This window comes from Mobula birostris, chromosome 3, assembly GCF_030028105.1.
Source record: "Mobula birostris isolate sMobBir1 chromosome 3, sMobBir1.hap1, whole genome shotgun sequence".
In the NCBI taxonomy this organism is placed as follows: domain Eukaryota; kingdom Metazoa; phylum Chordata; class Chondrichthyes; order Myliobatiformes; family Myliobatidae; genus Mobula; species Mobula birostris.
This window is the reverse complement of record NC_092372.1, coordinates 123738775-123852499: the sequence shown is the minus strand read 5'-3', so window position 1 is coordinate 123852499 and position 113725 is coordinate 123738775. Positions and strand designations below refer to the sequence as shown.

At 45.1% G+C, this 113725-nt stretch overlaps 1 protein-coding gene across 1 annotated transcript; it reads right to left on the bottom strand.

The window, feature by feature from the left end:
* Nucleotides 1–19683: 19683 nt before the first annotated feature.
* LOC140195259 (cryptochrome-1) lies at nucleotides 19684–74940 on the bottom strand. The gene is made up of 8 exons (XM_072253315.1): nucleotides 74710–74940; nucleotides 60132–60240; nucleotides 40539–40681; nucleotides 37732–37916; nucleotides 33616–33704; nucleotides 32567–32707; nucleotides 30188–30499; nucleotides 19684–19839 (listed from the first exon to the last, which is right to left on the bottom strand). The coding sequence occupies exons 1-8, from the start codon at nucleotides 74865–74867 to the stop codon at nucleotides 19684–19686; spliced, it is 1293 nt and encodes a 430-aa protein (XP_072109416.1). The 5' UTR covers nucleotides 74868–74940.
* Between the last annotated feature and the right edge of the window lie 38785 nt (nucleotides 74941–113725).

Genomic DNA, 113725 nt, shown 5'->3' with positions numbered 1-113725 from the left:
GTGTTCAGCACTGGAAACACGCCGCATTACGACACAGTGTTCAGCACCTGGAAACACGCCGCATTACGACACAGTGTTCAGCACCTGGAAACACGCCGCATTACGACAGAGTGTTCAGCACCTGGAAACACGCCGCATTACGACAGAGTGTTCAGCACCTGGAAACACGCCGCATTACGACAGAGTGTTCAGCACCTGGAAACACGCCGCATTACGACAGAGTGTTCAGCACCTGGAAACACGCCGCATTACGACAGCAGTGTTCAGCACCTGGAAACACGCCGCATTACGACACAGTGTTCAGCACCTGGAAACACGCCGCATTACGACAGAGTGTTCAGCACCTGGAAACACGCCGCATTACGACAGAGTGTTCAGCACCTGGAAACACGCCGCATTACGACAGAGTGTTCAGCACCTGGAAACACGCCGCATTACGACAGAGTGTTCAGCACCTGGAAACACGCCGCATTACGACAGAGTGTTCAGCACCTGGAAACACGCCGCATTACGACAGAGTGTTCAGCACCTGGAAACACGCCGCATTACGACAGAGTGTTCAGCACCTGGAAACACGCCGCATTACGACACAGTGTTCAGCACCTGGAAACACGCCGCATTACGACAGAGTGTTCAGCACCTGGAAACACGCCGCATTACGACAGAGTGTTCAGCACCTGGAAACACGCCGCATTACGACAGAGTGTTCAGCACCTGGAAACACGCCGCATTACGACAGAGTGTTCAGCACCTGGAAACACGCCGCATTACGACAGAGTGTTCAGCACCTGGAAACACGCCGCATTACGACAGAGTGTTCAGCACCTGGAAACACGCCGCATTACGACAGAGTGTTCAGCACCTGGAAACACGCCGCATTACGACAGAGTGTTCAGCACCTGGAAACACGCCGCATTACGACAGAGTGTTCAGCACCTGGAAACACGCCGCATTACGACAGAGTGTTCAGCACCTGGAAACACGCCGCATTACGACAGAGTGTTCAGCACCTGGAAACACGCCGCATTACGACAGAGTGTTCAGCACCTGGAAACACGCCGCATTACGACAGAGTGTTCAGCACCTGGAAACACGCCGCATTACGACAGAGTGTTCAGCACCTGGAAACACGCCGCATTACGACAGAGTGTTCAGCACCTGGAAACACGCCGCATTACGACAGAGTGTTCAGCACCTGGAAACACGCCGCATTACGACAGAGTGTTCAGCACCTGGAAACACGCCGCATTACGACAGAGTGTTCAGCACCTGGAAACACGCCGCATTACGACAGAGTGTTCAGCACCTGGAAACACGCCGCATTACGACAGAGTGTTCAGCACCTGGAAACACGCCGCATTACGACAGAGTGTTCAGCACCTGGAAACACGCCGCATTACGACAGAGTGTTCAGCACCTGGAAACACGCCGCATTACGACACAGTGTTCAGCACCTGGAAACACGCCGCATTACGACAGAGTGTTCAGCACCTGGAAACACGCCGCATTACGACAGAGTGTTCAGCACCTGGAAACACGCCGCATTACGACAGAGTGTTCAGCACCTGGAAACACGCCGCATTACGACAGAGTGTTCAGCACCTGGAAACACGCCGCATTACGACAGAGTGTTCAGCACCTGGAAACACGCCGCATTACGACAGAGTGTTCAGCACCTGGAAACACGCCGCATTACGACAGAGTGTTCAGCACCTGGAAACACGCCGCATTACGACAGAGTGTTCAGCACCTGGAAACACGCCGCATTACGACAGAGTGTTCAGCACCTGGAAACACGCCGCATTACGACAGAGTGTTCAGCACCTGGAAACACGCCGCATTACGACAGAGTGTTCAGCACCTGGAAACACGCCGCATTACGACACAGTGTTCAGCACCTGGAAGCACGCCGCATTACGACAGAGTGTTCAGCACCTGGAAACACGCCGCATTACGACAGAGTGTTCAGCACCTGGAAACACGCCGCATTACGACAGAGTGTTCAGCACCTGGAAACACGCCGCATTACGACAGAGTGTTCAGCACCTGGAAACACGCCGCATTACGACAGAGTGTTCAGCACCTGGAAACACGCCGCATTACGACAGAGTGTTCAGCACCTGGAAACACGCCGCATTACGACAGAGTGTTCAGCACCTGGAAACACGCCGCATTACGACAGAGTGTTCAGCACCTGGAAACACGCCGCATTACGACAGAGTGTTCAGCACCTGGAAACACGCCGCATTACGACAGAGTGTTCAGCACCTGGAAACACGCCGCATTACGACAGAGTGTTCAGCACCTGGAAAGCACGCCGCATTACGACAGAGTGTTCAGCACCTGGAAACACGCCGCATTACGACAGAGTGTTCAGCACCTGGAAACACGCCGCATTACGACAGAGTGTTCAGCACCTGGAAACACGCCGCATTACGACAGAGTGTTCAGCACCTGGAAACACGCCGCATTACGACAGAGTGTTCAGCACCTGGAAACACGCCGCATTACGACAGAGTGTTCAGCACCTGGAAACACGCCGCATTACGACAGAGTGTTCAGCACCTGGAAACACGCCGCATTACGACAGAGTGTTCAGCACCTGGAAACACGCGCATTACGACACAGTGTTCAGCACCTGGAAACACGCCGCATTACGACAGAGTGTTCAGCACCTGGAAACACGCCGCATTACGACAGAGTGTTCAGCACCTGGAAACACGCCGCATTACGACACAGTGTTCAGCACCTGGAAACACGCCGCATTACGACAGAGTGTTCAGCACCTGGAAACACGCCGCATTACGACACAGTGTTCAGCACCTGGAAACACGCCGCATTACGACAGAGTGTTCAGCACCTGGAAACACGCCGCATTACGACACAGTGTTCAGCACCTGGAAACACGCCGCATTACGACACAGTGTTCAGCACCTGGAAACACGCCGCATTACGACAGAGTGTTCAGCACTGGAAACACGCCGCATTACGACAGAGTGTTCAGCACCTGGAAACACGCCGCATTACGACAGAGTGTTCAGCACCTGGAAACACGCCGCATTACGACACAGTGTTCAGCACCTGGAAACACGCCGCATTACGACAGAGTGTTCAGCACCTGGAAACACGCCGCATTACGACAGAGTGTTCAGCACCTGGAAACACGCCGCATTACGACACAGTGTTCAGCACCTGGAAACACGCGCATTACGACAGAGTGTTCAGCACCTGGAAACACGCCGCATTACGACAGAGTGTTCAGCACCTGGAAACACGCCGCATTACGACACAGTGTTCAGCACCTGGAAACACGCCGCATTACGACAGAGTGTTCAGCATCTGGAAACACGCCGCATTACGACACAGTGTTCAGCACCTGGAAACACGCTGCATTACGACAGAGTGTTCAGCACCTGGAAACACGCCGCATTACGACAGAGTGTTCAGCACCTGGAAACACGCCGCATTACGACAGAGTGTTCAGCATCTGGAAACACGCCGCATTACGACAGAGTGTTCAGCACCTGGAAACACGCCGCATTACGACAGAGTGTTCAGCACCTGGAAACACGCCGCATTACGACAGAGTGTTCAGCACCTGGAAACACGCCGCATTACGACAGAGTGTTCAGCACCTGGAAACACGCCGCATTACGACACAGTGTTCAGCACCTGGAAACACGCCGCATTACGACAGAGTGTTCAGCACCTGGAAACACGCCGCATTACGACACAGTGTTCAGCACCTGGAAGCACGCCGCATTACGACAGAGTGTTCAGCACCTGGAAACACGCCGCATTACGACAGAGTGTTCAGCACCTGGAAACACGCCGCATTACGACACAGTGTTCAGCACCTGGAAGCACGCCGCATTACGACAGAGTGTTCAGCACCTGGAAACACGCCGCATTACGACAGAGTGTTCAGCACCTGGAAACACGCCGCATTACGACAGAGTGTTCAGCACCTGGAAACACGCCGCATTACGACACAGTGTTCAGCACCTGGAAACACGCCGCATTACGACACAGTGTTCAGCACCTGGAAACACGCCGCATTACGACACAGTGTTCAGCACCTGGAAACACGCCGCTTTACGACAGAGTGTTCAGCACCTGGAAACACGCCGCATTACGACAGAGTGTTCAGCACCTGGAAACACGCCGCATTACGACAGAGTGTTCAGCACCTGGAAACACGCCGCATTACGACACAGTGTTCAGCACCTGGAAACACGCCGCATTACGACAGAGTGTTCAGCACCTGGAAACACGCCGCATTACGACACAGTGTTCAGCACCTGGAAACACGCCGCATTACGACAGAGTGTTCAGCACCTGGAAACACGCCGCATTACGACAGAGTGTTCAGCACCTGGAAACACGCCGCATTACGACAGAGTGTTCAGCACCTGGAAACACGCCGCATTACGACAGAGTGTTCAGCACCTGGAAACACGCCGCATTACGACAGAGTGTTCAGCACCTGGAAACACGCCGCATTACGACAGAGTGTTCAGCACCTGGAAACACGCCGCATTACGACAGAGTGTTCAGCACCTGGAAACACGCCGCATTACGACACAGTGTTCAGCACCTGGAAACACGCCGCATTACGACACAGTGTTCAGCACCTGGAAACACGCCGCATTACGACAGAGTGTTCAGCACCTGGAAACACGCCGCATTACGACAGAGTGTTCAGCACCTGGAAACACGCCGCATTACGACAGAGTGTTCAGCACCTGGAAACACGCCGCATTACGACAGAGTGTTCAGCACCTGGAAACACGCCGCATTACGACAGAGTGTTCAGCACCTGGAAACACGCCGCATTACGACAGAGTGTTCAGCACCTGGAAACACGCCGCATTACGACAGAGTGTTCAGCACCTGGAAACACGCCGCATTACGACAGAGTGTTCAGCACCTGGAAACACGCCGCATTACGACAGAGTGTTCAGCACCTGGAAACACGCCGCATTACGACAGAGTGTTCAGCACCTGGAAACACGCCGCATTACGACAGAGTGTTCAGCACCTGGAAACACGCCGCATTACGACAGAGTGTTCAGCACCTGGAAACACGCCGCATTACGACAGAGTGTTCAGCACCTGGAAACACGCCGCATTACGACAGAGTGTTCAGCACCTGGAAGCACGCCGCATTACGACAGAGTGTTCAGCACCTGGAAACACGCCGCATTACGACAGAGTGTTCAGCACCTGGAAACACGCCGCATTACGACAGAGTGTTCAGCACCTGGAAACACGCCGCATTACGACAGAGTGTTCAGCACCTGGAAGCACGCCGCATTACGACACAGTGTTCAGCACCTGGAAGCACGCCGCATTACGACAGAGTGTTCAGCACCTGGAAACACGCCGCATTACGACACAGTGTTCAGCACCTGGAAACACGCCGCATTACGACAGAGTGTTCAGCACCTGGAAACACGCCGCATTACGACACAGTGTTCAGCACCTGGAAACACGCCGCACGGCGACAGAGTGTTCAGCACCTGGAAACACGCCGCATTACGACAGAGTGTTCAGCACCTGGAAACACGCCGCATTACGACAGAGTGTTCAGCACCTGGAAACACGCCGCATTACGACAGAGTGTTCAGCACCTGGAAACACGCCGCATTACGACAGAGTGTTCAGCACCTGGAAACACGCCGCATTACGACAGAGTGTTCAGCACCTGGAAACACGCCGCATTACGACAGAGTGTTCAGCACCTGGAAACACGCCGCATTACGACAGAGTGTTCAGCACCTGGAAACACGCCGCATTACGACAGAGTGTTCAGCACCTGGAAACACGCCGCATTACGACAGAGTGTTCAGCACCTGGAAACACGCCGCATTACGACAGAGTGTTCAGCACCTGGAAACACGCCGCATTACGACAGAGTGTTCAGCACCTGGAAGCACGCCGCATTACGACAGAGTGTTCAGCACCTGGAAACACGCCGCATTACGACAGAGTGTTCAGCACCTGGAAACACGCCGCATTACGACAGAGTGTTCAGCACCTGGAAACACGCCGCATTACGACAGAGTGTTCAGCACCTGGAAGCACGCCGCATTACGACACAGTGTTCAGCACCTGGAAGCACGCCGCATTACGACAGAGTGTTCAGCACCTGGAAACACGCCGCATTACGACAGAGTGTTCAGCACCTGGAAACACGCCGCATTACGACAGAGTGTTCAGCACCTGGAAACACGCCGCATTACGACAGAGTGTTCAGCACCTGGAAACACGCCGCATTACGACAGAGTGTTCAGCACCTGGAAACACGCCGCATTACGACACAGTGTTCAGCACCTGGAAACACGCCGCATTACGACAGAGTGTTCAGCACCTGGAAGCACGCCGCATTACGACAGAGTGTTCAGCACCTGGAAGCACGCCGCATTACGACAGAGTGTTCAGCACCTGGAAACACGCCGCATTACGACAGAGTGTTCAGCACCTGGAAACACGCCGCATTACGACAGAGTGTTCAGCACCTGGAAACACGCCGCATTACGACACAGTGTTCAGCACCTGGAAACACGCCGCATTACGACACAGTGTTCAGCACCTGGAAGCACGCCGCATTACGACAGAGTGTTCAGCACCTGGAAACACGCCGCATTACGACAGAGTGTTCAGCATCTGGAAACACGCCGCATTACGACAGAGTGTTCAGCACCTGGAAACACGCCGCATTACGACAGAGTGTTCAGCACCTGGAAACACGCTGCATTACGACAGAGTGTTCAGCACCTGGAAACACGCCGCATTACGACACAGTGTTCAGCACCTGGAAACACGCCGCATTACGACACAGTGTTCAGCACCTGGAAACACGCCGCATTACGACAGAGTGTTCAGCACCTGGAAACACGCCGCATTACGACAGAGTGTTCAGCACCTGGAAACACGCCGCATTACGACAGAGTGTTCAGCACCTGGAAACACGCCGCATTACGACAGAGTGTTCAGCACCTGGAAGCACGCCGCATTACGACAGAGTGTTCAGCACCTGGAAACACGCCGCATTACGACAGAGTGTTCAGCACCTGGAAGCACGCCGCATTACGACAGAGTGTTCAGCACCTGGAAACACGCCGCATTACGACAGAGTGTTCAGCACCTGGAAACACGCCGCATTACGACAGAGTGTTCAGCACCTGGAAACACGCCGCATTACGACAGAGTGTTCAGCACCTGGAAACACGCCGCATTACGACACAGTGTTCAGCACCTGGAAACACGCCGCATTACGACAGAGTGTTCAGCACCTGGAAACACGCCGCATTACGACACAGTGTTCAGCACCTGGAAACACGCCGCATTACGACAGAGTGTTCAGCACCTGGAAGCACGCCGCATTACGACAGAGTGTTCAGCACCTGGAAACACGCCGCATTACGACAGAGTGTTCAGCACCTGGAAACACGCCGCATTACGACAGAGTGTTCAGCACCTGGAAACACGCCGCATTACGACACAGTGTTCAGCACCTGGAAACACGCCGCATTACGACAGAGTGTTCAGCACCTGGAAACACGCTGCATTACGACAGAGTGTTCAGCACCTGGAAACACGCCGCATTACGACAGAGTGTTCAGCATCTGGAAACACGCCGCATTACGACAGAGTGTTCAGCACCTGGAAACACGCCGCATTACGACAGAGTGTTCAGCACCTGGAAACACGCCGCATTACGACAGAGTGTTCAGCACCTGGAAACACGCCGCATTACGACAGAGTGTTCAGCACCTGGAAGCACGCCGCATTACGACAGAGTGTTCAGCACCTGGAAACACGCCGCATTACGACAGAGTGTTCAGCACCTGGAAACACGCCGCATTACGACAGAGTGTTCAGCACCTGGAAACACGCCGCATTACGACAGAGTGTTCAGCACCTGGAAACACGCCGCATTACGACAGAGTGTTCAGCACCTGGAAGCACGCCGCATTACGACAGAGTGTTCAGCACCTGGAAACACGCCGCATTACGACAGAGTGTTCAGCATCTGGAAACACGCCGCATTACGACAGAGTGTTCAGCACCTGGAAACACGCCGCATTACGACAGAGTGTTCAGCAGGTTATGACTGAAATGACACTGTTCCAAGTGAAAAGAGTTTGATTGAGCGCCACTGTCAATGATTTTACACTATAAATGAATGTTTAAGTGATCGTAATCTCAGCAAGCTGCAAGGTTGTTCAGATTTTCTTTTTTTTTGAAACCGTACATGCAAATAAGACTATGTCCATAAGATGTAGGAGCTGAATTAGGCATTCGGCTTCGCCATTCCATCATGATGATTCATTATCCCTCTCGTGCCTTCTCCCCGTAACCTTTGCCACCCTGACTAATTCAGAACCTATCAAACTCCGCTTTAAATGGACTCCACTGTGGTAATGAATTTCACAGATTCACCGCCCCCGAAAGAAATTCCTGCTCATCTCCATTCTAAAGCGACTTCACTCTACTCTGAGGCTTTGCTCTCTGGTCCTGGTCTCACTCGCTGTCGGAAACACCCTCCCACATCCACTCTATCCAGGCCTTTCAATATTCAGAAAGCTTCAATAAGACTCCTGCTCGTTATTCTGACCTCCGTGAGTACAAGTCCAGAGCCATCATACGTTAACTATTTAATTCCCATGATCATTCTCATGAACCTTCTTTGAACTCTGTCCAATACCAACACATTCTTTCTCAGATAAGGGGCCCAGAACTGCTCACAATACTCCGTGTGGTCTGCCCACTGCCGTATAAAGCTTCAGCCAGTCACCTTTGTTCCATACTTGCCTCTTACAGCAAAGTGAAGAATTTCTCTGACTACTGTCTTCACCTTCATGATTAGATCTGCTTGTTTCCTTTTCTTCTCCAATAGGAACAAGCCAATGAATGCCATTACTGTGGATTCAGGGTCAGATGCTTGGATGCCACGGGAAGGGACTGTTAATGCAGAACCTCTCTTACCCTAGGACATCTCCAAGTTCTTCAAACCTGACGTAGTGTTTTTTTAGATACTTATTTTATTGCTGCAAGATACAAAAGACAATTTGCTCCCAAGTCGGATAGTTTTGTAATCATTTGTTTTAGTGATGTTGATTGAGGTCACACTGATGGGGCAGAACAGGCAGGTTACTTGTAACGCCTTGCACTTTGCGTTATCAACGGCATAAGCTGATCCCTAAACGTATCAATAGGTGAAACCAGCACTATTTTCACTTGATATCTGCTCTGTATGTTTTTGGAAACCATGGGATAATAGGTGACCTTGGTCCACAGTTAGTTATTTAAAATGTCATAGGGTCATAGAAAATTACAACACAGAAACAGGCCCTTTGGCCCAGCTAGTCCTGCTAAATCATTAATCTGCCCAGTCATTTGACCACCCCCCCCCCCACCTGGACCATATCCCTCCATACCCCTCCCACCCATGTACCCATCCAAATTTCTCCCAGATGTTGAAATTGAACCCACATCCACCACGTGCCGGCAGCTCGTTCCACCCTCTCACCATCCTGTGAGTGAAGATGTTCCCGTTAAACAAGTCACCTTTCACCCTTAAGCACTAGGGTAATTGAGGCTATGGGAGTAGTTAGGAAAGAAAAGTCAATTTGGTGACATCTTAATGATTCTCCACTCTGAGTACAGCACTATGTACTGAAAGTTCTTGCAGCAGTAAAATTCCAGATTCCCCGGAATACCCTGGCTTAATTGTACACTGTTATCACCGAGAGCATCGTCACATCAGTCATTACTGTCTGGTTTGGTGATTCCAGATTCCCCGGAACATCCTGGTGTAATTCTACACTGTTATTACAGGGAGCATCTTCACATCAGTCATTACTGTCTGGTTTGGTGATTCCAGATTCCCCGGAACGTCCTGGTGTAATTGTACACTGTTATTACAGGGAGCATCTTCACATCAGTCATTACTGTCTGGTTTGGTGATTCCAGATTCCCCGGAACGTCCTGGTGTAATTGTACACTGTTATCACAGACAGCATCCTCACATCAGTCATTACTGTCTGGTTTGGTTACTCCATCAACCCCAGAACATCCTGGTGTAATTGTACACCGTTATCACAGGGAGCATCCTCACATCAGCCATTACTGTCTGGTTCCAGAGATGAGGAGGTTAGACTATGAGGAGAGATTGAGTTGCCTGGGACTGTACTCACTGGAATTCAGAAGAATGAGAGATCTTATAGAAACATACAAAATGATGAAAGGGATGGATAAGATAGAGGCAGGAAAGTTGTTTCCACTGGTAGGTGAGACTGGAACTAGGGGATATAACCTCAAGATTCTGGGGGGGGGGGGGGGGTTAAATTTAGGACGGAGATGAGGAGAAACTGCTTTTCCCAGAGTGGTGAATCTGTGGAATTCTCTGCCCAATTAAACAGTGCAAGCTACCTCAGTAAATATATTTAAGACAGGGTTGGATAGATTTTTGCATAGTCGGGGAATTAAGGAGAAACTGCAGGTGGGTGGAGATGAGTCCATGGCCAGATCAGCCATCATCTTACTGAACGGCGGGGCAGGCTCGATGGGCCGGATGGCCTACTCCTGCTCCTATTTATTTTCTCCTTGTGCAGCACCCTCTCACAATATGTGAAAACTACAGTGAACTGTCAGGTCAGCAGGAAATAGCATTGGCTGCCATCTACCATCCCTGCGGGAGAGAGAAACAGCAGGAACTAACCACCAAGTAGATTGCTTTTTCCAAAAGTGCCCTTCCTGGAAAGTCCTGTAGGGCTATTAAAACAAAAACTTCACACTGTCGTAAACGTTTCTTCCCCCAGGCAGTTAATCTGATCAACCATTCTAGTTACCCCCAGCCCGCTCTATCTATTATTTCAGTCGCTGCACTGTATACTGCTATTTATATTGTAAATACATGCTAGGATTTATGTATTTATGCACATTTTATTCCATATCCAAACTTTAACCTCAAACTTTTTAATATCATTATTTATTCTTTATAATTGTTGAATGTTGTTTTTGTTGCGTGTTGTGCCCTGACCAACACACCATGCAAATTCCTGATACATCTATACAGCCAATAAAGTTGATTCTTGAAGAAAAATCATAACACAACTAAAGAACAATTTGGTAAACTCTGAGGAGGAACTGTGGCACAAATACTGGGTTATTGTTCTGGCCCTCTAGAGGCACAGTTCATTTTGTATGAATATCACTTCCTGTATATAAGGTGTTTTGTAATATCATTTCCTGCATTTAGATTTCATTTTGAAACACGGTAGAAATACATTCATCTCCATCCTCTCTTTATTTGCCCTTCAAACACCAATACCTTTTCACAAGTAAGATCTCATTAAAAAGACCCTGAAGAAAGCTTCTGTCTCGGGTGATTTTTTGGGAAGGTGTTTAACTCACTACATAGCTTTGTACATCCACACTGCAAGGGCAGTAGTGTCATATTTCACATTAAATTGTCCTGTGTTGATCCCAATAACATTTTATATGGAAGTTATGAAGTCACCAAAGTTTAAATAAGAAATATTAAGCACATCTAGTTCCTAGTAACCATTGCTAACTTAGTGAACCAGTCATAGCTACAGCACCCACAGAAAAAGATGAAATTAAAATATAGTTTATTGCTATATTTCAAGAGCAAAGAAACAATTCTGAGCGAGGTTAGAGGCGATATCTGATGTACGACAACTCTGGCACGGTTTCCAGGCCATTACTTCCTACAAACCAAAACCCAACATCATGAATAGCAGCAATGCTTCACTATCAGACAAGCTCAACGCCTTTTCCACCCATTCTGAAAGAGAGAATATAACTACAACTGCTGTGATCCCTGCTGCACCGGTAACCCTGTGATCTCTGTCTCAGAGGCGAATGCCAAGCTGTCTTGCAAAGAGGGTGAACCCTCGCAAGGCGGAAGGTCCCGATGGAGTACCTGGTAAGGCTCTGAAAACTTGTGCCAACCAACTGGCGGAAGTATTCAAGGACATTTTAAATCTCTTACTGGTATGGTCGGAGGTTTCCACCAGCTTCAAAAAGGCAACAATTATACCAGCTCCCAAGAAGAGCAGGGTGAGCTGTGTTAACGACTGTCACCCAGTAGCACTCACGTCTACTGTGATGAAATGCTTTAAGAGGTTGGTCATGGCTAGAATGAACTCCTGCCTCAGCAAGGACCTGGACCCACTGCAATTTGCCTATCACCACAATAGGTCAACAGCAGATGCAATCTCGATGGTTCTTCACGTGGCCTTGGATCACCTGGCCAAGGCAAACACCTATGTCAGGATGCTGTTCATCGACTAAAGCTCAGCATTTAACACCATCATTCCTACAGTCCTGATCGATAAGCTACAGAACCTGGGGCCTCTGTACCTTCATCGGCAATTGGATCCTCGACTTCCTGACCAGAAGACCACAATCTGTGCGGATTGGTGATAACATCTCCTCCTCGCTGACGATCAACACTGGCACACCTCAGGAGTGTGTGCTTAGCCCACTGCTCTACTCTCTCTATACCCATGACTGTGTGGCTCAAATGCCATCTATTAATTTGCTGATGATACACCATTGTTGCTAGAATCTCAGATGGAGACGAGAGGGTGTACAGGAGGAAGATATACCAGCTAGTTGAGTGCTGTCGCGGAAACAACCTTGCATTTAACTTCAGTAAGACAAAAGAGCTGATTGTGGGTTTCAGAAAGGTACGACGAGGGAACACACACTAATCCTCATTGGGGGATCAGAAGTGGAGAGAGTGAGCAGTTTCAAGTTCCTGCCATACAATTCCTAAATGGACATTAGAATTAGATTGAGATTGAGAGGAGATTTGATAGAGGTATACAAAATTATGAGGGGTATAGATAGGTAAATACAAGCAGGCATTTTCCACTGTTGGGTGGTTATATAACCAGAGGTTAGCTCTGAGGATCTAACCTGGTCCCAACATATAGCTGCAGGTATAAAGGCGGCAAGACAGTGGCTATATTTCATTCCTGCTGAGGGTTTTCGGCCCGACTGTACTTTTTTTTTCCATAGATGCTGCCTGGCCTGTCAAGCTCCTCCAGCATTTTGTGTGTGTTACTCTAGATTGCCAGCATCGGCAGATTTTTTCTTGTTTGTGGCTATATTTCATTAGAAGTTTGAGGAGATTTGGTTTGTCACCTAAAACACTCAAAAACTTTTACAGATGTACTGCATAGAGCATTCTGACAGGCTGCACCATCTTCTAGTATGGAAGAGGGGGCTACTGCACAGGACCGAAAGAAGGTACAGAAAGATGTAAAATTAGTCAACTCCATCTTGGGTACTAGCCTCCACAGTATCCAAGACATCTTCAAGGAACGGTGCCTCAGAAAGGCAGCATCCATCATTGAGGAGCCCCACCACCCAGGACATGCCCTCTTCTCATTGCTACCATCAGGAAGGAGGTACAGAAGCCCAAAGGCACACACTCAATGATTCAGGAACAGCTTCTTCCCCTCTGCCATCAGATTTCTGAATGGTTCCTAAATGGAGATTGAACCCATGAACTACCTTCCTTTTTAAATTATTTCTGTTTGTTGCACTGTTCTTTAATTTAGCTACATTATATATATAAATATCTATCTATCTATATACTACTAAAACTCTCATGCTCTGTCTGTCTGTTTTTGACCTCCAATTAGAGCAAATAGTGCATTACAGCGGCACTTTTTTTGGCTAAATTGAATTAAAATGCACTAACTTACAGAATGCAGGTAAAGTTCAGGGTTATATATTTGTATAAAATTGCTTATTTGCCAAAAATCGACAGGCTGGCTTTCACCCGAGACCTGATTGGCCATCATGGAAATCGGGACGCGACAGCCCGACGCATGCGCACGGCCAGCCTCAGCAGCGACACCTACTGGAGCAAAAGGGCAGGGCAGCTCTATTTCGAGGGGTCACATTCTGCTAATCACCATCAGCATGTGCAGGATTGGGACAGATCTAACTGCCACCCATCAATAAGAGATAATTAAATCTTATTGTAATGACATACTTCGAGATACCCATAAAACCCTTTGCTGCAGTCAAAGGACAGCGGTGACTATATCACGTCCATTTAGGAGAGTGTCAACCACATCATCAAGAATAATCAGCATCCTTTGGTGTTACTGCTTCGTATCTTCTATCCAGCATTAGGGTAAAAAAAAATGGTCATCCTAATTATGCCGCATGGAAAGGGAAGGGGGACATTATGGTCAAGAGATGATGTCAAACGTTGTCGGGAAGCGGCAAGGAGAGGGAGAGAACAAGAATCAGATGAGGACAGGGCCGCACGACTCCAGGATCAAAGAGTCAGGACAGAAAAAGATGAGAGAAGAAGAGACGCAGGAGGAGAGGCATGCACGTCTCCAGGATCAGAGACGAAGAACAAACAGCAGAAGAGATGAAGAGACGGGGGATGAAAGGGCTGCATGTCTCCAGAATGACAACGACAGGCACAAGGGTGGCAGATCAACCAGAAAGATGCCATCAGAAGTGTCCTTCGTTAAATGAGGAGCAGCTATATTTGCTTTGCTACGCGTCGTTCTTCTTCAATAAACTGAGGTTTTCTACTTCGGTTTCCAAAGCAAAGCAATACCAATAGCATTCAGGAAAACTTAATGTTCATTCTGGTCGCATCAGACTGCACTACCCTTCTCTCAAAGGGTGCCCCAACGGGTCACCCCGTTGTCTGGTATATATACAAAATTACATTTATTTATTGTTTCTATATTATCATGTATTGCATTGTACTGCTGCCACAAAGTTAACAAATTTCACGACATATGCCAGTGATATTAAACCTGATTCTGGTTCTTTTTAGCTGCTAGGTTTGCAACTCTGTTCCCAATTCTCTTTGTTGGATTAGTGCTTAACAAAACGATTGTGAAGCAACAGGTTTTCTACTACCTTTCTTCCTACCTTGGATTAAAAACTTCAAACTCCCACAATGCTCAGCAATCAACATGCTTGTGACAAGCTGCAATTCTGAAAATTGTGTTAACAATAGACTGGAAATAGAACTCATTTCTACTACTTTACACTCAGTGACTTTCTGACCAAAGCACATACACCCACAGAGTACTGACGCATATTTAGCAGTCCTCAGTCCCTTAATGGAAGCACCTACTGTGCACAATTATATGCTACAGGCTGTAGCTGTCTGCAAAATTTTAATAGAGATATTAAAAAGAAAATATTAATATTTATTTATTTTTAAAATTTTATTTAGAGACAGAGTGTGGAATCAGAATCAGGTTTAATATCACTGGCATACCTTGTGAAATTTGCTGTTTTGCGTCAGCAGTACATTGCAATACAAAATAATTAAAACTATAAATTACAATATAGATATAGATTGAGAAGGGATTTGATGGGTATACAAAATTATGAGGGATATAGATAGGGTAAATGCAAGCAGGCTTTTCCACTGAGCAACACACATCAAAGTTGCTGGTGAATGCAGCAGGCCAGGCAGCATCTCTAGGAAGAGGTACAGTCGACGTTTCGGGCCGAGACCCTTCATCAGGACCAGCAACTTTGATGTGTGTTGCTTGAATTTTCAGCATCTGCGCCTCTTCCTTGAGATGCTGCCTGGCCAGAGAGTGGTTGTACGCTGATGGCTGCTTCTCTGACCTGGAGGCCTGTGACTAGTGGTGTGCCACGGGGATCGGTGCTGGGTCCATTGTTGTTTGTCATCTACATCAATGATCTGGATGATAATGTGGTTAACTGGATCAGCAGATTTGCGGATGACACCAAGATTGGGAGTGTAGTAGACAGTGATGAAGTCTATAATGGATTGCACAGGGATCTGGACTAGTTGGAAAAATGGCAGGTGGAATTTATTGCGGACAAGTGTGAGGTGTTGCACTTTGGTAGGACCATCCAGGGTAGGTCTTACATGGTGAGTGGTAGAGCACTGAGGTGTGGTACAACAGGCAGATCTGGGAATACAGATCCATAATTCTTTGAAAGTGGCATCAGAGGTAGATAGGATCGCAAAGAGAGCTTTTGGCACATTGGCCTTCATAAATCAATGTTTTCAGAACAGGAGTTGGGATGTTATGTTGAAATTGTATAAGATGTTGGCGAGGCATAATTTCGAGTACTATTTCCAGTTTTGGTCTTCTACCTGCAGGATAGTTGTAATAAATAAGATTGAAAAATTTACATGGATGTTGCGGGGACTGGAGTTAGAAGGAAAGGTTGAATAGGTTAGGATTTTATTCCCTGGAGTGTAAGAGAATGAGAAGAGATTTGATAGGGGTATACAAAATAATGAGGGTACAGATAGGATAAATGCAAGCAGGCTTTTTCTAGAACCTCTTCCCCAGGGCACCACAAGAGGACATGGCTTTAAAGTAAGGAAGTTCAAGGGGGATATTAGAGGAAGGTTTTTTACTCAGAGAGTGATTGGTGCGTGGAATACACTGCCTGAGTCAGTGGTGGAGGCAGATACATGAGTGAAGTTTAAGAGACTACTAGACAGGCATATGGAAGAATTTAAGGTGGGGGGGGTTATATGGGAGGCAGGGTTTAAGGGTCAGCACAATGTTGTGGGCCGAAGGGCCTGTACTGTGCTGTAGTATTCTATCTTCTATATTCCATCAGTCATTTTTACCCATTCTCAGTCCTTGTGCAGATTCCCTGCTTCCTCAACACTACCAGCTCCTGCACCTATCTTTGTATCATCCATAAACTTGGCCACAAAAACATCAACTTCATCATCCAAATCATTGACATACAATGTAAAAATGAAGCACTCCCAATACCAACCCCTGCAGAACATTACTAGTCACCAGCGGCCAATGAGAAAAGGCTCCCTTTATTCACAGTCTTTGCCAATCAGCCAATGCTCTATCCATGCTAGTATCTTTCCTGCAATACCATGGGCTCTTGTATTGTTAAGCAGCCTCATATGTGGCACCTTGTCAAAGGCTTTCTGAAAATCCAAGTAAACAACAGCCACCAATTCTCCTTTGTCTATCCTGACTGTTATTTCCTCAAAGAATTCCAGATTTGTCAGGCAAGGTCACGGCTTAAGGCCTGACGTGTCTGTCTGAGACTCTGCACTACACAAAATGCCTCTCTCCTGTCAATCAAAACCTTAAGTCACTGCTTAGCATTCATCATTGATTGTACTAATACAATATACATACAATATATAGGTGGGTGGATGGTTGGGTGGGCGTGCGGACAGGTGTGTGGTTGGACGGGCAGGTGCTTGTCCAATGGGTTGTTATTTTTTAATTTGATACGTCATGGTGCAGAGACAAGGATTATTTCAAGTTGGACATAGAAAGGTCAATTTTATGTCATTGGTCATTTAGTACAGCCTGGTAAGACAACAATACACTATTCAGGAAAAGTTTATAGAGAGATCATGTCTTATGAGGATAGGTTAAGCGAGCTTGGGGTTTTCTCTTTGGAGTGAAGGAGGATGAGAAATGACTTGATCGAGGATGACCAGAGGCATAGATAGAGTGGACAGGGACATTTCCCAGAGTGGAAATAGCTAACACCAGGGGATATAATTTTAAGGTTATTGATGAAGGGTACAGTGGGGATGTTGGAGGCAAGTTTTTTACTCAGACGGCGGAATGTACAGCTAGGGGACGTGGTGGAGGTGGGTACATTAGAGGACATTTAAGAGACTCTTCGATAGGCACATGGATGATAGGACAATGGTGGGCTATGTGGGAGGGACGAGTTAGATTGATCTTGGTGGGGGTTAAAAGTTGGCATAACATGGTGGGTGAAAGGGTCTGTGTGGTGATATTGTATGTTCCAAATGGGCCAAGGGGCCGGTTTCTGCAGTAGTGCCCTGTGACCCTGTGACCTCATGTCAAAGGAGAAATTGATCCCAAATTTTGCACGTCAAGAGATTTTTAATCATCTGGAATGGGCAGAGAATGATTGGCGTTGCTCCCATCACCATCAACAGCCAAGTCTCTCCTCTGGAAGTAAACACTTGCACACTGCCTGCTGGGTCACTCAGAGGAGACAGTTTGGTGCAGGATCTTAGATGACATTTGCAAGAGATGAGTTGTATAAATTTAGTCAGTCTCTATGAATAAGTGGTTCCTTAAGGTTGTTACAGCCGGGGTTAGTAATGGGGACCAGCTCCCACTGCCTATTAAATGCTCCCAATGGCGTGAGTCTCAAATAGCCTCTCACAATCGAGTCCAGCTCCTGGCCTTCATGTGTGGCTTAGCTACTAAGCCTGGTGGAACCGTTTCTACTGACAGGAGAAGGGGCAAAGGTTACTGGTGCCTTAAAACTGGTCGCTTCGGGAAGCTGGGGCTCATCAGCCTTGGTTGGCAGCTCATTTAGGAGAAGGAAAACTCTGATCTCAAACCTCTGCTGCTTTGCAGCTATACCCACTCATGGGGAAGGTTTTGGAGGTAAATCCTGAGGGAAAAATCCAGAGCTGGCGTCCCTAAGGCAGTCCTATATTGAGTTCAACGCTGTCTGGCAGCTCCTGTAACCCCTCTGGTGCCAAACTGTATCGGTCTCTGCCATTCCTTTGGGTTCATCAGATGTGTGGAGAGGGGGAGCTTGCTACATGGGCAACAACTTGCCCTCCATGTTGTACTCCCCGGGCTTGCGTATCTAGACAGCTGGGATGCAAGACCCACAGTCAGCTCTGGTTGACAGAGGTCGCAGAGTATTTATTTATTTATTTATTTATTTATTTATTTATTTGGAGGAACAGCCAGTAGTAGGCCCTTCTGGCTCTCCGAACTGAACCGCCAAGCAACCCACGATTCAACCCTAGCCTCATCATGGGTCAGTTTACAAAGACCAATTAATCTGTTAACTGGGACATCCCTGGACTGTGGGAGGAAGCAGGAGCACTCAGGGAAAACCGGCACGTTCCATAAAAGGATGTACAGACTCCTCACAGAGGATGCTGGGATTGAACTTCAAACTCTGACACTCCGAGCTGTTATAGCGTCGCTCAAACCTCGACGCTACCATGGCGCCCATGTGGAGACATGGAATGCAGCAGTAATGGCGTCCAAGGTTCAGGAGTTTCATTAGTTATGTTAGAGTGTGCACCCATTGTTGTAATAGAAAACTGGATTTGCTGTTAGACTGTGGACAATCGTGTTACTCTGTCATCAGGATCTAGTATGTTACTTAGCCACCATTCTGTTGTCAGAACGTAGTTTTACTGGTAATCTCCTCACCGAGAATGTAAAAGCTCTGCCACATTCATACTCAGGCGGATCAGCTTTGAACGGTCTTCTGGGTGCAAAGTCGCCTGTTATTTCAAACACCAACTCCGTTTGCTACTACAGGCATTCACAGTAGAACAAAGAATTACAATAGACTTGATTAAAATCTGCACACCCAGTCTTCTCTGCATTCACAATTGCAGTTGCTCAGACTGCCTGGAAGTTGTGTGGGTTGCCCTGAACTTGCAGCCGCAGTGTCAAAAGGGCAATTGTAATATCAGCAAATGTAAATAACCCTGCGTGCGTAGGGACTGAAATGTTGAAAGGATTTAAGAAAAATCTAATTCCCAAGCATGGGTATTCAGATTTCTCATGGTTCCAGTGTTGTCCACAGATTCACAAACAATCTGAAAAACTCCGTACAAGAAGACTACTTTCCTTCACACATATATGAAGAGCTGGTAGACACTTACCTCACATAGTCTCCATTGGGGTCTGTTCTGCGCCCAAAGCCAACTGGGCAATAGCAGTGGAAAAACTGTTGGAAGAAGGAGCTGCAGGACAGCCACATCCAGCTGCCAGCGTTCACACTCCAGTCTGCATCCAACAGAAGCTCCTCAAACACCTGCAACCAAAGGACGGCAGATAGGTTCAGAATGGCAGCTAGCCGTGAACTTCTACCAGAACATTCTGGAAAATATCATTTCTCCTGAATGAAACAGCATCTCAGATCAATACCCTTTCCCTTTCAGTACAAGCATAGCAGCAGTCCTAGTATAAATCCGAGGAACTCAAGTGCAGCTTTATAAAACTCTCGTTAGGCCGCATCTGCAGCATTGCCTTCAATTCTGGTTGCCCCATTATAGGAAGGATGTCGAGGCTTTGGAGAGGGGGCAGAAGATGTTTACCAGGAAGCTACCTGGATTATGGAGTATGTGCTGTAACGAGAGGTTGTACAAACTTGGGTTGTTTACTTGGGAGTGGCGGAGGCTGAGGGAGGTCTGGCAGAGGTTTGTAAGATTATGAGAGCGTAGATCAACTGACAATATCTCTTTCCCAGGGTTGAAGTGTCAAATACCAGAGGACATAAATTTAAGGTGAGAGAGGGTAATTTTAAAGCAGACGTGAGGGGCAAGTTCTTTTTATTTTAAACACAAAGTGGTTGGTGCCTGGAATGCATGACTAGGAGGCAGAAACATTAGAGACTTTTGAGAGATGTTTAAATGGGCCATGAAGGTGAGGAAAATGGAAGGATGTGGACATTGTGTGGGCAGAAGGGATTAGTTGCCACTTGATTTCTAATTTAGTTGGTTTGGCACAACATTGTGGGCTGAAGGTCATGTTGCTGTGCTGTTTGATGTTTTATTTAAGTAACAGAAAATGCAGGAAACATAAGAACATAAGAGATAGGAGCAGGAGTCGGCCATCCGGCCTGTCAAGCCTGCTCCGCCATTCAATAAGATCATGGCTGATCTGACCATGGACTCATCTCCACCTGCCTGCCTTTTCCCCATAACCTAAATTCCCCTACTATGCAAAAATCTATCCAACCTTGTATTAAATATATTTACTGATGTAGTCTCCGCTGCTTCATTGGGCAGAGAATTCCAGATTCACCACCCTCTGGGAAAAGCAGTTCCTCCTCATTTCTGTCCTAGATTTACTCCCCCAAATCTTGAGGCTATGTCCCCTAGTTCTAGTTCCTGTAGCACTTGTGGAGAGAGATTCTGAAGTAGTGTCTTAGGGAATTTTCATGTCAGGGCTTCAAAGCACTGATCGAGAAGTACATTTCCTTCAGTTTAGACAGAAACCTATTGACCACATCTCTGTAGCAGAGTTACAGCCATCACAAGCTTTCCATTATCCAGCAAACTTCTTTCATGAGTTTTATAGAGCCATAGAACACACAGCAAACAAACATGCCCTTCGGCCCATCTAGTCCATGATGAACTATTATTCTGCCTGGTCCCATTGACTTGCACCAGGACCATAGCCCTCCATACCCCTCATATCCATATACCCATCCCAACTTCCCTTACATGTTGAAATCAAACCTGCATCAAGTACTTGTGCTGCCAACTCATTCCACACTCTCACCACCTTCTGAGTGAAGAAGGTCCCCCTCTTTCTCCCTTTAAACATTTTACCATTCACTCTTAACCCATGACCCCTAGTTCTTGTCTCACCCAACCTCAGGGGAATAAAGTCCGAAATGATTCAACCTTTCCCTATAACTCTGGTCCTCAAGTCCAAGCAACATCCTTGCAAATTTTCTCTGCACTCTTTTGATCTTATTTACTACATTTTTCCAAAACTGGACACAGTATTCCAACGTCTTGTAGAATTTCAATATTACATCCCAACTCCTGTATTCAATACATTGATTTATGAAAGCCATTGTGCCAAGAACTTTTTTTTACAACCCTATCTACTGTACCTATGATTCCATTAGAAGGATTTTAAGTAAATACGTCTATTACCCTGCCTTCTTTAATCTTGTCACTTCAGACATAAAAGAAAATATTTGACTTTCAAGTCCAACTTGACCCACACTTTCCAGCTGAGAGCTAGATTTTGCTTCTAAGGGTTAAAGATTCACTTTATTTATACATTGAAGCATACAGTGAAATGCACCATTTGTATGAAATCAGTGAGGTTTTTCAAGTTGAGTTTAATTGCCATTCAGCCATACATGAACCCATGAATACAGCCAAGTGAAGCAGTGTTACTCTGGGGCCAAGGAGCAAAACACCGTACCAATAGTCACACACACAGCACAACGCACATAAACACGCAAGACAGCAGTAAACATCATATAGCCACACAGAAATATTTTGATACAGCCCACGTCACTGTGGGACACGTGCTGTAGATTGACGGTGCAGGGTGCCATTGACATGGGCAAGCCCACAGCAGTCTGCAGACAAACGTAATCCAGCTTGCCTTCCACTGTGGGAACACAGGAAGACAGCACGATGAGAGGGGCCATGCCCTAACCAGCATGTTCACTGCGCCTCATCTCTCTCCCACACCACTTTCACCATCTCTCCCCGGGTGTCAGCTACAGTCAACCCCAGGGCTTGTGCCTAGTCCGAGGCCGTGCAGCTGCCGTGCCACCGGTCTCTCCAATGAAACCCTGCACCGGGCTTGCAGTATTCTACAGCGGCAACGTCCAATGTGCCCTCGTGATCACCAAGGCAATCACTCACTGTTAGACCGCACACTGACCCAACGCCTTCCCGCAGCAGGCAACTCCAAGATGGGGCAGACCTGTGGTATTTAATGTTCTTAATAACCGGTCGTGTCTTACGACCGTCGAAAACGACATCAAGGACAAACAATTGCACCTTTGGTTGGACCCGGTGTGGCCGCTGTGAACAGGTACGCCGCCATTTCACTAGTCAGCTCACAGCTGCCGCCACGCTCCCAGCAACAATGTAGTATGCCCACAACTTACTAACCCATACACGGTTAACGTGGAGTGAAACCAGACATCCAAAGGAAACCCACGTAAGCTCCTCACAGCCCGAGGGTGGGAATTCAACCCTGATCAGTGATCCCTGATGTTTTATATTGTTATAGGACAGAGGGCAGGAATTGAACCCTGATCAGTGATCCCTGATGCTGCATATTGTTATAGGACAGAGGTATGTCAGCAGGGACGATCCATTTCCGCTTCCCCAGATTCTCACCGTTACGGGAATCAGTTGTGTATCAATTCCACTTATTACCACATTCACATCGTTCTACAGATGCGCAGTACGGAGCTTCCTAACAGGCTGCATCACTGTTACGTACAAAACCTGCACAGCGGTGGCCAGGAAGTCTCTACAACGGGCAAAGAAAGCTGCTCACTCCATCACCAGCACCAGATCATCAACCATCAAGGACGGATAAAAAGTAAGGTGCCAGAAAAGGGCCAGTAATATCATGAACGATCTCACCGACCCTGCTCACGGACTGTTTGTCCCACTCCCATCAGGGAGGAGGCTACGTAGCATCCACACCAGGACCACCAGACTCAAAAACTGTCACTTTCCCCAAGCAGTAAGACTTCTCAACACCCTAGCCACTATCTCCACTACTACTTCATTATTGCCCGTCGGTCACTTCATGAACAGCCTGGCATCACTTTGTGGATATACAATCAATCTATGTATGTAAGCTATCTTATGTATTTATATTTATTGTATTTTTTATTATTGTGTTCTTTACCTTATTGTGTTTTTTGTGCTACATCGGGTCCAGAGTAACAATTATTTTCTCATTACACTTGTGTACAGGAAATGAAATTAAACAATCTTGATTCACCTCACACGATATGAAGAAAGCTGAGACCATGAGATATTGCAACACTCACAAAATGCTGGAGGAACTCAGCAGGCCAGGTAGCCAGCTATGGAAAAAAAAAAGCACAGTCAGCCCTTCAGCCCAAAATGTCGACTGTACTCTTTTCCATAGGTGCTGCCTGGCTTGCTGAGTTCCTCCAGCATTTTGTGTATGTTGCTCTGGATTTCCAGCATCTGCAGATTTTTTCGTTTGTGACCATGAGATATTGCCAGGTTTGGTGAACAAATAAAATATTGGTTGCGGCACCGAAGTCTCCATGTGAACTGGTTCCTTCTCCAGCCATCCTGACAGGCCGCATCACTGCCTGGTATGGGAACTGTACCTCCCTCAATCGCAGGACTCTGCAGAGAGTGGTGCAGACAGCCCAGAGCATCTGTAGATGTGAACTTCCCACTATTCAGGACATTTACAAAGACAGGTGTGTAAAAAGGGCCCGAAGGATCATTGGGGACCCGAGTCACCCCAACCACAATCTATTCCAGCTGCTACCATCTGGGAAATGGTACCACAGCGTAAAAGCCAGGACCAACAGGCTCCGGGACAGCTTCTTCCACCAGGCCATCAGACTGATTAACTCACGCTGATCTGAGTGTACTCTATATTGCATTGACTGTTCTATTTATTATAAATTACTGATTGCACATTGCACATTTAGATGGAGATGTAATGTAAAGATTTTTACTCATGTATGTGAAGGATGTAAGAAATAAAGACAATTCAAATTCAAACTCTTTCAGTACAGTGACAAATACTGGCTCTGCTTTGTGCAACTTTGTGGTGTTATGAACTGTTGACAAAAAAATGTCTGGAAATTACTCTTCTACACTTGACTAGCAGAGATCCTGATAGTGCTTTTTAAACAAGACTTCCTCAATCATAGGAGCAGAATTAGGCCATTCAGCCCATCTAGTCTGCTCCACCATTCTGTCATGGCTGATTTATTATCCCTCTCAACCCCATTCTCCTGCCTTCTCCCCGTAACCTTTGACACCCTGATTAATCAAAAACCCGTGAACCTCTACTTCAAATATACCCAACAGCTTGGCCCCCACAGCCGTCTATGGCAACAAATTCCATGGATTCACCACCCTCTGGCTAAAGAAATTCCTCATCATCTCTGCTCCAAATGGATGTTCCTCAATTCAGAGTCTATGCCCTCTGGTCCTAGACTCCCTGACAATGCTAAACATCTTCTCCATACCCACTGTTCTCTGATGCCCAGTTTGAAGTTATGCCAGGACCACCATTCTGAAACTCAGAGCACAGCCGTGGTTCAGATGGGCTAATGAGCTGATTAGTAAATGGAAGGAGAAGTGTGTCCGCGTGTGTGTTTGTGTCATTGTGAGTGTGAAGCATGATAGTGTAGTGTTTAGGACTATCACTTTAGAGTTCTTCAAATTTCTACAGGCGTACGGTGAAGAGCATTCTTACTGGCTACATCACTGTCTGGTATGGAGGGGCCCCGCACAGGATCAGAAAAGCTACAGAAAGTTGTAAGCTCAGTCTGCTCGATTATGCCTCCCCAGCAGCAAGGACATCCTCCAAAGAATAATCCTCAAAAAGGCAGCTTCCATCATTAAGGACCGCCAACACCCAGCACATGTCCTCTTCTCAATACTACCATCAAGGAGGAGGTACAGGAGCCTGAAAACACACAGACTGGCAGGTAGAAACAAATAAGATGCTTATGGGATATAAGAAATGCAAGAGAACACTTAAGAAAGAAATCAGGAGGGCTAAAAGGAGGCATGAGGTTGCCCTAGCAGGGACGGTGAAGGAGAATCCTAAGGGATTCCACAGATACGAGTTGTTAAGAACAAAAGGATTCAAGGACAAATGGAAAATCAGAATGGTAATTAATGTGTGGAGCCAAAACAGCTGGGGAAGATCTTAAATGAATGCTTTGCATCTGTGTTTACTCAGGAGATGGACACAGAGTCTATAGAAGTGAGGCAAAGTGGCATCGACTTCATGGGCCCTGTACAGATTACAGAGGAGGAGATGTTTGCTGCCAGAGGCAGATTAGGGTGGATAAACTCTGGAGCCAGACAAGGTGTTCCTCAGACCCTACAGGAGGCAAGTGCAGAAATTCCCGGGCCCGAGCAGAGAGATTTAAATCATCTTTACTGACAGGATTGGTACTAGAAGATTGGAGGGCAGCTAATGTTGTTTCAGTTTATGAAGGACTCTAAACAGAAACCAGGAAATTATTGACTGGTGAACCTGACAAAGGTAGTGAGGAATTATTAGAAAACACTCCAAGGAAACCGATATGGAAGTATTTGGATAGGCGTGGAGTGATTAAGGATAAACATAATGGCTTCGTGCATAGTAGGTCTCGTTTAACCAATCTTGTGGAGTTTTTCAAGGAAGTTACCAGGAAAGTGGATGAAGACAAGGCAATGGATTTTCTCTGCACGGACTTTAGCAAGGCGTTTGACAACATCCCGCTTGGGAGGTTGGTTAAGAAGTTTCAGTCGCTTAGCATTCAAGATGAGATAGCAAAATAGATTAGATATTGGCTTTGTGGGAGAAACCAATGAGTGGTAGTAGATGGTTGCCTCTCTGACTGGAGGCCTGTGACTAGTGAATGCTGCAGGGATCAGTGCTGGGTGCGTTGTTGTCTGTCATCTATATCAATAATTTGAACGATAACGTTGTAACGTTGTGACGTAGTGGACTGATTCCGCAAATTTGCGGATGACTCCAAGACTGGGATGGTGTCATGGCTTGCAGAGGGATCTGGTTCATCTGGAAAAATGGGCTGAAAAATGGCAGATGGAATTTAATGCAGACAAACACTTCAGTAGGACCAACCAGGGTATGAGGAAAATGTGGAACAAAGGGATCTGGGAATACAGGTCATTAATTTGTTGAAAATGGTGTCACAGGTGGATAGTGTCAAAAAGAAAGCTTTTGACACATTGGCCTTTTCAAATCAGAGTATGAGTATAGGAGATGGGTTGTTATGCTGAAGTTATGCAGGATGTTGGTGAGGCCATATGTGGAATATTGTATATAGTTTTGGTTACATACCTACAGGAAAGATGTAAACAAGCTTGAAAGAGAACAGAGAAAACTTACAAGGATTTTACCAGGTCTGGAGGACCTTAGTTACAAGGAAAGACTGAATAGGTTAAGACTTTATTCTTTAGAACATAGACCCTGAGAGATGTGATAGAGGTATACAAAATTATGTGGAGTATAGAGGGGATAAATGCAACAGGATTTTACCACTAAGGTTGGGTGGGACTGTAAACAGAGGTTATGGGTGAAAGGTGAAAGGTGAAAAGTTTAAAGGAAACTTGAAGAGAAATGTATTCACTCCGATGGGAGGAGCTCCAAGCACAAGTCATGCACGTGAGCTCGATTTCACCAATTAAGCAAAGATACATGGGTAGTACGGGCATGGAGGGCTAGGGTCCACTGCAGGTCAACAGGAGTAGGCAATATAAATGGTTTTGGCATGGACTAGATGGGCTGAAGGGCCTGTATCGTTCCTGTATTTTTCCATGATTCACATTTCAGTGAACAGCTTCTTCCCCTCAGCCATCAGATTCCTGAGTGGTCAGTGAACCCATATACATTACCTGACTATTTTATCCCCTCTCTTTTGGCACTACTTTCTTTTAAAATATGTACAATCTTTATTATTGTTTTTACTTTTATATATTGCGATGTACTGCTGCCACAAAACAACAAATTTCATGACATTTCGCGGTGGTATTAAACCTGATTCTGACCCAGTCCACACTCAGAGTCCAGCTTGGCTGCCCTGTCCCATTCACAGTCCAGCTCAGGTCCCCGGCCACAGACCAGCATGGGTCATCAGCCAAAGTCCAGCTCGGGTGCCTGGTCCCCATTCATCCAGTTCAGGTCCCCGGTTGCTATTCATAGTCCAGATTGGGTCCCCAGTCCTATTTCACAGTCTAGCTCGGGTCCCCAGTCACAGTCCAGATCCAGTCCTCGTCTCCAGACACAGTCCAGTTCCAGCCTCTAAGCCCCCATTCACAGTCCAGCTGGATTACCCTGTCCCCACTCACAGTCCAGCTCCATCCCCAGTCCAGACTGACAGTCCATCTCAGTCACGGTTTTGCTCGGTCCCCAGTCCCAATTAAGAGTCCAGCTCGGGTAGCCAGTCCACATTCACTGCCCATCTCAGATCCCCAGTCTCCATTCACTGTCCAGCTCGGGTCGCCAGACGCAATTCACAGTCCAGTTAGGATCCCAGTTCACAGCCCAGCCTGGGCGCCCAGTCCCCAGTCCAAATCCAGCGAGGGTCCACAGTCACAGTACAGCTCGTGTCCCTAGTCCCCAGTGACAATCCAGCTCTGGTCCCAGTCCAGCTTGGGACCACAGTCCCCATTCACTGTCCAGTTTCCAGCTTCCAGGCTTCAGTCACAGTCCAGCTCGGGTCCCCACTCTCATCCGGCCCAGGTCCGCACTCACAGTCCGGCTCGGGGTCCCCACTCACAGTCCGGCTCGGGGTCCCCACAGCCCAGCTTGTGTCCACGGTGCAGCGCCAGTACCCATTCTCAATCCAGTTACGGTCCCTACTCCCCATTCACTCTCCCGCTCGAGTACCCAGTCCCCGTTCACAGTTCACTCGGGTCCCCAGTCCCTAGTGACAGTTCGGGTCACTAGTTACAGTCCAGCTCAAGAACTGGAATGACACAAGTTCACAGGATATAATCACATTTGGCAAAACAAACCTGCCAAGTGGAGCAAATACAGTAATGCGATGCAGGACTCGAGTCGAGTCTGACGTTCTCCTTAACAGAAAATACCAGTGTGTAACTTCGTCGTGAGACTGATGCATGGGCAGCCGGCACATGGCCCTTGACACATCAGGGTCAGTGACATGGAGTACAAGATGTCTGAGGACCCTTCACTGCCGGCTTCATCCACCGTCACTGTGATGTGATGTGGCATCATCTGGTGCACCTCAGGGTGTGTGCTCAGCCCACTGCTCTACTCTCTGTATACACATGACTGTGTGGCTAGGCACAGCTCAAATACCATCTACAAATTTGCTGATGATACAACCATTGTTGGTAGAATCTCAGGTGGTGATGAAAGGGCATACAGGAGTGAGATTTGCCAACTAGTGGAGTGGTGCCACAGCAACAACCTGGCACTCAATGTCAGTAAGACGAAAGAGCTGATTGTGGACTTCAGGAAGGGTAAGACGAAGGAGCACAGACCAATCCTCATAGAGGGATCAGAAGTGGAGAGAGTGAACAGTTTATAGTTCCTGGGTGTCAAGATCTCTGAGGATCTAACCTGGTCCCAACATATCGATGTAGTTATAAAGAAGGCAAGACAGCGGCTATACTTTATTAGGAGTTTGAAGAGATCTGGCACGTCAACAAATACACTCAAAAACCTCTATAATTGTACCGTGGAGAGCATTCTGACAGGCTGCATCACTGTCTGGTATGGAGGGGCTACTGCACAGGACTGAAAGAAGCTGCAGAAGGTTGTAAATCTAGTTGGCTCCATCTTGGGTACTAGCCTACAAAGTACCCAGGACATCTTCAGGGGGCGGTGTCTCAGAAAGGCAGCGTCCATTATTAAAGACCTCCAGCACCCAGGGCATGCCCTTTTCTCACTGTTACCATCAGGTAGGAGGTACAGAAGCCTGAAGGCACACACTCAGCGATTCAGGAACAGCTTCTTCCCCTCTGTCATCTGATTCCTAAATGGACATTGAAGCTTTGGACAATACCTCACTTTTTTAATATACAGTATTTCTATTTTTGCACTTTTTTAAATAATCTATTCAATGTGCGTAATTGATTTATGTATTTATTATGTTTTATTTTATTTATTATTTTTTTCTCTCTCTCTTGCTAGATTATGTATTGCATTGAACTGCTGCTGCTAAGTTAACAAATTTCACATCACATGCCGGTGATAATAAACCGGATTCTGATTCTGATTCCAGCAACTCCACCGTTGTGATATTGATTGGACTGCTCTGTCTGGAACCTCCCCCTGAACGTACCACCTGCCAGGAGCCGGACGCTGGGCGGGTGACCCAGGCCAGGAGCCGAAGACCAGACGGGTGACCCTGCCAGGAGCCGGACGCTAGACGGGTGACCCATGCCAGGAGCCGAACACCAGACGGGTGACCCTGCCAGGAGCCGAACACCAGACGGGTGACCCAGGTCAGGAGCTGAACACCAGACAGGAGACTGTCTCTGCCAGGAGCTGAACACCAGACGGGTGACCCATGCCAGGAGCTGAACACCAGACGGGAGACTGTCTCTGCCAGGAGCTGAACACCAGACGGCTTTGCTCTCTGGATCTGAGGAACCCACAAACCTCTCTCCGGCACGACAAGGTGACGATCCTCAGGGAAAGGGGAAAGTACATGGGGAATATCATAGTGTTCGTGCACAGAGAGTGGCAGGTACGTGGAACACGGTACTGGGGTGTTGGTAGAGGCAGGTACATTAGGGGTAGTTAAGGAAGTTTTAGATAGGCTCAATGATGACAGGAAACAGAGGGCTGTGTCGGAGCGAAGGGTTAGATTGGTCGTGATCTAGGTTAAAAGATTGGCACAACATTGTGGGCCGAAGGGCTGTACTGTTCTATAATAATTAAACCTCTCTCGTTACCTTCATGCCTTCCTCCCAACTGATCCAGAGGTCCCCTCGTGTCAGGAAGCAGGCCACAGCGTGCCGAGCCAGGTGATGGATCCAGCCTTCCTGACGCAGCTGTGCCATGATGGCGTCGATCCACGGATACCCAGTTTTCCCTTCCGCCCACTTGGCCAGTGACACCGGATTCTTATCCCACGGGATGCGCATGCAGATTGGATTTCCCTCCATCTTATCAAAGTTCGGGTTATTGGTCGCTGCCGTGTAGAAAAACTCACGCCAGAGAAGCTGGCCGTAGAGGGAGAGTGGAGGTGAACTATTCTTCTTCACCTGGAAGACAAAACAACTGTTGAGCAACACCACAAACTACAGAAATTCCTCTGGAACAGAGCTGAGGTGGATGAACCCAGGAATGAAAGAGTTAACGTACGAGGAGCGTTTGATGGCTCTATACTCCCTGGAGTTTAGAAGAATGAAGAGGGTATCAATGTAGGGGGATCTCATTGACACCCATCGAACATTGCAAGGCTTAGATACAGAGGATGTGATGAGGATGTTTCCTATAGTGGGGGAGTCTAGGACCAGAGCCTCAGAATGGAGGGATGTCTATTTAGTGCAGAGTTGAGGAGGAATTTCTGTAGCCAGATGTTAATGACTCTGTGGAATTCATTGCCACAGACAGCTGTGGAGGCCAAATCATTGAGTATATTTAAAACAGAGGTTGGTAGGTTCTTGATTAGTCGGGGTATCAAAGGCTACAGTTAGGAGGCAAGAGAATGGGGTTGAGAGGGATAATAAATCAGCCAGATGGAAAGGCAGAGCAGATTCAGTGGACCGAATGACCTAATTCTGCTCCTATATCTTGGAGTCTAATGGTCTTAGGGACATGCTATGTTGGCAGAGGAAGGGTGGTGACGTGTGCAGGCTGCTCCCAGTACAATCCTCCTCAATTTGATTTGACACAAATGACACACATCAGTGCGTGTTTCAATGAGCATATGACAAATAAAATTAATATTAACATTTTGGTTTGCTTCAATGAGCTGGGATAATTAGATGGAAGGCAGCAACGGCAAATGTTTAAAACCACTGTCGCTCTTCCAGTGCCTTCTTCCTAAGTAACTATGTGGGAATAGGGACAAAAACATTACTCAAATCTGTAATCATCAAATTATGCAATGTGAACATTTTGACTTCTCTTTTTGTACTCAGCTCAAAAGCACGGCACTTGATGTGGGGAAAAAATCCAGCACTTTCAAAAAAAATCTATGTGGGGTGATGTTCATATCCAAAATTAATCAAAGTACTCAGGTTGAATGAAAACTATTTCCATATATTAATCACTACAATAACAATTCCTTCTTATTCTTCCTCCTTCAGCCTGTTGCCTTTTCCGCTTATCACCTCCCAGCTTCTCACTTCCCCCACCCACCTTCCCCCTTACCTGGTCTCACCCACTGTCTACCATATTGTCCTCCTTCCCCTGCCCCACCTTCTCATTCTGACTTCTTCCCACTTCCTTTCCAGTCCTGATGAAGGATCTCGACCCGAACCGTTTCAATCGATGCTGTCTGATCTGCTGAGTTCCTTCAGCATCTTGTGTGTGTTGCTCTTAAAATACTGTAGCTAGTTATGTATTTTTATATTGGGTTTTAGACAGAGAATTTTGTGTGACCACACACACATTTCTCATCATTTTTCACTGTTTCCAAGAGATTTGGGGAAGGATTATACTAGATTACTACCGGTATACCGTGACTTCAGATTGATTCTATAGATGTGCATTGGAGAGCACCCTGACTGCATTAGAGTCTGGTATAGAAACATCAATGCCCAGGAACAGAAAACCCCAGTGAAAATGGCAGACACAGCCCAGTCCGTCACAGGAAAAGCCCTCCCCACCACAGGGCACATTTACACAGGGCACCCAAGAAAGCAGCACCCATCAAGGATCATCACCATCCAGGACATGCTCTCTTCTCACAATGACCATCAGGTAGGAGGTACAGGAGCCTCAGATCCCACACTACCAGGTTCAGGAACAGTTATTACCCTGCAACCATCAGGCTCCTGAACCAGTGTGGATAACTTCTCTCACAACTCCAAACTGATTCCACAACCAATGGACTCACTTTCAAGGATTCTACAACTAAAGCTCTCAGTATTATTTATTTGTTTATTTTACACAATTTGTATTTTACATATTGATTGTTTGTCTTTATGTATAATTTTCATATATTCTGCTGCATTTCGTCAATTTTCTGTGAATGCCCACAAGTAAATGAATCTCAGAGTTGACATATACATACTGAAAAATAAATTTACTTTGATCTCAAATTGATGGGGACAGTCCCTATATCAGTAATGAACTTATAGTAAGATGCAATCTTAACTTACTTTTTTATACAAATCTGTCAGCTTGAAATAGAAGAGGCGGCAGGACAGACAGCCAAATCGGAGATAAGGACTGAGCCCTGTGGGACTTGCCAGCAGTGAAAAGGCATTCATTTTGGGCCTCTCAAAGCTCGCTACCCACGCCTGCAAGAGAAATAGATGATCAAAACATTGTAATATCAAAGTTCAAATATTTTAACCATTTTCTGCTCCTCTTAAATAACAACTAGACACACATGCAAACTTCACCCAGTCCCCATGGGAGTCTCTCAACCTTGTTCACTGGGACAGCTCAGGTTTATTGTCAATCAACTGTACACACGTATACAGCCAAACGAAACAAAGTTCCTCTGGACCGAGGTGCCAAACACAGCGGGCACCACAGTGGTGTAGCAGCTGGTGCAATGCTTGGGGCGCTGGAGTTCAGGGTTCAATCCCAGCGCCCTCCATAAGGAGACTGTACACACCCCCCACACCCACGCCCCCTCCTGTGGAATTCACAGTTTCCTCCAAGTCCTCTGGTTTGCACACACAGTCTAAACATGTACTGGTTAGTTAGTTAGTTGGTCATTGTAAATTGTCCTGTCATTAGGTTAGGGTTAAATCCGATATGTCGGAGGTTGCTGGATGGTGCAGCTCGAAGGCTGAAAGGGACTATTCCGCCCTTTCTAAATAAATAAATACAACTCACACACAAATAAATGAGCAAATAATAAAATATATTCCAGAAGATCGACATTTAGCATGAGGTGCATTTACGACTCAAGTTAAAAAGTAAACAGCATAACACCACTAGTGCTTCATACACAAGGAATCGAGTGGTGGCAGGGAGTTCAATAGTCTTACGGTCTGGGAGAAGAAGCAGTTTCCCATCCTGACAGTTCCTATCCCAATGCCTGATAGTGGTGGGGTCAAAGTGATTGTGGGATGGATGGGCATTTAGCATTATCAAGGATCTCTCCCACCTGTCCCACAGACTACTGAGCTAAGCTAAGTACTGTTCCCAATATTGAGGAAACTGAATGTAATGCCTAAAAAACCAGGCTACTTGCCTTTCGTTCTAAATGTTTTTCAAGACGAGTTAGAGCCTCGGTTTCTCCACCCGGCCACACAGCTGGATTCAGACCTTCAGTATCAAAACCTATTAAGACAAATGTCAAGTAATCAATTACTATTTAGTCAAATATCCATGGTTAAATTAATATAGTTTGAGCTTCGCTTTGGGATAAGACCATAAGACATAGGAGCAGAATTTGGCCATTTGGCCCATCAAGTCTTCTTCTGGCTGATTTATTATCCCTTTCAATCCCATTCTTATGTCTTTTTCCAGTAACCTTTGACATCCTGACTAATCAAGAACCTATCAGCCTCCACTTTAAATATACTCACTGACTTGATAAGACCAATTATTGATTTGGGATTATGATGATTGATAAACTTTGCTTGTTGTTGTCTGATCTCAACAGCTATCAAAGTCTTCCATTGGCCAAACAATCTCTCCCAATTCAATTTTGTTACAATACACCCAAAGACTTCCAATGATATCCTGAAACAATTGATAGTCAGAAACTACCTTGATTCTCTTCAATAAACCAGAAGAAAGACAGATTATGTCAAACATGAAAGTTCCGGCCACCTGCCCCTGACAGTTGATCGTATTACCATAGAGAAGTCCCAGTCATTGATGCATTCAGTGGCCATTTTATTATGTAACCTGTACATCTGCTCATTAATGCAAATATCCAATGAGCCAATCATGTGGCAGCAACTCAATGCACAAAAGCATGTGGGCATGGTCAAGAGGTTCAGTTGTTGTTCAGTCCAAACATCAAAGCAGGGAAGAAATGTGATCCCAGTGATTTTGACCATTGAATGCCAGATGGGGTGGTTTGAGTATCTCAGAAACTGCTGATCTCCTGGGATTTCCACGCGTTATTTGATAACCAATAGTGTGCAGAAGAGCATCTCTGAACACACAACACGTTGAACTTTGAAGTGGGTGGGCTAAAGTCACAGAAGACCACATACATACACTCACTGAGTGAATGTCATTCACCTAGACCAGAAGTTTAACTGAACCAGCCTATGCTTACAATTGCCACAAATTCTGGCAATTTGTAAAGTTAGAGGTAGGTGCCGGGAGGGACAAATGAACAATGGAATCACTGAGGGAGCGGTACTCACTGAGGTGTGAGTAAAGGGGGCAGAACGCTCCATCTCAGAGAATGGAAGGTCAGAGGGAATGGCGAAGACACAGCAAGGATTAGAGCTGCGATCTCTAATCCCCTATCAAGAAGTAGATCTGCCCTTTCAGATTCCTTCCTTTCCAGCGTTACACCTTTCCCACTCATCTGGTTTCACCCATCACCTTCTAGCTAGTCCTTTCCCTCTCCCCCCCCCTCACCTTTGTATTCTGGCATCTTCCCCCTCCCTTTCCAGTCCTGAAGAAGGGTCTTGGCCTGAAACATTGACAGTTTATTCCTCTCCATGGATGCTACCTGACCGGCTGAGTTCCTCCAGCATTTATAGTCATAGTCATACTTTATTGATCCCGGGGCAATTGGTTTTCGTTACAGTAGCACCATAAATAATAAATAGTAATAAAACCATAAATAGTTAAATAGTAATATGTAAATTATGCCAGGAAATAAGTCCAGGACCAGCCTACTGGCTCAGGGTGTCTGACCCTCCAAGGGAGAAGTTGTAAAGTTTGACGGCCACAGGCAGGAATGACTTCCTATGACGCTCTGTGTTGCATCTCGGTGGAATGAGTCTCTGGCTGAATGTACTCCTGTGCCCAACCAGTACATTATGTAGTGGATGGGAGACATTGTCCAAGATAGCATGCAACTTAGACAGCATCCTCTTTTCAGACACCACTGTCAGAGAGTCCAGTTCCATCCCCACAACATCACTGGCCTTACAAATGAGTTTGTTGATTCTGTTGGTGTCTGCTACCCTCAGCGTGCTGCCCCAGCACACAACAGCAAACATGATCGCACTGGCCACCACAGACTCGTAGAACATCCTCAGCATCATCCGGCAGATGTTAAAGATGTTAAAATTTTGTGTGTGTCACTTTAAATTTCAAACTTTCTGCAAGAATCAAGTGGAATTAGATTGGCTGCCCCTTTTGACATGGCACCCGATTTCCACTTCCATTACCGATAACCTTATTCATGGTTGTTTGGAGCAGCCACTGCACAGGATTGGGAAAAGCTGCACAACGTTGAAAACTCAGTCAGCCTCCATCATGGGCAACAGACTCCCCAGCACCGAAGGCACCTTCAGAAGATGGTGGCGTCCATCATTAAGGACCCTCACCACCTGGCTTATACCCGCTTTCTCATTGCTACCATCAGGGAAGTGGGTGCAGGAGCCTGAAGACACACAATCAATGATTTAGCATCAGGTTCTTCCTCTCCACCAGCAGATTTCTTCACACTCCATGGACCAATGAACACTACCTCACTATTTTTCAAATCACTCTGTACTGCTGCAGCAAAGCAACAAATTCCATGACATGCGTCAGTGCGAATAAACCTGTTTCTGATTCTGAAACAACTAATCCCCTGATCAATGTAGACATCAAAGAAAATTATCGAACCAGGTTACACTAACCTTTGTTAGATGTTATTCATATGGATCTCATTGAAACCTTTTGAATATTCAACAGGCTAGATGGAGTGAATGTGGGGGGATGTTTGCTATAAAGTTTAAACTTCAAATTAAATTTATTCTGTGGGGAAGATGATGCCAGTGAACAATGGTGACGTCCTGCAGACAGTTCGCAGAACTACTTCCTTTACTACTACTTCTTTCAAATCTGATGGGAACCTGAGATCTACATTTCGATGGTGTGTTTTGGGGCCGAATGAGCTATCTGGCACTTTGCTGTCTCCGAGGGGAGTTCGGTGACGTTGGGCGTGTGGTGTGCAGCCTGGAGCCCACAATTGACTCCATTGCTCCTCTCCAAATGAGGAATCGAGAAAGGATGAAGTAAGCGAGGAAGGGAGCGGAGGACGGGCAGGTGTTCATCACCATCTACCTGTGTTTGGCCGGTCTTCCTCCCCCTCTCGCTAGCTGCTGTCAGAGGAAAGTGCACGAGTCTCGGGATCCACATTGGTCAGCGAGGCTGTGGACTCGTTTTGGGGGACTTTGAGCTTCATGGTGCATCTACTCTAGGATTTGTTTCGCTTGTTTTCGAGTGGTTTGACCACGATGCGGACTGGGCACTTCCGTGAAGAACGTCCCTGCAGCCTGTAATGGGCTAGGGGCATGGTGCTGCACTGAACTACAGGGAATACTCCCAGACCCCTGGCTTGATGTTTGGTATTCTATGTGTTGTACGTTTGTGGTTTTGCTATTTGTGCGATTTGTTCTGCTTTCGCACATTGGGTGTTTGATGGTTTCTTAAATGGGTTCCATGGTACTTCTTTGTTTCAGGGTGACCTGTGGGAGAACAAATTCCCCAGTTATAACCCATACACGTACTTTGTACCTTTACCAGCGTACATACTGTATGCACCACATACAACCCTGCAATTTGTTTTCTTGCCATCACAGTAAATCCAGAACCATTATGGAATCGATCAAAGACCGCACCCAACAGGGCCAACAAACAACCAGTGTGCAAAAGATAACACACTGTGCAAATACAAAAGAAAAGGAAAAAAATAATAAAATAAATAAATGGATATTGAGAACATGAAATGAAGAGTCCTTGAAAGTAAGTCCATAAGTTGCAGAACAGTTCAGTGATATGAGTGAAGTCATCCCCTCTGGTTCAAGAGCTTGATGGTTGAGGGATAATAACTGTTCCAGAACCTGGTGATGTGGGTCCTGAGGCTCCTGTACCTCCTTCCTGATGGCAGCAGTGAGAAGAGAGCATGTCCTATGGTGGGACCAGAGGGCACAGCCTCAGATTAGAAGGATTCCCATTTGGAACAGAGATGAGGAGGAATTTCTTTAGCCAGAGAGTAGTGAATCTGTGGAATTCATTGCCACAGGCAGCTGAGGGCCAACTCATTGGGTATATTTAAAACTGGTTCTTGATTAGTCAGGGCAAAGGTTATGAGGAAAAGGTAGCAGAATGGGATTGAGACTTATGGTCTAGAAAGGCAAGCGGTCACTCTCAACAACAGAGTGCATCTGCACATCAGGCATACCAAGTTCTTCCAGTGACGGGACTCCATATTTGTCATTGTGCTCATCCAGCACCAGTATTGTGCATTTCCCAATAGTTCCTTGATCAATTGTTTCTACGGGTGCCTCCGGTGGATCCATCTGGCTGATCAGTGTCTGGAATCGTTTGTAGGTCAGTGGTGGTTGTCCTTCGTTCAGCTCAATTATTCTGCAAAAATAACATGAACATGGCAAAAATAATCCACAGCTGGGTGCGCATTCATTTTACCTGATTTGCCAATACTTAACTTGAAAGTCAATTATCTGTTATACGAAAACACAGACTTATCCCTGTAAGCGCAAGTGCTACACCTGTCCCTACACCTCCTCTCTTGCCACCATTCAGGGCCCCAAACAGTCCTTCCAAGTGAGGCAACACTTCACTTGTGAGTCTGTTGGGGTCATCTATTGCATCCAGTGCTCCCGGTGCGGCCTCCTCTACATCGGTGAAACCCGACGCAGATTGGGGGACCGCTTCATCGAGCACCTCCACTCCGTCCGCCACAACAGACAGGATCTCCCGGTAGCCACCCACTTCAACTCTGCTTCCCACTCCCGTTCAGATATGCCCATACGTGGCTTCCTCTACTGCCATGATGAGGAGCAGCACCTCATATACCGTCTAGGTAGTCTCCAGCCCCTTGGTATGAACATAGAATTCTCCAGCTTCCGGTAATTTCCTCCCCCTTCCTTCCTCTATCCCTATGTCACTCTGCCTCCTTTCCCAGCTGCCCATCACCTCCCTCATGGTTTCGCCTCCTTCTACTACCCATTGTGTTTTCCCCTATTCCTTCTTCACCTTTCCTGCCTATCCCCTCCCTGCTTCCCCCCACCCACCCCTTTATCTTTCCCCTTACTGGTTTTTCACCTGGCACCTACCAGCCTTCTCCTTCCCACCCTCCGTCCACCTTCTTTATAGGGCCTCTGCCCCTTCCCTCTACAGTCCTGACGAAGGGTTCCGGCCCGAAACGTCGACTGATCTTTTCCACGGATGCTACCTGACCTGCTGAGTTCCTCCAGCGTGTTGTGAGTGTTAAGTTTATTGTCATTCTATCTCCACCATGGGTGCCAGTCTCCCCAGCATCCAGAACACCTTCAAAAGGCAATGCCTCAAAAAAAAAAAAAAAAAAAAAAAAAAAGGGACATGCCCTCTTCTCATTGCTACTGTCACCCAGGATGCACAGGAGCCTGAAGGCACACACTCAACATTTCAGGAACAGCTTCTTCCCCTCCGCCATCAGATTTCTGAATGGACAATCAACACATGAACACTCCCTCAGTAATTTTTTCCTCTCTTTTTGCACTACTTAATCACACACATGTGAGTGTGCATGCATACACCCACACACTTATTGTAATGATTTGGTATTGCAATGTACTGCTGCTGCAGAATAACAAATTTCATGATGTAGGCCAGTGACATTAAACCAGATTCGGATTCATTCAAGCACATATAGCTAAATGGAACTGTGATCGTCTGGGGCCAAGGTGCACAATACAGTGCATGCTGTATATACAGGCACACACATCACAGATAGATACGAACTAGCGCATACAGTTATGATCCAGCACAGTCACAGAGTGACAGGTTGGCATAAAGTGCCAGAAGCACGTTAGTGTAAGACTGTATAATGTTTTGGCATTATTACAATAAAACAAACAGCCGTAAAAATATGTGGAACAGCAGAAATAAAAGATGCAAAGTGACCAGTGCGGGATGGGAGAGTGTATGTGAGTTCGGGAGTTTGTTCAGGGGGTAGCATTTCAACATCAAAATGTGGATGCTACTCAGCAAGCTCTGAAGACCCCTTTGCCATGAGATGCCAACGAGTGACCTCCTTGACTATTGGTATGTTTTAATCAGCTAAATTCAAACTGAACAAAAGTGGACTGCAGGTTTAGTGCTGCACCTTAAAACCGGGGTGCACAGGTAGCACCTCTGGTGACGGAGCTTGTCGTGTCCATTCTGGGTAGCCCACTCACCTTTGGTTCCCACTGGACACTCAGCTCTCACATACGGCTCCCTGTGGCTGCTGGCATGCGGTAGTGGCCATACCCTGGTAACACACTGCTTCGACAGGTGGGCTAAACCAGGTGAGTGTAGCTGGTAGCCACATAACCAGGTAAGCTTGGGACATGCCTGTCCAAGCACGTGAAGTCTGCTCCAGCGGACTGGACAGACGAAACCGACGGTGATATCCAACAGCCAGGAAGGGGCTCTGCGATACTCGAAAGGCATAATGGAGGCATAGGAAACGCCATGGTCATCCGCTGCAATCAAGGAGGACCACAGCTGTGAAACTTGTTCGTACCACTGGACCCAGATCTCGGAGTGGAACTGCCACAGTGGAACAGCTTTTCCACTTTAATAGCTCTCACACACGGGTTTCCTGTCGCTGTCGGACATGACGGGTGACCACCACTATTTTAAAACTGGTGGATAGGTTGTTAGAGAGGCAGGCTTTGCCCCCCAGTAAAGAATTCAAAGCAGAAACTTCCAGAGGTTTGGGAGCATTGCTGCAATGGTTTTCTCAATTCCTATTGAGCAACACACAAATTGCTGGAGGAACTCAGCAAACCACACAGCACCTCTGGAGAGGAATAAACAGGGGGTTCCTAATAAAGTGGACACTGTATAATCTGCTTCAGGAGCCGAATTGTCACAGAAATTCTTTATAATATCCAAACAGGAATGATGCCCACATTCCATTTATTCTGCACCCTTGTTCAATGTTAACTTTACAATATCATTTAATTCTCTACATCTGTGTAAATATTTAGTTGTACATACTTGTCCAAATCGTACAACGTGTGTGAGATCTTGACGATGACCTCCACTCCAGCTTCACTGGCCAGCTTCTTGATGGCCGCATCGCGCTCCTTGCCAAATGGCTCAGAATCGTACTCGAACGTTAAACGATTAATATTCCATTTCTGTCGCATGACAATTCGAAAGGGTAATTAGTGAATAATAAATACAAAAATATATTTTTGATCAGTCTGATACAGGAATTACAAGGCATCTGACTGCATGTTCCTACACAGAACTGTGAAGACTGCTTCAGGGATCATTGCTGTTTCTCTACCATCCAGAGATATTTATCAGAAGCACTGTAAACGCAGGGCCCTTAGTGATCCCTCCCATCCACCAAACAATCCCTCTGACCTCACCCCCACCAACCCCACCACCATCAGGCAGGAGGTACTGCAGCATTAGGACAAGGACCATTAGGATGGGAAAGACCACAAGACATAGAAGCAGAATTAGGCCATCTGCCCCATCGAGTCTGCTCTACCATTCAATCATGACTGATCCTTTCTTTTATCTCCTCCTCAACCCAGTTCCCGGCCTTCTCCCCGTAACCTTTGATGGCATGTCCAGTCAAGAACCTATCGATCCCTGCCTTAAATACACAAAACGACCTGACCTCCACAGCTGCATGTGGTAATAAATTCCACAAATTCACCACCCTCTGGCTAAAGAAATTTCTCTGCATCTCTGTTTTGAATGGACACCCCTCTATCCTGAGGCTGTGCCCTCATGTCCTAGACTCTCCCACCATGGGAAATATCCTTTCCACATCTACTCTGTCTAGGCCTTTCAACATTCAAGAGGTTTCAATGAGATCCCCTTTATCCATCTAAATTCCAGTGAATACAGACCCAGAGCCATTAAACATTCCTTGCATGATAACCCTTTCATTCCGAGAATCATCCTTGTGAACCTTCTCTGGACCCTCTCCAATGCCAGCATATCTTTTCTAAGATGAGGGGCCCAAAACTGTTCACAATACTCAAGGTGAGACCTCACCAGTGCCTTATGAAGCCTCAGCATCACATCCCTGCTCTTGTATTCTAGACCGCTTGAAATGAATGCTAACATGGCATTTGCCTTCCTCACCACCAACTCAACCTGCAAGTTAACCTTCAGGGTGTTCTGCATAAGGACTCCCAAATTCTTCTGCATCTCAGATTCCTGGATTTTCTCCCTTAGTCTGCACATTTATTTCTACTGTACTACCAAAGTGCATGATCATGCATTTTCCAACGACTTTTGAGTTGAATTGAAACTACTTTTTCACCAAGGTCACAAGACTCCTGAACTCCCTGCTACCACCCAGGTCTCATCACAGACGAAACACCGGCAGTGTTATACTGTTTACTTTTTAAACTTGTATCATATATGTACCTTATTATTTGGTAATTTCCTAGTGGGATTATTACTTTATGTGTGAGTTATATGTACTGCGTTGTGCGCCTTGGCCTGAGGAGCTTCGTTTCGTTTGGCGGTGTACGTGTGCACAGTTGACTGACAATAAATTACAACTTGAACTTGACTTTCAAGACTTAAAACACTTAATCCCTGAAATGTGCATTTTTAAAAATCTTCCCTAATAAGTGATGATTTCTTAAGGTTGGACAACCAGGTATAGCAAATGGCCTCCACATGTGGATTAGCTACTGAGCCTGAGTCGTTGGAAAATGCATGATCATGCACTTTGGTAGTACAGTAGAAATAAATGTGCAGGCTCAGGCCTCCAAATGGCATCCACATGTGGATTAGCTACTGAGAAGGGGCAAAGGTGGGTTACTGCTGCCTTAAATCCAGTTGCTTCGGGCAGATGGGGCTCGTCAGCTGTGGGTGGCAGCTCGTCTGGAAGGAAACTCTGATCTCAAACCTCCGCTGCCTTGTGGCTCTACCCACTCATGGGGAAGGCTTCGGGAGAAAACCCTGAGGAAAACCCCAGAGCTGAAATCCCTAAGGCAGTCCTACGTTGAGTTCAATGCTGACTGGCAACAGTTGTGATGCTGCTTGTGGCAAACTGTAACAGTCTCTGCCATTCCTTTGGATTAATCTGTTGTGTGGAGGGAGAGCCTGCTGCATAGGCAAAAGCTTGCTCTCCATATTGTACCACCCTGGCTTGTATACCGGCCTACATGTCACGTAGACAGCTTGGATGCAATATCTGTGCTCAACGGAGAGCTTCAACGTATGAGTGCTGGTTCAACTGTTGACTTCCTCCAAGAGGACCACAGCCTTGGAGGTTTGCGTGCCTCAATGACCCAGAGAGCTACGTCTGTTGGAGTCAGGGCTGTATGCTACCATGCCAAACAGGTCAAAGTGTAGGGGTCGACTAAGAGTGCTCCACTGGACCTCCAGGTTCGGGGGGTCAACTCAGGGCTAACAACCCTGACTGTCCAAACAAAATCGTTACGGAAGCAGCAACGAAGAATCCTTCTCCATCTGAGGTATTCCTGAGTCTCCACTCGCGTCTTGCATGATTGACGGTAGAGAAAAATCAAAAGAAAGCTACTGACACGATGAAGGAATCCCTGAACACCCGCTTCATTGCTGCCCTGAATGCCAGTGTAATGCAAGTCAACTGCTGACTTGGTGACCAGCAAAAGAATTAAAAGTAAAAACTGGAACCAATTTGAATTAGAAACCTTTTTGAAATTCTTTGAATTTTTAAAAAATGTTTCTAGCACTATAGTTGGTTTAACCAAGAGAAAAAAAAAATCAATTACAATTACTACCCACAAAATACATACATCTAGCACAGTACAGGCCATTTGGCCCAAGATGCTGTGCCGACCTTTTAACCTAAGGGTCAATCTAACCCTTCCCTCTCACACAACCCTCCATTTTCTGACCATCCTTGTGCCTTTCTAGGAGTTTTTTTTGAATGTCCCCAATGGGTCCCTGGCTTTGGCCCAATGGATTTTAGTTGTCCTTTTGAAAGATTAGAACAATTTATGCAAGAAATGTGCATCAGTTTTGTTCCAATTGGTTACAAACTAGGGTGAAAAACACAATAGGAATTATGTTTCTGGGTACTCCATGTCAAACTGATGCTGCAGTAGTCAGCTTGGACATTCAAGTTTACTTATCACTCAACCATACGCGAATACCCATATGAATAGCCAAATGAAACGTCATATAGCACATACAAGATAGCAGTAAAATAGAGTGACACAACAATATACAGCCCAAATCCCCGAATCCACGAATGCTGTTGGCAAGAGCAAGCCAGAGAAGAAGCAATTCAGCTTGCCTTCCACAGAGTGAACACCAGAGGGCAGCACCAATGCTTACATGGATGCCGCACTACACCGACTCCGACGCTTCTCACCTGGGCAGCTGCAAACAGGCGACACCGCGGCATGAGGCCTCGTTGACACAACTGAGGCCAGGCAGCTCCCTCACCATTGGTCCCACCAATAGACCCGTGAATTTCCAATAGACCAGTCAGCATTCCACATTACCAATGTCCAACAGGGTCTTGCAATCACAAGGAAAACATCTCAGACATTCACCCGCAAGTTAGACTGCACACCGACTCTGACTCCTTTCTGTAGCAGGCAGCAATACAGCCCATACTGAGTCCAGCTCTTCCAGTTTCTCTACCAACGAGCAACTCACTGACTTGCAGTACTTTAAGTTCTCAATATCCAGCAAGGTCTTGCAATCGTAAAAATACATTTAAAAAACAAAAAATAACAGCTTTGGTTGGCTCTGTAGAGGCCACTCTACATGTGCAATGTTAATGGAATCCAGAAGAGAGTTTTGTTTCAAGTCATGGAAAAAGGTGGCTGCAAAGTGATTTGATCCAGCAAATATCAAAGGCGCTATGTTCTACCTCAGTAAGGCAGGTATCTTCACTCCTGGTAGGAGCGGATGACGGGATAATGCTTCACCAATTACAAAGAGATTTCTCCAAGGACCAACACCTTGTCACCATGACAAGGCATGTGAGTTCCTGAGGTACCAAGGGCGATACCGTCTGGAGTTTAGCTGCTGGTAGGGCCAGGTAAATAGGGAGGTTCCAGACAAACAGCGATCCAATCAGGAACTCGATGGTGGAGCTGGCGGAAGATGAAGACGTCACAACGGCAGTGAAGGCAGATGAAGCCTGCAGCGGTGACCATCAGCCTCCCAACGTTAAACAAATTCATGCACAGACATTCCCCATTAAGCCATTGCCCACATTGCACCACAATATGTGGATCCCAGATCGGCCTCTAAAGCCACCTTAAAACCCACTAATAGACAACCCCTTAGGAGAGCATCATACTCGAATCCAGTGATTGGACAACTGCTCCTATGGCCGTAAGCCTTTAAGACACAAGAGCAGAATGAGTTCACTTGGACCACACAGTCGACCCTGCCATTCCATCATGGCTGATTTTTTAACCCTTTCAATCACATTTTATATGCCTTCCCCCCATAACCTTTGATGCTCTTCCTAATCAAGAACCTATCAACTTCGGCTTTAAATGCACCCAATAACATGGACTCAGCAACCGTCTGTGGCAATGAATTCCATAGATTCACTTACCTCTGCCTACAGAAATTCCTCCTCTCTTTTCTAAATGGACTTCCCTCTACTGTGCTCTCTGGTCCTAGACTCGCCCACTCTGTCTATACCTTACAAAGTTTCAATGAGATGCCCCCTATTCTTCTAAACTCCAGCAAGTACAGGCCCACAGTCATCAAATCCTCCTCATACATTAACCATTTCATTCCTGCAATAGGTCTCGAACCTCCTCTGGACCCTCTCCAATGCCAGCAAATCTTTTCGTAGATTAGGAGCCCAGAACTATTTGCTATAGTCCAAATGTGATCTGACTAATACCTTTTAAAGCATCAGCACCATATCCTTGTTTTTGTATTCTAGTCCTCTCGAAATGAATGCCAACATTGCATTTGCCTGACCGAACCGGCAAATTAAGCTTCAGGAAATCCTGCACAAGGACTCTCAAGACCCTTTGTACCTCAGATTTTACTAAGACACTGACTAAAATATCAACGGCCCCATCTTTAATCCATACGGAATTGACTTGGGGGCTTTGGAAAACTTTTAACAGGGGGATCAATAGTTATATTAAACTAATTTGCAAGGGGGGTGGGACCCAGAGTGACAGAGCAGTGAAAGAAGTGCATGGAATAAAGCCAGATCTAACATACAGAGAGGCTTTGAGGAAAGAGAAGCAGAATAAAGGGCGTAAAGACAGTAAGGTAGAAGGGCTGAAATGTGTGTACCTCAATGCAAGAAGCATCAGGAACAAAAGTGATGAACTGAGAGCTTGGATACATACATGGAATTATGATGTAGTGGCCATTACAGAGACTTGGCTGGCACCAGGGCAGGAATGGATTCTCAATATTCCTGGATTTCAGTGCTTTAAAAGGGATAGACAGGGTGGAAAAAGGGGAGGAGCGGGGTGGCATTACTGGTCAGGGATACTATTAAAGCTACAGAAAGGGTGGGTAATGTAGCAGGATCCTCTTTTGAGTCAATATGGGTGGAAGTCAGGAACAGGAAGGGAGCAGTTACTCTACTGGGGGTATTCTATAGGCCCTCTGGTAGCAGCAGAGATACAGAGGAGCAGATTGGGAGGCAGATTTTGGAATGGTGCCAAAATAACAGTGTTGTTATCATGGGTGACTTTAACTTCCCTAATATTGATTGGCACCTGATTAGTTCCAACGGTTTAGATGGGGCAGAGTTTGTTAAATGTGTCCAGGACGGATTCCTGTCACAGTATGTGGACAGGCCGACTAGGGGGAATGCCATACTAGATCTAGTACTATGTAATGAACCGGGTCAGGTCACAGATCTCTCAGTGGGTGAGCATCTGGGGGACAGTGACCACTACTCCCTGGCTGATAGCATTATCATGGAAAAGGATAGAATCAGAGGACAGGAAAATTTTTAACTGGGGAAGGGCAAATTATGAGGCTATAAGGCTAGAACTTGCGGGTGTGAATTGGGATGATGTTTTTGCAGGGAAATGTACGATGGACATGTGGTCAATGTTTAGAGATCTCTTGCAGGATGTTAGGAATAAATTTGTCCCGGTGAGGAAGGTAAAGAATGGTAGGGTGAAGGAACCATGGGTGACAAGTGAGGTGGAAAATCTGGTCAGGTGGAAGAAGGCAGCATACATGAGGTTTAGGAAGCAAGGATCAGATGGGTCTATTGAGGAACATAGGGAAGCAAGAAAGGAGCTTAAGAAGGGGCTGAGAAGAGCAAGAAGGGGGCATGAGAAGACCTTGGCGAGTAGGGTAAAGGAAAACTCCAAGGCATTCTTCAATTACGTGAGGAAAAAGAGGATGACAGGAGTGAAGGTAGGACCAATTAGAGATAAAGGTGGGAAGATGTGCCTGGAGGCTGTGGAAGTGAGTGAGGTCCTCAATGAATACTTCTCTTTGGTATTCATCAATGAGAGGGAACTTGATGATGGTGAGGACAATATGAGTGAGGTTGATGTTCTGGAGCATGTTGATATTAAGGGAGAGGAGGTGTTGGAGTTGTTAAAATACATTAGGATGGATAAGTCTCCGGGGCCTGACGGAATATTCCCCAGGCTGCTCCATGAGGCGAGGGAAGAGATTACTGAGCCTCTGGTTAGGATCTTTATGTCCTCGTTGTCCACGGGAATGGTACCAGAGGATTGGAGGGAGGCGAATGTTGTCCCCTTGTTCAAAAAAGGTAGTAGGGATAGTCCAGGTAATTATAGACCAGTGAGCCATACGCCTGTGGTGGGAAAGCTGTTGGAAAAGATTCTTAGAGATGGGATCTATGGGCATTTAGAGAATCATGGTCTGATCAGGGACAGTCAGCATGGCTTTGTGAAGGGCAGATCGTGTTTAACAAGCCTGATAGAGTTTTTTGAGGAGGTGACCGGGCATATAGATAAGGATAGCGCAGTGGATGTGAGCTACATGGATTTTAGTAAGGCATTTGACAAGGTTCCACATGGTAGGCTTATTCAGAAATTCAGAAGGCATGGGATCCAGGGAAGTTTGGCCAGGTGGATTCAGAATTGGCTTGCCTGCAGAAGGCAGAGGGTCGTGGTGGAGGGAGTACATTCAGATTGGAAGATTGTGATTAGTGGTGTCCCACAAGGATCTGTTCTGGGACCTCTACTTTTCGTGATTTTTATTAACGACCTGGATGTGGGGGTTGAAGGGTGGGTTGGCAAGTTTGCAGATGACACGAAGGTTGGTGGCATTGTAGATAGTGTAGAGGATTGTCGAAGATTGCAGAGAGACATTGATAGGATGCAGAAGTGGGCTGAGAAGTGGCAGATGGAGTTCAACCCGGAGAAGTGTGAGGTGGTACATTTTGGAAGGACAAACTCCAAGGCAGAGTACAAAGTAAATGGCAGGATACTTGGCAGTGTGGAGGAGCAGAGGGATCTCGGGGTACATGTCCACAGATCCCTGAAAGTTGCCTCACAGGTGGATAGGGTAGTTAAGAAAGCTTATGGGGTGTTAGCTTTCATAAGTCGAGGGATAGAGTTTAAGAGTCGCGATGTAATGATGCAGCTCTATAAAACTCTGGTTAGGCCCACTTGGAGTACTGTGTCCATTTCTGGTCACCTCACTTTAGGAAGGATGTGGAAGCATTGGAAAGGGTACAGAGGAGATTTACCAGGATGCTGCCTGGTTTAGAGAGTATGCATTATGATCAGAGATTAAGGGAGCTAGGGCTTTACTCTTTGGAGAGAAGGAGGAAGAGAGGAGACATGACAGAGGTGTACAAGATAATAAGAGGAATAGCTAGAGTGATTAGCCAGCACCTCTTCCCCAGGGCACCACTGCTCAATACAAGAGGACATGGCTTTAAGGTAAGTGGTGGGAAGTTCAAGGGGGATATTAGAGGAAGGTTTTTTACTCAGAGAGTGGTTGGTGTGTGAAATGCACTGCCTGAGTCAGTGGTGGAGGCAGATACACTAGTGAAGTTTAAGAGACTACTAGATAGGTATATGGAGGAACTTAAGGGGGGTTATATGGGAGGCAGGGTTTGAGGGTCGGCACAACATTGTGGGCTGAAGGGCCTGTACTGTGCTGTACTATTCTATGTCCTATGTTCTATATTGACAATAGTGATCAAAAGGATGGGAAGAGCTGGGACAAGTGCTGTAAAAGCATTTGTGACCCACAACTGCGATTCCAAAGGATATGTTCAAGATTCGAGATTGGTTAGTATCATACCCAGTACACAAATACAAAGGAGAATGAGATAATGGTCAATCTGGGTACAGCCCAAAAAAAGTACAATAACGAACACAATAAGGTTAAAAAAACACAAAAAGACAGCTTATATATAGAGATTGATTGTATGTCCATAAAGTGACTCTAGACACAGGAGTGTCTGTACATAAGTGACTGACAGGAAATGATAAAGTAGTGGTGGTTAGGGGTGTGGAGGGGTTGTTAATGGGTGGAGGTGTTGATCAGCCTTGCTGCTTGGGGAAGGTAACTGTTTTTGAGTCTGGTGGTCCTGGCGTGGATGTTTTGCAGCCTCTTCCCTGATGGGAGTGGGACAAACAGTCCATGAGCAGGGTGGGTGGGATCCTTCACAACGTTACTGGCCTTTTTCCCGGGACCTTTCTGTATACAAGCCCTTGATGGCGGGTAGCCTGGTACTGCTGGTACATTGGGCAGGTTTGACCACCCGTCGTAGAGCCTTCCTGTCCACCACAGTGCAGTTTCTGTACCATGCAGTGATGCATTCTACTGTGCAGCTGTAGAATGATGTGAGCATGGATGTGCAAAGTCCAGCTCTCTTCAGCCTCCTCAAAGTGGACACATTGGTGAGCTTTCCTGACTGTGTAGGATATGTTCTGGGACCATGAGAGGTTGTGTGGGTTGTGAACTTCCACCAGTTTGAAACAGCTAACAGTTTCCGCTGTTGTGCTGCTGAGGAAAGGAGGGATGTCTTTGCTGGAAGCTCACAGGAGTAATTCTGGAGCCAACAAGATTGCAAGATCTGGACAAAAGGGAGAAATTTCTGCCACAGCCAGTGCCACTTATAAAGTACGAACATGTGAGGTCTTCCTTTGGTTGAGGTTGACATGGATGCTGCGTCCTAGCTGTCTATGTGATACACAAGCCAGGGCTGTATGATATGGAGAGCAAGTTGTTGCCCATACAGCACGCTCCCTCTCTCCATGCAACTGATGAATCCAAAGGAACGGCAGAGACCGATACAGTTTGGCACCAGCAACGTCGCAGGCGTTGCCAGTCAGTGTTGAACTCAATGTAGGACTGCCTTGGGGACTCCAGCTCCAGATTTCCTCCCAGCCCCCAGGTTTACTCCCAAAGTCTTCCCCATGAATGGGTATAGCTGCAAGGCAGCGGAGGTTTCAGATCAGGATTTTCCTTCTCCCAGATGAACTGCCGACCATGGTTGACGAGCCCCATCTACCCAAAGAGACTGGATTTAAGGTGCCAGTAGCCTGCCTTTGCCCCTTCTCCTGTCGGTAGAAGTGGTTCTGTCGGGCTTAGTCGCTAAGCCACATGTGAAGGGCAGGAGCTGGGCTGGGTTGTCAGAAGCTATTTGAGATGTACGCCATTGAGAGCGTTTAGTAAGTGGTGGGACCTTATCCCTAACCCTCCCACCTTGACCCCGTGCCCGTGCCTGGCTATGACCACCTTAAGGAACCAGTTTAACGTGACAGAAAGGTAGAGCACAGGGATGTGCAGCTGAAGGGATCATGTCGGAGGGCTTTCAGTTTGTGGAGATTGAAACTGGTTCTGGGTCCAACGCTTGCTACAAAAACTGCTGTGGCTAGGTTCCCCACCCTCTTTCTAACATCTCTCTGCAGGAGCACCGTTAGTGTCCTGCCTGACTGGTACGGAAGCTGCAAGGCAGCAGACCGCAAGACTCTACAAAGCACAGTAAAAACCACCGAGAGGATTATTGGGATCTCCTTCCCCATATTTGTGATATTTACTGGGAGCATTGCAGGTGAAGGGCCCAAAACATTGTTGAGGACCCTACCACCCCTCTGACCCACCACCATCAGGAAGGAGGTACAGCCAGACTGGGTAACAGCTTCTTCCCCAGGCCGTGAGACTAATGAATACCCTGCCTCCACCAGGGTCTCGTCACTGGGACAGTGAACTGTTTACTGTATATTTGTACTGCAGATTTGATAAGAATTTTGAATTATACTTTATTAACTTATTTATGGTAATATTTTGTTTTATGTGCTGTGTGTGATAGACATTTTGTGGGTACACTGTGGTTGGGAGGAACACTGTTTTGTTTGGTTGTATGCATGTACAGTCAGATGACAGTAAACTTGAAGTTAATCTGCACAAGGATGGAAATCAGGACAGAGACTTAGCCAAGGACGACAAGGTGCTGAAAGGATTAAATAAGACAAAGAAACAAATAGCACAGCATTAAATAGAATCAGACCAAGAATACATGAAGATCTAAGAGCTTTATCGTGTACGTGTATGAAGACACGAAACTTACTCAGTCTATAACTAAAGTTATTATCTTACTAATTTGCATACAGATGATATAGTTCAAAGTGCTTACAAATATAAAATACAAACATGAAAATAAAAGACAAAAAGATGTTAGTTAAATAAATAGGTTTTGAGCTGTTGCTTAAATGGTTGAGTTGCTGTATAAGAGAGCCATGAATTATGATATTGTGGCAATTACAAGGAATTGGCTCACCATAGGACAGGATATTCTAAATATTCTTGATAGAAGGTGCTTAGGGAAAACAGAAAGGAAAAGAAATATGGTGCTGCATGGCAGATTTGATAGCGAATACTGCACGACCGGTAGGTATTCAATAATACCTAGTAGGGTCCCTGGAGTGCAGGAGAATGAGGGGAGATTTCATAGAGGTATACAAGGGCTATAGACAAGGTATATTGAAGCAGGTCATGGGTTAAGGGTGAATGGTGAAATGTTTACGGGGAACATGAGGGGATTTTCTTCACTCAGAGGGTGGTGAGAGTGTAGAACGAGCTGACAGCAGAGGTAATGGATTTGAGTTTGATTTCAACATCCAAGATCAGTTTGGAAAGGTACATGAATAGGAGGGGTATAGAGGGCTATGGTCCAGGTACAGGTCGATGGGACTAGGCAGGTTAATAGTTCAGCATGGACCAGATGGACCAAAGGGTCTGTTTCTGTGTTGTCATAGTCTGTGACTCTATAAAGCTTCTGGGTATGTTGTGGGGTGACATTAATGGCGAAAGTCTGCAGGGAAATTAGAGAGCAGGATTATTTAGCAAACAGTGAGGAAATTGTACTACAGGTTGTCATCCTGGTTATAAGATTATAGGATACAGGAGCAGATGTAGGCCATTTGATCCACTTTTCTTCTCAGCCCCAATCTCCTGCCTTCCCCTGTATCCATTCAGGCCCTGACCAATCAAGAATTTATCAAACTCTTCCTTAAATACACGTACAGACTTCAGAGCTATCTGTGGCAACAAAATCCACAGATTCACCACTCTCTGGTTAAAGAAATTCTTCCTCATCCCCATTCCAAAAGGACACTCCTCTATTCTGACGCTGTATCCTCTGGTCTTAGACTCTCCCACCATAGGAAACATCTTCTCCACATCCACTCTATCAAGGCCTTTCACCATTCAATAGGTTTCAATGAGGTCATCCCTCATTCTTCTGAATTCCAGTTAATACAGGCCCAGAGCCAAATGTTCTTTGTATGATAAGCCATTCAATTCTGGAATCATTTTTGTGAACCTCCTTTCAACCCTTGCCCTGTTTCAGAACATCTTTTCTAAGATAAGAGGCCTAAACTCCTCACAATACTCCAAGTGAGGCCTCACCAGTGCTTTATAAAGTCTCAACGTTACATCGTTGCATTTATATTCTAGTCTTCTTGAAGTGAATGTTAATATCGCATTTACCTTCCTCACTACAGACTCAACCTGTGAATTAACCTTCAGGGAATCCTGCACAAAGACTCCCAAGTCCCTTTGCATCTCAGATTTTTGCACTCTCTCTCCATTTAGAAAATAGTCAACCCCTTCATTTCTTTTACCAAGGTGCATGACCATACACGTCCCGACACTGTACTCCATCTGCCATTTCTTTGCCCATTCTCCTAATCTGCCTCAGTCCTTCTGTAGCCTCTCTACTTCCTCAAAACTATCTGTCCCTCCACCTACCTTCGAATAGTCTGCAAACTTTACAAAAAGCCATCAATTCCATCATTCAAATCAATATAATGTAAAAAGAATTGGTTTCAACCCAAAGCCCTGTGGAACACCACTAGTCACTAGCAGACAACCAGAAAAGGCTCCCTTTATTCCTACTCATTGCTTCCTGCCAATCAGCCACTGCTTTATCCATGCAGGAAACTTTCCTGTAATACCATGGACTCGTAGCTTGTTAAGCAGCCTCCAAGTACACAACATCAACTGATTCTTTTGTCTATCCTGCTTGTTATTTCTTCAAATATTTCTAACAGATTTATCAGGCATGATTTTCCCTTGAGGAGACCATGTTGACTATGGCCTATTTTATCATGTGCCTCCAAGTAACTCGAAACTACACCCTTAACAATTAACTCCAACATTTTCTGAACACTGAGGTCAGACTAACTGGCCTATAGTTTCCTTTCTTCTGCCTCTCTCCCTTCTTGAAGAGTGAGTGACATTTGCAATTTTCCAGTCTTCAGGAACCATTCCAAGTGATTCTTGAAAGATCATTACCAATGCCTTTACAATCTCTTCAGCCACCTCTTTCAGAACTCCAGGGTGTACACCATCTGGTCCAGGTGATTTATCTACCTTCAGACCTTTCAGTTTCTCAAGAACCTTCTCCCTAGGAATGGAAACTTCACACACTTCATGACCCCTGAGAGCTGGAGTTTCCACCATACTGTTAGTGTCTTCCACAGTGAAAACTGATGCAAAATACTTATTCAGTTTTTCCACCATTTCCTGGTTCCCCATTACTACCTCCTCAGCATCAGCGGAGTGGTCTGATATCCACTCTCGCCTCTCCTGGACACGGTTCTGCTCCCAAACATGTTCACCATCCAACAGCCTACAAGCTGGAATCGCAGCCAATGAGCAGAGTTCCAACACGGTAGAAGCTGCTGCTGCCTCAGAACAGACAAATCCATCCAAATGGTGTCACAAGCATCCATTCATACAGCATGTGGGCGGGGGGGGGGGGTGGTTAGATTAACCTCAGAAGGTTAAAAGGTTGACACTACATCATGGGCTGAAGGGCCTGTACTGTGCTCTAATGTTCTATCCACAGGCTGTACAGAAATCGGTTAGTAAATTCAGCCAGCTCCATCATGGACACTAGTCTCCCCAGCATCGAGGACATCTTCAAAAGGCGATATCTCAAAAAGATAGCATTCATCATTAAGGGCCCTCGTCACCTAGGCCATGCTCTCTTCTTGCTGCTGCCATCAGGAAGAAGGCGCAGGAGCCGCAGGAGCCTCAGGACTCACTCCACCAGATTCAGGAACAGTTATTACCCCAGAACCATCAAACTCCTGAACTGGCCTCAACTCATGTCTATATGACAGATGTTACCATGAGTTCTTGTGCCATCTCTCTGGCTAACTGCATTTTGTCTAGGAAAGACAATGCTCCAACCATTTTCTCAGAAGGACAACTTCACTGGGGGCTTTGCCTTCTCACCTCTCTCCTTACTGACCATGCATTAGCAGAAGGTTCTTCCTTTACCATTTCTGCTTCGAGTTGACCAAGAGAATCAGTACATCTTCCTCTAGTATGAGTGTGAGCATATTTTTTTTTGTTTAAGATCAAAGAAGCAGCCTTCCTTGGCTTTTTCGATAACTTCCAAAACTGGGACATGAACACCAGCATTCTGATTTCCAAGTTTAATCATAAAAAAATCAGCAGGTATTCCCTTATCTCCTTGTGGGGAAACTGCTTGTCCCACGATTTAGAAATACATCACAGTAGCAGGCCCTTCTGGCCCAGCGAACCACCTAAATTCACCATCTGACCAATTAACCGACTAACCAGCACGTCTTTGGAATGTTGGAGGAAACCGGAGCATCTGAAAGGAACCCATGCAGACATGGGGAGAATGGACAAACTCTTCACTGACAGTGGCAGGAATTGAACCTGGGTCTAGGGTCATGCAAGGAAGAGTGATCCTTGATCACTGGGCTTGGGCTAATTATGGACAAAGCCATCTCGAGTATAAATACTCAGCTGGAAGAACTATAGTTTATTCAGTGCCAAGATGGATTGGACTATGAGCAACCCTTGAGAGGAAATGGTTTGGGTCCAGGCCAAGCAGAACAAACAAACTAAAATTCCCTAGATGATGAAAGAGATTCAGGTTTTTTTAAAACCCAAGGAATGGATGATGAGAGTACATTATAAGCTTGGAAATTGGGATGTACAGCAGATGTCAGTTTAAAAATTAAGACCATAAGACATCGCCAGAGTTTGCTCTGCCACCCCATCATCGATGATTTAGTATCCCCCTCAACCCCTTTTTTTCCTGTCTTCTCCTTGCAACATTGGACACCCTGACTAACCAAGAACCTGTCAACACCTGCTTTAAATACACTCAGTGACCTGGCCTCCACAGCTGTCTGTGGCAATGATCTCCACAGATTCACCACCGCCTGGCTAAAGAAACCCCTCCTCATCTCTGTTCTAAATGGACATCCCTCTGTTCTGAGGCTGTGCCCCTCTGGTCCTAGACTCCCCCACTATAGGAAGCATCCTCTTCACATCCACTCTGTCTAGACTATTCAATAGGTTTCAATGAGATCCCACCCTCATTCTTCCAAACTCCAGTGAGTACAGGCTCAGAGCGCCTCATAAGTTAACCCTTTCATCCCCAAGATAATTCTTGTGAACCTTCTCTGGACCCTTACCATTGCCAAACAGCAATGAGGCCAAATACAGACACATCACATACAACGCATGTAGTTACAACCCAGCACATACACTCACTGAATAGTATCAGCACAAGTCCCTGACAGGCATGGCCTGAAGATTGACAGGTTGGCATAAGGTGTGAGGAGCACACTAATGTAACAACAGTATAATGTTACTGACACTACTATGTGTCAGTAAAGGTAAAGAGAGAAACAAGAGACAGCAAAGAGAATTGGCAATGAACAAGAAAGGGAATCAAGACAACTCTGGACAAAAGAATAGCACAAGGGGGGATTATACCCATTTACAGAGGAAAAGAGCGATGAATAGAGGTCTTAAGTATTCTTCATCTGCCTGTACAAGAGAAGATATTTATTTATGTAGAGATGCACCACAGAACAGGCACTTCTGCTCCTTTGAGCCACACTGCTCAGCAACCCACCAATATAATGCTAGTCTAATCACAGGATCATTTAGAATGATCAATTAAGCCATGAACCAGACTGTGGGAGGAAACCAGAGCACCCAGAGGAAACCCAACGCCCACGACCTAGTAAAGTCATGATGGCTGAGGTAATGGTCAAGATGAAAACTGATAAACAGAAAATAAGAGACTATTAGATTGGCAACGTGCACCATGATACAGTGAAAAGTTTGCCTTGCATACTGTTCATACAGATCAGATCATTACACATTGCATTAAGTTTTAAAGGTTTATCGATGATCAAAGTACAGAACTCTGAAATCATTCAATTCTCCAGGTATCTATGAAACCAAGAAAGGCAGCTCAATCATCAAGCCCCAAATCCCACCTCCTCATAAAAAAAACAAAACCTGAACAGGTTCGTCAACCTCCAAGTCCCTCCTCCCACATCAAAAACAGCAGACAAAACAGATCAGACACATTAACCCCTAAATCCCCCATCCCAGACAAAAAAACACCAAGAGCAAGTTAGAGCAAGATAAAACAACAATAATGCAGATTGCCATGTAACAGTTACAGAGAAAGTGCAGTGCAGGTCAACATAGGGAGGGAGATCAAAACCAGGCAGATTTTGATGAAGAAAGTTGATAACTATTACAGGCAGAGAGCATTCTGGTTTAATATGTGCACAGGTTTCTGAAGTGTGGGATACAGAACCAAGGGTTTAATAAATTATGCCTTCTAAGACCAAACAAATAAGGTCTAATCTAAACACGGGTTCAGCTCCAGCCCCTGTACAGCTTAGCAAAATGGCTTTGCACAAGAGAGACTTTGGTTATGTAGACAGACATTTCAAATTTAGGTTTAATTGCCATTCAACCATTCACACGAATACGGCTAAACGAAACATTGTTCCTCCGGGGCCACGGTCACACACAGCACACAATTACAATCCAGCACGTACACTCACAGAATACTATCAGCACAAGTCCCTGACAGGCATGGCTTGAAAGGTGACAGGTTGGCATAAGGTGTAAAGAGCTTGGTTATGTAAGACGGTACTACCTTACTGGCAACAGTGATACAAATATGTGAAAAGTGAGCAGTGCAGGATGAGAGTGTGTCTGCGAGTTGGGAGGTGGGAAGGGGACGCGGGGTGGCAGGACATTCAGACTGTGTACAGGAGGGGGACAGCAGAGTGTTAAGGAGTCCGGGGGAAGAGGCTGCCACCCAGCCTGACAGTCCTAGCTCTTAACCTGCTGTACTCTTTGTTCTCTTTAGAGAAGCTTGAAAGGAGAAGTGTGAGGTGTGTATACAATTAGAATAAAGAGAACGATTTTCCCCTCCCACCTTGGCAACAGGATGAAGGAACAGAACATACACAATCATGGCATATTGGTAAAGAAAGAGATCTTTTCCAGCGCAGCACTCACAACACAATCCACTGCCTGAAAACAAATTCAATTGTCATTTCATAAAGGCAGCACAATAGACTGAGGAACAAAAAGATTCCAAGGATTTGGAGAAAGACTGGTGAACTGAGACTTAGAAAGCTGACGTGCCCTTTTGTGTTGAGAAGGTTCAAACGGCCAGACAAGCATAATCACTGTCAGGACAAACTGCTGGAGAATACTGATCACCCAACGTGACCAAAGACTGGAGAATACTGATCACCCAACGTGACCAAACTGCTGGAGAATACCGATCACCCAACGTGACCAAACTGCTGGAGAATACCGATCACCCAACGTGACCAAACTGCTGGAGAATACCGATCACCCAACGTGACCAAACTGCTGGAGAATACCGATCACCCAACGTGACCAAACTGCTGGAGAATACCGATCACCCAACGTGACCAAACTGCTGGAGAATACCGATCACCCAACGTGACCAAACTGCTGGAGAATACCGATCACCCAACGTGACCAAACTGCTGGAGAATACCGATCACCCAACGTGACCAAACTGCTGGAGAATACCGATCACCCAACGTGACCAAACTGCTGGAGAATACCGATCACCCAACGTGACCAAACTGCTGGAGAATACTGATCACCCAACGTGACCAAACTGCTGGAGAGTACTGATCACCCAACGTGACCAAACTGCTGGAGAATACTGATCACCCAACGTGACCAAAGACTGGAGAATACCGACCACCCAACGTGACCAAACTGCTGGAGAATACTAATCACCTAACGTGACCAAACTGCTGGAGAATACTGATCACCCAACGTGACCAAACTGCTGGAAAATACTGATCACCCAACGTGACCAAAGACTGGAGAATACTCATCACCCAACGTGACCAAAGACTGGAGAATACTGATCACCCAACGTGACCAAAGACTGGAGAATACCGATCACCCAACGTGACCAAACTGCTGGAAAATACCGATCACCCAACGTGACCAAACTGCTGGAGAATACCGATCACCCAACGTGACCAAACTGCTGGAGAATACCGATCACCCTACGTGACCAAACTGCTAGAGAATACCGATCACCCAACGTGACCAAACTGCTGGAGAATACCGATCACCCAACGTGACCAAACTGCTGGAGAATACTGATCACCCAATGTGACCAAAGACTGGAGAATACTGATCACCCAACGTGACCAAACTGCTGGAGAATACTGATCACCCAACGTGACCAAAGACTGGAGAATACTGATCACCCAACGTGACCAAAGACTGGAGAATACTGATCACCCAACGTGACCAAAGACTGGAGAATATTGATCACCCAACGTGACCAAACTGCTGGAAAATACTGATCACCCAACATGACCAAACTGCTGGAGAATACTGATCACCCAACGTGACCGTAGACTGGAAGTGGCCAATTGTAACAAATCGGAAGCACTTGTGGTTTAGAAACACAGAAAACCTACAGCACAATACAGGCCCTTTGGCCCACAACGCTGCACCAAACATGTCCTTACCGGAGAAATTACCTAAGGTTATCCATAGCTGTCTATTTTTCTAAGCTCCATGTACCTATCCAGGAGTCTCTTAAAAGACTATCATATCCGCCTCCACCACCATCACTGGCAGCCCATTCCACGCACTCACCACTCTCTGCATAAAAAACATACCCCTGACATTTCCTCTGTATCTACTTTCAAGCATCTTAAAACTGTGCCCTCTCATGATAGCCATTCCAGCCCTGGGAAAAAGCTTCTGGCTATCCACATGATCAGTACCTCTCATCATCTTATACACCTCTATCAGGTCACCTTTCATCCTCCATTGCTCCAAGGAGAAAAGGCCAAGTTCACTCAACCTATTCTCATAGCACTTGCTCCCCAATCCAGGCAATATCCTTGTGAATCTCCTCTGTACCCTTTCTATGGTTTCCACATCCTTCCTGTAGTGAGGCGGCCAGAACTGAGCACAGTACTCCAAGTGGGGTCTGACCAGGGTCCTATACAGCTGTAACATTACCTCTCGGCTCCTAAACTCAATTCCATGATTGATGAAGGCCAATGCACCGTATGTATTCTTAACCACAGAGTCAACCTGTACAGCAGCTTTGAGTGTCCTATGGACTCTGATCCCAAGATCCCTTTCCCCCACCAAGCCATTAGACCGACCACACACACACACACATTTCAATTTTTACTCATTTCTTTCTCAATTCCTGCTAAAACGTTGTTTACATTTACATCATTTATTATATTGTAATTGTCTTTTACTGTGTCTATTGTCTTGTTTACTGTTTTGTGCACTTTATGTAGTCCCGTGTAGGCCTGAAGTCTGGTGTAGTTTTGTGTTGTTTCACATAGTCTAGTGTAGTTTTGTGTTTCATGTAGCACCATGGTCCTGGAGGATCATTGTTTCGTTTTTACTGTGTACTGTACCAGCAGTTATGGTTGAAATGACAATAAAAGTGACTTGGCTTGACTCTGATCCTCCACACTGCCAAGAGGTTATTGAGATGAGGTTATTGCAAGTTTTGTTTATCAGCAGAGGTCAAGGAATCTGTGGATTCATTGTGACAGTCGGCTGTGGAGGCCGTCATCGAGTATATTTAAAGCAGAGACTGACAGGTTCTAGATCAGTCAAGGTTACGGGGAGAAGGCAGGAGAATGGGGTTGAGAGGGATCATAAAAACAGTCATGATGGAATGGTGCAGCGGACTCGATGGGCCAAATGGCCAAATTCTGCTTCTATGCCTTATTGTCTTATGGACTAATAAAATACAGAACTTATTTAAAATCTATCTAACTGGTAAGAATGACTATGAGTAAACTTCAGATGTAGAGAACTTGCCTTGAAAAGCCGAGGGAATACGTCAGCCGGCTGCCCACGTATAACGTACAGCCGCAAGTTCAGCTCTCGAAGGCTGGCGTCAAGATCTTCCAGACACTGCAGCAGGAATCTGGTGAAACAAAGTTCCTAGATCATCTTTTATATATTAAAACAGAAGCAAGATAAGAGTGACCCGGGCACCAGGTCCAGCCAGGGAAGAATTCAACGTAGAATACAGGAGAATCAATTCTCTATTCATTTAGGCAAATAGAAGGGAAACCACTGAGTCCCAGTACCTGCATGCAGACCCTTACAACAGATACAAATATATTAGAGACTTCAAAACCAGATATTTCTAATTCTCCCTTAATGACTCAGCTTTGACAAACTTCTATTGATGCGTGGTAAAGAACATACTGACTGCCGCACAAGGGCCTGGTACAGGAACACCAATGGAGAAAACCTAGAAACAGTCATGGATACGGCCCAGCCCTCCCCTCCATTGAGCACATCGACAAGGAGCACTGTCGCAGGAAAGCAGCATCCGTCATCAATGACCCCCACCTCCCACCATTCAGCACATGCTCTCTTCCCACTGCTCCCATCCGGAAGGAGGTACAGGAGCCCCAAGACCCACACCACCAGGATCAGGAACAGTTATCACCCCTCAACCATCAGGTTCTGGAACCAGAGGGGATAACTTCACTTGTACAACACTAAACTAATTCCTGAACCTATGGGCTCACAACATGTTCTTGATACTTTTGCCCATTTATTTGTTATTTTTTTTGTGATTGCACAGTTTCTTGCTTTTTTTTTTACATGTTGGAAAAACCACACAGACAAACAACCAATGATCCTGTGTTTCTTTGTATTTACTGTGAATGCCCGCAGAACATAAATCTCAGGATGGGATAGGCAAGGAGAGAAAATAGGGTTAAATACAGAAACATAATTAACCGCATTTAACATAGAACAGTACAGCACTGCACAGGCCCTTTGGCCCTCGATGCTGTGCCGACCTTTTCATCTACTCTAAGATCAATTGAACACTTCCCTCCCACAAAACCCTCCAGTTTTCTATTATCCAGGTGAATATCTAAGAGTCTCTTAAATGCCCCTAATGCATGTATCTGCCTCTGCCACCACCCATGGCATGTCTGCACTGAGATTTTGACTGAGCAGTCCAATTTCACTGGGTAACATGATTTATGTATGACATACTTTGTCCTGTCTGGATGCAGCTGCCTTAATGGTTTTCTTTAAAATTACTTACCATACAGGTGCATATGACACCAAACTTAACTACACTCAGTACCCAGCACCTCCTGTGCATAATAAAGTGGTCACTGATGCTCTTCCACACACCACTGTTGTATTCATCGCCAGCATTTTATTTATTGCTCTTTCCTAGTTGCCCAACCTACTGCTGTGGGTCTGGAGCAAGGACGGCAGGATTCCTCCCCTAAAAGACATTAGTGAACCAGATGGGTTTTTATGACAACCGACATGGTTTCAAGATCATCAGATATTTTTATTGAATAGAAGTTCACCACCTGCTATGGTGGGATTCAAACTCATGTCCCCATCATATAACTGGGTCTCTGGATTACTGATCCAATGATAATTACCACTACACCAAACCTCCCCTTGAATTATTTGAACCGGTCTGGCTATCCTCCTCTGGCCTCTCTCATTAACAAGGCACGTTTGCCTGCAGCATGGCCTCTTACTGAATTTTTTTTTGTTTTTCCACACCATTCTCTGCAAACCTTAGAGTTTGCTGTGTGTGAAAATCACAGGAGATAAGCAGTTTCTGAGATACTCAAACAACCTGTTCTGGCACTGCAGTCATTCCACGGGTCAAAGTCATTTAGATCACATTTCTTCCCCATTCTGAACAGCTGAACCTCTTGACCATGTCTGCATGCTTTTATACATTGAGTTACTGCCATGTGATTGGCTGATTAGATATTTGCATCAACAAGCAGATGTACCTAGTAAAGTGGCCACTAAATGTACATCAAACTGTGCTGTCTTAACCCATCTTAAGATAGGCATGACATTAGGTAGAGGGATAGGGATGGGATATGTGCATAAAGAGAAGCCTTAAGATTTCCACATCCTCGCCATCCTTTATTGAACACAATCAAGTGTACCAGGAACATGTTTTTCTAGAAAATATCACCTTGTGCATGCACCAGCTTCCCAACTTTCTTTCTGGAAAGTAAAGTTATGAGGGCGTTGGATCCTGATGTTTCGTCGATCCTGTACCTTCTTCCTGATGGCAGCAGCGAGAAGAGAGCGTGTCGTGAACGGTGGGGGTCCTCGATGATGGAAGCTGCTTTGCTGAACGCTGTGCTCTCTGCTGGACAGGGCCATATCCACGGCTTTCTGTGGGACAGTCCCTCTGCGGTTCGCCATGGAAAAGGGACTGGAAACATGGCTTTCATGAAGGCATGTCAAGCTTCTTCCCCTCTCCTTCAACCCTTTACGATTTTTCTACTTTAATTTACATTGTGATGCAGATCCTGTTAAACTTCCAAATCCTTCAGAATCTGGTTAATATCACTGGTAAGTCACGAAATTTGTTGTTTTGCAACAGCAGTACTTGGCCAAAAACTATAAATTACAATAAGTATACCTCAAAAAATAAAGTTAGATAAATAAAGTAATGCAAAAAGAAAACACAAGACTGAGGTAGTTCATTGTCTGTTCAGAAATCTGTTGGCGAAGGGGAAGAAGCTGTTTCTGAAAGGTTGAGTGTGTGTCTTCAGGCTGCTGTACCTCCTCCCTGATGACAGCAGTAAGAAGAGGCAGGTCCTGGGTGATGGGGATCCTTGATGATGGATTTTACTTTCCTGCGCTAGCACTGCAATAAGACAGCCACATTCAAATAATGCAATACCCACCACTGAAACTTAGAAGTTTTCAGAAAGATACAAAGGCAACTGCAACCATAAAATAAAATCCAACTGAACAGTTAAATGTACTAAAAGTTCAAGCATAAATTAAACTATAGTTAAAACTACAATTTTATAGTCCAATTCAACAAAGGTAACAAACATTTTCCAATCGTGCACTTTAATATCTAATTTCAGCTGCTAGTAACTCTGATCTCCAGCATAACAGGCCACTTTCTCATTCAGAGCCCGACAGCCACTTCATGCAACTGTGAAAGGCTATCAACGCCCCTTTCCAGATGCTCCATTCTTAACTCAGTAGCTATAGGCCAGGAAAGAGCAACAAGTTCACTTTGGATCAACAATGCCCATCAACACTAATTTCCAAAGGCTCCAGTCTTAATTGAGATATAGTGCGGGATAGACCCTTCCAGCCTGACAAGCTACACCCCAGGACCAATTAACAGTAGCTCTTTGGACTGGGGGAGGAAACCAGAGCACCCGGAGGAAACCCATGCAGTCACGTGGAGAACACACAAGCTCCTTACAGACAGGGCTGGAATTGAACTCAAAGCAGAGTTGAAATAGTGTTGCACTACCTTGGTGCCCCCATCTAAGACCATAAGATATAGGTGCAGAATTAGGCCATTTGGCCCATCGAGTCTGCTCTGCCATTGCATCATGGCTGATTAGCCACAATATCCTACCTGCAGGAATGGGATGGCACGGTAAGCTCTCCTGATAGTGGTGGAACAGTGGCCACATGTGGTGGGTCCCCCAGTTCCACAGGTGATAGGTTGGTGGTGGTTGGTCAGAGATTTCTTCAAGCCGGCCTGGTTGAAATCCCCTGCAATGTTCGGGAAGGCTTCAGAGTGTGCAGTTTGATCCCTGCAGATCTTGATGCTCTTCTCCTCCAGTGCCTGCCTGACATTGGCCAGGGTGTGATGTACACTGCTACCAGGATGATGAGTGAAACTCCCTTGGCAGACCCTTGACCACTAGATGTACAGGACAGAGACAGAACCGGCACATCTGTGTACCACAGTGAGTTTACCATAAAACACACCCCCCCCCCACCTCCATGTCTCGTCTATGCAATGTATGGTAAAGCCTTTGGGCTGAACGCTGCATCCAAAATGGAGGGGGTGAGCCACGTTTCAGTGAAGCAAAGTACACAGCAGTCCCTGATGTCCCTCTGGTACTGTAATCCTTCTCTGAGGTCTTCAATTTTATTTTCCAGAGACTGTACGTTCACCAGCAGGGTAGTAATGAGAAGCGTCTCCAAGGCGTCTGTGCTGCAATCTAACTTGCAGCCCAACACTGGTTCCTTGTTTTCTTTCTCATAAAGTAAAACTGCACTCGTGACCTGAGCCTGCAGTTTGGGGTCTGCTGATTTTGAAGATCGATAGATTTTTAAAAAGTCTTAAAACAATGTAGTACCCACGGCTGTGATTGTGGATTTCAGCTGTAGTCATCCAAAATAGGAATATTTGATGGTTCCCATGGGAGCTGCACACAGAATTGCAGCCATCTTGGAACATCAATTCTAACACGAATGAATTAAATTTGAGGAGGTTTGATATGTCACCAACAACCCTCATAAACTTCCACAGAAGTATCGCAGAAAGCATTCTAACTGGTGGCATCATCGTCGGATATGGGGGTGGGAGGGCACTGTACAGGATCAGAAAAAGCTGCAGCAAGTTCCAAACTCAGTTAATTCCATCATGGGCACTAGCCTCCCCAGCATCCAGGACAACTTTAAAGGGCGATGCCTCAGAAAGGCAACGTCCATCATTCAGGACCCTCATCAACCAGAACATGCCCTCTTCCCATTGCTACCATCGGACTGGAACTATGAGGAGCCTGAAAACATATACCAATGTTTTAGAAACAGCTTCTTCCTCTCTGTCATCTGATATCTGAGTGGACAATGCAGCCATGAACACTACCTCAGTATTTTTGCTTTCTATTTGCACCTCTATTAAATTTTGTTATATACGTATTTCTTATTTAATGTATAGTTTGTTGTTCATATTGCACTGTACTGCTGCTGCAAAACAACAAATTTCATGACTTACGTCAGTGATATTAAACCTGATTCTGATTCTAAAACAATATTCTCACCCATTCTGTGAGGATTAAAGATGCTAAAGCGCTTCAAATCAGATCTGGCTCTCTCTACTTGCTTACGTTACTAAGTAAAGCATCAGACCGTCATAGCCATAAAATAGCACACACTTTGGCTGTCTGCCAAACGGCATCATTAAATTGTTTGATTGGTGTGAACATGGGGATTTTAGACTTCAGAAAAGTACTTAAGCTGTATATTCTCTGTGTAATGTGACTCAATAATTATGACTAAATTTAGCCCTCTGAACAGATTGTGTTATTTTCCTCAAATCCTTTATTTGGTCTTCTTCGATGCACATATAATTGCGTTATTTACCGTGTTATTTCGAACTTTCAAATATCAGGTTCAATTTCGTTTTGTTTTATACTCATTAAATAAACTTTATTCCAATTTATTCTTCAGCCCTATCAGGTTCCTTCTTTGTCAGACCTTTACCTCTTCCACCCAACACCTTCCAGATTACTTCATCCCCTTTATCTCCCTCTAACTTGCGGTAATTTCTACCCCTCTACCCCTTCTCTCTTCTCAGTCCCCATTCTGCTTTCCTCTCACCCCTTCTCTTCACCTACCTATCACCTTCCTCTTCCCTCCCTTTCGCTCATCATCCACTCTCCTCTCCTCTCAGATATTCTCAGGCATATACCTCTTCCACTTATCACCTCTCCCTCCCTCCATCACCTGCTGTTGTGTATTTAATATTTCAGTAATATTGTAAATATATTGTTACGCTAAGTATTGTTGTTTAAATAATTCATTATGGGTTATATGTAAAAGTACATGAATGGCATAAGTGTGTGAGTCTCACTAAAAGCAAAAAAGGAAACCGTACACGTTCTCCCAGGCTCCCGACTTTTTCTTTCATTTAGTTTTATACTTTAAAGTGACAAAACAACAGTGGCAATGAGGAAATTTTAAATGAACCTGAGATGACTACTTACAGGTTGAAGCACAGCCAAGTGTTTGAGTTAAAAAAAACAAATTTCAGCAGCACATTTTTCTCCCCCTTCATAAGAGGAGAAAGACTTTAAGTTAAATAAAATGCAGAAAATGGAGGAACTCATGGGTTCATAAACAGTGAGTTATCATCATTTTGTGCAGTGTTGTATGACGTAGGCAGTCATGGTCTCATAACCATGATTATTCTTGGCAAATTTTTCATTGCAAAACTTGCAGAAAATGTAAGATACTTACAAGGAGCATACCAGGCAGACAAAAATAAATTGACTACACAGGGACATGATAAAAATACAAAGTCAAGTAGCAGTTTCAAAAAGAGCACCAATCTGCATGCCGATGATAATAATGAGAATGACACAGGACTGAAAACTTACAGGAGACGACCAATATGGCTTACTCCAGAAGTGAACGGCAAATTAAAATGGAATTGGGCACCAGCTTGACTGTTTCACTCAACAAAATGAGTCTGAATAGCATTTCAAAGATACCTGCAAATATGCAACTAAGAACTTACACTGGAGAAAATAATTGAACACAGCGATGATGCACAAGAATCACACAAGTGTGCTGAGAAAATTCAAGCAGTGGTGGATGCCCCAAGGCCAAAGGACATGTCATAGTTGTGGTCCTTTTTAGGATTTGTCAATTACCATAACAGGTTCCTGCCAAACCTGACTACTGTGCTCCACCCCTGAATTCATTGCTACAGATCGGGAAGAAATGGCAATCAACAAAGCTGTGTAAGGTTGCTTTCAAATAGACTAAGGAAATGGTGACATTAAACACTCTACTGACACATTATGACCCACATTATCCAGTGAAGCTGTACTGTGATGCCTCACCTTATGGATTAGGTGCAGTCATGTCACATGTTATGAGTGATGGAAGTGAACGCCCCATAGCCTTGGCATTATGTTCCATTACCACTGCAGAGGAAAATGACCCACAGATCGATAGAGAGGCCTTGAGTTTGGTGTGGGATACAAAATATTTGAACCAGTATTTGTGTGGTAGAGGGTTTACCCTCATTACTGGTCATCAACCGTTGGTGTCTGTTTTCAGTCTGAAGAAGGATGTTCCACTAACAGCAGCAGGGATGGGCTCTGTTTCTTGGAAGGCACAATTACAATACCAAACTGAAGAGGATGGCTAATCACGCAAAAGCTGATGGATTGTCCTGCTTACTCTTTAAAAAGGAAATAACAGAAACATTTACAAGAGGACTGTCCTTAACATATTCTTCCCAATGCAAATCGAATGTTTCCTTGTTACTGCAAAGGTGATCCAAAGGGAAACCAGAAAAGAGGCCACATTGTCTAAGGTCTACATGGCCACCCAAAATGGCTGCACTGTACAGCAGAAACCCCTGTTCCATCATTTTCACCAGTGCCAGGATGAACTTGCCTTTGACTGAGGTTGCATTACGTGGGGATTGAGAGTTGACCCATCCAAGCCGAGAGCTGATGTGTAGGAGGAGCTACCTGCCAAAATGAAAGGACTGGCTCAAAGCTTTGCCTGGTGGCCCGGTATAGATCAGCTTGCCGTGTACTGTTCAGGGTGCTAATGCATTCAGAGAAGAAAGGTGTCCAGAGCTGTCAGAACCACCTCCTGCAGCCTCAGAGTCAGCTCCTACAACCACCACAGAGGAGGGCCCAGGACCCGAGAACTGTTTCAAAGCCACAAGTCTCATCTGCCAAGCAAGGTAGCTCTACCTTGTCAGGAAGTATGTTATCCAAGAGTAAAATCCTTCACAATGATTAAATATTGACGTGGAATGGGGTAATTTAAAATTTACTCTGCTGTGGATATCTATATAGTAGTCTTACTGAATTATATATACACACACGCACACATTCTTTATATAGTTGGAGTTTATAGCTAAGCAGAGAGGAGTGTTGTGTATTTAATAGTTCAGTAATATTGTTAATATATTTGATTAAACATTGTTATATAATTCATTAGGGGTTATATGTAAGAGTATGTGAATGGTATACGTCATTATGCCACCACGTCATAAGTGCGCACCTCTGAAAGAATGAAGACAAAACCATACATGTTCTCCCAGACTCCCATCTTTTACTTCCAATTAGTTTTATGTTCTAGAGTTACAAACCATTACACCTGCCCCACCTTCTTATTCTGGCTCTGGCCCCTTCCTTTCTAGTTGCGAAGAAAGGTCTCAGGCCAAAACATCAACTGTTGAGGGGAAGTGGTTGTTGCTGAACCTGGTCTATGAATACAGATTTCTATACCTCCTGCCTGATGGGAACAAAGAGAACCTATAATGGCCTGGATGGTGGGGATCTATGATTGATAGTATGGGTGGAGAATGTATATTAGACTACACCACAGATCTGGCTCCCCTCTTACCCCTTCTCACCTACCTCTGGTTCCCCTCCTCCTTCCCGTTCTCCCATGGCCCACTGTCCTCTCCTACCAGATTCCTTCTTCACCAGCACTTCACCTTTTCCACCCGTCACCTCCCAGCTTCTTTCTTCATATCCCTCCCCCTCAACTGGTCTCACCTATCACCTGCCAGTTGGTACTCCTCCTCCAGCAACAACCCCCCCCGACATGCTTCTTATTCTGGCTTCTTCCCCCTTCCTTTCCAGTCCTGATGCCTTGCTCTAGATTGCCAGCTTCTGCATTATCCTGTGTGTTTAACATTCCTTTCAATTTAGAATTGCATGCCAACTGCATTAAGAGGTAACACACACAAAATGCTGGAGGAACTCAGCAGGTCAGGCAGCATCTGAGGAAATAAACGAACAGTTAGATATTTCAGGCAGAGGCTCTCCATCAGGGCTCTTTTTCTTGCAGTCATTCACAATAAATACAAGAAACACAATAAATCACTGAAAGACTGGAGCCAACAGGACCAACAAACAACCAATTTGTAAAACACTACTGACTATGCAAATACAAAAAGAAATAAAATACAGAGATAATAGTAATAAATAAATAAGCAATGAATATTGAGAACATGAGAGTCCTTGAAAGTGGGCCCATAGGTTGTGGGAACAGTTCAGTGATGGGACAAGTGAGGCTTTTACCTCTAGTTCAAGAGCCTGATGGTTGAGGGGTAATAACTGTTCCTGAACCTGGTGGTGTGGGTCCTGAGGCTCCTGTACCTTCTTCTTTAAGGCAGCAGCGACAGGGGAATGGCCTGGATGATGGGGGTTCTTGATGATGGATGTTGCTGTCCTGTGACAATGCTCTGTGTAGATGTGCTCAGAGGTGGAACTCCCACTTCCTCGTGTTAAATTTCATCTGCTGGTGGGTGAGTGGAGGGAGTTGGTGAGGGACTCTGATTACATCTCTCTACTTATCAGGTCTGGAGCCTCCTGTTCTTGCTTTCTTTGTACATCTACCATTTTCAAACACCAATGCATATTCAACACCAGATCTCTCTGCTCCTACACAGCCATGTGGAAATTGTTTTGTGCCAGTATTCAGATGGTAACACTCCTTACTTCATCAAGGATCCAATGCAACTGAGAACTGTTTTACAATATTTGATAATGTGGTACTCAGACCTGCTCTGAAAACATATCACCTGTGGTATTGTTTATGTGGCTCCTAAGAGTTGCCTACAGTGGATTCCAGTTAATTGGGACACATTGGGACCAATTTAGTGGCTACCCCAATTAACCAGAGTGTCATGGAAAGTTAAAGGTATAAGAAAGACATACTGAGTAACAGAACTATGCATTTAAGTGAAACTACTTAACAAATTAGAATACTATCAATACCACTGCAGTACTATAAAATAGTGTGTTAGTTCCTGTTAGTTATCAAAGGACGAATTCATTCAGTGTACGCAATGAATAAAGTCAGCACAAATAATGGACTGCCTTCATACTATGCTGTCGACGATTGCATCCTTCAAATCTTCATTTTCATTGTAACATTCAAGATAATTGTCAATACTTTCAAATTCTTCACAGTTCCTAACTTGAAGTAGTGAAATTGTTTCATTTTCAGCCCTGGCTGTTTCTGGCATCTCTATGCCTCAACACTTGGAATTAGTGAGCAGAAAAGTTCTGAATTACCTTACTGCTTATTTCATGCCAACCATCAGTGACAAAAATAACTACTTTTTGAACACAATCACACATAATTGACGCTGTTTAAAAACTGCTCACTTGAAGCATGGTTGTCCAACAGCCACAAGAGTATGTGCAACTGACGTTAGTTAGAATCTGCTCAGCAACGGTCTCCTACCCAAATTAAGCAACATTGTATCCCAAATAAACCAACAGAACCTTGGCTATTTCCTCGATTAGTTTTTGTTCCTCAAGAGTTGTCTCAAATAAGCAGCTGCCCTGATTAACCAATGGCTGAGTTAACCAGAATCCACTCCATTTCATAATAAGCATACAAGGAAAAAAAGTAACTTTCATATGTTTGCACATCATGAGAGTTAAACTTAGGAGATTTACCATGGCGTCCTTCACAGCAAGCTGGAGAAAATTGATTTCGTTTGGACACTTCATTAATTAGAACGGATTTCAAACTTTGATCAGTCTCTCCAACACCTACACCACTAAATATGGAACCAATCACTCTTTGATCCAATGAATATTCCCCCCACCTAACACTCCTACCCTTTCCCCACAATATCACCCCTCTGCAATAGACCCATCCAGTCATCAAACTTCACAGTATTCCAGTGGCCCACTATTTTAATGCCCATCCCTGTTCCCATTCCGATATGTCAGTCCATGGCCTCCTCTTGTGCTAGGACGAGGCCACTCTCATGTTGGAGGAACAACACCTCATGTTCTGTCTAGGTAGCCCCCATCCTGATGGCATAAACATTGGTGTTTCCAACCTCCATTAATTTTTTCCCTTCCCTCTTCTTCCATTCCCTCTTACCTCTTCTCCTCACCCACCTATCGTATCCCCTTGGTGCCCCTCCTCCTTCCCTTTCACCCATGGTCCACTTCCTTCTCCTATCAGATTCCTTCTTATCCAGCCCTTCATCTTTCCCACAGATCACCTCCCGACTTACTACTACATCCCCCTCCTCCACACACCTAGCTTCACCTATCAGCTTCTAGTTTGTCCTCCAACCCCTCCTATCACCTTCCTATTCTGGCATATCCCCCTTTCTTTCCAATCCTGATGAAGGGTCTCAGCCTGAAACACTGACTGTTTATTCCCCTCCATAGATGCTGCCTGACCTGCTGAGATCCTCCAGTATTTTGTGTGTGTTGCTCTGGATTTTCAGCATCTACAGAATCTCCTGTGTGCATAATATTGCACCTAGAAAATCTAATGTGTGGTGACTTGTAGGCTGCCCTCATCACATTGTTGAGTTATGCTGGTTGCTGATGCAAAAGACTTATTTCACTGTCTTTTGATGTACATATGATAGATACATGAATCTGAAATAAACGACATTGCTCTAAAGACATCCTATACTCAGTACACCTGCTCTTTTAATCTAAATCAGCCATTCATGTGGTGCAAACTCAATGCATAAAAGCATGCAGACATGGTCAAAAGGTTCAGTTGTTGTTTAGAGCAAACATCAGAATGGGGAAAAATGTGATCTAAGTGACTTTGACTGTAGACTGATTGTTGGTGCCAAACGGGTGGTTTAAGTATCTCAGAAACCACAGATCTGAAGTTTTCATACACAACAGTCTCTTAAGTTTACAGAGAATGGTGCGAGAAACAGGGGGGGAAAAACATCCAGTGAGCGGCATTTCTGTGGGTGTAAAACACCTTGTTAATGAGAGAGGTCAGAGAAGAATGGCCAGACTGGTTCAAGCTGACAGGAAGGTGACAGCAACTCAAATAACAACATTAGAACAGTGGTGTGCAGAAGAGCTTCTCTGAATGAAAAAGTCATTGAAGCTTGAGATGATTGGGTTACAGTGGGAGACCACACTGAGTTCCACACCCATGGTTACTTTATTCAGTAAACTCCTGTACTTAATAAAGTGGCCATTGAACATATATAGGAACAATTTCTGAGAAAGAATTCCAGTCACACCTACAGCTACTATTGATTACATGAATATTACCATCTTAATATCATTCATTGAACACTTCCAGTTCAACTGTACTCCATTAATCACCAGAGTAGTTTAAAAAGCCAACCTGCAGCAGACCAAGCTGTCCATTCTGAATGTGTACTCCAACATTGTTCTAGAGATTCTCTATACCAGAGAACAGTATCTGCTTTCAATGGTGGGGGAAAATGTGGACCCACTCACAGAAGAGTTTAGCACACAGAAGTGAACTTTTCCAAACTTTCCCTACAAGTTAGACAAATTAATCTGAATCAGTCTAGATCTGGGCATCACTGCAGTGAAGCGGTTAGTGCAACACTATTACACCTCGGGGCATCAGAGGATGGTGTACAATTCTGGTGTCATCTATAGGGGGTTTGTACGCCCTCCCCAATTGAATGTATGGGTTTCCTCCAGGTCCTCCCATAGTCGAAAGATGTACTGGTTAGTAGGTTAACTGGTTATTGTAAATTGCCCTGTGATTAGGTTAGGGTTGAATCAGCAGTTTGCTGGTGGTGTGGCTCAAAGGGCCGATTCCACATTGTATCTTCAAATAAATCAATAAAGCACAAAATGTTCCAAGTACTCAGAGGGACTGGCAGTATCCAGGTGCTCTGGGCCTGATCCACTGGAGTTTAGAAGAATGGGTGGGGATGTCATTGAAACCTATCAAACATTGAAAGGCATAGAAAGAATGGATGTGGTGAAGATGTTTTCGATAGCGGGAGAGTCTAGGATCAGAGAGCACAGCCTCAGAATGGAAGGACATCCTTTTAGACCAGAGATGAGGAAGAATTTCTTTAGCCAGGGCTGGTGTCTCTGTGAAATTCATTGCCACAGACAAAGTCACTGAGTATATTTAAAAGTGGAGGTTGTTGGGTTCTTGATTAGTCAGGGTGTCAAAATTTTTGGGGGAGGAGGCAGGAGAATGAGATTGAGAGGGATAACAAATCAGCCACGATAGAATAGCAGAGCAGACTTGACAGGCAGAATGGCCAAGTTAGAAATAACCAAATTCCAATGAGAAAGTTAAAGTCTAGGCTTCCATCGTGTAGAGGTCTAATTACCACTGCAGACTCAATGAGGCAATTGAGCTCCTGTTCTCACCAGGGAAACTGTGAATGACAAGTTAACCATTCATACTGAATTAAAAAAAACACAACTCATTCTAACACAGTGTCTTCAACCTGCAATATCAAATATCCCTCTTTGCGGATGCTGCTCCAACTGTTGAGCATTCAGAGCATTTTAATTTTAATTTTGACACAAAGGGTTTAAAATAATTATTATAAACACAGTCCATTGGATGCCAGATCTGTGCCCTGTCAAAGTTAAAGTATACATGTCACCATATACAACCCTCGGATTTATTTTCTTGTGGGCATGCACAGTAAATACATGAAACACAACAGAATCAATGGAAGACCTCACTCAACAGGATGCACAAGCAACCAATGTGGAGGAAGACAACAAACTGTCCAAATACAGAGACCCACGCCAGTGGTTGTGTTTCCCTCAGCGCAAGCTCCACCCTCCTTTTTTGGTCATGCGCTCTGATTGATCAGTGTCGTGAAACAGCCCCGCCTCCTTCCCTTTCATGAGAAACAGCAGCGAATCTGCAAACCCCCCCAGGACAGATGTCAGAACACTCGCCTTATACAGATGCAAAGATTACATTTCTGTGAATCCCCGCAAAAAAAGTCTCAGGGTAGCATATGGTGTCATAAATGTACTTTGATAAATTTATATTTGATGCTCTTCGTTGGTCGGGGTCGACCATTGCTGTCTACGTGATACACAGACCTGGGCAGTACAATATGGACAGTACATGTTGCCCACGTAGCAAGCTCCCGCTCTTCACGTAGCTGATCATTCTAAAGGAACGGCAGGGACCGATACAGTTTGGTACCAGCGGCGTCACGAAGTTGCCCGTCAGCACGAAACTGAACGTAGGACTGCCTTAGGACTCCAGCTCCGGATTTTCCCCTCAGGGTTTACTCCCAAAGTCTTCCCCATGAGTGGGTATAACCACAAGGCAGCGGAGGTTTGAGATCAGAGTTTTCCCTCTCCTAGATGAGCTACCAAGAACGGCCGAAGAGCCCCATCTGCCCGAAGCGACTGGTTTTAAAGGTCCCACTAACCCGCCTTTGCCCCTTCTCCTGTCAGTAGAAACGGTTCCGCCGGGCTTAGTGGCTAAGCCTCAGATGCTGGACTTAGCTGTCAGAAGCTATTTGAGACGTGTGTCATTGGGAACATTTAATAGGTTGTGGGAGCTTGTCCCCACTATCACCCCGAGCTATTACAACCTCAATAAAGCTCAGGGTAGTACATGGTGACATATATGTACTTTGATAATAAATTTACATTGAACCTTTGAAAACTGAATGAAGTGCCTGCTTGATGCGGCAGCACTCACACGGAACAGCCTCATTAATAAATGGTTTATATAACTGGCCCAGTTTCAAGCTGCCGCTGTCAACAACTACGCAGAGACTATTCGAGCTGAGGTCACGTTACTAGGGCCCCGATGCCCGCCGGTCCTAGCGAACCTCGGGAGAGGGTGGGGGGAGACACACACTCACCTCCAGCGGTTCACCCCAACACTGGACGAGCCGGCGAACCAAGGGTCGAGGATGTAGACGCAGCAGACGGTGCTCGCTCCCCGCAAAGCCTCCCTCAGCGCCGGGTTGTCGTGTAGCCGCAACCCCTTGCGGAACCAGTGCATGGAGTGGGTAGCCATCCCTTCCTTTCGCGATCACCAACGCTGATGTCCGGCACTACAGTCCCGGCGAATCCCCATAGTCTAACCCCCCGCGCATGCGCCCTCGCCTCCCGGCCCGGCTTCCCGCAGCGCAAGTCCACGCCCCCTGCCGTGGTTCCGCGCCCCGATTGGTCAATAGCTGGAACGCGACCCCGCCCACTTCTTTCATTCAGAAGTCGGCCGTTTCCGTGGCGACTTCTTCGGCAAGGACTTTCCAGCCCGGCCGCACCAATGGCCCCTTTCCCCATCTTCAACCCTCCTCATCTCCCTGGACTGCCGCTCTGGTCTTCCGCCTGCTCTGGATCTCAAACTCCCGAGGAGACATCAAGCATCTCGACTTTAACACTCCACTAATTCTAACCTCATTCCTGACTGCGCTGCTCAACACTCTTTCCACACGAATCCCAACCTCACCATCAAATCGAGGTTTGCTGTAGTAGTCTGGCGGACTGACCTTGCTGAGGTCAGCTGGCAACTCTAAGTCACCCCCTCTTACTTACCCCTTGAACAACACTCCTAAGGAGCATTCGGCCATTGTCAATCGCACCATCACCAACCTCAACGACTCTTGGGGTCTCCCATCCACCGCCACCAACCTCATAGTTCCCTTACCCCGCACCTCCCGGTTCTACATCCTACCCAAGATCCATGAACCTGCCTCTCCAAGCAGACCCATTACTTCTGCCTTCTCCTGCCCCACGGAACTTATGTCTGCATACCTGGACTGTTTTATCCTCCCTGGTTCAGAACCTTCCTACATACATTCGTGACACTTCATCTGCTCTCGATCGCTCCAATGACTTCAAGTTCCCTGGCCCCGGAAGTCTCATTTTCACTATGGATGTCCAGAGATACACCTCTATCTCCCATCGGAGGGTCTTAAGGCTCTCCGTTTCTTTCTGGACAACAAACCCAACCAGTTTACCTCCACCACCGCTCTCCTCCATCTGGCAGAGCTGGTCCTCACGCTCAATATTTTTTCCCTCGGCTCCTCCCACTTCCTTCAAACCCAAGGTGCAGCCATGGGCACTCGCATGGATCCCAGCTATGCCGGCCCTTTCATCAGCTACGTGGTGCAGTCTACACCGGCATCGCTCCCGAACTCTTCCTACGCTACATCGACGACTACATCGGTGCTGCTTCCTGCACGCGTGCTGAGTTCGTCGATTTCATCAACTTTGCCCCCACGTTCCACCCAGCCCTCAAATTTACCTGGTCCATTTCCGACATCTCTCCCTTTTCTCGATTTCTGGAGACGGTCTATCTACCGTTATCTTTTATAAACCCTCTGACTGTCACAGCTATCTTAGTAAACCTCTTCCCATCCTGTCAGTTGTAAAAATGCCAGTCCTTTCCCTCCGTCTCCGCCGCATCTGTTCTCATGATGAGGCTTTTCATTCCAGAACAACCAGGATGTCCTCATTTAAAGGAAGAGGCTTCCCTTCCTCCACTATCAACGCTGTCTGCACTGAATCGCTCCCATTTCGCGCCCGTCTGCCCTCACCCCATCCTCCCGCCACCCTACCAGGGATAGGGTTCCTCTTGTCTTCACCTACCAGCCCACAAGCCTCCGTATTCAGCACATAATTCTCTGTAACTTCCGGCATCTCCAACGGGATCCCACCACCAAGCACTTCTTTCCCTCAACCCCACTTTCCGCAAGGATCGCTCCCTACGCGACTCCCTTGTCCATTCGTCCCTTCCCACCGATCTCCCTCCTGGCACCTATGCTTGCAAACGGAACAAGTGCTACACCGCCCCTACTCCTCCTCCCTCGCTACCATTCAGGGCCCGAAACAGTCCTTCCAGATGAGGCAACACTTCACCTGTGAGTATGTTGGGGTCACCTACCGTGTCTGCAGCTCCCAGTGTAGCCTCCTCTATATCGGTGGGACCCGACGTAGATTGGGAAAACCGCTCCGCTGAGCGCTTTCGCTTCATCCTCCCAGTCGCCACTCATTTCAATTCTACTTGCTTTTCCCATTCAGACATGTCTGGCCACCTACAGTCGCGATGAGGCCACACTCAGGGAGGACCATCACCTTATATTCCATTTGGGTAGCCTCCAACCTGATGGCGTGAACATTGACTTCTCTAACTTCCGATACTGCCCCCCACCCCCTTCACCACTCTCCATTCCTGTTCCCCTCTCTCACCTTCTCTTCTTACCTGCCCATCGCCTCCCTCTGGTACTCCCCCTCCCCATTCCCCTTCTTCCACGGCGTTTCATCCTCCCCTGTCAGATTCCTCCTTCTCCTGTCTATCTCTTCCACCAATCAGTTTCCCATCTCTTTACTTCCCCCTCCCCCGGTTTCACCAATCACCTAGAACTTGTTCGTCCCCAACCCCACCGTCTTACTCTAACCTCTTCCCCTTCCTTTCCAGTCCCGATGAAGGGTCTCGGTCAGATACATCTTCAGCTTATTCTCCTCCATAGATGCTGCCTGATTTACTGTTCCTCCAGCACGTTGTGCGTATTACTCATTCAGATTAAAACCAGAGCTAGCTCCCGCCCCTGTTATGGTTCCGCGCTCGGATTGGTGAATGGCTGGAGAAAGGCCCCGCCTCTTTCCGCCTTCCAGGTTAAAATCCACGCCCCCGGTCGTGTTTCACTCAGCGCGAGCACGCCCTTCCTTGTTGGTTCCGTGCTCCGATTGGTCCCCACTAATACCCCCTTGCGCGATATCCCGCCCCTCTGTTTGACTCCATGCTCCGATTGGTCAATGCTGGTAAATGGCCCCGCCTTCTCCCACATTCCAGATTGGAAGGGCTTTCTCGTACCTTATCAGCAGTGTAATTATGAGTTGAGTTATTGAGCGAGTTTAGAATAAGAGAACCATCAGTGAACGTGAATGTAATATGATGGAGGTACAGTATGTGAAAATCAGGGATGTAGATAGTCTAAACAGCAGGGAATTTCTCCAAACACAGGAAGTGCTGCAAGTGCTGGAAATCCAGAGTAACGCACACAAAATTTTGGGGGAACTCAGCAGGTCAGGCAGTATTTATGGAGAGGAATAAACAGTCGATGTTCCAGGCTGCGACCATTTATCACGAATATTCTCCATTAGCGCATATGAACAAAGCTAGTGGACCTGAACATCAAGTTTATTATCACGGGTATATATAAAACATAGGTATTATCCCTCTCAACCCCATTCTCCCGCCTTCTCATCGTAGCCTTTGACGCCCTGACTAATCAAGAACCTGTCAAGCTGCACTTTAAGTATACCCAATAACTTGACCTTCACATCAGTCTGTGGCAATGAATTCCACATATTCACCATCCTTTGGCTAGAGAAATTCCTTCTCATGTATGTTCAAATGGGATGTCCCTCTATCCTAGGGCTCTTCTACTACTGAAAACATTCCCTCCACTTCCATTCTATCTAGGCCTTTCAACGTTCATTAGACTGCAATGAGATCCTCGTTCATTGGTCTAAATTCTAGCAAGTACAGTCCCAGAGACATCAAATATTCCTCCCATGTTCATCATTTCATTCCTGGGATCATTCTCATGAACCTTCTTTGGACCCTGTCCAATGCCAGATCATCCTTCTTAGACAAGGGGAAGGGACCCAAAACTGCTAAAAATAGTCTGGTCTGTCCAATCCCTTATGAAGCCTCAGCACTGCATCCTTGCCCTTATATTCCAGTCCTCTCACAATGAATGTGAATATTTCAGAATGGATAATGGTTTCCAATCTGCTCAAATTCTTCCACAAGTTCCTTGGAATTTAGTTATCAACAAGTGCTGAAAGCAAGTATTGCTTTAAGGTTAGACTACAGTGTAGGAAAAGGATAGTTCAAAGAAATTAGCAATACAGCAGACAACACCAAAATAACTGTACATGGTAGTGGTAGCATTTACAACCTTGAGATATGTTATATCGATATTTATATAAAGGAACACATACCAATCCTCACAGAGGGATCAGAAGTGGAGAGAGTGAGCAGCTTCAAGTTCCTGGGTGTCAAGATCTCTGAGGATCTAACCTGGTCCCAACATATCGATGTAGTTATAAAGAAGGCAAGGCAGCGGCTGTACTTTATTAGGAGTTTGAAGAGATTTGGCATGTCAACAAATACACTCAAAAACTTCTATCGTTGTACCGTGGAGAGCATTCTGACAGGCTGCATCATTGTCTGGTATGGGGGTGGGGGGCTACTGCACAGGACCGAAAGAAGCTGCAGAAGGTTGTAAATCTAGTCAGCACCATCTTGGGTACTAGCCTACAAAGTACCCAGGGCATCTTCAAGGAGCAGTGTCTCAGAAAGGCAGCGTCCATTATTAAGGACCCCCATCACCCAGGGCATGCCCTTTTCTCACTGTTACCATCAGGTAGGAGATACAGAAGCCTGAAGGCACACACTCAGCGATTCAGGAACAGCTTCTTCCCCTCTGCCATCCGATTCCTAAATGGACATTGAATCTTTGGACACTACCTCACTTTTTTTAACTATACAGTATTTCTGTTTTTGCGCTTTTTAAAAAATTTATTCAATGTACATAATTGATTTACTTGTTTATTTATTATTTTTAAAATTTTATTTATTATTTTTTTCTCTGCAAGATTACGTACTGCATTGAACTGCTGCTGCTAAGTTAACAAATTTCACGTCACATGCCTTTGATAATAAACCTGATTCTGATTCTGATGCATAAACGGCCTTGAGAATGTTATATATGTGTGTGTTTGTGTGTTACCATACAATACATTTAGGTATGTTATATCTATAAGATCATATACCTCCTTGACACTCATTGCCTGCAGGCATTTACAGGAAAATAAAGAAATACTATAAGACCACAAGACATGAGAGCAGATTAAGCCATTCAGCCAATTGGTTCTGCTCCATCATTCCATAATGGCTGATTTATTATCCCTCTCAACCTAATTCTCCTGCCTTCTCCCTGTAACTTTGGATGCCCTGACTAATCCAGAACCTATCAATCTTAAATACCCCCAATGGCTTGGCCTCCACAGCTGCCTGTGGCAATGAATTCCACAGATTCACCACCCTCTGGCTAAAGAAATTCCTCCTCATCTCTGTTCTAAATGTCCTCATCTCTGTTCTAAATAGACATCCTAGTATTGAGGTTGTGTCTTCTGGTCCTAAACAGCCACTGTAGGAAACATCCCCTCCACATCCACCCTTTTAATATTCAATAGATTTCAGTGCTATTTGATAACAGCTGATTGAAAGAAAAATTACAAGAAGGCGGAATGGAGTAATGATGGTGCTAAACAGTGACTCTTTTGCTTGCATCTTTGGAAACAGCTCTACTGTATTTCCATCTTTAATATCTCTATTTTTCCCTTTTAGGTTCTTTTGAAGACTCTGACCTGGAGTTACACACTGACTACGGTTCTTTGTGGGAATGGGACCCGCTCTCTGGCTTTCATAATTGGCCGTTGTTCACAGGCTAAGAGTTCGGCTCGCCTTTGGAGACCTAGGATCTCGGGGCTCTGGAGATACATGGATCGAATGTCGGTGTCACAGCAGGAGATCTGCGTGTCATCGGGGGATGTGGAATATTTACGGCTGTGTGCCCAGAGGCTCAAGATTTTTGGGCACAAAAATCGAAAAAAGTGATGTAATGGACTTTTAACATAATAAACCAGCCAGTTGTTTGTTGTCTTCCTGCTCGCTGTGAAAACAGAAACATCTCTTTCTCCCATATCAGGGAGAGAGAGAGCCTGTGGTATGTCGATTGCCAGGTGAACAATGTAATCTTTGGGGTAACTGCAAGTCTGTGTCTTTACTGTTGCTTTGCTCACGCTTGGATACTCGGTGGCAGGTGCTGAGGGAGGGAGGAGCTGGGGGGGGACTTTGGGGTTCTAATATTTAATTGTCGTTCGTTCTTTGGGGCACCCTTCTGAAAAAGCATTTCAGGATGTATAGTGTATACAATTTTTTGACATTAAATGTACCTTTGACACCTTTGAAAGTTGAAAGTAAATTTGTTATTGAAGTACGTATATGTCATCATATGTCATTTCCTTTCAGGCATTCACAGTAGAACAAAGCAATACAACAGAATCAATGAAAAACCACACAAAGACTGACAAACAACTGATGTGCCAAAGACAAACTGAGAACCTGAGTTGTAGAGTCCTGGAAAGCGAGTCTGTAGGTTGTGAACAACAGGAACTCTGCGGATGCTGGAAATTCAAGCAACACACATCAAAGTTGCTGGTGAACGCAGCAGGCTGTGAGATTAGTTCAGTATTGTGGTGAGTGAAGCCCTCCACGCCAGTTCAGGGGATCTGATGGTTGAGGGGTAATAACTGTTCCTGAACCTGGTGGTGTGGGACCTGAGGCTTCTCAGCCTTAACTACACTCAATGAGTTGTCCTCCACAATGAACTGAATAAATTCCACAGATTTACCACCCTGTGGCTGAAGAAATTCCTCCTTGTCTCTGTTCTAAATGGACATGCTTGTTTTCTGAGGCTGTGCCCTCTGGTCCTAGACTCCCCCCACCTATAGTCTATGATGTTAGTTGTTTTTCAGCAGTGCATGGCAAAAATACCAAGTTAGAAAACAAATAAATAAATCCATCAGAAGGCAAGTAATGAGGTAGTTGTGTTCATGGACTGATTAGAAATCTCATGACAGAGGGGAAGAAGCTGTTCCTAAAACATTGAGTGTAGGTCTTCAGGCTCCAGTGCCTCCTCCCTGATGGTAGTCATGAGAAATTACCCTGGGTGAGGTTAAGGAATTCAGAGGGGATCTCGGGGGTCCTTATTGCATGGGAGTGCTGAGTATCATAAATGCATAGCCGTGGAGGATGGTGCAATCGGACTGGTTAACAGCAATTGGTCTCCAGAGGAGCGCGGGCTCACGCTTTGTTGCAGTAAGTGCCGTAACTTTCCCGCTCCTCGAAAGCCACTCCCCCGCGGGAGGAGAACTGCAGCCCCTGCCACTACCTGTCGTTTAGATGATGGAGTCACGGTGCTGGTAGAGTTTAAATCCAACACGGCTCCCTTTCAGTCTTGGGTCACCATGGGCCATGAAGTTGAATGTGGAAATGTTCACTTAGCGGGAGTCTGCTGCAGTAAAGAGGGCCCATGCACACACCTCAGATAAAGTAGATGTCACAGTGTGTATACTTAATGTCTGTCTTGTCCTGCCACTTGGGGCACCCAGCCTGGATAAGTATCTTGGCCTTTTCTCCTTGGAGCGACAGAGGATGAGAGGTGAGATGATAGAAGTGTATAAGATGATGAGAGGCATTGATCGTGTGCATAGTCAGAAGCTTGTTCCCAGGGCTGAAATGGCTAGCACGAGGGGGCATGGTTTTAAGGTGCTTGGAAGAAGGTACAAGGGGGATGTCAGAGGCAAGTTTTTCACACAGAGAGTGGTGGGTGTGTGGAATGCAGTGCCAGCAACAGTGTTGGAAGCAGATACAATCGAGTCTTTTAAGAGACTCTTAGATAGATACATGGAGCTTAGAAAAATAGAGGCTATGCCCCCGTAATTCTATGCAGATTCTAGATTGGATTACATGTTTGACACAACATTGTGGGCCGAAGGGCCTGTAATGTGCTGTAGGTTTCTATAAGTTTAGATTGATGTGTTTACTGAATATTTATCTTCTTTTATCTTGTAAATAAAATAGTTAACCTACTTACTGGGAGTGAGAGTCTTGTGTCCCCACTCACTGACCACACAAACCTGATTTCCCACAACTTCCTTGAAGATGATCTTTTATATAGATGAGTGTCCAAAGGTCATGTGTGCTGGGCTGGTGGTCTCATTGCCATGGGAAGGTCAGTGTGGTTACGGTGGGCTGGTGGTCTCGTTCTCATGTGAAGGAGTGTTTGATTACAATGGGCTAGTGGTCTTGTTCCTGTGGGAAATTCAGTGTGGTTATGGTGGGCTGGTGATCTTGTTCCTATGGGAAGTTCAGTGTGGTTACGGTGGGCTAGTAGTCTTGTTCCTATGGGAAATTCAGTGTGGTTACGATGGGCCGGTGGTCTCGTTCCTGTGGGAAATTCAGTGTGGTTACAGTGGGCTGGTGGTCTCGTTCTCATGGGAAGGTCAGTGTGGTTACGGTGGGCCTGTGGTCTTGTTCCTATGGGAAATTCAGTGTGGTTATGGTGGGCTGGAGGTCTTGTTCCCGTGGGAAATTCAGTGTGGTTACGGTGGGCTGGAGGTCTTGTTCCTGTGGGAAATTCAGTGTGGTTATGGTGGGCTGGAGGTCTTGTTCCTATGGGAAATTCAGTGTGGTTACAGTGGGCTGGAGGTATTGTTCCTATGGGAAATTCAGTGTGGTTACAGTGGGCTGGAGGTCTTGTTCCTGTGGGAAATTCAGTGTGGTTATGGTGGGCTGGAGGTCTTGTTCCTATGGGAAATTCAGTGTGGTTACGGTGGGCTGGAGGTCTTGTTCCTATGGGAAATTCAGTGTGGTTACAGTGGGCTGGAGGTATTGTTCTCATGGGAAGGTCAGTGTGGGCTGGTGGTCTCATTTCCATGGGACAGTCAGTGTGGTTATGGTGGGCTGGTGGTCTCGTTCCTGTGTTATGTGACCCTGACTCTATAGCCACTTGTTGCCTAAATTATTTGGTGTATCTGAACTTTCTGCATTTTGTCTCTCAGAAAACCACATTTCTCTGCCTACTGAAATTAATAAGCAATAATTTTCCTTCTGTATTAAGAAATCTGTCATGTTGTTCACTTACCTATTCAGAATCAGACTTATTAATTTTAAATATATATTTATTGATATTTATAGTCCTTACTATTATTCATTGCACTGTACTGCAATAAAAGCAAAGGGTTTTAAAACATAAAACAGTACAGGTCCTCTGGTCCCCGATGTCTCAACCTTCTAACCTAATCTAACATCAATCTAACCCTTCCCTTCCCCATAGCCCTCCATTTTTCTATCATCTATATGCCTTTCTCAGAGACTCTCAAGTGTCCTTAATGTATCTACCAGGCACTCTGACAGCGCATCCCCCACAGCCTCCACGCTCTCTGTAAAAAACTTACCTCTGACATCTCCCAAATATTGTCCTCCAATCATATTCAAATGGTGCCCCCTTGTATCAGCCATTTCCCCCCGGGAAAACGTTGCAGTCTGTCCACTCGATCTATGTTTCTTATCACCTCTATGAAGTTACCTCTCTTCCTCCTTCTCTCCAATATTTTTCCGAACTATACCTTGCTGAATGATTCTCATCGTGACAGTTCCCTCAATCAAATTCAACCTTGTGTTTGTGTTGTCTGGAATTCTCCAGTTTTTCAGCCTCGTACCGTTGACGACATCATACACACTTCTAATTGTCACTTAAACATGATTAAATTCTTTTTTGTGTTTTTCTTCGGTGTCATTATTTGTTGAAAGTTATTCATTGGGTTCCATGTTATTAGATTAGGGTTAAAACGGGATTGCTGAGGGCAGTACAGTTCAAAGGGCCAGAAGAGCCTATTCCACACTGTATCTCCAAATTAAAGAATACAAAATTATTAAATGCATTCATAAATGTTCCTCATTGTGCACCACCATCCACTGACAGGGTATAAATCTAATTTACCAAATGTCTGCATGTAATTTGCATTTTATAGTTCTGTAATTGGTTCATTCAAATTTATTCCTCAATTGCATTGTCTTGAATTGGAATAGATTGATTATCGTCACACGTACTGAGATACTGTTTGTGTTCTGTCTGACACACACTGAGATTGTAAAATGGGAACTGGAATGCAGATTATAAAGTTAATTAATTTATTAACAAAGTACATGCATATCACCATAAACAAGCCAGAGATTCATTTTCTTATGGGCATTCACAGTAGAGCGAAGAAGCAGAATAGAATGAATGAAAAACTACACACAAAGATGGACAAATAACCAATGTGTAAAAGAAGCAAACTGCAAATACAAAAAACCCAAATAATAATAATAATAATAATAAATAAATAATACTGAGAACATGAGGTTGTAGAATCCTTGAGAGTGAGTCTGTAGGTTGAGAAATCAGTTCAGAGTGGAAGTGATTGAAGTTACCCGCACCAGTTCAGAAGCCTGATGGTTGAAGGGTAATAACTGTTCCTGAACCTAGTGGTGTGGGATCCAAGTCTCCTGTAGCTCTTGCCCGATGGCAGCAATGAGAAGACAGCATGGCCTGGATGGTGGAGTCCTTGACGATGGATGCTGCCTTCTGGTCCCAGCAGTCCTTGTAGATGTGCTCAGTCTTACAACTTGTTAATGCAAATATCTAATCATCCAATCATGTGGTGGCAACACAATGCATAAAGCATGCAAGACTCCACCACTAAGCACATCTTTCCCTCTCTACCCCTCTCAGCTTTCCACAGGGATCACTCCCTCCGCGACTCCTTGGTCCACACGTCCCTCCCCACGGATCTCCCACCCAGCACTTATCTCTGTAAGCATAAGTCTCTACACCTCCTCTCTTGCCACCATTCAGGGCCCCAAACAGTTCCAGGTGAGGCAACACTTCACTTATGAGTCTGTTGGGGTCATCTATTGCATCCGGTGCTCCCGGTGCGGCCTCCTCTACATCGGTGAAACCCGATGCAGATTGGGGGACCACTTCATCAAGCACCTCCGCTCCGTCCGCCACAACAGACAGGATCTCCCAGTAGCCACCCACTTCAACTCTGCTTCCCATTCCCATTTGGATATGTCCATACATGGCTTCCTCTACTGCCATGATGAGGCTAAACTCAGGTTGGAGGAGCAACACCTCATATACTGTCTAGGTAGTCTCCAGCCCCTTGGTATGAACATAGAATTCTCCAACTTCCGGTAATTCCCTCCCCCTCCCTTCCCCTATCCCTATTTCACTCTGCCCCCTCCCCCAGCTGCCTATCACCTCCCTCATGGTTCCGCCTCCTTCTACTACCCATTGTGTTTTCCCCTATTCCTTCTTCACCTTTCCTGCCCATCACCTCCCTGCTTCCCCTCCCCCACCCCTTTATCTTTCCCTTTACTGGTTTTTCACCTGGCACCTACCAGCCTTCTCCTTCCCACCCTCCCCCCACCTTCTTTATAGGGCCTCTGTCCCCACTCTCTACAGTCCTGACGAAGGGTTCCGGCCCAAAACGTCGACTGATCGTTTCCACGGATGCTGCCCGACCTGCTGAGTTCCTCCAGCGTGTTGTGAGCGTTGCTTTGACCCCAGCACCTGCAGAGTATTTTGTCTTGAAGATGCTCAGTTGTTGCTCAGACCAAACATCAGAAGGGGGATGAAATGTGATCTAAGTGACTTTGTCTGTGGAATGATTGTTGGTGCCAGACTGGGTGGTTTGAGTATCTCAGAAACTGCTGATCTCCTGGGATTTTCACACACAACAGTCTCTAGAATTTACAGAGAATGGTGCCAAAAGCTAAAAAAAAAATCCGGTGAGTGGCAGATTTGTGGGTGAAAACACCTCGCTAATGAGAGAGGTCAGAGGAGAATGGCCAGACTGGCTTAAGCTGACAGGAAGGTGACAGTAAGTTAAGTTACCATTCTACATGGTAATGCGTAGAAGACCAATTCTGAATGCACATTGAACCGTGAAATGAATGGGCTACAGCAGCAGAAGTAACTCACAAAGTGGCCACTGGCTGTAGTGGGGTCTGTCAAAGCTGTCGTGGGAAGAGAGTAGGGCCTGGATGGTGGGGATCTTTGCGGACGGATCTGACAAGAGAAACCATTCTCACTGCTTGTTGATCACAGAACACATTCAGTTATTTCCTTCATCCACCAGTTATGACAACTTGATTTGTGCATTAACAGATTCACCAAATTAAATCAAAGACAAGGAACTACAATACTGCTGATAACATGAATTACCATGCAATAGACATGGTTTGTGTCAGCACTGGGAAGACAAAGCACCCTGCCCAGTGCAGGTCCTTGCAGAGAAACAATACCCAATCCAATCACTGTCAAAAGCTTTCCTCCCTTGCATTTCCACTACAAAGCATCAAATGGCCCATTTTCACAAGGAAAAGCTGCAATACAAAGCACTCACTGTCCTCTTCAGTGGAATCGACATCTGACAAGAGAAACCATTCTCACTGCTTGTTGATCACAGAACACATTCAGTTATTTCCTTCATCTACCAGTTATGCAAACATCCCCTCAAAGGTCACAGTTTTGAACTTGTGTATCTGGAAGGGCCTATGCTGTGCTGTATCTCAAAATAGATAAATAAATAAAAAAGTTATTAAATATATTCATAAAATGTTCCTCATTGTGCACCCACTGACAAATTATTGTAGGGTTCTCAATAACATTAACTGTAATGTTAACTGTTAAGGCTAACAAAATGGCTTCTCTGTAGTGTTATATGAAATGGCTTCTCTGTAATGTTAATTGACGAGGTAATGTTTCTCTGTAGCTGTGATGTTTGGGTTAAAGTTACAGATAACAGGGAACTAACCAATGATGACCTGTTATGCTATCTTGCATGGTGGGAACTGAGAGAGAGTTCACGGTCTTTTCAGCGAGGCAATTGAAGAGAAAGGGTGAGTGCGGGAGCAGCTGGTGGTTCCTGGACGGCGAATACCGGAATTCGATGGTTCGAATGCTGTCGGAGGTTGATTGTGGATTGATCGGGAAGGCGTGAGCTCCAATGAATTATATTTTGTGCACAAGACTGATAAACTTACTGAGTGGTGCCTTTGTGTTATTTGTTTCTACTAACCACACCACCTGAAAGAGTTATAAAGTGTCTTCATTTAATTGTACGTTGTGTACTGTCTGATATTTTACGTTGCGGGTTTGTATCGGGGTGCATTACACAGCATCTATGCAAACGTAGGCACAGTTTGGCAGGCAGATGGCATTTTCCCCTAGATGAACATGAGTTGACAGAGCTGAGTGTTACATTATAAATCTAATTTAGCAAATGCCCTCAGGCCATTTGAGCTTTTATAGTTCTGTAACTGGTTCATTTACATTTACCTCGCAATTGAATGTATGAATTGCACTAGATTGACTATCATCATACATACTGAGATACTGTTTGTGCTCTGTCTGACACACACGAAGATTGTAAAATGGGAAATGGAATGCAGAATATAAAGTTCAAAGTCAATTTATTAACAAAGTACCGTATACAAGCCTGAGATTCATTTTCTTGCGGGCATTCACAGTAGAGCAAAGACACAATAAAATGAATGAAAAACTACGGAAAAAGATGGACGAACAACCAATGTGTTGGCAAACTGCAAATACAAACAAATAAATAAGACTGAGAACATGAACTTGTAAAATCCTTGAAGGTTCAGAGATCAGTTCAGAGTGAAGGTGATTGAAGTTACCCACACCGGTTCAAGAGCCTGATGGTTGAAGGGTGATAACTGTTCCTGAACCTAGTGGTGTAGGATCTAAGTCTCCTGTAACTGCTGCCTGATGGCAGCTATGAGAAGACAGCATGGCCTGGACGGTGGAGACCTTGATGGATGCTGCCTTCTGGTGCCAGCAGCCCTTGTAGACGTGCTTAGTGCTAGCGAGGGCTTTTGCTGTGATGTACTGGGGCTGCATCCAGCACTTTGATAGGTTTTTCCATTCTTGGGTATTGGTGTTTCTATACCAGCCTGTGGTATATGGTATAGAACGGACTTACAACTCGTTAATGCAAGTATCTAATCATCCAATCATGTGGTAGCAACTCAATGCATAAAGCATACAGACATAGACAAGAGGTTCAGTTGTTATTCAGACCAAACGTCAGAATGGGGGAAGAAAGGTGACCTAAGTGACTTTGACCGTGGAATGATTGTTAATGATAGAGGTCAGAGGAGAATGGCCAGACAGGTTCAAGCTGACAGGAAGGCAACAGTAACTCAAATAACCATGCGTTACAACAGTGGTGTGCAGAAGAGAGTCTCTGAACACACATCACGTTGAAGTTTCAAGTGGATAGGCTACCGGTGCGGAAATAACTAACAAAGTGGCCACAGCCTGTAGAGGGGTTTTTCAAAGCTGTCGTGGGAAGAGAGCAGGACCTGGATGGTGGGGATATTTGATGATGGACGCTCTTTCTTCCTGACTGCTCTCCAGGTAGTTGTGCTCAGTAGTGGAGCTTTTCTTCTGCCCACTGGTCAACACTGACAATTTGATTTGTGAAACTTAAAACTGCATTAACAGATTCACCAAATTAAATCAAAGACAGGAACTACAATACTGCTGATAACATGAATTACCATGCAATAGACATGGTTTGTGTCAGCACTGGGAAGACAAAGCACCCTGCCCAGTGCAGGTCCTTGCAGAGAAACAATACCCAATCCAATCACTGTCAAAAGCTTTCCTCCCTTGCATTTCCACTACAAAGCATCAAATGGCCTATTTTCACAAGGAAAAGCTGCAATACAAAGCACTCACTGTCCTCTTCAGTGGAATCGACATCTGACAAGAGAAACCATTCTCACTGCTTGTTGATCACAGAACACATTCAGTTATTTCCTTCATCTACCAGTTATGCAAACATCCCCTCAAAGGTCACAGTTTTGAACTTGTGCATCAGTGGTTTGAATCAGAATCACACTTAATATCACCAATGTCTGTCATGAAATTTGTAAACTTTATAGCAGCAGTACAGTGAAATGCATAATAGGTAAATAGAGGGGAAAAACTGAACTATGTTAAGTATCTAAAGTGCTTATAAAAAGTATCCACCCCATGTTTTATTGTTTTACAACATTCAATCACAGTGGATTTAATTCGGCTTTTTTGACACTGATAACAGAAAGAGACTATTTCATGTTAAAGTGTAAAATTGATCTCTACAAAGTGATCCAAGTTAATTACAAATCTAAAACACAAAATAATTGATTGCAGAATTACTCATCCCCCTCAAGTCAGTATTTGGTATATGCACCTTTGGTAGTAATTATAGCTTTTAGTCTGCATGGATAGGTGTCTATAAGCTTTGCACATCTGGACACTGCTATTCCCCCCCATTCTTCTTTACAAAACCACTCAAACTCTGTCAGATTGCATGGGGATCAGGAATGAACAGCCTTTTTCTAGTCCAGACACAAATTCTTAATTGGATTGAGGTCTGGACTCTGACCTGACCACTCTAAGACATTAACTTTATTGTTTTTAAGACATTCCTGTGTAGCTTTGGCTTTATACTTGGGGTCATTGTCTTGCTGGAAAACAAATCTTCTCCCAAATCTCACTTCTCTTGCAGACTGCATCAGGTTTTCCTCCAGGATTTCCTTATAATATGCTGCATTAACTTTACCCTCTACCTTCACAAGCTTTCCAGGGCCTGCTGCAGTGAAGCATCCCCACAGCATGATGCAGCCACCACCATGCTTCACAGTACAGATGGTGGGTTTTTGATGATGTGCAGTGCTTGGTTTATGCCAAGCAAAGCGTTTAGTCTGATGGTCAAAAAGCTCAATTTTGGTTTTATTAGACCATAGAACCTTCTTCCAACTGACTTCAGAGTCTCCCACATGCTTCTGGTGAACTCTAGCCAAGAGTTCATGTGAGGTTCTCCCCCCCCCCCCCGCCCCCAACAGTGGCTTTCTCTTTACCATTCTCCCATAAAGTTGCAACAGGTGTATGCACAGACTCTCCCATCTCAACCAGAAGCTCGTAACTCCTCTACAGTTGGCATAGGTCTCTTGCTGGCCTCCCTCCAGAGCCCCTCCTTGTACAGTCACTGTTTCTGAGGATGGTCTGCTCAAAGCAGACTTGCAACTGTGCCATATTCTTTCCATTTCTTGACTTGACTGTACTCCAAGAGATATTCAGTAACTTAGAAATTTTCTTGTATCCATCTTCTGACTTGTGCTTTTCAATAACCTTTTACAGAGATCCTTGGAGTGTTCTTTTGTCTTTGTGGTGTAGTTTTTGCCAGGATACTGACTCACCAGCAGTCAGACCTTCCAGACACAGGTGTATTTTTACTACAATCAATTGAAGCACCCTGACTGCACACGGGTTAACTAATCATGTGACTTCGAAAACCAATTGGCTGCACCAGTGATGATTTGGCGTGTCATATTAAAGGCGGCTGAATACTTAAACAATCAATTATTTTGTGTTTTATATTTATAATCAATTTAGACCTCTTTGTAGAGATCTGTTCTCACTCTGACATGAAAAAGACATTTTCCTATTGATCAGTGTCAAAAAAGGCTAAATTAAATCCACTGTGATTCAATGTTGTAAAACGATAAAACATGAGAACTTCCAAGTGGGGTGAATACTTTTTATAGACACTGTGTATTTGTCTATTAAGTAGTTAAGTTAAAACAAGTAGGGCAAAAAAAACAAATAAAAATGTAGTGAGTTAGTGTTCAGGCGTTCAATGTCCCTTCAGAAATCAGATGGCAGAGGGGAAGAAGCTGTTCCTGAATCGCTGAGTGTGTGCCTTCAGGCTTCTGTACCTCCTACCTGATGGTAACGGTGAGAAAAGGGCATGCCTTGGGTGATGGGGGTCCTTAATAATCGAGAACAACTTCCTAATGCACTCCATAAAGATGTCTTGGATACTTACAGAGCTAGTACCCATGATGGAGATGACTAATTTTACAAGTTTCTGCAACTTAACTTCGATCTTGTGCAGTAACTACCACCAACCCCAACCCCCCCACCCACCCCATAGCAGTTGGTGATGCAGCCAGTCAGAATGCTCTGCACAGTACATTTGTAGAAGTTTTCAAGTGTCTTAATTGACAAACCAAATCTCCTCACACTCCTAATGAAATATAGCCGCTGTCTTGCTTTCTTTGTAGCTGCATCGATATGTTGTGTCCAAGCTCGGTCCTCAGAGATATTGTCACCCAAGGAGTTGAACCCGCTCACTCTCCCCAGCTCTGATCCCTCTATGAGGATTGGTTGGTGCTCCCTTGTCTTACACTTTCTCACGTCCACAATCAGCTCTGCGGTGCTGCTGACATTGAGTGCAAGGTTGTTACTGCAACACCACTCAATTAGCTGGCATGCTCCTGTATGCCCTTATGTAAATGAATAGATACCTGGCAGGAACTCAGATCAAATATAAACACCCACCCACCCTCACCTTTCACCTGCCAGCCTGTAATTCCTCCCCTCCCCCTACTTTTTTTATTCCAGCTTTTACCTCCTTCCCTTTCCACTCCTGATTGAAGTTCTGGGCCCGAAGTGTTGACTGTTTACTCGGCTCCATTGATGCTGCCAGAGCTGCCCAGTTTCTCTGGCATTTTGTGTGTTTCTCAGAATTTAACCTTCTTTTCCTTTTTAATTGCCTGGGAGCTAAAAAACATTGCAATTGACCTGATGACTCAGAGCAGGATTGAGCAGTGACCCACATTGTGTTCCACCCTACAGAGAGAGGCACCTGTATGCATCTATGTTCTGGCCAGAGGCAAGAGCTGTAATAATTTGTTTTAACAATCGCTGAGGACAAGAATCAGGTTTATTATCACAGATGGAAGTCGTGAAATTTGTTGTTTTACAGCAGCAGTGTAGTGCAATAAATTTAAAAACTTACTGTAAGTTACAATAAAATATATATATGGGAACTGCGCTGTGGCGGACAGTAGGAACTCAAAACAACCCAACACAGCACCAGAACCAGCTACCCACCATTGTGTAGGATGTTCACTCTCTAGGGCTGTGGGCTGGGAGAGGGAGAGAGGGCTTTCTCACACAGCAGCTGACACTTTTAGAGAACAAAGAGTTGTTTTTTTAGAGTCAGAGTCATAGAATACCACAGAACAGAAACAGAGCTTTTGGCCCATCTAGTACATGCTGAAAAATTAGTCTGCCTTGTTCCATCAACCTACCCACAGACCATAGCCCTTTATAACCCTCTCAACGACTTATAGAATTTCAACATCCTGTCCCATCTCCTGTACTCAGTACATTGGTTTATGAAGGCCAATATGCCAAAAGCTTCTTTACAAACTTACCTACCTATGATGCCATTTTTAAGGAATTATGCATCAATGCTCCCAGATCCTTCTGTTCTGCTGCACTCCCCAGTGCCCTACGGCTCACTGTGTAGGACCTACCCTGGCTGGTCCTTCAAAACTGCAACACTTAGCACTTGCCTGTATTAAATTCCATCTGCCATTTTCCAGCCCATTTTTCCAGGGGGTTGAGAGAACCTGTTGCAAGCCAGGATAGCCTTCCTTGCTGTCCGCTGCACCCCCAGTCTTGGTGCCATTCGCAAACTTGCTGATCCAGTTAACCACATTATCATCCAGATCACTGATATAGATGAGAGACAACAATGGGTCCAGCACCGATTGCTTTGGCACTCCACTAGTCACAGGCAACCATCTACTACCACTCTCTGGCTTCTCCCGAGAAACCAATATCTAATTGAATTTACTACTTCACCTTGAATGTCAAGTGACTAAACCTTCTTGCATGATTTTGTCAAGTGCCTTGCTAAAGTCCATGAAGGCATCATCATCTGCCTTGCCTTCATCAACTTTCCTGGTAACATCCTTGAAAAACTCTACTACCTTCTATGCAAACAGCCATGTTGACATCCCTTAATCAGTTCCTGTCTATCCAAATACTTGTATATCCAGTCCTGAGAATACCTTCTAATAACTATCCCACTTGCTGCTGTCATCTGTATAGCATCCATGACCTCTGCTACAATGCCTCAAATCTATGGACTCTCTGTCTGTCCCCCAAGTAATTACAGATGCAAACAAATTATTTAAGGTCTCTCCCTATCTCTTTCATTTCTATTCATAGATTACCACTCTCATGTTCTGTCACCAGGTCCGGACATGGCCCAAATGCAGAATGAGAGACACTGAAGCAGGTCGATATTTCACAGACTTTAATGCGAACAATGTTAAAGGGAAAACAGAACAATAAACGCTCGGCCAAACAGGGCCATTAACTAAAACTCTCAAATGGAAAACGAAGCCTACACTGCGGCTGAAAAGAACAACTAAGAATAAAACAAATACCGGTAATCTTCAGAGTCAGTTGACTTGACAGTCCAATTTCTCAGGCAAGGTGGAATGCAGATAACGAAGTGTAGCTGCGTCCAAGTCTCGACAAATACTACAACGGAATGAATGGAGTCAAACACTATCACAATGAAGTGCTAATAAGCTGACACGTGCATATTCACGAACGCAATTGCTGAATCTGCTGCGCTGCCGAATCCCTGGTTGTGACATGTTCCAGAGGACCAATTGTACCTCTTGCTATCCTTTTGCTCTTAATACATCTGTAGAATTCTTTAGGATTGTCTTTCACCCTGTCTGGTGAAACCTCATTTGCCTCATGCCTTCTTTTCTGGTCAATAGACCTCACCAGTTCCCCACCACCACTACCCTCCTCCGGTTGGCAGAACTGGTACTCACACTTAATAACTTCTCTTTTGGCTCTTCCCACTTTCTTCAGACTAAGAATGTAGCTATGGGAACTCGCATGGACCCCAGCTATGCCTGCCTCTTCGTTGGTTATGTGGAACAGTCTGTGCTCCAAACTTTTCCTTTCATTTTCAATCTTTTTATTAATTTCAAAATATAGAAACAAAGCATAGCAATAATACAAATAGTAGGAGATATATTGTTACACTTAAAAAAAGTAATTGCAAAACCAAGTAGTGTAAATTAACAAAGCTCCCAAACGTGTAGAACTAACCACGGATAATACAAAGCAAAAAAAAAAACTGGAAAAAAAAATCATGAAAAAGAAAAAAAAAACAAAACAAAAAAAAAAAGAAACTCCATCTCCAAAGAAAAACAAAATTACTCAACTAAACTGAAAGACTTGGACAAAACTAACAACTTAAAAATGGAAAAGAAGAAAACCTTAGTGTCGACGACTCCATTCCCCTCCAACAACAGTACAGAGAGATAAAACAAGTTTGGAAATGATCAAATTACATCAAATGAAAAGGCTGAATGAATGACCTCCAAGTTTTTTCAAACTTAATGGAAGGGTCATAAACCGCACTTCTAAATTTTCTCCAAATTCAAACACACCATAGTTTGTGAAAACCAATGAAATACAGTAGGAGGGTTAATCTCTTTCCAATTCAACAAAATGGACCTTCTAGCTATTAAAGTAAGAAATGCAATCATCCTTCGTGATGAAGAGGTTAAATTATTTAAGTCTATCATTGGTAGTCCAAAGATAGCAGTAATTGGATGAGGTTGTAAGTTGATATTTAGGACCGTTGAAATAATATCAAAAATATCTTTCCAATATTTCTCCAACAAGGGACATGACCAAAACATATGGGTTAAAGAAGCTACCTCGGAATGACATCTGTCACACATTGGATTAATATAAGAGTAATAACGAGATAGTTTATCTTTGGACATATGAGCCCTGTGCACTACTTTAAACTGTATCAACCTATGCTTAGCACATACAGAGGATGAATTCACCAACTGAAGAATTTTTTCCCATTTTTCAGTCGGTATATTAACCTCAAGTTCTCTTTCCCAGTCAGCTTTAATTTTATTAGAAGCATCAGGACATAAATTCATAATTATATTATATATAATTGCTACTACACTTTTCTGAGAGAGATTTAAATCGAAGATTTTTTCCTAAGTGTCCATTGGATATGGGTGTGGAAAATTAGGGGAGACAGTAATTAAAAAGTTTCTAATCTGTAGATATCTAAAAAAATGAGATCTGGCTAAGTTATATTTATTAGAGAGTTGATCAAAAGACATAAAACAATTATCCAAAAATAAATCGCGAAAAGATATTATACCTTTGGTTTTCCAGTCAAAGTAAGCTTGATCCATCGTGGAAGGTTGAAAAAGAAAATTTGATATAATGGGACTTGCTAGAATAAATTGATGAAACCCAAAAAATCTTCAGAATTGAAACCATATACGTAAAGTATGCTTAACTATTGGGTTGTTCATTTGTTTATATGATTTGAAAGAAGTAAAAGGAAGTAAAGTTCCTAAAACCGAACCCAAGGAAATCCCTTGTAATGAATTAGATTCAAGATTTACCCAATGAGGGTATAAAGATGCGTCCAAATCTTGTAACCAAAATTTTAAATATCGAATATTAATTGCCCAATAATAGAATCTAAAATTCGGGAGGGTGAGCCCCCCCTCCTTTTTAGATTTCTGTAGATATCTTTTACCTAACCTAGGATTTTTATTCCACCAAATATATGAGGAAATTTTTGAATCTACGTTATCAAAAAAAGATTTTGGGATAAAAATTGGAACCGATTGGAATATATACAAAAATTTGGGCAAAATGATCATCTTAATAGCATTAATCCGACCAATCAAAGACAAAGAGATTGGGGACCATTTGGTAAATAAAAGTTTAATCTGATCAATTAAAGGTAAAAAAAATTAGCTTTAAATAAATCTTTATATTTTTTCGTAATTGTTATTCCTAAATATATAAATGAATCAGTAACCAATTTAAATGGTAAACGTCCATAAATAGGTACAGGCTTATTTAAAGGGAATAATTCACTCTTACTAAGATTCAATTTGTAACCAGAGAAGTTACTAAATTGAGCTAACAGATCTAGGATAGCAGGAATTGACTTCTCCGGGTTAGAGATGTATAACAACAAATCATCTGCATATAATGATAATTTATGTATTTCGTTTCCACGGGTAATATCAACAATATTTGGCGAGTCACGAATAGCAATTGCTAAAGGTTCAAGACCAATATTGAATAGTAAAGGACTAAGAGGGCAACCTTGCCTAGTACCACGAAAAAGACGAAAAAACGGAGATCTATAATTATTTGTACAAACCGAGGCTACCGGGGAATAATATAACAATTTAATCCAAGATATAAATGTCAAATTAAAATTAAATTTCTCAAGAACATTAAATAAATAAGGCCATTCAACTCTGTCAAAGGCTTTCTCAGCATCTAATGAGATAATACATTCCGGGGTAGTAAGTGAGGGGGTATAAACAATATTCATTAACCTCCTAATATTAAAGGATGAATAGCGATTTTTAATAAATCCGGTTTGATCCGTGGAAATAATTTGAGGTAACACCTTCTCCAGTCTAGTTGCTAGAATTTTTGAAAAAATTTTAGAGTCTACATTCAGAAGAGATATCAGTCTGTAGGATGCACAATCAGTCGGATCTTTAATCTTTTTAAGAATTAAGGAAATAGAGGCTTCATAAAACGATTGTGGTAATTTACCTAAACTGATTGCTTCCTTGAATATGCTAGACAACTTAGAAGAAAGAATGGAGGAAAAAAATTTTAAAAATTTCACTGTAAACCCATCCGGACCAGGCAAACTTTTCCTTCGGTACATTGACGACTACATTGGTGCTGCTTCCTGCACCCATGCTGAGCTCATCAATTTCATCGACTTTACTTCAAACTTCCACCCAGCCCTCAAATTCACTTGGTCTATCTCGGACACTTCCCTCCCCTTTCTCGATCTCTCCGTCTCCATCTCTGGAGACAGACTGTCCACTGACATCTTCTACAAGCCCACTGACTCTCATAACTACCTTGACTATACCTCTTCCCACCCCACCACATGCAAAAATGGTTCCCAGTTCCTCCGTCTCCACCGCATCTGCTCCAAGGATGAGGCTTTCTGTTCCAGGACATCTCAAATGTCCTCTTTCTTTAAGGATCGTTGTTTCCCTTCTGCCATCATCAATGATGCCCTCACCTGCATCTCCTCCATTTCCCACACTTCGGCCTTCACCCCATCCTCCTGTCACCACAACAGGGACAGAGTTCCTCTTGTTCTCACCTACCACTCTACCAGCCTCCGGATCCAGCACATTATCCTCCGCAACTTCCGCCACCTTCAACAGGACCCCACCACTAAGCACATCTTTCCCTCTCCACCCCCTCTCCTTTCTGCAGGGATCGGTCCCTCCGCGACTCCCTGATCCACACGTCCCTCCCACGGATCTCCCACCCGGCACTTATCCCTGTAAGCGCAAGTGCTACACCTGTCCCTACACCTCCTCTATTGCCACCATTCAGGGCCCCAAACAGTCCTTCCAGGTGAGGCAACACTTCACTTGTGAGTCTGTTGGGGTCATCTATTGCATCCAGTGCTCCCGGTGCGGCCTCCTCTACATCGGTGAAACCCAACGCAGATTGGGGGACCACTTCGTCGAGCACCTCCACTCCGTCCACCACAACAGATAGGATCAACTCTGCTTCCCATTCCCATTTGGATATGTCCATACATGGCCTCCTCTACTGCCATGATGAGGCTAAACTCAGGTTGGAGGAACAACATCTCATATACCGTCTAGTCTCCAGCCCCTTGGTATGAACATAGAATTCTCCAACTTCCGGTAATTCCCTCCCCCTCCCTTCCCCTATCCCTATTTCACGCTGCCCCCTCCCCCAGCTGTCTATCACCTCCCTCATGGTTCCACCTCCCTCTACTACCCATTGTGTTTTCCCCTATTCCTTCTTCACCTTTCCTGCCTATCACCTCCCTGCTTCCCCTCCCCCACCCCTTGATCTTTCCCCTTACTGGTTTTTCACCTGGAACCTACCAGCCTTCTCCTTCCCACCTTCTCCTCACCTTCTTTATAGGGCCTCTGCCCTTTCCCTCTACAGTCCTGACGAAGGATTCTGGCCCGAAACGTTGACTGATTGCTTCCACGGATGCTGCCCGACCTTCTGAGTTCCTCCTGCGTGTTGTGAGTGTTTCCTTCTTTTAGCCCTCCTGATTTTCTCCTTAAGTGTTCCGTTGCATTTCTTATATTTTTCAAGTACCTCACTTTGCCCCAATTCACACTTGCCAAATCCTTTCTGATACCATGAGAACTGGCCTCTCTCCAATATAGAATCTCAACCCTGGGACCAGATGCATCCTTTTCCATATTTACGTTGAAACTAATGGCATTATGATCACTAGATGCAAAGTGGTTCCCTACACAAACTTCTGTCACCTGCCCTGTCTCATTCTCTGATAGGAGATCTAGTATCGCACTGGCTCTAGTTGGGACCTCTATATGCTAATTAAGGAAACTTTCCTGAACACATTTGACGAACTCTTATCCATCCAGCCCTGAGTCCCAGTCAATATGTGGAAAGTTAAAATCACCTACTATCACAAACTTATGTAACGTGGTTCAGCTAGCGGCTCAATATAGGGGAAGGCAGTCCTCAGCCCGTCCAAACTTACAAAATCTTGTTTGGGTGGACACTGCGTGATGTGTCCCCTGTTACAAGTCAGTACCACAAAATAACAAACAATACACAATATGCAATTAAACGATTGAGCTTTATATTTCTTAATTTGACTGTATGGTTAGTAAAGAAACGAGAAAAGAAAAGGGCCCATTCTCATGAAACAGTCTAATGTGCAACGTTGGAGCTCACGGTTCAGTCCACTGGTTCCCCGTCGACCTCCTCCGAGCATAGCCGACCCTCAGACCCTCACTCCAAGTCCACTCCATCTGGTGGTCTACCAACTCTCTCCATTCATGTCTTCTCTCCTCATCTCTCCCCAGCAAAAGACTGAAACCCTACTCCCATACCCGCAAGAAGAACAACATGCTTCTCATTTCAGAGCCCACATTACAAAGCCCCGTTATCTCTAGTCATAACCCAAACATTGCTGCTACAGAGAAATAATTACATTAGCAGTGAAACCTTACAGCGCGTTACACCCATGTTTCTTGCATCAATCTGCTATCTCTCCAATCCATGTCATTGGTACTCATGGACCATGGCTTCTAGCTGCTCACCCTTACTCTTAAGAATGCTGTGGAGTTGGTCTGAGATGCCCCTGACCCTGGCACCATGCCATCTGTGACCCTTGTTCTCTGGTTTCCAACCCCCTAAAACTCTAGTTTAAACCTCTCTTAAAATTTGCTCTTCTAACTCTGTGGACTGTAGGGTGGTCTATAATATAATCCCATTAATATGGCTGTAACTTTCTTATTCCTCAGTTATACCCATAATGCCTCAACAGACAAGTTCTCCAGTCTGTTCTGACTAAGTATTGCAATGACATTTTCCCTGACTTGTAATGCTATCCCCTCTCTTTAATCCCTCCCACTCTATCATGTCTAAAGCAATGGAAACCCTGAATATTGAGTTGCCGTCCCTTCTGTACAGGTCTCACCTTCCCTGGAAAAGAGTCCGATGATCCAAAATCTGAAGCCCTCCCTCCAACACGTACGCCTTAGCCACATGTTAAACTGTATGCTCTTTCTATTTCTAACCTCAATAGCACATGGCACAGATAGCAGTCCAGAAATCACAGCCCTGGAATCACCTTGCAGGACCCTGTTACCCCTTCTAGCCATGTCACCAGTGCCGGTGTGGACCATTTGGGAATCTCATTCTTGTCCACAGAACCTCCATTCTGTTCCCCTAACCAACAAATTCCCTATCGCTACAGCTCATGTTGTCTCCCTGCTTCCCTTCTGAACCACAGTGCCAGAGAGCTGACCTCTGCTAGGTCATCTCACCAACGGTATCCAAAGAGGTATACCTGTTGTCGAGGAAACAGCCACTGGCTGCCTATCCCCTTTCCTCCTTCTGATGGTCACCCAATTGCCTGTGTTCTGCACCTTGGGTGTAACTATCTCCCAGTATGTCCCGTTCTGCACCTTGGGTGTAACTATCTCCCAGTATGTCCCGTTCTGCACCTTGGGTGTAACTATCTCCCAGTATGTCCCGTTCTGCACCTTGGGTGTAACTATCTCCCAGTATGTCCCGTTCTGCACCTTGGGAGTAACTATCTCCCAGTATGTCCCGTTCTGCACCTTGGGAATAACTATCTCCCAGTATGTCCCGTTCTGCACCTTGGGAATAACTATCTCCCAGTATGTCCCGTTCTGCACCTTGGGAATAACTATCTCCCAGTATGTCCCGTTCTGCACCTTGGGAATAACTATCTCCCAGTATGTCCTATCAACCCTTCAGCCTTCTGGATGATCCAGAGTCCATCCAGTTCCAGCTTCAATTGCCTGACACGGTCTGTTAGATACTGCAGGTGGAAGCACTTTCTGCAGTTGTAGTCGTCAGGGACACCGGGGGTCTCCCTGCCTTCCCACAGCCCAGAAGAGGAGCATTCCATTATCTTGCCTGGCATCCCCACTGCTCTAAATGTGCAATAAGAAAGAAATAAAGAATAAATAACCTACAGCCTACAGCCTATGTCTCTCCTTGCTGAAGCCTTGATGAGCCAAAGCCTCAACTCTCCACTCCAACACTAGTCCACTCACACAATAGTCGCTCTGCTTAAACCTAACTTTTATTGGATGTTGATTATGAAGACACGTAGTCCTCTTTTATTGTCATTTAGTAATGCATGCATTAAGAAATGATACACTATTTCCTCCCGTGTAATATCACAAAACACAGGACAAACCAAGACTGAAAAAACTGACAAAACCACATAATTATAACCTATAGTTACAAACAGTGTAACAATACCATAACTTGATGAAGAAGTCCATGAGCACAGTAAAGTCCAAAGTTTCTCAAATGTCCCACATCTCATGCAGACGGGAGAAGGAAGAAAAACTCTCCCTGCCACGCCGACCATAATCCGACTCTGAGTCATTCGAAAACTTCGAGCTCTGATCAGCTCTCCAACACCAAGTACTGAGCGCCATCTCTGTCCGAAAGATTCGACCTCCTTCTCGGTCGCCAAAAGCAGGCAAGGCCGGATATTTTGAGGCCTACCCTCCGAAAGATTCCCGACCACACAGTAACGACAGCAGCAAACGGGCGTTTCAGAAATTTCTCCAGGTGTTCCTCTGTGCTTTCACGTCCATTCTCCATCAAATCAGAATTTTCCACAGCCCCTATTTAACAGATACAATATCATAGGATCTTGCCTAGTGCCAAATTATTCACAATCAAATTTCTCCTTGGAAACTGTGGAATGCAAAATGTGCTGACAGTCCTTGTTTGTTTCTTTTAAACTGCCTCTCTCTCTACACAATCTAAAGTCTCCTTGGGAACTGTGGTGCGCAAAAAAAATGTTTTGAGTAAGTTGAACTTCTAACCAGTGTTCTTTGTTCAACTTCTTGTTGTAAATGAGACTTCAGTTCTTAATGTAAATTGAAAATAATAATTAGTCTGAGATTAATAGCACAGCTTTGTGAATGAAAAGCACCACCTAAAGAGCCTAGGCTGCTAGTCCACAGCACAGGGCTGACTGTCTATAGAGCCCACCACAGTAACCCAGTCCACCTCCACTCCCACCACCAGTACATCCGCATCACCACTGCTCTCCGCGGTCCCTCAACACACTTCGTTCCCCCATGCACTGCCACCTGGCAATTACTTGTACATTGTGCTTTGTAGGATTGGCTTTTCATTGATATTTATTGTGCTTTTATGCTGCATTAGATCTGGAGTAGCAGTCAATTCATTCTCCTTTGCACGTGTGCACTGAGGAACGACATTAAAACAATCTTGAATCTTGAGAAGAGAACAAAGTAGTGAGGTAGGGTTCATGGGTTCAGTGTCCATTCAGAAATCTGATGGTAGAGGGGAAAAAGCTGATCCTGAATCATTCAGTGTGTGTCTTCAGACTCCTGTCCTTCCTCCCTTATGGCAGTAATGAATCGAGGGCTTGTCCTGGGTCGTGAGGATCCTTATGGATGGGTGCCATCTTCTTGAGGCATCGACTTTTGAAGATGTCCAAGGTAGTGGGGATGGATCTGGATCTGGTTGAGCGTACAATTTTCTGCAGCTTTTTCTAACCCTGTGCAGGACCACCCCCCTCCTTCCATACCAGACAGTGATGCATCCAGTTAGAATGCCCTCCACAATACAGAAATGTAGAACGTTGTTAGTCTTTGCTGACATACCAAATCTCCTCAAGCTCCAAATCAATAATATCTGCATCACCATGTCATCATTATTAAGGATCGATCACAATTCATAACAACAGCAATGAAGTGAAACCAGCAATAAGGGGTTAAAAGTAACAGCAAAGACTGAGCATCACAGTAACAAGTAAAATATTTGATAACGTTCTCATGGATAAATTTCAAATGAGCTCATCCAAGGGAATGATCGTGAAAACAAATTCAAAACTCACATATATTTATTTTAATTTCCGTCCTATTCTTCCTGTTTGGCAAATCCACACAACTTTGGATAGGAGAAATGGTGGAAACCAGAGCACGCGAAGGAAACCTGCGCGGTCGTGGGGAGAATGTACAAACTGTTTACAGACAACAGTGGGAATCAAACCCACTGGCGCTGTAAAACAACCACCCATTTCAATTCTACTTCCCATTCCCATTTCGACATGTTAGTCCACGGTTTCCTCTACTGCCGTGATGAGACCACACTCAGGTTGGAGGAGTAACATCTGGGTAGCCTCCAACCTGATACCATGAATATCAATTTCCCAAACTTCTAGTATTGCCCCTCCCCATCTTCTCCTTCACCGTTGCCCGTTCCTGTTTCCCTCTCTCACCTTCTCTCCTTACCTGCCCATCACCTCCATCTGGTTCTCCTCCCCCTTCTCTTTCTTCCATGGTCTTCTGTCCTCTCCTATCAGATTCTCCCTTCTCCAGCCCTGTATCTTGTCCACCAATCAACTTCCCAGTCTTTACTTCACCGTCCCCCTTGTTTTCACCTATCATCTACCACTTTGTACCTCTTCCTCCCTTTCCCCACCTTCTGACCCTGACTTCCCCCCTGTCTACGCTTTTCCATAGGTGCTGTCAGGCCTGCTGAGTTCCTCCAACTTCTCGTGTGTGTTATTTTATTCTAATTGCAACACCACCATGCCGCTGTTTGAATGAATGAAAAGATTAGCAGCCAGAACATTTTTTTTCCCATTATCAGGATTAATTATTGCTGTCTATAGCACTGATTTATACTGGGCCCACTGCTTTATCATGCTGATGGTGACCTGGAGCCTTTCATATAAATGGTAACAGCATTTATATAATCCGAGGTATTGTGTGGTTGAAGTCTTTTTCATTTTCAGTTGGAAAAATTATAATGTGTCAATGGGTTGATTATGAATGAGACCATTAAACTGCCCAGAACTGAATAGCAGCTCCTTTTAAAACACATAAGACCAAAACATGTTATGTCATACTGTATGATAGGGGTTTCCAACCTTTTCTGTTCTATGGATCCCTACTATTAACCGAGGCATCTGTGGAGGAGCAGAATTAGGTTATTCGACCCTTCATGTCCGCTCCACCATTCCGCCATGGCTGATTTATTATCCTTCTCAACCCCATTCTCCTGCCTTCTCTCCTTAATATTTGTTGCTCTTACTAACCAAGAATTTATCAGCCTCTGCTTTAACTATCCTAATGACTTGCCCTGCACAGCCACCTGTGACAATGAGTTCCACAGGTTCACCATCCTCTGGCTAAAGAAATTCCTCCTCATCTCTGCTTCAAGTGAATATAATCAAAGGACTGCTAGTATAGAAATGTTGTGATCTCTCCCCTTCACCTCCCCATCCCCTCCCCATCACCCTCCTGCATCCCCTCTCCCCCTCCACCACTCCCCATCTCTCCCTCCCACTTCCCCCCTGACTCTCTCCCTCCTCTTCCCCCACACTCTTCCCATCACCCTCTCCCCCTCTCCCACTCCCCCTAACCCCTACCCCCTCCCCTCTCCCCCTCCTGACAGACTGGAGATCATGTGCCAGTGCTGCCGATGTCTCAGTGTTTGTCTTTGTTTCAGTAACCCCGGTTGGTCTCTTCGATCCCCTTTATCGAATTCGCAACCTCATTCTCTGCAGCAGACCGAAGGGCCTGTACTGTGCTATAAACTTCTATGTTCCAGTGCTTTCTGTGTCCCTGAAGTACACCTCGTTCTCTACACAGTGCCTGCCATGCAGTGGATTCCAGTACATTCTGGCCTAATTAAGCAGCTGTCTCAACCAACCAAAGTTTCGTGGAAGTATTTGAAAAGATATAAAAATACAAACCACCATTTAACTGAGGAATAAGTTATGTACCTAGATGACGATAATGATGATGGTGGCTTCCATCTGTCCTGAAGGACAATGGACGTTCCACGCTGGAGTGACCTCTCCAGGGTACAAGCTTGGGCAGAAACTATGGAGACTGTCTGCCTGGCGTCAGTGGTCACGTAACCACATATGCATCAACTGCTCATATGACCATCCACCACCTTTGCGTGACCTTTATCGGGGGTGGGGAGGCTAAGGAGGTGCTGCGGCTTGCCAAAGGGTGACCTGCAGGCTAGCAGAGAGAAGGAGCACCTCGCACCTCCTTTGGTAGAGACGTGTCTGCATCCTGCCACACAAAACTGTGCACTAGTTCAACAGAAGAATTCATCCAGTGTTCTTTTGATTGACTGTAAATTAACAAAATCATTGCAGACTCCTAGTGCAGATAATGGACTGCCTTCATACAATGCTGTTGACAATTGTATCCTCCAGACCTACATTTTCATTGTAACATTCAAGATTATTGTCAATCCAAATTCTTTGTAGTTCCTAACTTATCAAAGTTGAGAAATCTATCATTTTCACACCCCGCTATTTCTGGCATCTTCAAGCCTGAATGCTTGAAACTGTGATGAACAAAACAGTTCGGAGTTGTCTTACTGCTTATTTTTCACCAACTATCAGTGACAAAAATCACTACTTTTTTGAACACAAACTGGTGCTGTATAAAACCTACTTGCTCTAAGCATGGTGTAGTGTCTAACAGTCACACAAGTGCAAGCTAGAAACTTTCAGCACATCTCCTATCCCAATTAAGCAGTATTGTGTCCCAAATAAACGAAGGGAATCCCGGCTATTTTCTTGAATAGTTTTTGTTCTTTAAGAGTTGTCCCAAGTAAGCAGGTCACCAATTAACTGATGGCCCAATTACCCAGAAGCCACTGTATTTCATCTGAAGCTTGACATCCCTTGAGATCATACACCAAACGATTGTGTTCCCTAGGGTGTGACATTGACATTGACAACACCTTCAATGGCTGCATTTGAAAGGGAATTGAACAGGACACGGATGAAAGAGCATGAAAGGGGTATTGAGTAGCTGTGTGTGCATTTCAAAGTACCAGGGAGATGCATGATAACACAAATGGTCACATACTCTCTTAGATTCCACAATGAAATTATTTTTATTGTTTCAATTTAGCAATTGCATAGGAGATTTATTTTGTCATTTCTAATAACCAATGTGCATGAGGAGAAGTCTAAGGGCCATGGTAGTCTCCGGAGTTCAATTCCAGCACCCTCAGTATGGAGTTTGTATGTTCTCCCCGTGACCGTATGGGTTTCCTCCGGGTGTGCTGGTTTCCGCCCACAATCCAAAGACCTATCGGTGAGTAGGTTAATTGGTTATTGTAAATAGTTCTACAATTAAGCCTCGTGTTAAATAGCTGATTTGCTGGTTGGGGCCAGAAGGGCCTGTTCTGTACTGTGTCTCTAAATAAACTAATTAATAAATAACCAAAGTGTCCTTAATTCTAAGATAGCAGTGAGATGCAGTCTCCATCGAGACTGTGGCTCAGATTTAGTTGTTTTCAGTCAGTGGGGGATGGTTTTGGGGACAGGGAGGTGAGTTTGGAGTCAGGTCAATGTTTACAGACCCTGATATGGGGAGTTGCCAGTCAGGCTGGTGTTCTGGCCTTCGCTCAACCTCTATATTCGAAGGCCAGCGACATAGACGTGTGACAAAGGACAGCTGCAGAGGGGTGTCAGTCCAGCAAGGATCGTTTTGGGGACAGAATGAGGAGTCAGATTAAGGATTATGGATAGGAATATGGGGGTGGGAGGGGTGGGGGGTGGGGGTTTGAGTTCAGGCCAGAGTATGACGGGCCAACAAGAACGACGGCTGGTAGCCTCATCCCCCTCCCCGGCAAGGTCAGTGAGTTGTTGGTGGGTTCCAGAATCGGATTTCGATGTGGGCAGGTGGAATAAGATCTGATGACCCCCTGGGTTTGCGAATCATTGAGACCAGAGTTTGAAGCCTAGTGTTCAGTTCCCAGTATCGACGAGTCCAGAGTATTGAATTGAATTGAATTAATTTTATTTCTTACATCCTTCACAGTCATGAGGAGTAAAAATCTTTATGTTATGTCTCCATTTAAATGTGCAATGTGCAATCATAGTAATTTATAATAATTTATAATAAATAGAACAGTCAATGTAATATAGAGTACACTCAAGTCATTGTGAGTTCATCAGTCTGATGGCCTGGTGGAAGAAGCTGTCCTGGAGCCTGTTGGTCCTGGCTTTTATGCTGTGGTACCAGTTCCCGGATGGTAGCAGCTGGAATAGATTGTGGTTGGGGTGACTCGGGTCCCCAATGATCCTACGAGCTCTTTTTACACACCTGTCCTTGTAAATGTCTTGAATCATGGGAAGTTCACAACTATAGATGCGCTGGGCTGTCTGCACCACTCTCTGCAGAGTCCTGTGAGTAAGGGAAGTACAGTTCCCATATGCGGCCTAATGTACGGTCTTTGGCAGGTCTTGCGGCTGATGTCGAGGACTGAGGCTCAGGGATCAAATCAGAGGTCTGGATGTTGTGGCCCGTTGGCCGATGCCTGCGTGTGCAAATCTCTGCGGGTCCGCTGGGGTAGTCAGTGGCACACTGTCTGTGAGATGGAGTCCACTGGAGGCTGAAGGCAGTCTGTCTGTGTGTAGGTGGGAGGGAGGGAGGAATGGAGCTTGTCTTGTTGCTTATCGTGGTCTGTGTTGTTCTGCCGAGTACTACAGACATACTGTGTCGGGTGCAGAATGTGTGGCGGCATGTGTCACTGTATGTTTCGATGTCATGTGATAAATAAATTTGAATCGTGAATCTTAATCGGAAGCTCTTCCAATGTCCCAAAGGAAGATACATCCCTGACACAACTACACTTCACACAGAACACGAAGGAAGATACACCCTGATACAACTTCACTTCACACAGAATACATGGTTATTCATAAAGCCGGCTTGTTAATTGGATCAATCTGACAATCGTCGTGACTCGGAACTCAGTCACTGTCCTGCAGCAGTTCCAAACAAATACTGTGTGTGGTAACACTGACTCAGCAGCAAATAAAATATAATGTAACCCTACCTGCTCAGGATGCTTTTCTCTCCTTAAAAACCTAGGCAGCACCAATCTCATTTCCTTTTTACCTTTAGTGCATCATGAAAAGCACTCAGCCTTGTCAGGAATGCAGATTGATTTAAAATAAAATTGATCATCAAAATAAAAATATTTACGTGGGTGTGTATGTAGGCTCTGAGGCAGATTGAAAGAAATGGCTTAATAGCACAAGTGACGTTTTTCCTTCTTATTTTCGGGATAAGTCAAGGCCAAAGTTGCAGCTGTTCCTAGGTGTATTTTTAACCTGGATATTCAGTTAGATTTACTTATCACAGGTACATTGAAACACACAGAGAAATGTGCCCTTGGTGTTAACAACCAACACAGCCTAAGGCTGTGCTTAGGACAGCCTGAAAATATCTGATAAATTCTTGTGCCAACGTTGGTACACCTTACAGCTGCTGGTTAATGCAAACATCTGATCAGCCAATCATGCGGCAGCAGCTCAATGCATAAAAGCATGCAGACATGGTCAAGAGGTTCAGTTGTTGTTCAGACCAACCATCAGACTGGATCAAGCTGAAAGGAAGGCGACAGTAACTCAAATAACCATAGTAGTATTGTGCAGAAGGGCATCTCTGAATGCACAACAACACATTGAACTTTAAAGTGGACGGGCTACAGCAGCAGAAGATCACAAGCATACACTCAGTGGCCACACTGTTAGGCACAGGAGCTACAGTAGAAAGTGTCCACTGAGTGCAAACTGAATTGCATCATAAACTGGTGTGCAAATGTAGAGAGTTCCTAGAGTGACCCCAAGCTCCTGGGTGTCAACATCTATCCTGGACCCAACATATTGATGCAATTACTAAGAAGGCTCGGCAGCAGCTATATTTCATTAGGAGTTTGAGAAGACCAAAGACTCTCACATATTTCTGCAGATGTACCCAGGACAGCATTCTAACTGGTTGCATCACCGTCTGGTACGGAGGGGCCACTGCACAGGATGGGAAAAAGCTGCAGAAAGTTGTAAACTCAGCCAGCTCCATCACGGGCACTGGCCTCCCCAGCATCGAGGACTCCTTCAAAAGGTGATGCCTCAAACTTCAAAGTAAATTTATCATCAAAGTACATGTATTTCACTATATACTGTATAACCCTAAGATTAATTTTCTTGCGGCCATACACAGTATGTCCATGAAACTCAATAGAATCAATGAAAGACCACACTCAACGGAATGGACAGACGACCAATGTGCAGGAGACAGCAAACTGCTCAAATACAAAATAAATATGCAATAAATATCGAGATCATCAGATGAAAACTCCTTGAAAGTAATCCCATAGGTTATGGGAACAATTCAGTGACGAGTCAAGTGAAATTGTGTGCAATTTTCCCCTCTGGACTCAAGAGCCCTATGGTTGAAGGGTAATAACTTTTCCTTAACCTGGTGGTGTGAGTCCTGAAGCTCCAGTATCTTCTTCCTGGGTAGTCATGCTCTGGTGATGGATGCTGCCTTCCCACAACAACGCTCCGTGTAGATGTGCTGAGTGGTGGAGAGGGCTTTACCTGTGATTGCTTGGTCTGTACCCACTACTTTTTGTAGGATTTTCCATTGGTGCTTCCATACCAGGCCATGATGCAAGAAAGCGGCATCCATCATTAAGGACCCCCATCGCCCAGGACATGCCCTCTTCTCATTGCTACCATCAGGGAGGAGGTAGGAGAGCCTGAAGACACACACTCAATGTTTTAGGAACAGCTTCTTCCCCTCTGCTATCAGAATGGACAATGAATCTAAGAACACTACCTCTCTTTTTCACTAATTTCATTTAACTTCCTTTTTTATATATACTTGTTGTAACTTATAGTTTTTATTATTATGTATTGCACTGTACTGCTGCTGCAAAACAGCAAATTTCACAACGCACTCCAGTGGTTTTGATACGCAGGTCTCATACAGTTCAGCACTATTTACATCTCCAGGACAAACCAGGGCTGAAATCTTGGGAATGGGTCTAAGGCTAGGGCTCGGGTGGAATGGAGGACTTCGGAAAATGCCGAACATGGTAGTTTGGTACAGAGTTCAGACAGTGTCTTTGGCAAAAGTCTGAGGCTAGGAGCCATCGTTGAATGTGGCAGTACACTTGATGTTAATGATACAGATGCTACTTGAATACAGGTGCACTGAAAACCTTTGCACTTGTCTGTTGGTTGAGATGTAGGTCCAATAACTATTCTAAATTCTAGTCCAAAGGTCATTTAGGAACATAGAACATTACAGCACAGTACAGGCCCTTCAGCCCATGGTGGTACACCAGCCTTCTAACCCACTCTAATATCAATCTAACCTTTTACTTCTACCTCACTTTTCTATCATCCATCTGCCTTTCTACGAGTTTATTTAAATGCCCCTAAGTATCTGCTTGTACCACCGACCCTGGCAGGGTGTTCCACACACTCACCACCCTCTCTGTAAAAACATACTTACCTCTGACATCCCCCCTATACTTTCCTCCAATCACTTTAAAATTATGCCCTTTTGTACAGCTATTTCCTCCCTGGGAAAAAATCTCTGGATGTCCACTCGATCCATGGTTCTTATCATCTTTTGCCCCTCTAACAAGTTGTCCCTCATCCTACCTCAATCCAAAGAGAAATGCCCTAGCTCGCTCAGCCTATCCTGATAAGACATGGTTTCTAATCCAGGCATCATCCAGATAAATCTCCTTTGTACCCTCTCTAAAGCATCCACATCCTTCCTAAAATGAGGTGACCAGAGCTGAACACAGCACTCCAAGTGTAGCCTACCCCAAGTTTTATAGAGCTGCAACATTACCTTGTGGCTTTTGAATTTAATCCCTCAACTGAAGTTGCACAGCAATTTTAAGGCATCCAGGGACAAGGGCCCCAAAGTCCCTCTGTTCTTCTCACTGTGAAAAATTCTGCCATTAACCCTGATCATTGCTCTCAAGTTCAACCTTCCAAAGGAAAAAGCCCTAGTTCACTCAACCTAACAACCCTCTCCTCTCTCCTCACTCAACTCTATCCTCCCACCTCTCAACTCTATCCTCTCTCCTCACTCAACTCTATCCCCTCATCTCTCTCAACTCCATCCCCTCACCTCTCTCAATATCCCCTCACCTCTCTCAACTCTATCTCCTCACCTCTCTCAACTCTATTCTCTATAAAGAGAACTTCCATCATTCTTGTCCCACTGCTCATTCTCAGCTGCAGCTCCTCAGTCAAGGTACAATGGATTCAAGTTAATTGGGCCAACGCTTAATTGTGACAGCTGCTTATTTAGGACAAGTCTTAAAGAACAAAAGCAATTGAGAAAATAGCCGGGATTCCATTCATTTATCTGGGACACTGGGCCACTTAATTGGAGCAGGAGACTGTCGCTGAACAGTTACTAACTAATGTCAGATGTGTACACATCATATGGCTGCGATACCACATTTAGCTTCAGTTCCGTGTGTTTGTGTTCAAAAAGAAGCAATTTTTGTCACTCATAGTTGGCAAGAAATGAGCAGTAAGACAACTCAGAACTGTTTTGCTCACTGCTGTTTCAAGCACTCAAGTCTGGACATACCAGAAACGTCCAGGAGTGAAAATGAAACGATTTCGCTACTTCAACAAGTTAGGCACTATGAAGAATTTGAAGGAATCGACAATCATCTTAAATGTTACAATGAAAATGAAGATTTGGAGGATGCAAGCATCGACAACATTGCATGAAGGAAGTCCATTATCTGCATTAGATGTCTGCACTAATTTTGTTAATTTACATTCAAAAGTATGCGATGCAGAGGAATTCCTCCTTAGATAACTATTAGGAACTAATACACAGTTTCATAGTACTGCAGTAGTATTTGTTGTGTTCTAATTTGTTCTGTATTCCATTTAAATTCATATTTTATTTCTCAGTTAGTCTTTTTTTATACCTTTCTAACAAATTGGAGCAGCTGCTTAATTAGACGAAATATACTGTTGTCCCAAATAACCGGAATCTGCTCTATCTAATGACCATTAATATGTAACACTGGTGGTGAAGCTTTCTACACCGTATTGACTGCCTTCAAAGTTATATTTAAAGCTACTCCAGATTGGATTTAACAAGGCACATGGATTAGAAGGTCAGAAAGCTACAAAAAGACTGCCCAGTTAATTGAATTGCTTTCTTCAATCGGATCACTGGTTATTTTTAGACAGCATGCAGTAATCTTTCATGGCTGTGCCTAATACTACCTAGAAGATAAGCTGAAACAGTAATCATACTCAGAGCCTGCCTGTGAAGCAAAATCGATGATGCATCTGGTCACTGCTGAGATGTGGACCTTAGACTTTTAGCTGGTGGTAGAATGGTAACATCCTCTGGAACAGTACTGAAGGAGCACATTTGCACGAGGCACGTTCCAGTTCGAGAAGGCTTGAAGCACCTTCATGTCAGCCAGGAAAGGTGGGATTTCACAGTGGTCACGCATTTTAATTCTACTTTCCATTCTCATGGTGGTCCGTGACCTCCGGCACTCCTAAGATGAGACCTCTCTCAGGTTGAAGGAGCAACACCTTGTTCCATCTGGGTAACCTCCAGCCTAATGGCATGAACATCAATTTCTCCAACTCCTGGTAATTTCTTCCCCCTCCCACTTCTCTCTTTTCCCATTTCCCCATCGTGGTTCCTTTCTCAACCTTCTCTTCTCTTCTACTCACCTGCCCACCACCTCGCTCTGGTGTCCCTCTTCCTCCCTTTCTCCCATGATCCACTCTCCTCAAGATCTCTGAGGATCTAACCTGGTCCCAACATATCGATGCAGCTATAAAGAAGGCAAAATGGTGATTATACTTCATTAGAAGTTTGAAGAGATTGGTATTTCAACAAATGCACTCAAAAACTTCTATAGTTATACCGTGGAGAGCCTTCTGACAGGCTGCATCACTGTCTGGTATGGAGGGACTACTGCACAGGACCGAAAGGAGCTGCAGAAGGTTGTAAATCTAGTCAGCTCCATCTTGGGTACTAGCCTACAAAATACCCAGGACACCTTCAAGGAGCGGTGTCTCAGAAAGGCAGCGTCCATTATTAAGGGCCCCCAGCACCCAGGGCATGTCCTTTTCTCATTGTTACCATCAGGTAGGAGATACAGAAGCCCGAAGGCACACACCCCGCGATTCAGGAACAGCTTCTTCCCCTCTGCCATCCAATTCCTAAATGGACATTGAACCCGTGAACACCACCTCACTTTTTAAACATATATTATTTCTGTTTTTTGCATGATTTTAATCTATTCAATATACATATACTGTAAATTTATTTATTTATTTATTTATATTATTATTTTATTTTTTCTTCTATATTATGTATTGCATTAAACTGCTGCTGCTAAGTTAACAAATTTCACGTCACATGCCGGTGATAATAAACCTGATTCTGATTCTGATCCTGATTCTATCAGATTCCTTCTTCTCCAGCTCTTTGCCTTTTCTCCTATCAGCTCTCAGTTTCTTTCTTCATCCAGCTCCGCCCTCACCTGGTCTCACCTATCACCTGCCAGCTTTGCACCCCTTCCCCTCTTCCTTTTTCTGCTTCTGCCCCTCCCATTTGAGTCCTGATGAAGGTTCTCATGCAGAATCTATGGAGAAGAATAAAGAGTCGATGTTTCGGGCCACTAACCATCATCAGCATTGGAAAGGAAGGGGGAAGAATCTGATATTAGATTATGAGGACATGCAGTCCTCTTTTATTGTCATTTAGTAATGCATGCGTTAAGAAATGATACAATTTGTTCCTCCAGAATGATATCACAGAAACACAAGACAAACCAAGACTAAAAAGAAACTGACAAAACTCACATAATTATAACATACAGTTACAACAGTGCAAACAATGCCATA

Coding starts and splice junctions, on each gene's coding strand:
- LOC140195259 (XM_072253315.1), bottom strand. CDS start 74,867: ATGGCTACCCACTCCATGCACTGGTTCCGCAAGGGGTTGCGGCTACAC. Junction 60,241..74,709: donor GTTGGGGTGAACCGCTGGAG/GTGAGTGTGTGT, acceptor TTGTTTCACCAG/ATTCCTGCTGCAGTGTCTGG. Junction 37,917..40,538: donor ACGTTGTACGATTTGGACAA/GTATGTACAACT, acceptor TTATTTTTGCAG/AATAATTGAGCTGAACGAAG.